The following is a 143,250-nucleotide window of genomic DNA, read 5'->3' as shown; positions in this document are numbered from 1 at the left end:
ATAATCCGGCAGGGATTGGTCCTTATAGAAGCAACAGGGTCAGAACACGGTGAGTTTTGAAAGCAAAGCATATTTTGTTGTTTAAATTTATCCCAGAGAAGTTTGGTAAAGATTTTTCTTTCGAGTCATGAAAGGTTTTTTAATAAGTATTTTGAAGATTGTTGTTGTTCGGTCGCTAAGTCCTGTCGGACTCTTCACGACCCCGTGGACTGCAGCACACCAGGCTCCTCTGTCCTCCACTATCTCCCAGAGTTTGCTCAAATTCCTGCCCATTAAATTGGTGATGCCATCCAACCATCTCATCCTCTGTCAAATCCAATCACGTAACTGTAAGCAACATGAATGAACCTTCCCATAGGGAACTATTCCTTTTTTTTTGTTTTCTTCCTGTTCATCCACATTGGCAACATTTTTAATTTCTTGAAGACCTTTTAGAACTACTTTCTCACGTCATCTCCATGAGCAGCGTTTTGAGGTGGACTCGTGAGCAGTACCATGCTGAGGTTGAAGATAGAAAGCAGGGGTTGAAAGCTTCACTGATTTTTCTAATCTGATTTCACTTAAACGTGGTCAGTTATTGCCCTGTGTCACTTAAGCTTTACATTATGTAGATCCTAAAATGCCTTTTAAATCTCTAACTTCAAAGGATACTTCTAGCTACAACGGTCCAAAGTCTACCAATTTTAAATAATACAGATAATTTTGCAGATAATCTCTTACAAATAATCTCTTCTAGGACCTGGAGGCTCCCAGGGTCTCCCTTCTCACCTGCTGGGGGATTGTGTCCTCTGTCCATCATCCTCAGAGCCCTGGACTTCAACAGCATCCAGGGTCCACCTTTCCCACATTCAAATGGCAGGAATAGAAACCATTCTTAGCAAGTTGATCGTATGGAGCTTGCTCAAATTTACTCCAGAAAGTTAGTGTTGGAAATAAAAGCAAAGGCTCTGACTTCAAATCTTCATGCCAAGTGTTTATTTAATAAACGAACTGGAAAGGGCCTCAGCGGTCACTGGAAATGAATGACCCGGTCATTTAATTTGGTTCAGTCTGCCCCAAGGGAAGTCCTCAGCCTAGAGCCTGTTCCCATCACATGGGGGTTTTGAAACTAGTCTGTCCCAGTGACTTCTCATAATGAAAGGACTCTGCAACATAAGAAGTGTAACCTAAAGACCTCACTTTTCAGAAGGATGTTTCTTAGCCATAGAAAAAAAGTGAAGTCGCTCAGTCATATCCAACTTTCTGTGACCCCATGGACTGTAGCCTAACAGGCTCCTCCGTCCATGGGATTTTCCAAGTAAGAATACTGGAGTGGGTTGCCATTTCCTTCTCCAGGGGATCTTCCTGACCCAGGGTTCGAACCCGGGTCTCCTGCATTGCAGGCAGAGGCTTTACCATCTGAGCCACCAGTGAAGCTCATTTTAAATTAAATTCAGAGTCCACGGTTCTCATCCAATACATTAAGAAGCTGGGACCAGAGGTGGGAGCCTGGTTATTCTGGTCATGTTTTCCTAGATGTAAAGATATATCTGGTGCTTCCCTGGTGGCTCAGACGGTAAAAAGTATGCCTGCAATGTGGGAGACCCAGGTTCTATCCCTGGGTCAGGAAGATCCCCTGGAGAAGGAAATGACAACCCACTCTAGTATTCTTGTCTGGAGAATCCCATGGACTGAGGAGCCTGGCGGCTACAGTCCGTGGGGTCACAGAGTAGGACACGACTGAGCAGCTAACACTTCCATCTACACGAGCGCTTGTGTTTGATGCATCTGTTGTCTTGGAACATAAAGAATACGTAGATACACCAATAGGCACATAAAATGTAAATAATAGTTTCCCGGCTGCCATAACAGGTCATCACAAGCTGGGTGGATCCAAACAGCAGCAGAATGTATGCTCTAACAGCTCTAGAAGCCAGAAGCCCAAGATCACGGAGCTGGCAAGACCATACTTCCCATCACTGGTCTGGGAAGGTTCCCCTTGCCTCTTCCAGCCTCTGGTGGTTCCTGGGGTCCCCCGGCCGTGGCTACATCTTGCCAATCTCTGCCTCGATCTGTGCCAAAAAGCCCGCTCTGCCTCTTCTTTTCAGGGCACTTGTCATTTTGGGGGGACACACCTAAGTAATCCAGGATGATCTCATCTCAAGATCTTTAATCACACCTGCGAAGACTTTTTCCAATAAGGTTGGGACGTGGAAGTAGCTTGTGGTAAGCGGCAGGTATCAACTCGCCCCAGGTGTCACTGCCAGTGATGCTGAAACTGGCACGCCCTCCATGTCCTGGCCTGGCCTGCCCTTGACTCTGGGGCCGAGCCCCCCACTGCTGAGTCTGCAGGTCACGCCATCCAGAGAGCAGCTCCCCCACCACCCACCTTCCACACCAGAAGCCTGAGCAGGGGTCCCTCTTCTCAGTATCCTGGCCCCGGCGTGGAGGGCGGTGGGAGGGATGGGGGGGCCTGAAGCTTCTCCAAGGAGAAGAGGAAGCAGGAGGAAGCCCACCATGGGTCCACTGGATCTGAGGATCTGCAGAAGGTACCTCGGGTCCGCACGTCTCATTAAGAAACCTACCCCCAATTGATTCCCTCGGACAAGTGAGTCACAGCTTCCTAAGGACACCTTTCCCCTTGAGCTGGATTCTCCCCTCTCAGACTCACTCTACGTACTGAACACCTGCGGGCAGCTGAGAGCTGAGTCACCAGCCCACAGCACCCGTTCTGCTGTGGGGTCCGCAGACGCCTCCCCGAAGCCCTGACTCCCCACCCTCCGCCCTCCTGGATGTGAACAGACACGTGTCTTCTGGGACCACAGCACACGCAGCAGAGAAACGGGAGGTATCTCTTCTCCAGGAAGAAGCGCCCCCAGCCCTGTAAATTCATTACCAACAGCTGTCAGGAAATACCGCCGCCCTCAGGGAAGCGACCCGGCCTAGAGCCACAGAGAAAAGCCCGTGCCCTCCTCTGAGCTTCTCTTGGCCACCTTGGGCATCCCTCCGCTCTCTCCACTGGCTGAAGGTTAAGACTGCTCCCAGACGAGTCATTGTGGGATTTGCCCCCAGCATGAAACTGGAAAAGTAAAAGTGTTAGTCATTCAGTCATGTCCAACACCTTTCGACCCCACGGACTATATGTAGCTCACCAGGCTCCTCTGTCCATGAAATTCTCCAGGCAAGAATACTGGAGTGGGTCGCCATTCATTTCTCCAAGGGATCTTCAAAACCCAGGGATTGAACCCGGAGACCAAGGAGACCCAGGTTCGATCCCTGGATTGGGAAGATCCCCTGGAGAAGGGAATGGCAACCCACTCCAGTATTCTTGCCTGGAGAATTCCATGGACGTAGGAGCCTGGGTGGCTACAGTCCATGGGGTCAGGAAGAGTCGGACAGGACTGAGCGACTTTCTTTCTCCTACATCGCAGGTGGATTCTTTACCCTCTGAGACACCAGGGGAGCCCTGCACAGAATTGCCCTGTGTTAGTTATCCACCCCCCACCCGCTGCCACAGTGCAGCCCCTGCTTGGCTCCGTCTGCCAGGCGCAAAGCGGATGCTCTAAGGTCTGCTGATGGGTTAACAGAAAGAGAGAGCCTTTTAACTGGAGGGAGGTGGGGGCCAGGGCCCGGACACAGAGAGGCTCAGTGTCGCCCCTTTCTCGGCCGCCGGCTTCGGAACGCCGTGTTCAAACGTGCGGGTGGTTCCGGGCCTTGCTGATCACTTTTTTCTTTCCGAAGCTCATCCAGGCTGGAACTCAATGAGACACCGAGTGGTACACACGTAATAATCAATCTGCCCTCGGATCAGAGTCTCTGCAGGGGTAAGTTGGACCTGGTTCTGACCGTTTCCACCAGAACCGATGACCCTGGAGACCAGGCCTGCTCAGAGCCCTGGGGGAGGGTGTGTTGCTACAAAGGATTCGGCGGGTCGGCTAGTGAGATGAGACTGAAGGAGAAATTGGCCCTTCCAATTCCAAACCGAAAACAGAAGACTGCATTTCTCAACCACAAATAGCACATCAACCAGCCAAAGAGGCAGGACCTGTTCAGAAATATCCGTCTACAGTTGACCCTGTAATTTACTTTCTTTGTCGTAGGAAGAGATATATATTTTTTTTTTTTCTGAAGCTTCCTTCCCTTCCCCATAATTATGAATGTTGGATGGAACTAGGAGATGTACCAATAAAAGATTCCTGTCCTGCCCAGAGGCCTGGTCAGGGTCCCTGTTTCAGCAGGCCCAACGGGACCATCAGAACAAAGAGGCCTCGGCAGGGGGGCTTCGTGGGCCCAGAGGCGTAGAGTTCACACAGATGGGCCCAAACTGCCCACTTGAGCTTCCTAACATGCTATTGGTGTGGGTTCTTTTTCTTCTTCTTTTTTTTTTCCATTTTGGTGGAGAGGAAAAGCCATATATTCCCTACAGTTTTTTACTTAAAAAAAAAATATATGAGAAGGCAGGAATGAAAAGGGAAATTCGTGGTCAGAGTGAGTCCCTGTGAACAAGAAGGGTGGGGCAGAAATAAAAATATTTAAAGTGCTATGGCTAAGGCATAGCATTGGCCTTCCTTGGTGGCTCAGTGGTAAAGAATCCACCTGCAGTGCAGGAGATGCGAGTTCGATTGTTAGGTTGGGAAGATCCCCTGGAGAAGGAAATGGCAACCCACACCAGTGTTCTTGCCTAGAGAATCCCATGGACAGAGCAACCTGGCAGGCTACAGTCCATGGGGTCACAAAAGAGGCGGACATGACTTAGCGACTAAAGAACAACAGAGCAGCGGTGAAGCTGGGATTCTTCTTGCTCAGAAAGGACTTGATTTCCCCACAGCCCCAGGGCCCGGCCACCCACCCACCCCGGCCTGCAGACGCCCTGGGCCTCTCAGCAGGACCCTCACGTCACCGGACCACCCTGGGAGTGAGGGTCTCCAAAGAGCCTCCCTGCCTACTCAGGTAGCATCCCAGAATCAGGAGCAGTGGGAGAGGCCATCACAGGAAGGGAGCGGTGAGTGAACCCTGCCTCCAGGCTCCCCCGGAACTTTCCCCAATGTTACCCCAGACGCTCACCCCAGGCTGCTTTCCTTCTCACAGTGTCTGTGGGCAGGATTACAGAACCCGGAGTGGGCACCTGTCTCCCCCAGTAGATTTAAAGAGTTACTGAAAGCAGGGTCTGGCTGCTCACGGCTCAAAAGCCGATAAACAGGCCAGGTTGATGGAAGGGAAAACTTGTTTTATTTCAGATGCAGGCAACTGGCAGGTGGGGGGCGGTGGGGAGGGCAGACTTCTGTCCAAAGGCTGAGCCCCCACCCCAAACAATCAGAGGTGACAGACAGAAACAGCACAGTCTGCTCTGACGGTCACCTTAAAATTGGCCGTCAGTGGTCTGACCAGCGTCATCTTGATGGTTTTAGGTACAGTTAATCTTCAGTTTCAGGGTCAGTTTATTTCCATTTCTTCAAGGCCAGTTCTCAAAATTATGGCAGCTTATGTCGAGGCTAAGTCTGGGCTCATGTAGTTAACTCCTTCCACCTGGTGGAGTTTTCGGCATAAGACAGCTCACAGGATATGGCTCAGAATGTTATCTACAGCCCTTGAGAAAGAGCTAAGTGTCCTTGACTGTGCTTAACGACTACAGTATTATCATTTGGTCTCCTTTGACCGTTTTATTTTGTTTCTGCATGTTGTCAAGTCTCTGATTAAACTTACTCTTTGGCTGAAGTTTTTTCACAGATAAAAGTCAGGCTGAGGGCCTGGAGGGCAGGGGCAAGGACCCGCTCTGTTTCAAAACCACTGGACCCTGTCCCCCAAGAGTGTTTCTCGCCGGTGAGATGTCCACCTGATGGGAGATGCCCACCCGTGGCATGTCCACATTACTGAGTCTTTCTCCATCCCAATGCCAGAATGCGACTGGGACGCCTAGAAGCTTGGCAGAACCGTGCCCCGAGAATCACCTCTGCAAATATCTCCCCCAGCTGACAAGTTGGCCAGCGGCTGGGTGAGCTATGGCTGGAATGCTTATGAGGTTTGCAGACAGCTGGAGTCTGGAGGGAGCACTACTTCCACACGTCACAGGAAGAAGGCTCACAGGCAAAGCCAGGAAGCTGGAGTGCTGGCCCGAGCAAGCGAGGTGAAACTAACCCCACAGCACCGTAAAATCCTGGATCCGGGCTCAACGGGTGGAGGCTGAGAGGCCATCTCGGTAATCCACGGAAGAGGAGGACCTGGGGTGGAGCAGGGTGACGCGCTTGCCGCCAGCAGCGCTCATGCAGGCAGCCTCCTTTGGATCTGGTCCACGGCTGGGGACAGCCACTGTGTGGGCGATGCTGGGACCGCAAGAAGCAACATGATTCTAATTCCAGACTTGGCGTTTCTCTGCTTGACAAAGTCTGGGAGAAGTGAAAACTGGGAAAGTCCTCCCGTTCCAATGGACCTGTGAAGCCTGCGTTTCGTAAATGCTGCTTAAATTGGGTTCATGCTTAGACTTCCCAGGCGGCTCAGACGGTAAAAGCATCTGCCTGCAATGCAGGAGACCAGGGCTTGATCCCTGGGCTGGGAAGATCCCCTGGAGAAGGAAATGGCAACTCACTCCAGTATTCTTTCCTGGAGAATCCCATGGACAGAGGACCCTGGCAAGCTACAGTTCATGGGGTCACAAAGAGTCGGACACAGCTGAGTGACTTCACTTTCTTTCACTTTGGTTAATGTTTAAGTGCATAGTGTGGGACTTCCTTGGTGCCCCAGTGGTTAAGAATCTGCCTTGCAATGCAAGGGACACAGGTTCAATCCCTGGTCTGGAAAGATCCCACATGCCACGTAGCAGGTAAGACCACGCACCACAACTACTGAGCCCAAGCTCTGGAGTCCATGCTCTGCAACAGGAGGAGCCACTGCAGTGAGAAGCCTGTGCACAGCCACTAAAGGCTAGCCTCCGCTGTCGGCACCTACAGAGAGTCCCCATGCAGCAGTCAAGACCCAGTATCGCCACAAGTAAATAGATAAATGCACAGTGAACATACAAGAAAGTAAGGACGGTTCTCAGAAGAAACAAATAAGGCGGAACCCCAAGTCCAGCCAGAGACGTGAACAGAGTGAGCCTTGAGGCCAGAGGCTGAGCCTGGACCCTCAGTGGTTCCTGTCCCCAGGGGTGTCCATTTGTCTGGATATGTGGGGACAGGACAGGAGCTCTTAGTGAGATGCCCCCATACTTCGAAGACACTCAAGGACTCAGCTCCAGTTACAGGTGAAGGAGGAAAGCTTGTTTAATTTTGTAAACATTACCATTGCTGGGTATGGATGTGAGAGTTGGACTATAAAGAAAGCTGAGCACTGAAGAATTGATGCTATTGAACTGTGGTGTTGGAGAAGACTCCTCAGAGTCCCTTGGACTGCAAAGAGATCCAACCAGTCCATCCTAAAGGAGATCAGTCCTGGGTGTTCACTGGAAGGACTCATGTTGAAGCTGAAACCCCAATACTTTGGCCGCCTGATGTGAAGAGCTGACTCATTTGAAAAGACCCTGATGCTGGGAAAGATTGAAGGCAAGAGGGGAAGGGGACGACAGAGGATGAGATGGTTGGATGGCATCACCGACTCACTGGACATGAGTTTGAGTCAAGTCCAGGAGTTGGTGATGGACAGGGAGGTCTGGCGTGCTATGGTCCATGGGGTCGCAGAGTCAGACACAACTGAGCAACTGAACTGAACCGAACTGAACTGTTACTGGTTTAGTGACATATAGTAACAGCCTACAACAGAAAGCAAATAAAAGATGATTTTACTAAAAACAAAAAACATATCTTGAGCCTTAGGGAGATTCCATTCCCTTAGGCCCCTTCTGCAGCCGTCATCCATTCCTGGGATTTTGAAAGGCCTCAAGTCCTGGCCATGTTAGGACCAGAAAGTACAAAGATCAGGAAATGCCTGTTTTTGAACCCTTTGCTCCTAGGGCTTGCATTCTACACCCTTCTCTTAAATTTGGTGAGAAAGTCAGTATAGACGGGATTGAGGAAGAGAGAGTCTGCATAGGATGGTGGCAAACAGGACGGTGTGGGTTCTAGGAGACACGGTGGAAGGCAGGTTGTTTGTTACGGGACCTGCGGGATTCTCCAGTCAAGCGAACGTTTAGGATCTCCCAGCAAGGCAGGAATTATGGAGTCAATATTGGGGCAGCATTTGCCAAACTGCACGACAACTGGGAGCAACAGGCCAGGCGGCAGGGACTCGCCCTGGACACAAGAGATGAGCTTGGCTCCTGCAGTGGGGAGATGGAAGAGTCCATAGGTCCTGGACACGCAGCATCCTGGTACCTCCGTCACAAACGAACCAGTGTTTTAACTAAGAACCACACCTGCCCTTTTCTTGAAATGTAAATTGGACCAGACCATCCAAGCAGGTTTGCAATTAGGTCAGCCCCTCTTCTGGGGGTCCCAAGGTCACTAGGACCTCCTTGGGCCTTAGGTGAGTCCAAGTTGGAAGGAAGGGAACCTCCACCAAGCAAAGAGCAGGAATTAGGGCAAAAGCACAAAGTCTGAAACAGAAAGAGAGAGATGAGTGCCCGCCAGGTGGGTGCACGATGGTGGGGCTGGCTTGGGCACCAGGGGCAGAGGTCAAGAGGGAGCTCTCCCAGAGAGGGTCTCCTCAGGGCTGAGGACCCAGGACCCAGGACCCAGGACCCTTTCCTGGGTCTCTGGGTCCTGGCTCAGCCCATTAAGCGCTGAACAACTGGACGAAGCCTGGTATAGGTTGCACCATCCAACATGGCAGCCGCTTTGGCCAATCCAAACAGATGCTGCAGACTTCAGAGCCTGAGTGCGCCAAGAGGAATGGGAAATGTCCTAACCACAATCTTGATCCCGATTACGTGCTGAAATCGTGTTTTAAAATTTTTACTTGTTTATTTATTTGCCTGCACTGGGTCTTGGCTGCAGCACCCCGGATCTCTGCTGCATCAGGCAGGACCTTCTGTCTCGGTGCACAGGTTCTCTAGCTGTGGCTCAAGGGCTTAGTTCCTCCGAAGTATGTAGGATCTTAGTTCCCCAACGAGGGATTGAACCCATGTTCCTTGCCTTGCAAGGCAGATTCTTCATCACTGGGCCACTGGGGAAGTCCCTGAAATCATATTTTTAGATACATCTGATTAAATAAATAGTTCAAATTAACTTTACCAGTTTATTCTCACTACTTTAGCTATTTCCGACGGACAGCACTGCTCTAAGGCTTGTGGCAGCATCCTGGAGGATGGCCCAAGAATGCCCACCCCCTGGTACCCACGGTCTTGTGTAACCAACCCCCGCTCCCCACCCCACTCATGTGACCGCTTCAAGCCTGAGAACATGGCAACATTGAGGGAAAGTCACTTCCATGACTGGGTTACAAAACCTGGTGATTCCATTTTGCTGGCCACCTCTCCCTCAGGTTCTGCAGGGGCTCATGTGGCAAGGACTTGAAGGCAGTCCCACCATAGAACTAACCCTGCCCACCACCAGTGAGGTCCTTCTCCATTGCAAGTTAGAGGCGGCTAAGGCCTCACGAACATCTTCATGGCATAAAAGGACCCAGCATAGCCAGGCCTGATTCCCAGCCCCAAGAGATTGTCATGAAACGAGTGCATGTCACTTTAAGCCACTAAGAGTGTGCTGAGGCACTCAGTCATGTCCAGCTTATTGTGAGCCCGCGGACGGCAGCCCTCTCCAGGCAAGAACACTGGAGTGGGTTGCCATTTCCTTCCCCAGGGGTTCTTCTCGACCCAGGGATCAAACCCAGGCCTCCTGCATTGCAGGCAGACTCTTTACCATCTGAGCCACCATGGAAGCCCTAAGCCACTAAATTCAAAGCTCACTTGTTACACAGCAACAGCTGACTAATAACAGTCCCCCACCCAACTTCACACGAGAACGCAGGTTCCTCTTGTCTCAGGCCTTTGGACTTGCCTGTTCAGGGTTAAATACTCCAGACAAACAGTGCAGATGCAGCTCTGAGCAGGGATAAGTTGGTTCTCCGAGTAGGAGCCAGGCCCAGATGGCACCTTCCTTAGGTGGAGTGTGATCCTCGGCCGCAGCTTTGCGGCTGCCCCTCAGCCTCAGGAAAGCTGCCTCTCTGTGAGCCATGGCCCCCTGAGCATCTCTGAGGCCTCAGGCATCACAGTTATAACAAGATGATTAAAGTAAATGAGATGCTCCACCCTGTTTCTAGTTCTCAAGGTCTCAATTACGACTCCCACCTGATTGGCTTGTCTCGAGTCCAGGGGACGTCAGTCCCCACTCTGGTTTCCTCTGCATGCTTGTGGTGCCCTGGAGCAGTGAGGTATTGGGCAGGGGGGAGATCCCGCACCAGTCCAGGGGGGCTGCAGGCTGGCTCTTGCCTGGGGCCCCCAAGGAGCTCCACACAGGCCCAGCGCACCACCCCGGCCAGCAGGCCCTCCAGATGCCCGGCTCGAGTCAGTGGGCCACCATGCTCGAGGGCCTGATCCGGTACACCTGCGAGGTCCCCAGAAAGGACCGTGGGCACACACATCCCTGACATATACTTACACCCCCAACATGCACACACACACACACATACATATACATACACTCCCAACATACGCACACACACACACACACACCCCTGACATACACACACATTCTGACATACACCCTCAACACACACACACACACCCCTGACACACACACACACACACCCTTAACATCCATACCCGACATCCACACACACATGGTTCAGATTGTCCGCACCCCAGGCCATCGTGGACATCCCAGGAGTCATTCAATGACACTCAAACCCAAAGGCATCTCCAGGCCTCCCCTGGCACCAGGAGTCTGGCTGCACGCACTGCTGGGGGAAGGTGAAAGGGTGCAGCCTCCTGGGAAAACAGTCCGGCAGCTCCTCAGAGAGTGACACACGGAGCCACCTTGAGACACAGCCAGTGCACACTTGGGTGTACACACGATGGATATGCAACCATAGGCTCACACAAGAAGTTTAACACCACCACCCCATCAGCCACAAGTGAGAACAACCCCGATGTCCACCCAGTGATGAATGAATTTAAAAAGCAGTGGGTCCATACGACGCAATATTAGCCAGCAAAAAGCGGCAGTGAAGTATTGACGATGCCATAACACGGGTGAACTGTGAAGACGTTATGGAAACAAACGAGTCTCTGTTTCCTCCAGTCCTGTGGGGAAGTTCTGGGATCAAATCTCGCTGCCCTTCGAAATCAGATTCCCCGGGGATTCCCAGTCCCTTTGTCCGACCCCCAGGCTGGGAAGCCTCTCATGGGGCTCAGAACCTTCCCAGCAGTGCGAGAACTTCTCTGGTATCATTGTTCTCCAGTATGTGGGTCGCCTACCTGGAGGGTATGGGATTTGATTTTAACACGATTGCGCACCTCCGACCGTCTTGTTGCGGCTTCTCCTTTGTCCTTGGACGTGGGGTATCTTTTTTGGTGTGTTCCAGTGTCCTCCTGTTGATGGTATTGTACAAGCCTGCTTGAGCTCCCCCTGCGGCTGAGGTTCAAGAAGACATTACACCAGCCACGAAAGACCACGTGTAGTATGACTGCATTTGTAGGAAATGTCCAGAATAAGCAAATCTGTAGGGACTGAAAATAGGAGGAGAAGTTGTCAAGGGCTGGGGGAGGATTAGGGAGCTTGAAGGGGTGATGTTTAAAGCTGCAGGATCTCTTTGGAGTGATGAAATATCTAAATTCAATTGCAGTGGTGATGACCACACAGATCTGTGAATGTGCCAAAAATTGCTCGCCTTCGTCAAGGTCTTCAGAGAACAGAGCCAAGAGGGTGTGACTGTAGAGAGGGTTATTTTAAGGAATCTGCTTCACTCCACTGATATAAACATTAATATCAGCCAAGCAGCAACCTCACAGACACAACCACGATAATCTTTGACCACTCACCTAGACACCGTGGTCCAGCTGAGTCAACAGAGAAAACTGTCCAACACACCATCAGATCGTCGTGCACTTTAAATGACAGTCTGGTATGGTAAGTGGTTGGAACTCAATGAAGATACTGCTTAAAAAAGACTCTGGCTGCATCTCCCACTGACGTCAGCCCCGGAGTGCTGAGCACACTGTGAGCCAGCCCTCCAGACAGCACCCCACACCCCCGAAACCCTGCTGGCGGTCAAGGGACCGGATGCCAGCCCTCCCACCCAGGGCTCGCAGCATCAGTGCCCTGCTGTGGCGTGGGCTGGCTCTGCTGTGGAGCCTATAGAGACCAAAGGGTGGCATATCCGGCTGTGAAAACCCACTGGACATCAGGGCTGGCCGAGGAGGGCCGCTCAGTGGTCAGAGGAGTGTGTGAGAGCCTCTCACGTTGCTCAGGATGATGGTGGGATTCAATGAGGGTGGGAGAGGGGCAGGAAGGCTCTAAGCTCGACCACGTTTTAACCAGAGCCGCACTTCTCCTCTCTTTGATGATGTAAGGATGTTTCTGTAAAATAAGGTTGGAAAATGGTTTTTAGTTGAATAAAGCGCTGCTACCAATATGTGGGGCCGGTGGACAGGAGACGTAGGAGCCCCCCGCTTCACCACTGCAGCTGGGAGCACCAAGGAGGAGCACCAAGGAGGAGCACGTTGTGGTTGCTGTTGTCTATTCACCAAGTCCTGACGCCGTGGCCCATGGACCGCAGCCCGCCGGGGTCCTCTGTCCATAGCATTTCCCAGGCGAGAGTTCTGGTGGTGGTGGCTGTTCAGTCACTCGGTCGTGGACAATTCTTTGCGACCCCATGGACTGCAGCCTGCCAGGCTTCCCTGTTCTTCACTGTCTCCTGGCGTTTGCTCAAACTTGTGTCCGCTGAGTCGGTGATGCCATCCAACCATCTCATCCTCTGTCACCTCCTTCTCCTCTGCCTTCAATCTTTCCCAGCATCAGGGTCTTTTCCAGTGAGTCGGCTCTTCCCATTTCCTTCTCCAGGGGATATTCCCAACCCAGGGATCAAACCTGAGTCTCCCGCATTGGCAGGCAGATTCTCTACCTCCGAGCCACCAAGGAAGTTCGTTGATCGTGGTTCCACCTATGATCTCAGGGTAGTCTCTACCCCAGGGCGATCTCTTAATATCTAACCCCCCATCTCCAATACCCTGGGCATCCTTTGCCCAAAATCAAATCCACAATCTTTCCTAATGTGCTCTTCCCATTGTTTACCCAGCTCTCAAGCATAAAACCCATGTCATCTAAGCCTCCGTCTCTGTTCCTTACACCTCGCACACCAGTTACTCATCAAGAACTGTGTCATGTGTTACCAGGATGTATCACTGTTAGTCTTAATCTTCCTTCTCCCAGTGTGTTTGCTTTTGGTTCAGCTACATATAACAAAAAACCTCCAAACAACAGAAATTAATTAAGCTTTCATTCTCTTGTACAAAATTAATTCAGAAGTATAGTCTCTGGCAGAAATCCAGACTTAGTTTCTAGCAGTAAAAGTCTGGAGCCTTCACAGTTCAGTTCGGTCGCTCAGTCGTGACCCCATGGACTGCAGCACGCCAGGCCTCCCTGTCCATCACCAACTCCCAGAGCTTGCTCAAACTCATGTCCATTGAGTCGGTGATGCCATCCAGCCATCTTATCCTCTATCATCCCCCTCTCCTCCCACCTTCAATCTTTCCCAGCATTGGGGTCTTTTCAAATAAGTCAGTTCTTCACATCAGGTGGCCAAAGTATTGGAGTTTCAGCTTTAGCATCAGTCCTGCCAATGAATATTCATGACTGATCTCCTTTAGGATGGACTGGTTGGATCTCCTTCCAGTCCAAGGGACTCTCAAGAGTTTTCTCCAGCACCACAGTTAGAAAGCATCAGTTCTCTCCTCCCACCTCCCCAAATTGCCTAAGCTCCCACTGGGTCCAGCCCACCTCTGCTTGTGGTGACCTGGGACATGTGGTCCTTCTGGGATGCTGTCCATGGGTCTCTGCCTGGTGGAAGGGTCAAGCAGGAGGCTGTGATGGATGGATGGGCCAAGAAGGGGCAGGGCTGTCCCTGCTGACCTTCTCCTGGGGTCCCAAGCCAGAAAAGCCGATGGCCCGGCTCCCTCCGGGACTGCTTTTGGCTCTGATGGTCAAGAGGAACCAGTTCCTTCCCGAGACTCCTGAGCGGACAGCCTGGCTCTGGGCAAGTGCGTGCACGTCCACCCACTGGGGGCTGGAAGCTGGAGCACGTGGTCTCACTGCCCCCCACGGGTCTCCCTACCTGGGGCTGCGGCAGGCATCACAGCCTCCACTTGGAGCTGCTGTCACTGCAGAGTGGGCCTTTGGAGACTATTCAGAGCCAAACACCAGCCCAGGGGGCTTCCTTGTCCTGGACATTTTCCCCCAGAATACCGCATCACCTGGGCTGGCCGGCTCCACTCCTGCCCAAGGATGTGGGGACTTAGTCCTCAAGTTTCCCAGGGCCCCTGAGCAAGCTCTGTCATTCAGTGTCTGGGGACAGATGACAGGTGGGCCCCCCAACCACAGCAGAGGCTCCGTGGGCACCCCCAGGTGGCAAACTTGCAGCCTGAGTGCTCTGTTTTCCTTCGCCGCAGAAACACGTGTGGGCCACAGGCAAGACCCGGGCCCAGCTCTGACCTTCATGTCTAGGACTGGTTTAACGAAGATGGACAATCACTGGAGGGCACCAGAGGGCAATTTTGTCCCCGTCTTCTAATAGAAAAGAGAAAACGCCAACAGACCTAATTTTGGTGCAGAGCAGAGTCTCATCAGAAATTTGCAGACATGAGCTGTTCTCTTCCCCATGCGTGTGGTATCATTTATCAAAGGTCTTTGCAGCACTTTCTTATGAACAATAGAGAATAACCCCAAACTCTCCCTCCTTCCAGAAAAGAAAACTGGGTTTCTCCCCACCCCAGACTCTCCCAGCATCACCCCCAGGGAGGAGAGGATGCTGTGTCCCACTTTCGGGGTGTCTCTTAGCTTCTACCCTGCAGTTCAGCTCCTGAATTTCCCCCATCTTAAAGAGTGCCTCTCAAACCCTATGACACCTGCAAGACAGGTGTGTAGCTCTTTGGAATATAAGGTGGTTAATCTTAAGTGTCAAGTTGACTTGGCCACGGGGTGCTCAGATATTTGATCAACTGTTATTCTGTGTATGTCTGTGAGGGGGTCGTGGATGAGATGTACATTTAGACTGTTAGAATGGATTAAGCAGACTACCCTCCCTAATGTAGGAGGACCTCACCCAATCAGTCCTGATTGGAACAAAAGGGCTGACCATCCCTGAGGCAAAAGAGAATTCTTCCTGCTTGAGGACCACAGAACTGGGTCATCAATCTTGTCCTGCTCTCAGATTCAAGCTGGAACACTGGCTCTTCCCACGTCTCCAGCCTGTCGACTTACCTGGCAGATCTTGGGGAGTGTCTGCTTTTACAACCATGTGGCCAGTTTCCCTCAATAAATCTGTCTGTATCCACCCACATGCTACTGGTTCCGTTTCTCTGGAGAACTCTGACAAATAGAGAACACAAGCAATTCCTTTGTTTCACGGCCTAAGAGCGGGCTGGGTTAGAACCTTCGGGGCGCTGGTGGGTCCACACTAGCCTCTGAGAGCCCCAGGCCTGGAATGAGGACAGCTCCAGCCTCCTGCTTCTTGATGGTCACCTTTCTGGGCCTCAATGCATGCATGGGAATAACAGTCCTTTACATCTCTTCATGGCTAATGCTTTCTCTAAGGGTCACAAAGGCTGGACTCTGGTCTGTTGTGTCCACTGCTTATTATCAAGCATCTGGCAATATCTGGGGTATATACTTGGTGCCCTGTGAGTAGTTGTTGGATGTTGCATGAGTTGGTGGGATGGATGGATGAAGAGATAGATGGATGGGTGAGTGGACGGATGGGAGGGTGTGTGAATAAAGGGATTAACGGGTGGGTGGGTGGGGGAATAAAGGGATTAACGGGTGGGTGGGTGGGGGAATAAAGGGATAAATGGACGGATGCAGCATGCACAGAAGGAAGGGTGGTTAGAGGGGTGAATGGGGGCCAAGTTGATGGATGAGTGGACGAACAATGTGGTAGCCAGCGTCTGTGTCAACCTGACTGCATTACAGGATGCACAGGTATCTGGTAAACATTGTCTCTTGGTGTGTCTGAGAGACACTTTCCGGAAGACATTAACATTTGAATCTGTGCAGTTTGTGTCACTAATCTCCCCTCTGCCTCTCTGTTCTGGGTGTTTCATGTAGATGGAATCACTCCATACATAACCCTGTGCGTCTGACTTCCCTCTCTGAGCACAGTGCTTTCAAGTTTCATCCACGTTGTATCAAGATCCCCATCCTCTTTGTAGCTGAATGTTCCGTCGTGTGAACAGGCCACGTTTTCTCTGTCCACGTGTCCACTGATGGTTGGCCGGTGGGCGTGTGAGCTCTCCCACCTGCGGGCTGTTGTGAACAGTCGTGCTGCAAACACTGTGCATTGCTGCTCACTTTGCTGCTTTCTAGAGGAAAGTGAAATGTGAAACAGTCTCCCCGTCGCCTCTCGCCCACACCCCCAGGCGCAGGTGATTCAGGGCAGCCCAGTATCCATGTGAACCCTCAGCCTCAGGAGGGCACCGGCGGCGCAAGGGGCAGAGTTTAAGGACAGTGTCCTTGTGGTGGGGTCAGGGCAGCCCGTCTTCCCTGGAAGCCCCCTGGGCATTCCCAGGCTCCACCCCCAGCCCCCCAGATCAAAAGGGGGTTGTCGAGGTTGCCCCAGGAGTCACAGGGTTAGCCAGGTGAGGCGCCCTGGAAGAGAGGTCCAGGATTTGGGTGGAATAGCATCTTGTGTCTCTCGGGCATCTGTAGGTGTAACAGGACTTACAGACCCCTAAGTTCTGAGTAAAGAATCTGCCTGCAGAGCGAGAGGCCCAGGTTCGATCCCTGGGTCAGGAAGATCCCCTGGAGAAGGGAATGGCAACCCACCCCAGTATTCTTGCCTGGAGAATCCCATAGACAGAGGAGCCTGGTGGGCTACCAGGCTACAGTCCATGGGGTCGCAAAGAGTCGGACACGACTGAACAACTAACGCTGAGTATTCGATGCACACATCTCAAACTCCTTCCTTCCCCTCGCATTAGTCTGAGGTGTTTCCCAGATTCAGCAGGAGAGCACTTTGAAAGCTTCGGGGGATCAAAAGCCCGGGAGGAACGAAGCCCCAGAGCCCCTGCTACCACTGGCTCTGCGACACGAATCGGGCTGCCCACCCCCCATCCCAGCCTCCTTCACTGTGCACCACGGGTCACAGACCCAGACTTTTAGAAACGTGTCCGCACTACGAACGCAATAAGCGAGGTATCGGCAAGCATGTGTATCTCTCATAACTTTGAAAAATGCTAATAAAGTGGCCATGTCCAGGTTATGGTGGGCCAGCTCCAATTTCCAGAGCAGCAGCAGAGGAAAGGAGAGAAAACTTTTATTACAAACTGGAAATTGGAACAGGTAGGAAATTATTTCTCAAAGTCTTCCAAAATGAATATTTTTCCTTTTCTACTGGAGCTGTGAACACAGTTTAGTAAGCTAAGGGAGGAAGTATTCTTCCTGGGAAAACAGCTTTCTTTCGATGCTGTCTTATCATTTCTGTTACTGTTCAGATGCTCAGTCGTGTCCAACCCTTTGCCACCCCGTGAACTGCAGCACGCAGGGCATCCCAGTCTTTAACTATCTCCCAGAGCTTGCTCAAACCCATGTCCATTGAGTCAGCAATGTCATCCAACCATCTCATCCTCTGCCGTCCCCTTCTCCCCCTGCCCTCAATCTTTCCCAGCATCAGGGTCTTTTCCAATGAGTTGGCTCCTGGCATCAAGTGGCCAAAGTATTGGAGCTTCAATTTCAGCATCAGTCCTTCCAATGAATATTCAAGGTTGATTTCCTTTAGGATTGACTGGTCTGATCGCATTGCTGTCCAAGGGACTCTCAAGAGTCTTCTCCAACACCACAGTTCAAAAGCGTCAATTTTTCGGTGCTCAGCCTTCTTTGTGGTCCAACTCTCACATCCATACATGACTGCTGGAAAAAACCATAGCTTTGTTGGCAAAGTGATGTCTCTGTTTTTTAATATGCTATCGAGGTTTATCAAAAGCTAAATGAAGCCAGAAAGTGGCATGAAAGTCTTTCAGTCATGTCTGACCCTTTGTAACCCCATGGACTATACAGTCCATGGAATTCTGCAGGCCAGAATACTGAAGTGGGCAGCCTTTGCCTTCTGCAGGGGATCTTCCCAACCCAGGGATCGAACCCAGGTCATTGCAGGAGGATTCTCTCCCAGCTGAGCCCCAAGGGAAGCTCTGAGGTCATAAAGGCGGAGCCCTAATCTAGGACAGAGCCACCGTAAGAATAGATCAGGTCTCAGACATGCACAGGAGGAAGGCCACGGGAGGACACAGCAGGAAGGTGACCATCTACACACCAAGGAGCGAGGCCTCAGGAGGAACCAGCCCTGCCCGCACCTCCATCTCACACTTCCTGCCTCCAGAACGGTGAGAGATGAAGCTCTGAGCTGTCAACTCCTGCACCTGCGGTTCTTGATTCCCGCCGAGCCGAGGTTCGAGGCCTGGAGCAGGGCTGGGAGGGTCCACTCGAGGGGCCCTGGCCTTGGGAGCACAGGGCTGGGGCTGCGGGGTGAGGGTCCAGGGAGGGGTGCTTGTGGTGAGGTGGGAGGATGCTGCATTTTGGGGGTGGGGGTGGGGGGTGGGCGTCACCGACAGGGGAGCGAAAGCAGAAAGGTGGCGACTTTGGCCTCAGGGGGTTTTCCACCCAGGGAGAGGTGAAGGGGAGAGCCAGGCCCCCTGCTGGAGCGAGAGCCAGAGAGACCCAGGGGGCAGAGGAGGCTGACACCCCTCAGGAGCCCTGCCTTCCGGGCTCCCCGGGGTTGAGCCCCTGTGCCTGTTCCCGTCCACCAGCACTTCTCCTCTGATGGCACGGGGGTGTCCTTGGGACTCTGTCTGTCCCCCCAGCTCTGCCTTGCCACTGAGCTCCAGGGAGATGACCGCCCGTTGTTCCCACTCCCCCAGGCCTGCCCATTCCATAGCTCATGTCCTGCCACCCAGCAGGTGCCCATCACGGAAAAGCCAAGCAGAGCCAGGGGTCCCCAGCCGCCTGCTCCTCACCCAAGTCTGCTGGATCGCTCCTCTGGCCACCCAGACTCTCGGGCGGTAACTGAACTTAGGGTCACCTCCATCCCACCCAAGCCATGCCCACCAGTGTGAATGCCTGCTGGGCTGGACTCAAGTATAACCATCACTCTGCTTCTCCTCCTCCCGCTCCCCAACGGGCCTGGGCACTGGGAGCAGAGGTCAAGCCTCTAGGATCACTTTGATCACAGCAGTCAGGGCATCCAGCAAGCTGTCTAGCACCTAAGAGAGGTGCATCAGACAGTTTGGGAGGGGGGGAAAGTGAATAAATCCTCAAGAGAAGCTACAGTTCATTACTTCTAGACAATTCTGAAAACCGTGCATGAGCATTCTGCTGAATATTAACATTTTAATGTTTACATAAATAAAATATTGATTGCTTTATGGCTAAGAGACTTTCAAAGTGTCCAAGAAAACTAAATTCTGAGTGAGCTTTTTAACATTTCACGGTGTGTGTGCATGTGTGCTAAGTCGCTTCCGTTGTGTCCGACTCTTTGAGACCCCATGGACTGTACCCGCCAGGCTCCTCTGTTCATAGGATTCTCCAGGCAAGAAGACTGAAGTGGGTTACCATTCCCTTCTCCAGAGGATCTTCCCAACCCAAGGATCAAAGCTAGGTCTCCTGCTTTACAGGAGGACTGTTTACCTGATGGCTCAGTTGGTAAAGAATCCTCCTGCAACACAGGAGACCTGGGTTGGGAAGATCCCTTGGAGAAGGGAAAGGCTACCCACTCCAGTATTCTGGCCTGGAGAATTCCATGGACTCTATAGTCCATGGAGTCGCAAAGAGTCGTACACGACTGAGCAGCTTTCACTTTCTTTCATCGTCTGAGCTACCGGGGAAGCTCCAGGACCGGGGGCTCCCAGAAATGCCAGTTCTGGCTGAACCCAAAACAAGCCTCAGCATCCAGGAGCTTCCAGTTAACACCTGGGGCCTGACCTCTCTCCCGCCCGAGCCAGTGACCAGCAGAGATGGATGGAGGGCACTGTCTCCGTGGAGAGGAGGCAGCCCTCCCAGAACCCCACTCCTGTCCGGGAGGGTTTGGGGTAAATCAACGCTGAGAGCAGCTTCATGATCCAGACCCGCCTGCTGCCTCCTCCCTCCTGTTTGAAGCAGGCCCTGGGTCTTGGCAAACTGGGCTGTCCAGATGCTGGGCCTCTGGCCGAGACGAGCTGTTTTGCTAAAGGATCTCGTGGCAGTCCGGGCAGAGATGAAAGAGAACAGCCTTCCTGCAGCCCGGCCTGCCCAGTAACGCTCTGAAGGGCCATTGACACCGAAAATTGCTTGCAAGATTTCCTCCCACTAAGCCTTCGGGTGCCCTGGTTTCCCCTGGAAATCCCATCAAGGCTCAAGGTCCATGATACCAGGAATACAAGGAGGTGAAACCTGACCCGAACCTGAAATTTGTCCCGACTAGACTCCCACGGGGACCAGTCCCCTACCCCTTCCGTAACTGGTGCACACGTGATGAACTCAATCGTCTGCAGAGGAGTTGCTGCATTGGCCCCTGGGCTGAAGCCCCTGCCCGCTGAGTGCTTGGGCCCGCAAGCAGGCGACACTTAGTGGAGGAACCCGGCGGGGTGGGAGAGGAGGTCATCTCGCTGCTTCTCCCCGGGGCTGTGCAGGGGCTGGTCACCTCCTTCCCACCTTAGCTGAAAGGGGCCCTGGAAACACTGATTTTCTTCAGTGGATTTCAGGTTTTCCTGGGTGGGGAAGGCAGAGGTGAACACTAGACAGACAAACAAGAGCTCTGCCCCAAAGGGAGAAGGCCCTTTAGCAGGAAACGGGTGCTTAGTGACCCTGCTGCAGGGGTGGGGCGAGATGGGGGGCAGGCTCCCCATCCCGGGATGGGCGGCAGCGGGTACAGGTGGCATCCTCGGGGTCCAAGTGGAGAACAGGAGGGAAAGCGCAGTTCCTGGTGGCCAGGGCAGCCATGTGCCTTCCCGGGACAGTAATCAGGGTGAGGGCCACAGCGTCCTGACGGGGGGCTGGGGAGCTTGCTGGGCAGGGGGCGGGGTGGGGAGGTGGGGAATCGATGACTAATACCCTAAGGATGGGCTTCTCCGGTGGCTCAAGGGTAAAGAATCTGCCTGCCAGTGCAGGAGATGGAGTTCGATCCCTGGGTTGGAAAGATCCCCTGGAGAAGGAAACGGCAATCTGCTCTGGTAATCTTGCCTGGGGAATCCAATGGACAGAGGAGCCCAGTGGGCAACAGTCCATGGGGTCACAAAAAGTCAGGAGCAACCAAGCACACAGGCTTGCAACCTAAGGATGAGGGGGTGGTGGAACCCACCCCGGATGAGTGCAGGAAGCCGGCCTGGGGCGCTGAGCCTCTCCTTGGGAGTTGGCGGGGGAAGTCAGTGTCTTACCTGCCAGCCCCACCCCAGGGTCCTCTCCCTCTACAACCTCACTTGTAGGGCTTGCCCTGGTCTCCAAAGTGTCTATTTTCAGACCAAAGCCCCCCGTGTAATCTGTCAGGCCCCAGGGGTGGAGATGGGGGGAGAGCGATACCCACGCCCTCCACACCAAGTCTCGTGGTACATCGTGGTTTCCTGGAGGTAACTGCAGTCAAGGCCTGAAGCCCCCTGAGCCAGACTCTGCAGTCTCCCTGCAACTCATCCCTGCTCCATCCGCCCCCCGCCGCCACCCTCCCTCGGGCCCCCCCAAGCCCTCCAGCTGGGGGGTTCCTGGCAGAGAGATGGCATTCCCAGGCTGTGCTGACCCCCAGACCCCAGCTGGCACCGTCCATCTGTCCAAGGTGCTTGGGGAACACGGGACCTGACGCCCTCCCTGCTTCTCCCTGGTCTCCTGAGTCCATAACGAGGCCTTTGGTGTCACTTTCAGTTTGGCTTGATGATCTAACCGACCACCTGGATACACTGGATTGCTCAACAAGCTCTAGTTTCTCACATCGACCTGGGGCCTCCAACCTCCCACGTTGGGGCAGAGATGCTAGGAGACCAGCTGATGGGGAACCAGCCTCAGGAGGGTGAGTGGGGAGCTTCCCGGGGCGGGCGTGCTCAGTGGTTAAGAGCCTCCTGCCAACGCAGGAGACACGGGGTCCATCCCTGACCCAGGAAGATCCCACGTGCCTCGGGCAGCTAAGCCCGTGCACCACAACTGCTGAGTCTGTGCTCTAGAATCCGGGAGCCCTAAGTATATATCCTAGCTCCCGTCCACAGCAAGAGAAACCCGTACAGCGTAACTCAAGTGTAGCCCCCTGCTCGCCCCAACTGGAGAAAAGCTTGCAAGGCGACAAAGACCCAACACAGCCAAAACTAAATACAATTATTTTTTAAATATAGAAGGGGAGCACTGTGGTCCCAGCTGCCCTGCATTGCAGCCTGAGCTGTTCAACAATAAAAGCTGGAGGAAATTGTCAACTAGTAAGTGTTGCTGAAACTGACATAAGAGCCCCTCCCCTGCCCACCCTGGAATCCGCCCAGTGAGCTGTTTTTGTTATTGTTCAGTTGCTAAAGAAAGATGAGCACCGAAGAACTGATGCTTTCGAACTGTGGTGTTGGAGAAGACTCTTGAGAGTCCCTTGGACTGCAAGGAGATCCAACCAGTCCATCCTCAAGGAAGTCAGTCCTGAATATTCATTGGAAGGACTGATGCTTCAGCATCAGCTCCAATACTTTGGCCACATGATATGAAGAACTGACTCATTGGAAAAGACCCTGATGCTGGGAGGTATTGGGGGCAGGAGGAGAAGGGGACGACAGAGGATGAGATGGCTGGATGGCATCACCGACTCAATGGACGTGAGTTTAAGTAAACTCTGGGAACTGGTGATGGACAGAGGGGCCTGGTGTGCTGCACCAAGAGTGCAGCAAAGAGACACGGGGTCGCAGAGAGACTCGATTGAACTGAACTGAACTGAAGTCATATCCAACTCTTTGTGACCCCATGGACTGTAGCCCACCAGGCTCCTCTGTCCCTGGGATTTCCCAGGCAAGAATACTGGAGTCAGTCGCGGTTCCCTTCCCCAAGGGATATTCCGGACCCAGGGATCGAACCTGCATCTCATGCTCAGCAGGCAGTTTCTTTACCTCTGAGCCACCAGGGAAGACCGCTGAGCTGTTTACTTCAATACAAATGAGTCGTAGCTCTTAGCAAAACGGCAGGACTCTCCTTTCACCACTTTGAGTCTCTTTTGAGAAATAGCGCCTGCACTGTGGGCCGGAGCAGAGAAGCCAGATCAGTTAAGGCATCTTTAAATTTTAAAACTCCCTTTGCAACTGGGCCTGCAGGCTCCTCATAACAAATGCCTCAGAGAGGTGACTCCCTTTGTTCCTTAATACAGTATGCTCTGCTGGGCTCTCTCTTGGAGCAACATGAAACTATCTGCTCAAGGCCCCAATATTTGAGCAGGAACGGGTCGCTTTAATAATTGATAATTAGATAACTTTAATATAGAATGAAGTCAGAGTGAAACAAAAGGTAAAAGCATGAGTAGAAATGAACGGGGTTAACAGCATTCCTGCAGAACAGGCTTCCAACTGCCCAGCTGGGCAAGAAAAGGCAGTCACTGCAGACTCCTTCAAGAGGGTCAGAGCGCAGTCAGTCAAGAGCAGGGAAGAGGGGGGCAGTTTAATGCCCAGGAAGGAAGTTCGCTACACGTCAGCAGGGATTTCTTCTTCTGCATACAGAGCACAGACTGCGGCCTCATCTATAGGAAGGTTTAGGGCTTCCCCAGTGGCTTGGTGGTAAAGAATCTATCAGCTATGCAGGAGACACAAGTTTGATCCCTGGGATGGGAAGATCCCCTGGAGGAGGAAATGGCAACCCACTCCAGTGTTCTTGCCTGGGAAATCCCATGGACAGAGGAGCCTGGTGGGCTACAGTCCATGGGGTCGCAAGGAGTGGGACACAACTGAAGTGACTGAGCATGCGTGCATAGGAAGCCTTGGGGACGAAATGCTACTTCTAGTACCAGAAGGACCAACGAAGATATTTCCAGGAAATTCTGACAGCAGCCTGACAGCTCCGTGCAGAGCAGCACAGGATAAAAGGGGCGTTTGCTCGGGGTGGGGGTGATCAGGACTGTCTGGAAGACGTTTCCAGCCTCATAACACGTTTCAGTCTTTCTCGATACACACCCGAGTTGAGAATGTCGATCTCGGGAGATGGGTTTGGAAACAGAGGCAAAACCACAAGATTTATAAACTGTGGCTTTGTTCCCGGGCTCCTTGGCATTTGGCAGCACAGCTAAAGTAAGGTTTTGCTCCTCTTTTTCTCTGTTTTCTTGAAAGTTGGACCTCAGATGCACAGAGCTGGGGTCCGTGCATAAGCCCAGGTTCAAGTTAGAATGTCATCACCTGCCCATGTACGGCTGTCTTTGTTAGGTGTGTCTGTCTGTCTGTGTTACACACTGAACACCCTGAACTCACCAGCCACCCGCATGAGGCCGTTGCAGATGACTGACACCTCCAGACGTGTCCTTTTCCATGAGTGCTTATTACCACTTCACCTCTTTCCTCAGATGCAGCTACTGCCTTGCATTTGGGGTTCCTCCTTGGTTGGGGTGGTGGCGGTGGTGGCGGTTTCATCTCTAAGTCATGTCGATTCTTTAGATCCCATGGACGGTAGCCTGCCTGGCTCCTCTGTCCACGTCATTATTTTGCTTTAAAAAAAACTACTTTGTGGAGTAGGAAATGGCAAGCCACTCCAATATTCTTGCCTGGAGAGTTCCATGGACAGAGGAGCCAGGCAAGCTATGATCCACAGGGTTGAAAAGAGTTGGACATGACTGAGCACACGCATGCACACCCACTCCCCACCTTATTACTAAAAATTAAAAAGAAATCAAACGGGATAGGAGTAGCTTTGGTCATTACATAAAATGCATTCTTGGTTCAGCCTCCTCATTTTGAAACTCACCTTAGAAAGTACCCCAAAGAGGCAGATATGTGACATTACAACACTTTAATTTGACTTTACAGAAAGACCCGAAATCCAAAGGCCTTCAGAATCTCTGTTAGTGAGCTCATTCGTTTGGCATAGTTACAGCTTCAACATTTGAAGCTTTTCATGGCAAGGAAGTTCCCTCTGTGTTACTTGGTATGAGGTAAGAGGCTAGCATGAATATGGAATTACCAAGTGGAAAGTTGAATATCCCCCAGGTAATGGCACCCCACTCCAGTACTCTTGCCTGGAAAATCCAATGGATGGAGGAGCCTGGTGGGCTGCAGTCCATGGGGTTGCTAGGAGTCAGACACGACTGAGCGACTTCACTTTCACTTTTCACTTTCATGCATTGGAGAAGGAAATGGCAACCCATTCCAGTGTTCTTGCCTGGAGAATCCCCAGGACAGGGTAGCCTGGTGGGCTGCCGTCTATGGGGTCGCACAGAGTCGGACACGACTGAAGCGACTTAGCAGCAGCAGCAGACCATGCTTTCTACTCTCTAGTACAGTTATAAGGGAGAACTGGCCACAGAAACTTCTGGGTTAGTGGGCTTCTGCATTAGTATGAGTAGAGATTTAAAAAAAAACACTTTATTGAGGTATGAATTCATTTATTGTATAGTTCACCCTTTAAAGTGTCCAGCTGAATGAGATTTATTGTATTCACAGATTAGAGCAACCATCACCACTGTCATCTTCAGAACTTTTTCATCACCTGAAGAAGGAATCTGGGGAATTCCCTGGGGGTCCAGTGATTAGGACTTGGTGCTCTCGTTGTGGGGGTCCAGGTTCAATGTCTGGTCAGGATTTAAGATCCTGCAACCCACTTGGCACTGCCAAAAAAAAGGAAATCCTTTAAGCTGTTACCCTCCTATTCCCCTGCAGCTGCCCCGTCCAGTCCTAAGCGACCGCTAATACCATCTTAGTCTATGGGTTTCCCTATTTTGAACTTTCATAGGAATGGAACCATATGGAGTGTAGTCTTCTGTGACTGTTTTCTTTCCCTTAGCATGATGTTTTCAATATTCATCCATGTTGTTGCATGTATCAGTACTTCACTCTTTTTTATGAGTGAATCATATTCCATTGTGTGGATATCCTATCTTTTATCTGTTCATCTGTTGATGGACATTTGAATGTTGCCACCTTTTGACTATTAGAAATAATACTGCTATGAACATTCATGTACAAAAAATAAAAAATACTCTGACTTCCACACGGAGTCCTAAATATTGTGTAGCTGTGCATTTTAAAAATTATATAAAAAGCTCTCTTACTATATGAAGTCTCTGGCGCTTGCTTTTTCATGGAACCTTACGCTTCCTCGAGGCATCATGTTTTGTGGGGTTTTGGGGGAGGGTTTTCTGTCTGTTTGCCTGATAGCTGTTAATCTTTGGCCGTACCACATAGCATGAAGGCAATCTTCGTTCCCTGACCAGGAATCGAGCCCGAGTCCCCTGCGGCGGTCCGTTTCTCTGGACCGCTAGCCATCAAGCTTCCACTGTGGCTGCTCCTCATTCCTTTGTACCCTGGGCAGTAGTTTAGTGTGAGTGGACTCCAGTTTGTACAGGCCGTTGGGATGCTTCCAGTTTGTTGCTACTAGAAACACGATTGCACATTCTTGTTCATGACTTGTTAAACACACTTTCGGGCAGCTCTCTTTTTTTTCTTTCTTACTGTGTTGTTTTCCTTTTCTTTCTTTTTTTTTTTTGTTTCCTTTTTTGTGCAAGTGAATCTCTTGATGCTTCCTAGGACTGGAATTGCCAGATTGTAGGGTAGACTAACTCTTGCCTGGAAAATCCCATGGACGGAGGAGCCTGGTAGGCCCATGGGGTCTCTGAGGGTTGGACATGACTGAGCGACTTCACTTTCACTTTTCACTTTCATGCATTGGAAAAGGAAATGGCAACCCACTCCAGTGTTCTTGCCTGGAGAACCCCAGGGGTGGCAGAGCCTGGTAGGCTGCCATCTATGGGGTCGCACAGAGTCGGACACAACTGACGTGACTTGGCAGCAGCAGCAGCAGCAGCAGGGTAGACTAATGTCCAAATTTACACGATTGATTTCCCAAATGATGGTAGCAATTTACACTCCCACCAACAACATGTATATTCTCAGTCTGCTTTCTTTCTAATACTTGGTGCTATCAGACTTCATAATTTTGCCAAACATGGGTGTGCAATGCTATCTCACTACACGACAGGCACTTCCCTGATTTCTTAAGACATCTGTCATCTCCTTACAGTTTTTATTGGCTCCCTATATTTCCTCTTCTCTGAAAGGCCTGTTCATATCTTTCACTCACTTTTTAAATCAGTTATCTTTTTCTTATTAATTTCTTAAAAAAAAAATTATCCTTTTATTTTTTTCTTTTGGCCAAGCCCCAAGGCATTCGAGATCTTAGTTCCCCAACCAGGGATGGAAGCTGTGGCCCCTGCAGTGGAAGCGCGGAGTCTTAACCACTGGACCATCAGAGAAGTTCCTCTTATTAATTTCTAGAAGTTTGTTTTATAGTCTGGGTCAGTTACATGTGCTACCAACACCATCTTTAATCTAGCTTGCCAAATTCACCAATATTTCATATTGGTTGCCTGGCTTTCAGTACATTGTTTAAGAAAACTTTTTTTCTACCCCAGGTTAAGAAAAAATAACCACCTACAAGTTCTCATTAAGAATTTTAAAGTGTTGTTGTTCCTGTGATAAGATGTGTACATGCTCATTCGTGTCTGACTCTTTGTGACCCCGTGGACTGTAGCCCACCAGGCTCCTCTGTCCATGGAGTTCTCCAGGCAAGAATACTGGAGTGGGCTGCCATGCCCTCCTCCAGGGCATCTTCAAGAGCCAGGGACTGAACCCACATCTCCTGTGTCCCCTGCAGGACAGGAGGGTTCGTTACCACTGTGCCACGTGGGAAGCCCTTTGATGCTGCTACTTTTGATCATAGTAAAGTGTATGATGTGAGGTAGGGATCTGAATCTGACTCTTTGCGACCCCATGGACTGCAGCACGCCAGGCCTCCCTGTCCATCACCAACTCCTGGAGTTTACTCAAACTCATGTCCATTGAGTCGGTGATGCCATCCAGCCATCTCATCCTCTGTCGTCCCCTTCTCCTCCCGCCTTCAATCTTTCCCAGCATCAAGGTCTTTTCCAATGAATCAGTTTAATGTCGTAGTTCCATGATTATACATGCCCGCTAGGCAAACCCTCCCCCGTCCTTACTTCTATTTAGAATACACATGGCTCTTTCTTAGTCCTTTGATCATCACTGCACATATTAGAAACCCGGTATTGAGTTCATGAAAACCCTGTTGTGATTCTGAATGGAGTTGCCTTAAATCTAGAGGTCTATCTGGAGAGAATTCATATTTTTGAGCTGTTATGTTTTCCTGTTCATGAACAGAAAGTATTCAGCCACACCTTTGGTCCTTCGTTAAGGATCTTCTGTACAGATTGTATGCAAATGAATTTTAAAAATGATTTCTCAGATTTGTTCTAAAGAAACATCAGATTTTTTTTACTATAAATTTTTTGCTATTCACTTTTGAAAATCAATTTTATACCTAGTCACCTTGCTGAACACCTAATTTTTCTAGTAATTTATAGATTTTTGTTATTGCTGTAGATAATCATATTTATAAGCAATGATATAAATATAAATATTTGCATATTTGTAAATAATGACAAATTTATCTTTTTCTATCCTATGCCATTGATTCCTTTTTATATGTAATGTCAATAAGAAGCATAAAGATACGTGTCAGCCTTGCCTCATTGATTTTAAAGAGGATGCATCCATGTTTCATCATTATAATGATTCATTATGTATATTTAGGTACACTTCATCGAGTGAAGAACACTAAAACTAACCCTAATTCCTATTTCAATGAGAAATTTTTATTTTTCCATCATGAATGATTAATTTTATAAGATGCTTTTTCTAACTTCTAATGAAATAATTTTCTCTCTCAAAACAGTGACATTTTCAGATTATCTAACATTAAATCTTCCTTATATTTGTAGGAAATTCCTAGGTATTGGTTATTATCATTTCTATACATTTAGAGGTTCAATTTGCTAATAATCTTTAAGGGATCCATCTTCATAAGTTCGATGGCCCAGCAATTTGGCTTTCGTATACTATCCTTGGTTTCAAGGTCACACCTGGCTTATAAAATGAACAATGGCTAGTTCTCTCAAATAAATTAATTTTCTATCTCCCCTGGTTGACATTCTCAAGCTAACGTGGCCGGCTCAGTAAGCAAGTAAGCAAGACGGGAAGTTCAAAAAGAGGTGAGAGGAGCATTTTAACAAGTTATTAAGATATAAACAAGCACAAGTTTTATAAAGACAGCTTATTTCAGAGTTTCTCAACCTTGGCTGCAAATTAGGGTCACGTGGAGAGCTTTAAAACAACGCCTATGACAGGCACACCCTCACCAATTAGACTCGAATCTCTGAGGTTAAGCCCATTGTATTCACTAAAGCCCTTTCAAGTAAGTGTAGCCGTGGCCAGGATTGGAAATACTGACACTTAAGAATCTGGATTTTCCTTTCCGTGAGGCAGCCTCACAGATGTTCATCTTATTAAGAGGTGAGTCCATTAAGGTATCAACCACTGAGAGTTTGCTGGCATTTTCCGAGCGGTGGCATGGGTGCTGATCACAGCATAAACAACACAGACACTCGCCAACTCGTGATGAATAAACTATGGTTCTTTTATTCAGTGAGGCCATCCAAAGAAAGTTCTACGGAGATGTTAGTGATCTGGAGTTCACGCTGATTATGAAATAGGAGGTACTGACCATGACATTGCATAACATATTTAGAGATAAGAAAAAGTTGTGTGGATAAGCAACAAATAAACTCATTAATTGCTAATTGTTGAGAGTAGGAATTGTTTCAGCTTGTTTTTATGGGTTTCTTTTTTTTCACCGGAGGCAGTCTAAAATGCATCAGATGTTCTTGCTGCTACTGCTGCTAAGTCGCTTCAGTTGTGTCCGATCTGTGCGACCCCAGAGATGGCAGCCCACCAGGCTCCCCCGCCCCTGGGATTCTCCAGGCAGGAACACTGGAGTGGGTTGCCATTTCCTTCTCCAATGCATGAAAGTGACAAGTGAAAGTGAAGTCGCTTAGTCATGTCTGACTCTTAGTGACCCCATGGACTGCAGCCCACCAGGCTCCTCCATCCATGGGATTTTCAGATGTTCTTAGGCAAAAGGAAAAATAACCATAAATGCAAAAGATGAGACAGTTACATGGTAGCTTATTTTATTGAAGACACTTTCCTTTCAGGGACAGATCCACTCCTGTTATTACTAGCTCCAGCTTCTGTGCGTGGTGCACATACACTCAGGAAGGGAGTGATGTCAAGCTGGCATAAAACCACGACCCCCAAGTTCAGGTGCAGCCCCTTCTCTGCGCTCCTGTCTCCCTCTCTGAGGACCTGCTGCTGCTTCAGAATCCCCAGATGTCCTGTTGGCCCAAGTCCTTGCCAAGTAGCCATGGGGGGATTCAGACTTCATCATGGCCACACAATCTTTGAATCCAGGCCAGCCCCTTGGGCAAATTGCTAAACCTTCTCAAGGCTTAGTTTGTCATCTGCACACAGACACACAATGGGACAAACTCAAATGTTTCTAACAAAGTCCCTGTTGGATCAAAAACATTCAGCCAATTTGAAAAGACCCCGATGCCGGGAAAGATTGAAAGTTGGAGGAGAAGGGGACAACAGAGGATGAGATGGTTGGATGGCATCACCGACTCAATGGACATGAGTTTGAGTAAACTCTGGGAGTTGGTGATGGACAGAGAAGCCTGGCATGCTACAAAATGTCAAGTGTTATTACAATGGGGCTTCCCAGGTGGCGCTAGTGATAAAGAATCTGCCTGCTACTGCAGGAGACCCAAGAGACAGGGGTTTGATCCCCGGGTTGAGAAGATCCCCTGGAGAAGAAATGGCACCCTACTCCAGTATTCTTGTCTGGAGAATCCCGTGGACAGAGGAGCCTGGCGGGCTACAGTCCATGGGGTCACAATGAGTTGGACATGACTGACGAAGCACCTTATTACAATATTTGTTGATGATGCAAGATTAAACCTCAGCATTTCCCAGGAGGCAGAGGACAGCAAGCACATTCTGGAGGACAGCAGCGTGGACCAGCCTCAGCATCGGGAGGGCCGGGGAGAGAGGCTGCTGTGCAGAGGGGAGGGCGTGGCTGGAAGGATGGGCTCCCGGGAGGACGGATGGGTGGGCTGCCGTGGAAGGACCTGGGCCACCTCTGCTCACACCATCAGGCCCTTGCCACGTGCCCCCTCCATTGGCCCATCAGACTTCCAACCTCTCACTCCAGGAAGGGCTCAGTCCCTTGGTGTGCTCACCTGATTAGGCCAGGCCCACCGGGCTCCCCTGCCTTTTGATTAACTCAAGGTCAAGTGCTCAGTAACCTTTTCACAGGCACAATATTCCATCATAGTCACTGTTTCTGCCTGCAATCTGGGGGTGGATTATAAAGCACAAGACCACCAGGGGATGGGAATCTTGGGGTAATTTTAGAGTTCTGCTGTGGCACATGCCCACGTGTATTAGAAGGCCCGCTAAAATAGGATTTAGCCTATGATACCCAGGTGGTACCCTTGTGGCTCTCCGCTTGGCTTGAGGAGCCTCCTGGGGAAGAAGGTTTTACTGTGAGACACAGAAGGAATGAAGAAGTGGGTCTTTACCCTTCTGCAGCGCCCAGCCGGCTTTGAAGACCTCAGGGGCATCATCTGCAAGACACAGGCAGCTGGAACGTGGGGGCTGCCCTGTCTCTCTGTGAAAAGGAGCCCCTTGTGGTTCTCAATTAGCTGTGCTTACTGGCTTCACAGTCTGCTGCCTAGACTTGAAGGTATAAAACTGGGTCACAGGAAATGATTTCGGGCCTGCGAAACAGTTATCTCTGTCGGCCAGCCTGTCTGTGCTCTGGATGCTGTCAGAGCTAGGAGGGGGGTGGACGGTGGTCTTCACCTAGGCTGTCCGTGAGAGCCACGGCAGACAGCTAGGGAACCAGGGCCTGGGCCCCCTCCACCCGGATGGATCACAGCACATTCTCCTGTGTGATCTCAGCGCTGCTCAGGGGTGCTAATGGGCAGCCTGCGGGGAGAACCACTAGACTGGGGAATCACTTTGGGAACAGGTCCTAATAAGACAACAATTAGCATTCAAACTGCTCTCGCTGGAAGGGGATTCGGCCTGTTAGAGCAGAACTGGCACCACGCAGTGCATGGGAAAGCAGCTTGGAGAGAACCTGGCTTTGTGCCGTGGGAGATGGGCAGCTTGTTTCCGGGATGTCCAGGGTCAGAGGAGGGTTCACGGGCCAGAGACCAGCAGCAGAACCGTCGGGAGCCGTGGGCTCCTGGGTGCGTCCAGCGGCCACAGGACGGGTCCAGAAAGGGCTCGGATCCTGGCTGGGTTTTCCTTGTTTTTTTTTAAAAAAAAAAACTGGAACACAACAGGATTCAATGCTGTGGTCTTGTGCTGTTCAGGTGAGAAAATTGTATCTTGGTGCTTTAGAGAAGACACACCTTTTTCTCCGGGAATTAATGAATAAAATCATGTCTCGGGGTTGCTTTAAAATCATCTGGGGCAGGTGCAGGGGTGTTTCTGTGTGTGTGTGTGTGTCTGGGCAGGTGCAAGTGTATATGCGTGTGTGTGTGTGTGTGTGTGTGTGTGTGTGTCTGGGGCAGGTGTAGAGGGGTGTGCTTGTGTGATCTGTAGACAAAACAAGATAAGGCCCGAAGTGACCTCGGAGTTGAGCGCTGGTTGCCTGCAGAAGGTTCATCATACCGTTCACCCCACTTCTGTACATTCGAAATTTTCTAGAATAAAAAGTTAACAAAATTAAGTTTAACTGATGAACCAAAAGACAGAAGAATAACATACCAATTAAAACTTCCAAAGTATGTTAGGAAGAAGCAGCGGAGCCCTGTGGCTGAGTGAGAAGGCCCCGGAGCCCTGACCTTGGAGACCCCTGCCTGGTGACCTGTCACCACGTGGGGGCCCGTGCAGGGCTGGGTGCTGCCGCCTCGGCTCCCGCCGGGAGACTGCACTCCAGCCAGGCCCGACCGCCTGGAGCTCCAATGGCAGGGCCAGGCCTGCAGCGCTTCCACCCCGACGGGGAGACTGCGTCTGGGGAGGCCCTTCCGCCCAGAGCTCCAACCGCAAGGCCAGGCCTGCGGCGCTTCCGCCCCTGGGCGCCGAAGTGAGCCGCACAGAGACGTGCCTGGAGAAGCGCTGGGCCTTCACAGAACCAAAACCCACCCAGCCAATCTCTTCTGCTGCTTCCAGGCCTGGTCAGGCCCTCGCAGAAGACACGGCTCCCTGGACATCCCCGCTTCCCAAGGATGGAAACGCTGAACAGGGTGGAGACGCTGAGACAGTGGGACTGAGGCAGGGGAGCAGGCCACCAGCAGGCCGGCCCGGGTCTGCGAGGTCTGGGCCAGGGCCGCCGGTGTCTCTCCAGGAGGCGCCCTGCGGACCAGGTGTGAGTCACGTTAGGGGTGCTGAAGGGGTCTCTGGGCGGTCCTCCCCCTCTGAGCACACCGCGTGGCGCTGGGCACGTAAGGGTATGTGGTGGAAGGAAAGAAGGAAGGGAAGAAGGATGGATGGACGGAAGAAGGGAGAGAGGAGGGGCACGGGAAGGGAGGAGGGGAGCAGGGCTCCTTAGAGGAAGGCACGGCATCGTCCACACTGGAGACCTTCTATAGAAGACAGACACCATTCAGGATTTGGACAGCTGAAATGCAGTATTGAAAATGCAGGACTCAAGCCCATCCAGGAGGAGTGAACCTCGAAGGGGCTGGAAGGATCACTCAGAACTTATAATACAAGTAGAGCTCTGGCCCACAGCCCGATGCAACCAGCCCCGGAACCAAGCCCTCATCTGCAGCGAGCTGTCCCAGAAGCCGCCTGCAGGATCCACACCGACCATCTGGGGAGCAAACATAATCCCTGTGACCCTCAGCCCCACGTGCACAGCAGCTGACGAGTAACTGGCGGCTGCCCTAACTTTTTTTTTTTTTTTCCGCCCTTTCCTACTTAAGCCCAGCCAGAGAAAGCCAGCCGTGCTCCCCTGACCAGTCACACTGGTCCCCTGCCTCCGGCTCTGAGCAGCAGCCTGTGCTTTGCTCACGCACTTCTGCAGCCCTCACCCAGACCCTTCCTCCGGGCCCTGCCCTGCTGGCCGCGTGCCCCCTTCCTCCCCTGTTGCTGCTCTGCGGGTCACACACTGTCTGCCCCTCGCTCCGACCTCTGGGGCATCCCCTCAAAGCCCCTCTGTCTCCCCGCTTCCCCACCTCCCTGACTACCCAGTCCAGTTCCTTCTTCCCCCCTTGCTGGTCCCTGGACCGAAGTTACCGGATAAAATACAGATGGGAGTCAACTTTGGATTTCAGAGAAACAACAAGTAATTTTTTAATATACATATATCCCAAATATTGCATGGGACAAACGTATGCTTAAAAATAGACAGTCATGCCTCATTTTATTGCACTCCTCAGATGTTGCATTTTTAACAAATTGAAGGGTTGTAGCCCTGCGTTGAGAAAGTCTATTGGCACTGTTTTTCCCACAGCATTATTTTTAAATTAAGGGATGTGCATTTTTCAGGCATAACTGCAATTGCACACTTAGACCACGGTATAATGTAAATATAAACGTACATGCACTGGAAAACCAAAAAACGTGTATGACTCACGTTATTGCCACGCTTGCCTTATTGCAGTGGTCTGGAACGGAGCCCCGATGTCTCTGAGGTGTGCCTGTATGCATGGGGTTTGTCTGATGGTCAGATTTGACCAGGGGTCCTGTATTCTTATTTTCCGAGGCTGGTGAGCCCGCCTTGTGCTCCCCCCGCTGGCCATTCACGCATCCCTCCTCCAGCCCAGTGATGACTTAGGTCAAGAATGAAAAGGCCTCTAGCAGCAGGGCCTATGCTCCCGAGTGTTTCAAACAAGGAAGCGGAGACTTTGGGCTCTGACTACACAGAGGAAGGCCGGGGAGGCGAGCCCCGTGCCAGAAGCCACAGGAATAGCACCATCTCTGCACCCACCTGCCCGCCCACCCCCGCAAGCCGGGGAGAGGGCCCTGCTGGCTGCTGGAACCACACACTCACACACGTGTCATGAATGATCCTCCAGTCGACACCGTGTGGTCATGTTTCCACACATTGCAGATGGGGACGCCGGCCTCATAGCAGGGCTGGACCCTTGCTCGGGCACCTCATCCAGGTGACGCCAGGCGGCACACACAGCTCCCTGCTGGCCCTGACATCACAGCTGTGAGCTGGGAACAGGGGAGGAGGGAGGATCCTGACGAGAAGAGAGGCTCCAAGAAGAGATGCTCCGAAATGCAAGCGCATCCTTCAGCTCACCTGCCAACAGTTACCTCTGTGCCTGGAACACGTGTGCTTTGATTAGAACCACACTTGGAGATGCAGGCAAGTAACTTAGGACCCCCAGGTGACACCTTTTGGGTAGAAGGGATATCCCAGAGCTTATGCCAGGGCTGTTGCCCAGTTTTGCATCTCATCTCAGGCTTCCTCCAGCACCTGCTTCCCAGCTGACTCTCTCTCTGATCCTCAAATGCCCATTAAACCAGCTTCACCTCCCGGTCGCTCTCCTCGCTGCCAAGTTCTAAGAATCATCAGTAATGATGTGATCAGCAGTGGTTATCCATGGTCACTCCACACTTGTCTCAGAATCACACTTTGAAGTTTTTGAAATTACACTTGGATGGACCCCATGATGGCATGCTTGTGCCAACCAGGTTTTTTATATGCAGCAAATCAAGCCATGTTTCAAAAAAAAAAAAACACATACAGTAAAGGTCTGAAGCTAAATTATTCTATCAGTTCAGTTCAGTCACTCAGTCGTGTCCGACTCTTCGCAACCGCGTGGACTGCAGCACGCCAGGCCTCCCCGTCCATCACCAACTCCCAAAGCTTGCTCCAGCTCGTGTCCATCGAGTCCGATGCCATCCAACCATCTCATCCTCTGTCATCCCCTTAGGCAGGACCCTAGTCCCATACTGGGAGCTCTAGTCTCATGACCTAATCACCCCCCAAAGGCCCCATCTCCAAACACCATCATTTTAGGGACGAGGGTTTCAACACATAAGTTCCGGGAGTACACAAACATTCAGCCCAAAGCAATTGTATTACTTTTGTGTTCTATCCATTTTTAGCAAGTAATACACACAGGACAAAATTTCAAAGTATTCAATGCATTCCCCTCTGATTCCCATCCCCCCACACACTTGTTATTCTGGACACAAGCACAGTGGCAAGTTCCATGGTCATCCTCCAGAGATGTCCATGTAAAGGGGGAAGGGCTGGCAGGAAGAGCTGCCTGGCATAAGCTGGCAGGGCCACTGTACACCTTACTTTTCTGCACTTCGTGAGGTGTGCTAGAGATGGGTGCGTGTGTGTGTGTGTTCAGCTGCTCAGTCGTGTCTGACTCTTTGCAGCCCCAAGAACTGCAGCCCGCCAGGCTCCCCTGTCCATGGGATTCTCCAGGCAAGAAGACTGGAGTGGGTTGCCATGCCCTCCTCCAGGGGATCTCGACCCAGGGCTCTAACCCGCATCTCTTGTGTCTCCTGCATTGGCAGGCGGGTTCTTTACCGCTAGTACCACCTGGGAAGCCCGAGTCTTCTGCCTTGGAGGCAGACTTTTTACCGCCTGAGCCATCAGGGAGCCTCACGTTAGAGACACACAACAGTAGATATAGAGCTGCCTTATTCCTTGAACAAGTCTTATTCCTTGGAGGACACACAACAATCTATTTAACTGACCCCTACTTAGCAGCTGGTTTCCAATCCTTTGCTCTGACCATAGTAATGAATGGTATGGAAATTAATGGTAATGCCATGGTAATTAATATGAATACACACCTTTTTCCCCACTTACCAAAATATTTTATTGGATAAGTTCCTGGAAGGATAATTCCCAAGTCAATGTGTATAGGGATTTTGGACTTCCCTGGTGGTCTAGTGGTTAAGAATCTGCCTGCCCGTGCAGGGGACAGAAGTTCGATCCCTGGTCCGGGGAAGATCCCACATGCCACAGAGCAACTAAGCTCCTGCACCACAACTGCTGAGCCAGGACTCTAGAGTCCAGGCTTCACAGCAAGAGGAGAAGCCAGCACAGAGAGGCCTCACGCCGCAACCAAGAGTAGCCAGCCCCCTGCTCACGTCAACTAGAGGAAGCCTGGGCAGCCACAGAGACCCAGTAGAGTCGAAAGGAAATAGATCTCTTTAAAAGGGTACAGGAAAAAAAAATAAAAGGGTACGGGAAAAAAAATAAAAGGGTACAGGAGTTTTAAATTTGACAGGGGCGGTCCAGCGGCCATCCAGGGGACTGAATGTGCACCCCCTCAGCAGGACGTCAGGGCGCGTTAGCAACAGTGTTTGGGGAAAGACAAGCTACCCCATTGCTTCGGTTCACATTCCAAGACTGGGCACATTCCACATGCTTGCTGGCTATTAGTATCTATAGATTTCTACTTATTTCTCTGCTTGGTCATCTTTTCCTTTTGATTTGGAGGCCATTTATTAATGAAACTAGCCCTTTGATTCGGTATGCCAGTTTATCTTTTGTCTTGACTATTTTACAGGTTTTTTTGTTTTTTTCCCCATACAGGGGATCTTTATGTAGCTGGATTTCTGAATCTTTGCTTTCATGTTTATGAGTATTGGGTCGTATTTTTTAAAACCCCCAAGTCTGTAAAAATCAACTGAGCTTTAAATGCCCCCTGCATACACACACACACACAGACACTCACCACACACATTCACACTGTATTCAATGTAAGTCTACTGCAGTCACATTGCTTAATATCCAACAATGGAATCACCGATCATTAGACTGAAGGGAGATCAAAGGTCAACAGGTCTGGCCCCCTGTTTCCATAGGGAGGGAACTGAGGCCCATGGGGTGACGGTCACCATCTGCAGTCCCACGGGCAGCTGGCCATGCGGCTGGGTGAGCAGAGGCCACAGGGAACCCACCCTCAGTCTCCCCAGGATCCTGCCCAGATAGGATCCTGGGGAACCAGGAGAAGACCTGGGGTGTGGCTGCCGTTTATACACTTCAATTTGGTTTCTGGGTGAAATTCAATTGATATTTAAATCATGCAGTGCCTGGACTGGGGACTTTGGCAGGAGTTTCAAGATACAGATAAAATCCCAGGAAACAAAGAGGAGACATGCTTTTCCTGCCAACCCTTTTTCTGGAGGATAAAAACACGCATTCTTGAAACACCCATCCTGCCGTGTTCTTCCCTGGAAGAAAGACACATGGGCCAGGACAGGGTGAGGAGCTCAGAAGAGAACCAGTCTGCTCACCCACAGCCAGAGCTGGGAGGGGGCCAGTGGAAGGGGGAGCATGGACCTGAAAGCTCTTTTGGACGCTGGGACCCAGCCCAGTTAAGTTCAGTTCAGTCTCTCAGTCGTGTCCGACTCTTTGTGACCCCATGGACTGCAGCACACCACGTCTCCTTGTCCATCACCAACTCCCGGAGTTCACCCAAACCCATGTCCATTGAGTCTGTGATGCCATCCAACCATCTCATCCTCTGTCGTCCCTTTCTCCTCCTGCCTTCAGTCTTTCCCAGCATCAGTGTCTTTTCTAATGAGTCAGCTCTTTGCATCAGTTGGCCAGAGTATTAGAGTTTCAGCTTCAACATCAGTCCTTCCAATGAATATCCAGGATTGATCTCCTTTAGGATGGACTGGTTGGATCTCCTTGCAGTCCAAGGGACTGTCAAGAGTCCTCTCCAACACCACAGTTCAAAAGCATCAATTCTTCGGCACTCAGCTTTCTTTATAGTCCAACTCTCACATCCATACATGACTACTGGAAAAACCATAGTCTTGACTAGACGGACCTTCGTTGGCAAAGTAACCCAGTAACTCTTCTCACCTAAGTGAAGCCCCAGCCTTGTCTATAAAATAGAGTTATTCATTACCCATCCCCAGGGGCCGATCACGTCCTAATGCCTCTAAATCAAAGAGCGTTGCTCGCTAACTGTCTTACGTGGGTGTGCTCAATCATGTCCGACTCTCTGCAGCCCCATGGACTGCAGCTGCCAGGCTCCTTTGTCCAGGGGGATACTCCAGGCAGGAATACTGGAGTGGGGTGCCATTTCCTCCTCCAGGGGATCTTCTCCATGACTCAGGGATGGAACCTGTGTCTCTCATGTCTCCTGTATTGGCAGGCGGATTCTTTACCACCTGGGAAACAATCTCAAGTAGGTTCCTGTGCCCTTCAGCTCCACTGCAATTCCTGGGCGCCCAGGACTCAGAGGGTGGGCCCAGCACCCCAACTCCATGAAGGGAGGGCAGAGCCACCCCCATAGGGAGCTCAGGCCTCTGGTGACCCTCCCTGGACCTGCTTCCACCAGGCAAAGAGGAAACTGGGATGGGAGACTGGAAACGGGGGAGGGAAGGTTTGTTCAGAGGCCAGCGTCAACCACTGGCCCGATCTTTATTAGTCACGGCATCAAGGTGCCCTGTAGCCTGGAGGCTGTCCCTGTTCTGCAGGAGTTTTAGCCCATACAAGAACTGGTGCCCTTCTAAATCAGAGCTAGGCCAGTCCCAGACAGCAGACACTGGTCCATTACGGAAGGAGCCTCAGGATGCCCCCCGGGATGCCCTCGCCCACCCCGCCCCGGTGCAAAGGTCATTAACCCACTCCTGGCACGCCCCAGGGGCCGCTAACAGCATCCAGACGGGGTCCCGCCTCCAATCCAGCCTCCAATTTGCGGTGACTCAGAGGTGCCCCCTGCTGTCCCCTGGCTGACAGCCTGGGAGCTGTGCCAGCCGGCAAGCCACCACAGGCCACAAGGTGCGCTCACCAGTGCTGGGTGGGCATCAGGGCAGCCCCCGGGCCAGAACGTCACTTGTTTCTGGAGACACAGACTGAGAGGAGGGGGTCTCTGCACGTCAGGCATGGCAGGGACCCCCAGGCAGCACGTTTCAGAGAAAACTTTGCCCTTCCTGTAGGCACCTCCTGCTGCCCCTTCCAGACAGTGAGAGACTCAATCCCTAGGCAGGTTGATAAGAAGTCCGGGGTCCCCCAGGAGAAGAAAGGGGTCTGGGGCTCCCAAGGAGGAGATAGGGGTCTGGAATTCTCAAGGAGGAGGAAAGGACAAACGTTCTTTTTCTACATTCCTTAGTAAGGATTATATAACAATCATGCATCCTGCTTGAGGACATGTTTCTCCCTCCTGAAAACCTTCTGACTAATCCTGCTACTTTAAAATGTATATTATGGGAGTAGGTCTAGTAAGATCTTTACAACCTTGAGACATCCTTTTGACTTACTGTAATAACTAATTTAAAAAGGATATAGCTCCCTTGCTAACACTAGCGAGGGGGCACTCTCCGCCCCCCTTCTGATGTCTGTGTCAGAAGCTTTCCCTGTCCCTCTCATACTTTAATAAAACTCTGCTACACAAAAGCTCTTGAGCGATCAAGCCTGGTCCCTGGTCCCGAAGCTAAATCTTCTTCGGAGGTCGCGAATCCGACACTGTTCACCGTAAGCTATCAACAGCAAAGGGGGAGAGGTGGTCAATGGCTCAGGGAAGCCTGAGACCTACCCAGACTCAGGTGCTGCAGCTCCAGGGGGAGTTTTAAAGCCCTCTGGCTGAACTTAACAGCTCTCCCCTCACTTCCTCTCCTGGAGGTATTGATACTCTGCCTGTTCTGGCGATGGGGATGGGGTGACAGCGTGGGGAGTGCAGGCTGGGAGGAAGAGTCTTCTGCATAGCTCCACCTGCCAAGATTCAGATGAGCTTCATTTTCTGCAATTAATGATTTTTTTCACGTTCTTTGCATCGTGTTACAAGTGTAAATGCATATTCATAACGCTGAATTTTTGTCATTGTTTTTCAGTTGCTCAGTCGTGTCCAACTCTCTGTGACCCCACGGACTGCAGCACGCCAGGCTTTCCTGTCCATCACCAACTTCCAGAGTTTGCTCAAACTCATGTCCATTGAGTCGGTGATGCCATCCAACCATCTCATCCTCTGTCGTCCCCTTCTCCTCCCACCTTCAATCTTTCCCAGCATCGGGGTCTTTTCCAATGAGTCCATTCTCACATCAGGTGGCCAAAGTATTGGAGCTTCAGCTTCAGCATCAGTCCTTCCAGTGAACACTCAGGACTGGTCTCCTTTAGGATGAACTGGTTGGAGAGTCCAAAGGACTCTCAAGAATCTTCTCCAGCACCACAGTCCAAAAGTATCAGTTCTTCAGTGCTCAGCCTTTTTTATGGTCCAACTCTCATAGGCTGAATAGATAACTACATCCCCACGTGAATCCGCGGGGAGTCTCTCCCCCTCTATGTGTCACCCTGGTGAGTCAGGGGAGAAACCCCAGCTCTGACTCTGGGTAGAGCCCTCTGAGAGCTCCCTCTATAACCTCATCCTGAACGTGTCAGGCAATGATGCCCCCTGGTAGCCTGTCTCTAGGACTTCCCAGGTGGCACTAGTGGTAAAGAACCCGCTTGCCAGTGCAGGAGACAGAAGAGACACAGGTTTGATCCCTGGGTCGGGAAGATCCCCTGGAGGAGGAAATGGCAACCCACTCCAGGACCCTTGCCTGGAGAATCCCATGGACAGGGAAGCCTGGTGAGCTTCGGTCCATGGGGTCGCAAAGAGTCGGACACGACTGAGCGACTTAGTACAACCTGTCTCTGTGTGAAAGACTTACAGACCCTCAGCCGGCGTCAGCTCAGATGGACGGGGGACCGAGTCGGGGCTGCCCGCCAGGTAGATGCTTCCCAAGCACCGCCTGGTTCAGGCTCCTTGAATCTCATGATAGACTGGTGCCCCAGGGCAGGGGGCCGGGGGCTTGTCTAGCCCCTTCCCTGAGTCCTGTGACCAACTGGGCAGAGACCACCCCCCCCAACACACATAGATGAGCAGAGGGCCAGCCTCAGTTCCCCCCCCACCCCCGTACATCCACCAGGCCCCGGGGAGGGAGGGGGCTCCCGGTCCTGGTGAAGCTTCTGTCCAGAGGTCCAGATGGATGGAGCCAAGCAAGCGAGCTGAGCTGCCAGAGGGCAGATGGCAGGACAGGAGTCAGAGCCGCCGGGGGGGTCTACACTCCAGGTGAGCGTGTGGGTGGGACCTTGAGGCTTCAGCAGGTGGGAGGGCTCGGCAGAGGGCTCAGATGCTGGCTGACACCTGCCGGCATCCTGGGGGTTTTGCTCTGATTCCTCACGCATTATCGTTCCTGGAGAGTCCCATGGACAGAGGAGCCTGGCAGGCTACTGTCCACGGGTTGCAGAGGGTCGGACACGGTTGAAGCGACAGAGCACACACACACATGATGCTAGTGAAGACCTCTACCGAGATGGCCACTTCTGGGGGGTCACAGCCAGCCAGGGAGAGGCTGAACTCCTCCCCCCAAAACACACCTGGCCACCGTCTAGAACCGTGAGAGGATGGGGAAGACCCCTGTCCACCTGACTCCCGGGCCCAAGTCCTGGAGCCGTCAAATCCCCCGAGATCCATGCACCTGACTCAGCCTTACTCAGCCCAAGTCACAGTGCGGTGCCCACAACACGGCCTCCCCTGGAGTCGGAGCGGAGCCCGGGGGACGCCCGCCTGCACTCACCCGTTTCCCACCGCCGTCACCCCCAGACGTAATTACTCCTCCAGCTCCGGTCACTTCAGTGAGTGAAAGACTGGAATTCCTGGACACCGCAAGCTTGAGTTTGTGCTCAGTTGCACAGCTGTGTCTGACTCTGCGACGCCATGGACTCCCCGCCAGGCTCCTCTGTCCACAGGCTTCTCCAGACAAGAATACTGGGGTGGATTGCCATTCCCTTCTCCAAGGGATCTTCCCGACCCAGGCCTCTGGGTCTCCTGCATTTCAGGTGGATTCGTTAGCATCTGAGCCACCTGGGAAGCCCTCGCTGTTACTCTCACGTCTCATTTTTCAAGTCTGAGCGGGGCTGTTCAGGGGCTCATGTACGTCTTTTTCTGTAAATGACCTGTGTCTCTCCTTTCTCTACTTTTCTCTCAAATTGTTCTCTTTTTCTTACTGATTTGAAGACACTGTTTGTAGAGCACGGGTGTGATGCACTGGCCGTTACATATATGGCAAATACTTGCTCCCAATGTGTCCTTCTGTAAAAATCTTTATGATGTCTTTCATCTTTATTAAATCAGTAAGCTACTTAATCGAGTTTTTAATATCTTTCTAGTTCATCCTTTTGAATTTTCATACATAGATAATTATCTGACCTGCAATAAAGGCAGGTCAGTTCTTCTCTTGGTCTCAGTGTACCGACCAGGACTGCTGATGTGAACTGAGACAAGAGTGAGCAATATGTTTGTTGATTCTAGTTCCTAATATTTTTACCATTAAGTATAATGCTTGATTTATGATTTCTGATAAGTATCCTTCTATCAAGTTAAATAAGTTTCCTTTTATTCTTAGCTTATTGCCATTTTTGAAGAAATAAGTCTTGAATTTCATGCTTCTCCTTTAAGCACTTAATATTCCTTTTGATTCCTTATGTAACTATGTATACATTCATGTATAATTTAAATATATACATTCATACATAATTTATCTTATAAATATATAACATAAATGTAAATAGGTATATATAACTATATGTACATATACATATATATGCACTATATGTATATATAATATGTATATGTGTGTATATAATATAGATACACATACTATATGTGTATTTAAATATATAACATGTAAACTTATAATAACCAACATCTGCAGTATTTATATATGTAATCATAGAGAGACTATAAATCCTTGTGCCCCATGACTACGTCACAGTGGGCCTCTTATTTTAATTCCCTGCTTGTCTGGTCTCTTCCCATTCACTGTAGCCATGTATCGGCAGCTGGGTTTTCCATCCTGTTTTCTGTTTGACCATTTGACTGGGGCAACGTTCTGGCTGTTTCTATGAAACGCCTTTAGCACGGAACTCGGGGGACTCCTGAAGCCTTGCAAAGCTCGCCTGGCAGCCTCCCTGGGCCTCTCCTTGGGGCGAGGGGTGGGTGCACCTCCACTGCTCTTCCCCTCTGTCTGCGGCTGTTACTCCTGCTTCTGTCTCTCTCCTTTTCTCGGAACGGTGCCGGTGTTTTTATTCCTGCGTGCTTTCATTCACCCGCGTCTTCAAATCTCAGGCACAAAAGGAGCTGGGTGTGTCCTTGTACACTTCCGAGTCTGCCCCATCGTGCTACCGGCTTCACTCACTGTCTCTTTCTTCCGTGAGCAGTGACTACAGAGGCGCCTGTTTCACTGGTCTTTCCAAAGGCTTCTGAATGACCAGTCACCGCTCGTGAGCATGTGTTCTGTTTCATTACTTTGTGTTTGCTCAGGGTGCTAACTGATACTTACATCCCTGTGTTTCACTTCCAATAGATGCTGTTATTAAAATGTTTTAATATAACTGTGGGTTTGTCAGTTTCTTCTCCTGTTTGTAATATTTTTTGCATTTTCAGTATTTTGTTGTAAGGTTAAAGGCTGCTATATGTCCTTGGTTTATTATGCCTTTTATAAATATAAAATATATGAAGCATTACTGTTTTTCCCATTTAATGTGTCTTCCAATGAATTGTTTTGATATCAATATCAAGATACATGGGCTCACAATAGAGTTGGACAAGACTTGGTAATGACGGATCAGAAACAACCCAAGCATCTATTTATATGTTCAGTTCAGTCACTCAATTGTGTCCAACTCTTTGTGACCCCATGGACTGCAGCACACCAGGCTTCCCTGTCCATCACCAACTCCCAGAGCTTGCTCAAACTCATGCCCATCCAGCCGGTGATGCCATCCAACCATCTTATCCTCTGTTGTCCCCTTCTCTTCCTGCCTTCAGTCTTGCCCAGCATCAGGGTCTTTTCCAATGAGTCAGCTCTTTGCATCAGGTGGCCAAAGTATTGGAGTTTCAGCTTCAGCATCGGTCCTTCCAATGAATATTCAGGACTGACTTCCTTTAGGATGGACTGGTTGGATCTCCTTGCAGTACAAGCGACTTTCAAAGAGTCTTCTCCAACACCACAGTTCAAAAGCATCAATTCTTCGGCGCTCAGCTTTCTTCACAGTCCAACTCTCACATCCATACATGACCACTGGAAAAACCATGGCTTTGATTAGACACAGCTTTGTTGGCAACGTAAGGTATCTGCTTTTTAATATGCTGTCTAGATGGGTTTGGCTAAGCGGGGGGTGGATCCTCTGCCCTTTAAGAAAGAAACGAAGCTCTGATGTACTGGTAGGAAATAATTTCCAAGCTGTGCTATTAAATAAAAACAAATGCTAGGAGCAGAACATTCTGTATATAAGTCATATTATTACTTGTATAAACCTTCTTGGAAAGCTAAGTCATGTCCGGCTTCTTGCAACCCCATGGACTAAAGCCCGCCATGCTCCTCTGTGCATGGGATTTTCCAGGCCAGAATACTGGTGTGGGTAGCCATTCATTACCCCTCCAGGGAATCTCCCTGACCCAGGGATCGAACCCACATTTCCTGCTTGGCAGGCAGATTCTTTACCATTGAGCCACCAAGGAAGCCTTATTTGTACAGAAGGGAGAAAACACTGGGTTGGCAAAAAAAAATCAGGTTTTTCCATAACATCGTACAGAAAAACCCAAATGAACCTTTTGCCCAACCCAATACCCACCTGGAATCTCTCTGGAAGGATATACAGAAAATTACCGATGCTCGTGGCTGCTACAGAGGAGAACGGGGCCAGGTGAGGATGGAAGAAGGCATCCTGTGGATCTGAACCTCCCAAATACCAAATTCTGAGTACTGGGCTCTTTCAAACAACACTAAAACAAAACACCCACACCTCCATCTTTCATGAACACTTGCCTGTGTCCGTCTCATTTCAGTTTTGGGGACTGTTTTGTGTTTTCTGTTTCTTGTGTTTCCTTGTTATTGCTGTTCTTTTTTCCCTTTCCCCTCCTTCCTTAGACTGATGGAATTTTGTTACCTTTTCCCTCTAGCGGATGGGAAGTCAGTTCCCACTTGTGCTTCTCTAGCGTGTTGACAAAGACGGTTCAGGGTGTCGGGATGCACCCTGCTCTGCTCGGGCAGACAGTCCAGCCCTGCTTCCTTCCTTGGGCCTTGGGTCCAAACTTCCCTGAGTGAAAATCTCCCCCCAGGCTCTGTTTCCCAGGGGACCTGACTACACCACGCGTTTGCCGAATCGGCCTTAGAGTTGATGGAACTGTGACCTCTCTCCCAAGCAGGACAGGTCCTCAGGACACCCCGACCTTCCTCCCTTGCAGGACGTGATTTGCTGAAATCATCCAGAAGCAGAGTCCTGTGTGCGTCTGCATTTACATGTACTTTTTGGCTTCGCCTCTCCAAAGACTGGGTCATGCAAATGGCTCAATGCTAATAATGAAGGATGATCGGTTATTAACAGGTGTATCAGACTGGATGTGAATATCTTTTATTGAACTTATCCCCATTCATTTCCCTTCTTTGGATGCTGTTGTAAATAAATACAAAATTGCAAATTATACTATAGCTTGAGGTTTCAAAAAACTGTTGCTTGTTTACAGAAATAGGATAAAGTTTTCTACATTGGTCATAGTATTGTTACTTTATTGAATTAACTTAGCTCTGCAGTTGTTACTTTGGCTTTTTGACGATTACTTAAAGTTTTCTATGTATATGATTAAGTATGCTTTTGCAAATAAAAAAAATAAATTTTATTTCTTAAAAAAATAATGTCATCATAGTATCATAAAACCAGTTTAATTTTTTTCTTAAAAAAAGGCGTGTCTGAATGCTGGCGCTGACTGTGTCCCATTAGTGCACGTTCTGGACACTTCATACTGTTTGCACTTGTCACTGTTTAAAACTGGCTGAAATATTTAGACACTTTGTTATTGGAAAATGCTATTTATTGCAACAAAAATCCACCCGGAGAAACAAACCACAGATATTTAATTTTATTTTAAAAAGTATAGTCGTTCTCCTGACACCAACAACAATCTTAACAATATTCTAATCAGAACACAAATTTGCATGATTTCACAGGTGCTCAGATACTTTTAATGCAAGGCTGATATTTTTCAGGTTTTAGGAGTCTTTCATTCATGACCTTCAAACAGTCTTCGATGGTAAATGGTTTGACTTTGAGGGTGGAAGGAGCTGGTAATGGAAACCAGTTTGAAACCAGAGTGGGGTTAGTGGGGCTTCCTTGGTGGTCCAGTGGCTAAGCCTCCACGCCCCCAGTGTGGGGGACCCAGGTTTGACCCCTGGTCAGGAAACAGGATCCCACATGCTGCACCTAAGGCCCTGCGTAGCCAAGTAAGTAAAAAATTTTTAAATGGGGTCCATTACGCCATTCCTATTTCCTGCCAAAACCAGTTCCTGAGGTGCTCCCCTTGACATGAAACACCCCCTCCCCGAGCTTGCAAAAAAGAGGTAAGAGCAGGATCCCTGGAGCCAGGTGCTGGGTGGTCCCCTTGCTTTGCCTCCGCATCTGACAGCATTACTCACTCCCGAGACCGAGGACAGAGCCTGTAAGCAAGGCCACGGTTTAAGCTGCCTGCCCGTCTCCCAGGTGATCTGTCTGCCCTGTGCGTGTGTACTGAGTTACTCAGTCACATCCGACTCTTTTGCGACCCCATGGACTGTAGCACGCCAGGCTCCTCTGTCTGGGATTTTCCAGGCAAGATTACTGGAGTGTGTTGCCATTTCCTTCTCCAAGAGGATCTTCCTCACACAGAGGTCAAACCGTTTCCTGCACTGCAGGCAGATTTTGCACCACTGAGTCACCTGGAAAGCCCCTGTCTGCTTTGATTGAAGGTTTTATCCAAGAGCGAAAAGAAACACTGACTTAGCAGTGAATGCCTAAGAAGCTAAAAAAAAAATCAGCCTCCACCTTGAAACACTTGCTGTCCCACACTGTTTCAGCTTCAGTCTTATCAGGTAGGTGGGTGCCGTCACTCCGTCCATTTCACAGATGAGGAAACGGAGGCTGAGAGATGTTAAGAAGCTGGCCCAAGGTCACACAGTCAGTTGTCTCTAAGTGACTGTATCAGTTATCTGCCATTGTGTAACAAATCACCCCAGAACTTATTTACATTTACTGTCTCATGGCTTCTGTGGGTCAGGATGCCGGATCTGGGCTGGGTCTCCAGCTGCAAAGCGTGCCAAGAGGCTCTAGTCATCTCAAGACTTGACTCTGGAAGGCCCTGCATCCAGGCCCCCCCACCCCACCCCGCACGGCTGCTGGCAGCATTCACTGCCAGGTGAGTGGCTGCCAGGGTGGAGGTGTGCGGGGAAGAGCTGACCTGGTGGGACTGAGATCGCTGACCTCAACAAGGCCTGCACTCTGGGCTGCACTCCAGGAACTTGGATTTCACGAGTGTCTCCTCCTGCCCTGCTCGAGCTGACGGGGAGGGTGTATGCAGATGGTGACTTGAACACCTGCTTTCCTTGTGGAAGGCTGTGATTTTGAACGAGCCAGGCAGGGGTTCAGTTCAGTTACTCAGTCGTGTCCGACTCTTTGCGACCCCATGAACCGCAGCACGCCAGGCCTCCCTGTCCATCACCAGCTCCTGGAGTCCACCCAAACCCATGTCCATTGTGTCAGTGATGCCATCCAACCATCTCATCCTCTGTCGTCCCCTTCTCCTCCTGCCCTCACCCAGCATCAGGGTCTTTTCAAATGACTCAGCTCTCCACATCAGGTGGCCAAAGTATTGGAGTTTCAGCTTCAGCATCATTCCCTCCAATGAACACCCAGGACTGATCTCCTTTACGATGGACTGGTTGGATCTCCTTGCAGTCCAAGGGACTCTCAAGAGTCTTCTCCAACACGATAGTTCAAAAGCATCAATTCTTCTGCGCTCAGCTTTCTTTGTAGTCCAACTCTCACATGCATACATGACCACTGGAAAAACCGGTGGAGGTACTCTGGTACCAACCCTGGTCATGGGGTATCTGATGACCTTCCTGGTGACACATGTGTCACAACTGGCTGGATGATTTGGGGCGTGCTGCGCTCCTTCACCAGGAGAAGACTCTTGACTTCCTCCCACAATTTCAATGGCATCAAGTGTTCCTCTGTTGTTGCTGTTTAGTGGCTCAGCCGTGTCCGACTCTTCACAACTCCATGGACTGCAGCATGCCAGCCTTGCCCGTCCGTCACCATCTCCCAGAGTTTGCTCAGTGGTTAGGGATCATTCATTTCACCGGCGCCCTGGCCATGGATGTTACGGCCTTTCTGGTTTTCTGTTGTAAACAGTGTGGCATCAATGATGTAGACACATCGTTTTGCTCATTTGCAAGCGCAGGAAGTGGACTCGCTGGGTTGAAGTTACGTATGTTGTCATTTTCTTTTTAGGAAATTTATTTTATCTGTCTTCTCAAAGACGGATTCCACAGTTCAAAGGAAACAGATGCTTTTAAGCTTTAAACCTTGCTCTCTCAGTGGCGGCCAAGCAGCCATTATTTCTGGACGTGTGGGTCTCATTCAGCCACGCCCACTACGTACTCAGGGGAGGGTTTGTGTCTGGAAGAGAAACCTGTCTTAGGCCAGCTCTGTCTTTTCTCCTTCAACACTCCTTTCAGAGCAGAAACTCCTCACCAGAATGTTGATTAGAATTGGAAAGAAACCTTCAGTGGAGCATTCATGTGAGAAACACCCTTGTTAACGTTTATTTTTGGTTTTAAGGGGTCGCATCAGGCTTAGTCACACACCGCCATCACCGAACCTTTTTTTAAAGTCTTTATTGACTTTGTTACAATACTGCTTCTGTTTTCTGTTTCTTGGCTGCGAGGCTTGTGGGATCTTCGCTCCCCGACCAGGGATCGAATCCGCAGGCCTTGCACTGATTGGAAGGCAAAGTCTTAACCCACTGGACCCCCAGGGGGGGTCCCCAACTTTTTTAATAAAAGGGACTCTTTTAAAGAAGCTTTCTCCTCCCTGGAAAGTCTGTGCTTCTTCCTGTTTTTTTTTCTTATTTTTTTTTTCCCTGCTTGCTTTGATCTCTGTGTTGGATGCCGGCGGCGGTTTCTGAGGCCTGGGACTCCCAGGCTGCCCCCTCTGCGCTACTCGAGGGCTCCAAGGTGTATCAGCTACACAGCTGGGGTGACATGCCAGTTCTGAGGGCGACTTCAGAGGTGCCAGCTCTGGGGAACCCCGAGGCCAGGAACCCTAGATCTTTCCTCTGGAGCTGGACAGGTTCCAGAGAAGAGTCTTCCACGGGGAGACTGTCTGCCCCGAACATTCAGGAGCCGAGGGAAGGGCCGCATGTGGCTGGCTTCTCGGTTCTTCTCATCGTGGGCTTAGTGCTTCCCTCCGGATTCTCTTCTTACTACCTGTCTGCCTGCTTTCCAGCTTCTGAAACCATGTTGCTTCTGCACTGCCCTCTCTTTTGCTTTTGTTTGTTAAAATACGGTTACTGTAGTTTTTTCTAGCGTTTGGGGGAGGGGGCGCTGTGAAATTAGATGTCTGGATTCAACCCATGCCTCAAACTAGGCAAACTCTTCTAATTTCCTGTGCTTTGAGAAAAGTGCTCACGTTTACATCTGACAAAAGCAGCTCAGAGGTTTTAAATAGGCTTCATTTTAAAAGAAGCCAGAAAACACACACTCAGGTATCACATTTGTACCTCCGGAGGTCTACTCTTCTCTGGCAGCTTTGAAAAGCAGCTGAAATCATGAAAACGTGGTCACTGAAAAGCAGCCAGTGCAGCCAGCCCTTGAAAGGGGAGGTGTCTTGAGATGCTGCTCCTGTGGCTCCCACGCGTTTTAAAAAATTGGAATCCTGGGGACTTCCCTGGTGGTCCGGGGGTTAAGGATCTGCCTTCCAATGCAGGGGACACGGGTTCAGTCCCTGGTCGGGGAAGTAAGACCCCACAGGGCGTGGGGCAACTCTGGAGCCGGCAGGGCACACGGGACCCACCTGCTGTGGCAAAGGCCTCGCAGGCTGCACTATGATCAGATGCAGCCAACAAATACTTGAAAAACTGGAATCCCAGCTTTGTCGCTCACGCTGTGTGGTATCTGGTAATTACTTAATTCTTTGCTGCAGTTTCCTTACCTGTAAGTAGGGGTAATAATAAGCCCCCCTCCCTTCGGTTGCTGTATTGAATGAGTCACGTATCAGTTATCGACTCCTCATGTCAGGGCTCCACTCATCCAATCATCGTCCTCACCTGGGCCCTTGAGACAGTTCTGCCAGTAGAGGGCACCAGAGAGGCACTGCGGGAAGGAGAGGTCCTAACTTCCAAGATTCTGGAGCCAGGGAGACCCGGCGCCAGGCTCCTGCAGTGTGTAATGGCCAGCGGCCTCCCGCGGCCACTAGCCGTCCCCAGCACCCCAGGAGCCAGGCTTCCAGCAAGTTCCACAAGTGCAAAGACACAGCTACATTCCTGCTATTCAGTGAGCTGTGGTGGCCCCCTCCCCAGCAAACCCCCAGGTGAGGAATGGTAAATTCTTCCTAAGGTGCTCTGGCTCCCAGCAGCCTTCTCTCGTTTTACCAGCTAGCCCCTCATTACTCCAACCCCGCTACAGTCAGCAGTTCTTCCGTTTCCCAGCTCACATGACTGGTTTCTCCTGGTCATATCTGACTGACACGGGTCAGTATGACTGAGTCACTTAAATATCACTGGCAAAGGCCAGTCATTGCCCTGTTCAATAACTGCAATTACCTAGGCCTGGTGTGCCGATACTGCGGCCACCTGATGCGAAGAACTGACTCACTGGAAAAGACCCTGACGCTGCGAAAGATTGAAGGCGGGAGGAGAAGGGACGACAGAGGATGAGATGGTTGGATGGCAGCACCGACTCGATGCACATGAGTTTGAGTAAACTCCGGGAGTTGGCGATGGACAGGGAGGCCTGGAGTGCTGCAGTCCATGGGGTCACAAAGAGTTGGACACGACTGAGCGACTGAACTGAGATGAACTGGTTTGCTTATGTGTCAAATTGGGAAGAGATCTAAATACTCAAGGGCGCTTTGCTGACTGAATGAGCCCATGGTTAACTATGATGCAGTGTGAATACAACTGGGTTTGAACCTCGAACCCAGGCCTCTACAGATCATAACTACTCAAAATGTCAAGTTCCTCAACTGAACAAATGCTGGGATTCTTTATTGCAAAGAAAACAGTAAGAGTTCTAACTTGTCTTTACAGGGTCAGCCCTGTACAAGCTAAGGTTATATAAACCATTGGTCCTCCACTTGCCTCCCTGTCAGACCACAGTGGGTGTAGATTCTAGCCCAGCCATGAGAAATATCCTCTGATAAGTAGGGCTAGAGTTTTGCATTTTTTAAATTTATTTTCATTTCGAGGATAATCGCTTTACAGTGTTGTGTTGGTTTCTGCCGTGTGACCCCCCATCTTAAGCCTCTCTGCCACCCCCTACCCGTTTTTTAAAGAAGCTCTAGAGGAGAAACTTTCTAAACTAGGAGCTGCCCACTCCCTGTGGTTGGTGCTGACATTCATGCTGGCACTGGCCGGCAGGGACCTTCGGGGAAGAGGGTCAGAGGATGGCGGCTGTGGCCCTGGCACAGTCAGTGGGAACTGGAAGGGCCAGCGTGTGAGGCTTTCAGCCCAAGAGGGAATCAGTCTCTTCAAACGTTGAACAAACACAAACAGTGAGGAAATTCAGGGCTCTGCGGCCTACGTGGGAGGAGAGAGGGTAAACGTGGACGGGGGCTACAGGAGAACCCAGGGGCGGGTTGAAATTAGAGGTCCCGGTGTGACAGGGTTTTAAACAATGTACAGGTAACGCACAACACAGTGCATGCTCGCAGAGCCACGTTGATTTCCTAGTTCTCTCTGCTGAGAGGGTTTATGAGAAACAGCACCCCAGCAGCAGTGAGCACTCCTAATACCAGACCTTGGTTTCTAACCAAGATTCCATTGCAAGGATAAAGGGACCCGGGGGAGACTCCACATGTCAGATACACGAGGGACGTCACAATCAATTAGAAGCAGGTCCCGGCAGCCACAACTGGGACAATGACAGTAATACACCTTCCTCAACAAAACAGGAATCCTTGAGTTCATGATACAAATAAATGAATAAGGAAGCAAACAGGGGACAAGAAAAAATGTTTAATAGCCCTAGTCCAAGCTATGGCTATTTTAGTAGTAATGTATAGGTGTGAGAGCTGGACTACAGAGAAAGCTGAGTGCCGAAAATTTGATGCTTTTGAACTGTGATGTTGGAGAAGACTCTTGAGAGTCCCTTGGACTGCAAGGAGATCCAACCAGTCCATCCTAAGGAGATCAGTCCTGAATATTCATTGGAAGGACTGATGCTGAAGCTGAAGCTTCAACACTTTGGCCACCTGATGCAAAGGGTTGACTCATTGGAAAAGACCCTGATGCTAGGAAAGATTGAAGGTGGGAGAAGGGGACAGTTCAAAAGCATCTAATTTTCGGCACTCAGCTTTCTCTATAGTCCAACTCTCACACCTGTACGTTACTACTAAAATAGCCATAGCTTGGACTAGAGCTATTAAACATTTTTTCTTGTCCCGTTTGCTTCCTTATTCATTTATTTGTATCATGAACTCAAGGATTCCTGTTTTGTTCAGGAAGGTGTATTACTGTCATTGTTCCAGTTTTGGCTGCCGGGACCTGCTTCTAATTGTGACGTCCCTCATGTATCTGTCATGTGGAGTCTCCCCCAGGTCCCTTTATCCTTGCAATGGAATCTGGTTGTTAGAAATCAAGGTCTGGTATTAGGAGTGCTCACTGCTGCTGGGGTGCTGTTTCTCATAAACCCTCTCAGCAGAGAGAACTAGGAAATCAACATGACTGTGCGAGCACACACGGTGTTATGCATTACCTGTACGTTGTTTAAAACCCTGTCACACCGGGACCTCTAGTTTCAACCCGCCCCTGGGTTCTCCTGTAGCCCCCATCCACGTTTATCCTCTCTCCTCCCACGTAGGCTGCAGAGCCCTGAATTTCCTCACTGTTTGTGTTTGTTCAACATTTGAAGGGACTGCATCACCGACTCAATGGACATGAGTTTGAGCAAACTCCAGGAGTTGGTGATGGACAGGGAGGCCTGGCATGTTGCAGTCCATGGGGTCACAAAGAGTCAAACACGACTGAGCAACTGAACTGAACTGATGGTAAAAAACCGGTTCAGGAAAAACTACCAAGAGTAATTAAAGTCTGATAAGGAAGAGGGAAGAAATGGGCAGGCAGCTTTAACCTCAGTAAAACTTAACTAGGAAAATCTGTAAGATCACTTCAGGCATTATGGACATTTTTAACATTAATTCTTCCAACCCACGAGCATGGAGTATCTTTCCATTTATTTGCGTCTTCAATTTCTCTCATCCACGTCTTAACAGTTTTCAACGCACAGAATTTTCATGTAAGGTATCTCACATTAAGGAACTGTTACTGTCTTTGGTGTCAAGTTACTGAGCTTATTTTTTAAAGAGAAAAACAGTCCTTATCTTTTGAATTGTTAGAAACGACCTACTTCAAAACAACAGAAAAAGGTGGGAAATAAGCAGAGCACTAAGACAACTGTGCGCACTGTGAAAGCCGTTGGGGATGGGAGTGTTCACTGTACCGTAATCTTTTGAAAACTGACTGCCTTGAAAAGCGGCGTCCCCAGCACCCAGAGCTCCGCCTGGCACCCGGCAGGGACTCAGTTAACGGATTAACTGACACGGCCAGGCGGCACCTGCCGGGCGAGCGCAGTGCCCCAAGGAGCAGGCCGGAAGGGCTGTCAGTCCCCAGGCTGCTAAGAGGCCCTTCTCAGCCGAGCCAGACTCACTGCGCTGCAGCGTCAACACCGCCCTCTAGAGGATAAAAGGTGACGTAGGCTAGTCCTCTCAAGTGCTCTCACGCCCAACCTTGGACTTCATTAAAGAGCTGGACTTCCCCTGCGGCTCAGACGGTAAAGAATCTGCCTGCAACGCAAGAGACACAGGTTCGATCCCTGGGTCGGGAAGATCCCCTGCAGAAGGGAATGGCCACCCACTCCAGTGTTCTTGCCTGGAGAATACCATGGACGGGGGAGCCTGGCGGGCTGCAGTCATGACCGAGTGACTTCACGTCTTCACATTAACATTCCCTCCACCAGCTAAGAAGCTTCTAATTCTAACACTTCCATTTGCCCCAAAATAAGTCTGTTCCTTCTACCACACGAAGTGGAGTACAACTTGAATCACACACATACATGTTTTCATTAATAATTCTTTATTTAAACTTTCCAAGGATCCCAAACCCCATTTAAAAATTATTTAATTGCAGAGCATTCCAATCAAAGCACACGAAACCCTCATAACTAGTATCACAACTCACAATAAGCTCTTACTGTGAGATAAAGTTTGTTTTACCCTTTATTCCAAAGGCACAGGAAGTCATCTGACACTTCAGATGTTAACCCCACCGCATACTAACGTCACACTCATGTGCAACTCAATACAATTATTAAAGCTGACAGTAGTCTTCCAATGACCTGGAAGGAGTGACAGATTCTCTCTACAAATAACACTTAAAAAGAGGTTCTGGGCCTTAAGACCGATACAGGCATAACAAAGGGGACCTGAAACTTCCTGCCAGGGCAGCTGCATTTCGTGGCAGAGTAAGACTTCGAATGATCCAAGTCTGTTCCCGACAACAGGCACAGCGGATCAACTTTGCTGAAGATACAAAGTGAGCACTTACTAACAAGCTACAAAGATACTTTCTGTCAGCTCCACGTGAAGGCAGTCCTGGGATCATTCCGAGACCAGGCCTCCTGTCAGCTCCGTCTTCACAGGCACGTCCTAGATCTGGTCTTCGGGGCAACCCCGGCGGGGCCCCCGCGGCTCACCGGGGCAGGCCAGCCTCCGCCGGGTCCCCGCCTGAGGAGGCGTCCGGGCCGGCCTCTTGCTCAGCACCGGCCCCGACTTCCGGCTCCGCGGGGCTGCCCGCACCCGGCCCGTGTTCCGGTTCGGCGGGGCTGCCCGCACCCGGCCCGTCTTCCGGCTCCGCGGGGCTGGCCGCACCGGGCGCCGCAGCGGCGCCCTCTCGCTTCTTTCCCACCGGCACCTCCAGCCCCATCATGCGCAGGTAGTGCAGCCGCTCGTTCCTGGGCACGAAAGTCCGCACGGAGGCCTTGCCGCGCCAGCCGCACAGCACGATGGGGCACTGCAGCGTGTCCGGCTTCCTGCGCACAGAGCGGCTCCCGGTTAGCGGTCCTCGTCTGCTCACGGCAGCCTCAGAGGCCAGCGCAGACGACCGCGCCCACAGCCACCCCCAAGCCGGTCTGCCCTCCTACGGGCGTCCCTCCTCCCGACTCGAATACCGCCAAGGCCCTCAGGCTGGCCAGTGTCTCCCTCTACAAACTCGCGGGCGAGCCCCCAAGTCTGCAGACGTCCAGCACTCTCACCGTGAGCATCTGCAGGCACCTGCGCCCTCTCAAGTCTGAAGGCCTATCCCTACGCCTCCCTGCCTACTGACCGACAAGGCACGCAGCCCTGTCCCTCACAGCCCATCCGGACACACGAGCACACCGAGGCCCCCAGAGGCTGGATGACACGGCCCGGAGCCGGGATGGCAGGGGCTCAGGGTCGGGAACCAGGGCACCCGCCCTCCCCACACTCGAGGCTCCCGGCAATGCGGTCTGGGTCCGCACCCCTGACAACACCGCCCCGACGCGCCGGCCTGTCCTAGGGAGGAGGGCGCTGACGGTCGGTGCCACTTGGGTGCCCCTTACCCAGCACGGTGCCTGTCACAGTGGGCCACACGCACTGTGTTTAGCTCCTTTCGCAGGAGACTCTGGTCTAGTTTTTGAGCTCCTAAAGGCCTTGTTAAGTAAACACATGTCCCAAGCCCACTGGCGACAGGCATCAGTGATGCAGGCGGAGCAAGAACCAAACAAGGGTTTAAGTAATAACTAAGAAAAAACAAACAGAAAAAGATGAGAAAGGCCTGAACCAGTAAGAAAAACCACTAAAAGAGAGAGACAGAAATCTATCGGACCTTTCTATTTTTTTAGAACAATTTTAGTTGACTAAAAAAACGATGAAAGAAAAACCTAACACAATTCTCATACTCCAGTTTTCTTCCTTAAAAAAAAAAACATCTAATTCCTGAAGCTCTTTTCACCTCAGTACTTCAACTGGCAGAAACCAGCGTACATGGAACACTGAACCCACACCTTAAAACTGCCCATTTTAAATTTTCTGTGAGCCGCCCAAATACTAATATCTTAAAACTGACCTGCCCCCTCCACCCTGGGCGGTGCAGAGCCCCCTGAGGCCAGGCCCCGCCGCTGGCTCCACCTCAGGGGCTGGGCCCCCAGCTTCCCTCCCACCACCCAGAGTCAGGCCAAGGCCCGCCTCGGGATGAGCTGCCCAAACCGCTCTCCAGCCCAGGGCCTGTTCTCTCTCCTCTTCGGGAGGCAGCGTTTTGTCAGAGGCAGCTGCTGAGTGGGGACCAGCTGGGGTGCAGATGCTGACTCGGCCACCCCCGCCCCGCTGAGGGCCCCGGGCCAGCACTCAAGTCCCCTGTCCCGTTTCTGGCAAGTGCGGACCACCCGGAACCACACCCTCCTGTGAGGGGTGTCACTGAGCGGTGGTCCTGGGGGCCATGGCGGCTGGCACGGCCGCCCCCACGGGCAGGGCAACAGCACCGGACACGGCCGGCAGGCGTGGGAGAACGCAGCCTCTCTTAACGGCCGTCTTTACACTGACCCTTCGCTTTATCCTCTGAACAAACATGCACAGGTGCTTCATAAAGAGGATCGTCACGGTGACACCCGGGAACACTGCAGTTCTGAAAGGCTTCTAAGACACAACCCTGCCCTCTCCCACAGAACGCGGAGGCTTCGAGGGCGGAGCATCTCACTTACGTGGGGTCCGGCTCATACTTCAGGACGACGCTGCCCTTGGCTGGAAGAGAAACAGACACCGCTGCTTGAGCCCTCCGGGCCCAGACGCCTCTGCTGCCCTCATTCACGGGCCCAGAGGAGAGAACCTAGATGCTAGGTCTTAGGGGTCTCGGAAGAGGCCAGAGGCCTTTCTTTAGAAGCCCACCAGGCTGCCCCACACCAGGTACCAAGTGGGGCCGTGGAGACAGTGGAGTCAGAGCGCTCAGGGATTCGGCCACTCTGCAAGGCTCTTTCGGGCGCAGGGAGATGGGGATTAACCACTGCTTAATTCTCAAAACGCAAGATTAAAAAGATAATTGGTCCAACTCCCAGAAACAGCGGGAAAGAACATATAAAAATTGTCAAAATCATACTGCAATCATCTAAAGGCAGGATTAAAAGGAAAAAAACAAAACTGACTCCAAGCAGTTCCCTTATCCTTGACGACAACCCCCACGGTGAACGCGGTTCCACCCGAGGAGTCGAGCGAGGGGAGGCCGCGGCGTGCCTGCGCGACTTTAATACTGCGTCTATACCGTCTCCCTCTAACCGAGCCAGAAACGCGGGTTCAGCGATAAAGAAGGAAGCGAGAACAGAAAGCAAATGCAATTAGAATCCCCGGCAGCCCTATTTTCATTCTGAGCTGAAAACCTCACTAGAGAGATGTAGGGTGGAAGGCTGGGAGACAGGAAAGCCCGGCTGAGCCCAACGCGCCCTGCAGCGCGGGGGGCTGGCCAAGACGCCAAACGAACCACATCCTGTGCTGGCTGCCCTCCTGGGCCTCGGCTTCCCCGCCCACAGATCCCCACCCCATCTGCCGGCCCCACACCTGCACAGGCTGGCGCGAGGGGCAGGCCGGGGAGAGCGGGGACTAATCCCCCATCGGCGTGCGGGGACTACCGCCTCCGTCCCTCAGATCCCTCGGCAGGTGGATGCAGGCCCTGAGAACCGAGCCTCAGCGTGCAGAACACGAGGTGAGAAAGGCCCAGCAGGCGGGAGCGCCGAGCCGCCCCAGGGGAGGACGGGCTGCGTCTTCGCGTCACGCCGCTTACCCATGTCCTTGACCTGGCTGTAGGCCTCGCTGCTGAGCTTCCTAAAGAACGGGTTTTCCTGGGTTAACAGAACTTGGACGTCTTCTATTGATACGGTGATGATTCTTGAGTTAATAAACGGATACAACGTATATATTCCCTGGGGGATACAGAGACCCATCACCGTGACGACCAGTGTGAGGCGGTGCCCGGGGTCTGCCCCCTCAGCACGGCCCCTACCCGGGGGTGGGGGGACCCCGGTGACAGGGGGTCGCACAGGCAGACATACCCCCCAGCCCAGGAGAGCTCAGAAACCATGAGAGCTCCCGCTGGAGGCAGAAACCAGGCCGGCCCAGAAGCACCTGTCCACGCCCTCACCTCCTGTGCCAACCGGAAAGCACAGTCGAACTCTTCACCGCTGTTATTTCGACACCAGACTTTAATCCCGGTGTTAATGACCTGTGATGGAAAACACAGATGAAACAAACGCATGAAAGCGGAAGTCAGAAAAATCAATGGGAATACTCCCTTCCGTCAGCCCCCGAGGAGACCAAGCTGTCAGCAGCTGCTCAAAGAAGGGAAGAAGTGGCCGCCACGGTCCTCTGACTAAAACAGACACTCTCTCAGCCTGACTGAAGTCCTCAAGCGGTTCTGCTTTACGTGGCTTATACTAACACTTAGCACACGCGTGTGTATGCGCTCAGTTGCGAAGTCCTGTCTGACTTTTTGAGACCCCATGGACTGTATTCTGCCAGGCTCCTCTGACCATGGATTTCCCAGCCAAGAATACTGGAGTGGGTTGCCATTTCCTTTTCCAGAGGATCTTTCTGCCCCAGGGATCAAAGCCATGTCTCCCGCATTGGCAGGTGGATTTTTTTTTTTACCACTGAGCCACCAGGGAAGCCCAATAATTAGCACTTAAATAAGACACTAAAACTAGGAAACTCTGAGAACACAAGAAATGCATGTGGTCCACGGGCCATCAGGAGCAAGGCTGCCATCACCCTGGAAACCCCGGTGGGCCCCTGGGAAAGGACAGTGTCGAGCCCTGTCCTGAGAAGATGTGACGCCCAGGACCTCCAGACCACACAGAGGTAGGCCGTGTGAAACAAACAGGCAAGAGGGAAATGAGCTGGGAACACAGTTCAGCAAGTAAATGCAGGCCCTAAAGGCTACCGTTAAGAACACACGAAACCAAGGCCCACAGAGCAGCAGGCAGGCCCCGGTGCCCCACGACACAGACGGAGGGAAGGACGCGGCCGGACGGCCTGCACCCAATGGCGGCTCTGAGACCCCTGGGCGGGCGGCCCGCACCCACTGGTGGCTCTGAGACCCCCAGAAGGGCGGCCCGCGCCCACTGGTGGCTCTGAGACCCCCAGAAGGGCGGCCCGAGCCCACTGGTGGCTCTGAGACCCCCAGAAGGGCGGCCCGTGCCCACTGGTGGCTCTGAGACCCCTAGGCAGGCGACCTGCGACCACTGGCGGCTCTGAGACCCCCGGGTGGGCAGCTGAGCCCTGGCCCCTCCAACAAAGCGGGAGCAGCGAGAAAGGACGGCCCTCCGTGGCCGGGACCCCACCTTCATCCTCTCGCTGTTGTTCAGCAGCACGTTTCTCAGCTCCTTGGACACCATGTAGAGCTGCCTCTTCTTTCCTTCCGTGGTACGGGTTAACAGATTCGTCTTTGGGAACGAGGGATCCAAAGCATAAAACTTCCTGTTAAAGAGACACAGCTGGTTACGAGGGTTCAGCTCAAACATGACGCCAGCCTTGTGGCGTCCCGCCCCTGCATGGTCTAATGTCTCATGCTCGTGTGGTTCAGGGCCGGGGGCTCTGCCCTGGACGCCCACTGTCTAACCCTAACGTCCCCCGCTTGGCCTGCACCTCCTGGATCCAGGACCTGTATTCACAGGCACAGCGTCTCCCCCGAATTCCAACAACACACCTGAGAACACTCCCCCTTCACGGACATTTTAGGAGGGATTTTCACAAACACAGGCAAAGGACCAGTCATCTACAGGACAGCATATGTGAGCACTTTGGTTCACAGACGCTAAATTTAACCGACAAGGAAGAAGTGAACCCGACAGATATCCTGAGCACCTTTCCCCTGTGATCGACCCAGAAACCCCACCCGACCAACCCTCCCTAACCGGCAGCAAGGTGGGGCGCCCTGGCCATGGACCCCCACCGAGGGCTTCCCACTCAGGCCCCCAGTCCAGAGTCCCCATCTCCGTCATCTCTGCCTTCAGGGGTCCAGCATTCTCTGATTACTGCTCACCTTAAACTGAAGGGTTTGGTAAACACCCTCTAAAGCTTCCCCCAGCTCTCACAGGCAATTAAAAAGGAGCTAAAAGAACAACTATGGTTACACGTGACCCCGTGTGCATTTAACCCCACGGTAAACATAAACAAGGAATTGTAACAGGCCGAACGAATCCTTACTGGATAGGTGGAAACAGCGGGTCGTCTTCGGGAATAAACACAAAGGGATCTTCCTTAAACCCAAACAGCTTCATTTTCTTGGATGGAGGAGGGCTGAGGCGGGTATGGGATGAGGGCATCCGTCAGGGAGGGGTCGCAGTAGTCCCTCCAGCCCAATCCTCCCCGCAGCCCCACCCCGCCCTGCAGGGACGCGGGTCTCTTCCTTGCGGAGGACGATCCGAGGCGTCCATCCCCTGCGGTTATCAGCCCCGGGGCCCACACAGCCAGGACCTGCTCGCCCCTGCGAAGCCGCCACCCGGACCCTGCTGAACCCCGAGGGCTGGGCAGACGCTGGGGCGCGAGGGCCACGATGCAGCGGTCCTCACCCGCACACGCCGTCCCTCTTACTCCCACTGCTGTCCATGTTCTCCGCTCTCTCCACTGCTCCTGTGTCGCTGATGCCAGGTGCCAGCTTGCTCTCCAGCTCCGAGGTGTCGGAGGTGCAGCCCGCCATGGGCTCCGCAGGGCTTGGGGGGACGGGGGCCCGCGGCTCTGCCAGCTCACCCTGCAGCTGGACAGGGACACGCTCGTTAACACTGGGACAGCAACTGCCTCTGTCCTGACACAGGCAGGGAAGATTCCAGGGCCACAAAACCCACCCGAACGAATACAGCAATTCACATGCAAAAGACAGACAACAGGATTCTTTAAAAAAGTATTTTAAATCTGCTATTATAAGCAGAATTCATGGGCACAGAGTCTAGTTTTAACTTCCTGTTTCTTAGCGGGGGCCAGCAACACCGGCCTGTCTTCACCCAGAAATTCTGCCAGGCATCTGCTCTGTGCGGTGAGTCACACGCTTCCAGACACGCTACACAGGGCCGAGAAGAAAGACAAGGACTCAGAGAGGAGAGTGGAAACGCTCCAGGGCCCAACGGAAGAAAGATGAAGTGCACCTCCCACGATGGAGGGACCACTTGCTGAAAAATGAGCAAAGTGTCTTACTGCCGTTAACTTTTTACATATACCTTATGTAAGATCTTAGACAACAAAAGATCGCGTGACACACAGCACAGGGACTACTGGTAACAACGCTGCTTATATACTTCAAACTTGCTATGAGAGACCTTAAAAGCTCTCACCTTGGGAAAAGACACCCCACAACCAGGTGTATGTGCACAGAATCACCCTGGTGCCCCTGAGCCGACACGATGGTCTGTGTCCATTACATCTCAACTTGGTAACCTTCTTTAAAACTGTACGTCCTTTCTAACAAGTCACCAGGCTGGTAAAAGTGGTATTTCCCAACCCTTATGAAGTGAGTTTACAAATCAGGTTATGTACACGGGAAAGTCCAACACGTCTGTCAGGTTCACAAAGCTATTAAGCGGACAGGCTGGTTAAGGTTCTGTAACGCTGTGCAACACTGCCTCCCAGAAACGTGGTTTAATTGTAAAAGAAAAAGGCAAACAAAGAACAAACCCCCAAATCCTCTGCCAAGGTTAGCAAGGCTGTGTGTCCTTTCCACCCCGCCCCTCAAGTCTGGAAACCGCCTGCTTTCCAGAGCCCCCTTCCCGCGCCCCTTGACCCAGGAAGCTCCTTCTGTTGGGCGCAATGCTGAGATCTGACCCGGCGCCCTCACAATGACACCAACAGCACTCTGTCCGCATGCCTCTCCCCGGCCCCAGCTCCAGAAGCATTCACACTCTGCATCGCTTCAACGGGACAATGGCGTCCTGAAGACCAAGGCCCCGTCTTATCACGTGGCCCCAGCAGCGCCATGCTAGGTGGGCTCACGAGTGCTCTGACCAGGTCAAATGTGACCAGTGCAAAGTAAGATGGATCTCAGAGTGCAAAATTCACAGTTTTTAAGTCTCAGAACGAAAGCATACAAACTACTTCATTAGTAACATTGTGACTGCATGAAAATCACATGTAATGTAAGGCAACAGTTGCAAGATGATTCAGTTGCAGACGAGGTCGGCGTTCACATGTTGAGCGCCCGGCTGTGAGCTCCACGCCTCCTCTCCTGACGGGGACCAAGGGCTGTGAGAGGCAGGAGCCCCGCCTCCAGGGGACCCTCTCCAGCCTCACAAGCCCCAGGACGACTGCTCGGAAGCGCCGCGTCACCTCGCCATGAGGCTGTGCCTGCAGGCATCTACCTGGATGAGCCATACCCTAGAGAATGGTTGGCTTCTGTTTCTCCGAAGGCTATAAGCACCACCGGTCCTCATCTTCCCACACGGACCCGAAGAAATTAGAGCCCCGCTGACAGTGACCCCAGGCCCCAGTCCACGGCAACAGGAGGCGTGCTGATGGACGAGCTATCAAGTCCCACCGCACGCTGACAAAGGGGGGTACCGCGCTTCACACCACAAGCCTGAGTTAAGACTCAGAGGCTGCCCTCGGGGTTCCCTGGTGGCTAGGGGTAAAGAATTCACCCGCCAGGGGTTTGGGGAGACCCCGCGGGCCACGATTACTGAGCCTGCGAGCCACAACTCACGAGCCCATGCATACTTCCTGGAGCCTGTGCTCCTCGACAAGAGAACCCGCTGCAAAGAGACGCCTCCATACCGTGACTAGAGAAAAGCCTTCATGGCAAAGATGGCCCAGCACAGCCAAAAACAAATAAATAAAATTATTTAAAAAAAATAAAAGAGCAGCAGCTGCCCTCTCCCCACCTCTCTGCCTCATGGCCTCCCTCACACAACCCTGGGGGCGGCTGAGGTTCATTATGACGGATCAGCCCTGCCCACGTCCACCTGAGGCAGGCCTGGACAGCCTGGCATTGCCCCTCACGGCCAAGGGGAAGGCTGCCGGCCTGCGGCTGGCAGAGCTGTCCCAGCTGAAAACCACCCGTGGGAACGCAGGGCTCAGACACCACCAGCAGGGATTCTGACTGAGCCACAGAGCAGTCTTCACGCCTCTTCAAGTTTTATTAAAGAAGCAAGTTGAAGATGCAGAAGGAAGGTGTGTGTGTGTGTTAAGTCGCTCGGTCACGTCCGACTCTGCAGTCCGTGTCTACTCCAAGGACCATAGCCCATGCAATTCCCAAACTCCACCTTTTCCACTTCCCTTATAAGGTGGCTCAGCTGGTAAAGAATCCGCCTGCAATGCGGGAGAGACCTGGGTTCCATCCCTGAGTTGGGAAGATCCCCTGGAGAAGGGAAAGGCCACCCACTCCAGTATTCTTGGGCTTCCCTGTGGCTTAGCTGGTAAAGAATCTGCCTGCAATGTGGGAGACCTGAGTTCAATCCCTGGGTTGGGAAGATGCCCTGGAGAAGGGAAAGGCTACCCACTCCAGTATTTTGGCCTGGAGAATTTCATGGATGGTACAGTCCATGGGGTCACAAAGAGTCAGACACAACTGAGCGACTTTAATTAAAAGTTTTAAGAAATTGGTGCTTTTTGGAAAACTCAAAAATATAAGGACACCATCACCACCACACACACAAGAACACCCAACTGCCCTCCACCCTGCAAACATGCTCCGTGGTCAGCTCCTGCCTCACCGGTTAGCAAGGCCACACAGCACGCTCTGCTGTCCCGGGAGACGCTTACCTTTGGAGGACGCTTATTCCACGGCATCGAAGCCTTCTTCACCAACACCGCCACAAAGAAGCCTCCAGTGTTCTGATGATGTGGTAATATTCTAAGACTGAAAAAGCACACGCATACACAACTTACCCTGTTTAACTGATCCAAAATACACTCTCATAACACAATATATTACTCACAATACAACACACAACCCTCACTGAGAGAACGGCAGTGTGTCACCTGTAAGGAGTTGATAATGCAATGTCTAGAACATCGCCATTTACGTTCACACCGGTTTGGTTTTTTAAGTTTACAACACAGCTGCTTGCTACCAGCAGCTAGGAGACACTGAGAACCTTACTTGCTGTAAAGTTCAGGTCCAAAAGTTCAGCCAAGGGCACAGCACAGCCCATGCAGGAAACGCCCGAGACGCATCTCCCAGGAAACTCACCAGCGCTCCAGGTGCATGGCCTGGAGCTTCTCGGGGTCCTTCGGGGGGAACATGGTCGGCCGGATCTGGGTGTGTCTGTTGTGGGGGACATCGTCCCAGGATGTGAACCACTGCCCATCTTTCGTCATCACCTGCAGGGCCAGAGGGTTGGGACTCAACGACCAGCCCATCTGAGAGCAGGGAAAGCCAGAAGAGGGGGTGGGGAAGCTCTCAAGAGATGGCACGTCTCATTTCTCCCTAAAGAGAGGAGGACGGTTTGCAAGGAAAGAAATGACACCATCTTTTATTCCATGAACCAGGACACTCATTCTATGAGGTGGCATTTTCATTTTCCAAGCGGGTTATTTTTTCTCTCTTTCTTTTATAAAACAAGACTCAGACCGTTCCTGGGCTAACACTGAGAAGTGAATTGCTTCCTACTGGAAACAAAGCTTGGAATCCCAGCCAATTAAAAGGGAAGAAAGCAAAGCTATACTTGTACATAAACAAAGCTGACTCGTGATTACAGAATAAAGGTAGGAGAACTTCCACTGCCAGAAATATTTGTATAAACGTACCGTTTGTCATTAAACATAATTCTGAAACTGATTCTAAGTTGCATAATCAAATGAACCATTTATTCAAGTTACCCTAGAGTGGATGCTTTAAAATTCTCACGACTCTAAGACGCCTAGTAAGTTGACCCGCCCTTTTGAGCCAGAGTCCTGGCGGGAGACTACCTTCCACTGCGAGAGCCCAGGCACCCACTTCAGTCCTGGCAACTCTGAAGACACGTCGGCGAGCTCCAAAGCACCTGCGGGTCAACAGCAAAACAAAAACTCCCGTTATCCCAGTGAAAGGAAACAGCTGTAAAAGATCGCACACTCTAAGATCCTGTTTACAGACTGTCCCGGGAGGCCAGACCCACCCAGACAGAGCAGATCAGAGACTTCTGGGGTGGGTCAAGGACTGACCGTAAATGAGCTCTTCTCCACAGCGTAGCATCAAGAGTCACTCAAGCCCACGGACCTGCACACTTAGAGCAAGTGCCACCACGTGGGTGAAGGGCAGCACGGGAGCTGCTGCAGGAATCAGCTGCAGAGTCCACGCTGCGCCCGAGGCGCGGCCACGCGGGCGGCCTAGAACGCACACAGGGCGGGACCCTGCGCTCGGCCGGCTCCTGGTCTCCAGTCACACCAAGGAATGACCTGCGTCTGCATGCCTTTATCTCGAACAAACATACCGATCCAAAAAGCAACACGATGAAACTGTGGACATTTTTAAACATTCAGCTTCAGGTCCAAGCTGGTTTTCTAAAACGGCCATCAGGACGACAGCCCCCTTCTAAAGCGGTGTTCATAGGAGCGCCATTACAAGAAGCTCTACTCTGGGGCCGTTACAGGAAACCTCTCAGATGAACTACCCACCACAACCCACGGACAGATCCATGGACAGCCTCACAAAAAGGAAAATCCAACACAGCTCCGTGGAAGCTGTGAAAAACGCAGGGCTCATGAAAACAAAGCCGAAGAATCCCCAAGGCGGAGGTCCAACAGGGAGAAACGTCGACAAAAGCGTCACGCCGGCCGCCACGGGACATCCAAACATCCTGGCTCCTAAACGCGAACACCAGGTAACAGTGCAAACACGGAAGCTGGTTTTCTCAGTCCAACGCTGCCCTGGCTCAGCGGTGACTCTCTGCTAGCATCTGGGTCAGAAGCGAGCACTGACTGAACGCCTACTGGCCACCTATCCCCTCTGCTGGGTCTGAGGACGTTCAGGTGGGGGCCCCACCCCTGCAGTTAAGATCCCCAGCAAATGCAGAGGACAAGACCCAGCAAAAGTCACTGTCTGATGAAGCCACGTCTACACACACGCCTCTGATGGAGCATGGGAATGAGACACCCACGATGTGGTCTGGAGCAACCATGTGCAAAGAGACAGCTGTGACAGCAAAACGCAGACGGAAGACCCACCTGCCCAGTGAGAGGGTGCTCAGGGAACAGGACTCTCAGTTACTGTCAAATTACATCACCCGTGACCTTTCTCTTTACCGGCCTTCTGAAATAGAGCACCACCAAAAGTGTGGAGCTTTTCCATACGGAAAACATGACACAGAAATCAAGTCTCAGATAAGTGTAGCGAAACAAAATACGACACAGGAAATTCAAACTGAAAGGACCGCAAAGGTGAGAACAGGAGGGCTGACCTCTCAGCACAGGCCTTTCAGCCACTGAGAAGAATGTAACAGAAGCTGAGACAGTCGTGGACACCATCTCAGGAAATGCACACCAGTTTCAGGATCTACATTTCAACCTGCTTCATACGCAAGTAGCATTCTATTCAGGAGATGTTATTAGTTTTAAATTTCCCACTATTTGCTTTAAGGAGAATTTGATGGAAAAGATTAACATTTCAGCAAAAACATAAAAGGAGAAATATTTGACATGAAAACATGAAACGTTATGTCTGGTCCCTCAGCGTAAAACAGTGTGGTAAGACCTCCCTCCCATTGGGATGGTTAATAGTCAAGAAAGCAGAAAATGGCGAGTGCTGGTGAGGATGCAGAGGAGCTGGAAAACCTGTGCACTGTTGGTAGAGACATAAAATGGTGCGGCTGCTGTGGAAAAGCATTGTGGGTCCTCAACAAATAAACACAGGATCACCACAGGCTGCAGCAATTTCACTCACGTATACACCCAAAAGAACTGAGAGCAGGGTCTTTCAAGAGTCGCTGGTATAGCCAGGTGCAAAGCAGCGTTATCACAGCAACTAAAACGTGGAAGCGACCCAAGTGTCACCGACAGATCAATGAATGAACAAAGTACAGTCTAAACATACAATGAGTATCTTCAGCCTTAAAAACGAGGGAAATTCTGAGAGTATATCATCTAACGTGAATAAACTTTGGGGACATGATCCTAAATAAGCCGGTCGGTCACACAAAAAAATGCTGCAGAATTCCGCTCAGAGGCGATACCTAGAGCAGTCACACACAGAGACGGAAAATACAGCAGGGAGGGCTGGGGCGGGGGGATATGGGGGAGCTGCTCAAAGGGCCTAGAAGCTCATTTGCAAGATCAAGAGCTCGGGAGCCTGGCTACACAACAGAGTGAACGCAGTTACGCTGGTGAACTGCATGTTTTAAATTAACTGTATAATTTGAAATTACGTGTGTTTTACCACAATTAAAACTTTTTAAAAATGCAACGGTGTGGTAAAGGATCTGATACCACCTTTCAAACTTATAGAAAGAAAACAGGCAAAACTCATTTTTCATGGAAAATTACAAATTCATTACAGAAGCATGTCTGTAATCAGGGCTACCTCATTTTGAGGATTCCCGAGTGGCGCTAGTGGCAGAGACCCTGCCTGTCGATGCCGGAGACATAAGAGAGGTGGGCTTGTCTGGGACGTTCCCCTGGAGGAGGGCACTGCAACCCACTCCCGTATTCGTGCCTGGAGAATCCCATGGACAGAGAAGCCTGGCGGGCTACAGTCCATAGGCTTGAAAAGAGTCGGACCCGACTGAAGCGACTTGACAAGCACACATACACCTCATTGTAGGGTTTATGGACTAATCATACAAGCTAATGTCCGTGAACAAAGTTAGAAAAAGTCTACAGGAGAATGCACCACAGCAATAAAGGTTCTGAAATACATTTTCCTAAAGATCCGTCACGCACTTACCTTCACTCTTTTCCAGTAGAGACGCTATGACGGCTTCATCCTCGATGGGATTCAGCGAACACGTAGAGTACACCATCCTGCCCCCCTCCACTAGCTGCTCAGCACCCCGTGTTGCAATCCGTAGCTGTAAACTGAGGGCCAGATACTAGGTTACTTTACGACAAGCACAACCATACGGCACACGCATCACAGGCCCTACTAGAGCAGGTATTCATTAGTTTAGGACAGACTTGCTGGCTCAGATGGTAAAGCATCTGCCTACAATGCAGGAGACCCGGCTTCGATCCCTGGGTTGGGAAGATCCCCTGGAGAAGGAAATGGCAATCCACTCCAGTATTCTTGCCTAGAAAATCCCATGGACAGAGGAGCCTGGTTGGCTACTGTCCATGGGGTTGCAAAGAGTCGGACACAACTGAGCGACTTCACTATGACAGACCTACAACAAAATACAAAACACTCTCTGTAAAATGAACAACGCTCATTACACCTTTTAAGGTTCTAAAGGAAGTCAGTGTAAGCCTATTTAAGGTGCTTCGTGCTGATTAAAAACAAGAGTCCCAAGTCCTGCATTGTCCCTCCTCCCCTTGCCACTGGTAACCACCAGTCTGCTCCCCGTATCTGTGAGCCTGATTTCCACCCGTGACAGTCACTAGCTTGCTGTAGTTTTTAGACTCCACATGTAAGTGGCATCAGGTGGCACTTTATCTGTCTGGCTTACTTCACCTCGTATGATCATCGCTAAGCCCATCCATGTTACTACAAATGGCACTATTTCATTATTTTTAATGCATCCCAATATAGTTCCGAGGTAAAATTATGGAGAGAATTTGGGAAACCAACTGACTTATTACAAAACTTTCCCTTTTCAAAATGACAGTGAAATTAATAAAACCGGGAGGTTGAGGGGACAGAAGATACCAGGAACGTATCTGTAGAAATCCTTCATCTCCCATGCGGGGAGCAACCAATACCCATAAACCCAGAATGTGCCATTCACAAAAATAGTGTCTCCAATCTTTTAAAAGACTTTCCTTTTGTTCATAAGGCTCTTCACAGAAGAAATACCTTTTTGAATACCAGGATTTTCAACATAACTCCATTTAAAAAAAAATTTTCAACATAACTCCATTTTCTGTTCCTCTGTGAAAGTAAATCACATCTTCTAAGTCTACGTGACACGCTTCATTTAAAAGTGAATTCTGTGCACTCACTCATTTTCACTTTAGTTCTGGCTGCGCTAGGTCTCTGTTGCAGAGCACAGGCTCTATGCGCGAGACCTCCAGCAGCTGCGGCTCACAGGCTCAGCTGCCCCAAGGCACGTGGGATCTTCCCAGACCAGGGGTCGAACCCACGTCCCCCGCGTGCGCAGGGAGATTCTTCATCACTGGGCCACCAGGGAGGTCCAATGCGATGCGATTAATACGCTTAAGCTACACTGGGTGTGTATATGTGTATGCAGATGGCATCCTCTAAGTGTTGACTATGACTATTTTAGATGACCTCTGTAATCCTGATACTAATCTATATTATCTAAATTTATTACTTCACTATTCTGATAATTGAAAAACAAACAAAGTATCTGTAAACAGTGTTGATACTAACCTATGTTATCTAAATTTATTACTTAACTGTATCAATTCAGTGCTTCATATGAAACATGAATTTAGGTTTAGAATACACCAACTGCTAATAGAAAGAAATATCATGTATTTGTACGGTCTTTTTAATAGTGAAATTTTCCTAATATATTGAATTCAGTTGTTAGCTTTATGCTTTGCTCATTCACATGTTGGGAAAGGTTAACAGAACAGTAACAACATTGCTTATGAAAGTGAAAGTGAAGTTTCTCAGTCGTGTCCGACTCTTTGCGACCCCATGGACTGTAGCCTACCAGGCTCCTCTGTCCATGGGATTCTCCAGGCAAGGGTTCTGGAGTGGGTTGCCATTTCCTTCTCCAGGGGATCCTCCCAACCCAGGGATAGACTGGGGACAGCAGGCCAGTCATGAATGCCCACTAGAAAGAGTTGTCTCCAAGGTCCCTTAGGGCAACCTGTACAGGGAACAGGTGCACACACTCCCAAGGAGGCTGCTGTCTGCAGCCACTGCACACTGGGCCCCCATGGGGAAAGGGCACAGTCGGCTTAACTGGCTGCAAAAACAACACTGCTTATAGATACTTTTTTTTACTTTCATTATTTTTTCTGCACCAGTGGATTTTGGTTTTTTTCTCAATTATCAGAATATTTAAGTAATAAATTTGGATAATGTAGATAAGTATCAACATTGTTTACAGATACTTTTTTTTAACTTTCATTAATTTTTTTTTCTGTACCAGTGAATTTTGCCCCCCCCCCCAATTATCACAGTAGTTAAGCAATAAATTTAGATAATATGGATTAGTATCAGGATTATAAAAATATTCATTAGGATACTCTAGATCAGGGCTTCACAGGTGGTGTTTCAATGGTACAGATCCGCCTATCAATGAAGGAGACTCAGGTTTGATCCCTGGGTGGGGAAAATATCCCAGGGAAGGAAATGGCAACCCACTCCAGTATTCTTGCCTGGAAAAACCCCATGGACAGAGGAGCCTGGTGGCCTGTAGTCCACAGAGTTGCAAAGAGCTGGACACGACCGAGCGACTGAGCACACACGCGCGCACACTCTAGGTCACCCACAGTTCTGTATCTGTGATTCTGATGTTAAATGAGATAAAAAGCCAAAGCTCTGTGGACACTACAATTTAAAAAATCCCTATGCACAGGAAACACTACAATACACGAGGAATTATAAAATATATCTGAGTTATAAGACTGCCTTTTTCCTTTCAGTTTTAAGAACTTTTCAAAAAATTTTTTAAAGATAGCCATAAATATTTCTGAGATCAGATGTTAAAAGGTAAAATAATTCAACACGAAGAACTGAAAACAGAGAGGAGAAAGATTAGTAAGAAACGGTCTTTTCATGGACAACATGTTTAGAAAATAAAAGGCATTTTCGATACATGCATACCTGAAATGTATAGAATTTCGTGTCCTACTCTTGAAAGGTTTCAGAACCAACTCCTGACAAATATGCAGACTCAAGAAGGCAGCTCCGAGGCTTGCGTCAGCCAGCTGAAGCTCTGCACGCTCAGGGATTCGACTGTAAGCCTTCACTCACCTCCTCGTCGCCCAGGGCCACCAGGGAGGTGCAGCTGACTTACCCGTGCAGCTGCAGGCTGTTCAAGGCGCTCCACTTCTTCCAGACGTCGACGTTTTTTCTCATTGTGCCATCTCCACTGCAAAGAAAGGGATTTAAGAACTTAAAACTCTGTACCACAGGATGACTGGAGCTTAATAATCTATGCTAAAGGGTATTATGAGTACCACTTAGAAAACAATCTAATTCTCACAAGCCCCAATAAACTTCCTATTTCTGTGTGGAGGACACTCTAATGCATTAAACTTTCTAATCATATTTCAATTTTAATTCAACAAGGAAATATAAGATCTGAGTAGGAAACCTCACTCGACAAAGAGACAGTAATTTGCTTCCATTTAAGAGAAATACCATCAAAACACCATCTCCAGACCTAGGAAAGAACTCTGAACATAGATAACAATCTGATCCTGCTACTTAGAAACTTGCTGATCAACAGCAGCATTTTAATCAGAATTACATGAATAATGATAAACTTATAAAGGACTTCCTCAGCAAATTCAGCAAGCCAATTTAATTTCTCTACCACGAGTGTTCTCTGTATCAATTAAACATTTAAAAAATTTCTACTCCCATTTAACAGAAATCATTTCCATGTAAATTTCATAATACAGTTGACCAATTAAGTCTTTTTGTCCGGGTCTAATTTTGAACCCCAGATTTTTTGGAGGAATTCCTGTGTCCGCTGGCTTTCCCTGTAAAACATAATTTTCACTGTGGGTCTAGTCACATGTCCTTGAGGTGAAGGCTCTGCAGGGTGGAAATGTCCTGTGAGATATCACGGCTTTCAAATGACATCCCCTGCTGTACTGTGGGGACTACAATTATGACTGCCGCAGCTTACAACTCAGAGGGCACATCACGGGCACAGTGTTGTATCTCTGATCACAAGAACACAGGGAGCACAACCCAGTGCTCCGTGACCACCTAGAGGGGTGGGAGACGGAGGGAGGGGACGGTGTACACCCGCCGAAGCCGAGTCACGGGAATGTATGGCAGAGGCCAGCACACGTGGTAAAGCAATTATCCTCCAATTTAAAAAAAGAGAGAGGATAAAAAAACCACAGGAGTGGGAAAACATCTAATCCAAAAGAAAACTAAAAACCTGCAATCTGAGATAAAAAAAAACAAAAACGAATGCAGCTCATGACCTATTTCAACTTTTCTGAAGGAGAATTCTTCCGGGTGTTTGACACACAGTAATACCGCCACCGAGCTCTGCCACCAGCAGTAAAACTACCATTTGTTTAAACAAGACAGGACTTGGTAACAATGCATCCCACTTAAACGCTGCCTTTAGAGCTAACAAAGCACGATGGAGGGTTTGGTAGAACAGTCTGGCCAAGTCACGTGCTCAGAGAGACACGTTTGACGTCCACGTCTACGGCACTGTCTCCGGGAGCTTAGCCACTTTACTTTTACTCCTTCCTTTCTGGAAAAACTCAGTAATTCAGCTATACCTTGAAATTCTCTTATCAGTAAACTCTACAAAAATCTAACGTAATAAATATCGAAGAAAGATATGTGTACAAATGCATGAGTTCGCCAACCTTCACGGAACCCTTGGATGTCCTCCTCAGGATTCACCGGGTGTTAACACCGATTATTACGCTGTGACACTGTATCTACACTCCCCGCAAGCAGGCGCTGAATGAACACTCACACCTCACTCCCGGCACAGTGCCCGCAACAAGGCCCTAGTGATATCACTGCTCTCCGCTATCGTCTTCATGTTCCCTTTCAAGACCATTAAAACCACCCCTCTCTGATCTCCTTCAGTTTATCACTAAAATTGTTTCTATTTTCTGATTTAGGCTCACACTGCCTCTCTCTTCAAACCAGCTGTGACAGATTCACTACCCACGTGCAGCTTCACTTTAGACTCTGATTTGCTTTCTCGTGGGGACGCTGGGCTTCCCGGCCTCCTGACGGTACCTGCAAGGGACATCACAGAGGATGCGGTCGTAGAAGAGGATCTCCTTCCTGCCGTTGACGTCCACCTGCAGGCGCGGGATGCAGGACGCGTCGTGGTTGACCACCATGATGCAGGGGCTGCCCAGCCGCTTGGCCTGGTGCACCAGCAGGTAGCACCGCCTGTTGTCCACGTCGTTGGCGATGACAAAGCCCTCTGCGAGCGCAAAGGCGGCGTCGGGTTAAAGGCAGCGGACAGGGGGCCACGCTCGCCCCCAGGCTGGCAGGTGGGACCAGCAACCCAGCCTTAGACTTGCCGGAACTGGGGCCGCGATCCGGGAGAAGGAAGTGGGCGGCTTGGCAGGGGTTTCAAGTCCCTTAAAATGTCAAATCTTCAAAATTCATCTTGCCAACAGTTCCTCACTTTGGACGGCTTATTCTGCCCAAACTAGCTTTTCTACCATTGACTATTAACAAAAAAAGGGAGAGTGAGGAGAGAAAGACGTGGAAACTAAGAGAGTCTCCTGACAAGTGTTTAAAATAGGCCACACGTGCTGGGGCTCCACTATAGACCCTGAGAGTCAGCTCCCAGAGTGAGGTGGGGACTGAGGCTCCTGAGGGTCCACTTGCCGAGGAGGCTCGGACCTTTGCCATCGACCTAATGTCCTCCAAGTTCAAGACGGAAGCCTCGTTTCCTATGTGGAGCCTGGAAACGTCACATAACTCACCTACCAGACGCTGGTGGGATTTGAACCTGGGGAGTCTGACAGTGGCTCTAAACTACATCCTCCCGCCTCTCACACAGGTACTAACCATCAGAAGAGAACCAAAACCCCAATGTGAGACGGGGACTCCCGAAAATTCAAACTGACATCAACCTATTGGGGCCCCCCTTGGGGTCTGGTGGTTAAGACTCTGCCTCGCCATGCAGGGAACGTGGGTCCAAACCCTGGTGGGAGACCTGAGATCCCACACGCTGGGGGTCAACTCCTGGGCCGAGCACCAGGGCGAGGGCAGGCTCGCCGTGATGAGAGATCCCGCGTGATGTAACCAGGGTGCGAAGCAGCCGGAGATTTTCACCAGGCAGATTAAAAAAAAAATCTACCTACTGTGGCTTCTAAAAGAAAACAACACGTGCTTTTACAGAAACCACGCGTGATGCTAAACTGAAGGCCCCTCTCCACGGGGCACACGAGGGCACAGGTGACGGGGTCAGGCACAGCACCCAGCTCTACTTTCAGAGACAGGGAACCCAGCTGCCTGACTCCTCCTGTACAGACAGTCAATTCCTAGGCAGGCTGATAAGAAGTCCCGGGTACCCAGGGAGGAAAAAGGGGTCTGGAATTCTCAAGGAGGAGGAAAGGATAAACACCTTTTCTTTTTTTCTCTACATTCCTTAGTCTTAATCACGTAAAACTAAGTTTGTTTTTTTTTTCTTTAAGCCCGAAACTGATGATTACACAACAAACAACCCAGTTTAAACTCTGTCCTAGGAATTAAATAACAACAATCCTGCGTGAGGACAGTTTCCCCTTCCTGAAAACCTTCTGACCAATCCTGGTATCTTAGAATGTACATCATGGGAGTGGGTCTGGTGGGACCTTTCTATTGTTAAGTTCTAATTCTTTTATCCTAAAATGTAAATTGTGGGAGTGGGTCTGGTAAAATTTTTACAACATTGAGGCATTCTTTCAATTTACTGTAATAACTAATTTAAAAAGTATATAGCTCCCTTGCTAACACTAGCGAGGGGGCACTCTCCGCCCCTCTTCTGATGTCTGTGTCAGAAGCTTTCCCTGTCCCTTTCATACTTTAATAAAACTCTGCTACACAAAAGCTCTTGAGCAACCAAGCCTGGTCCCTGGTCCCGAAGCTACATCTTCTTCGGAGATCACATCGTTCACCGTAAGCTATCACTGTGTTTGCTCTTTCCCTCATCCACCACCCACCAGAGCAGCACCCCCACCCCCAGACCCCAGCCCCACACATACCTGGGAAGGGAACGTTCATGTCCGCATGCAGCATTTCAATCAACTGTGTGGTCTTTGACCCTGGAGCTGCACACATATCTAAGATCTAGTGAAAAGCAAGAAAACGTTTGATGTTTTTCTTTATATAAATCAACTATCCTACATCTAACTTAGAACAATTTAAAATTATTTTTCATTTCTACTTTAGGACCTAAGCACATTTATTTCTAAGATAAATCTATGGCATATGTTCTATTTAATTTATCGGGATGCCCTAATCTATATTGCCCCCAAACCACAGAAGGAGAAAGATACTCGCTCCACAGGAAACAGGAACAAAAATGGCACTAGAAACCGGCAGAAAAATACACTCAGGGATGACGAGTGAAGATACTAAATGCAAAAAGCATTGTAACAGAACGCTAGGGGGCAGAGTTCGCTGGGTTCCAATCTCAGTTTGGCCCCAGACAACTAACTTCTAACTTTAAGCCAATTACCTCCATTTTTCTTTGCCTCCTTTCTCTCGTCTGGAAAAACAGGGACAGTGATAGCATCTGCCCTCACAGGGATGTGTGTGCAATAAAGAATTAATTCACAGAAAGAACAAAGAACCATGGTTGGCATTCAACAAGCCCTCGGTATGGGTCCACTGTGAATTCAACCTGACTGAGTCAGAGACAATGAAGATAATCTCAACAGCAAGTAAAAAAACTGAGCTGTAAAAATTGCAAAAAGAACCTAAAGCAAAATACATATCATTTTCCACTTCACCCAAAGTGAAAAGGAAAAATAAATAATGAACCACATTAAGATAAAAGGTCTCAACAAAACAGAGAGAGATGAATATCAGCATTTTCCATGTAAGGCTCAGAGTACCTTATGGTGAGGGTGGGCATTCAGCAACAGCGGTGGAATCATGCTGACGGCTTCCTGACGGCTGATGTTTCCCTTGGAAAATAAAATTGTTAAAAATCAGCAACGGCATTAAAAAAACAGCAGAAAAAATTAATATTGGGCATTATTTCCAATGCATTAAGAAAACACTGTATAACCATACACAGAACACCAAATTTAGTACTATCGCATATACAGCAAGTAAGACCGATGTTTCTACTAGTGGATAAATGGCCACTATCAAAAGACAGTAATCCCATCAGAATGACATTCAGTTCAGTTCAGTCGCTCAGTCGTGTCCAACTCTTTGCGACCACATTGCCTGCAGCACGCCAGGCCTCCCTGTCCAGAACCAACTCCCGGAGTTTACCCAAACTCATGTCCATTGAGTCAGTGATGTCATCCAGCCATCTCATCCTCTGTCATCCCCTTCTCCTCCCACCTTCAATCCTTCCCAGCATCAGGGTCTTTTCCATCAGGTGGCCAAAGTATTGGAGTTTCAACTTCCGCATCAGTCCTTCCAATGAGTATTCAGGACTGAGCTCCTCTAGGATGGACTGGTTGGATCTCCTTGCAGTCCAAGGGACTCTCAAGAGTCTTCTCCAACACCACAGTTCAAAAGCATCAATTCTTCGGTGCTCAGCCTTCTTTACAGTCCAACTCTCACATCCATACATGACCACAGGAAAAACCATAGCCTTGACTAGAAGGACCTTTGTTGGCAAAGTAATGTCTCTGCTTTTGAGTATGCTATCTAGGTTGGTCATAACTTTCCTTCCAAGGAGTAAGCGTCTTTTAATTTCATGGTTGCAGTCACCATCTGCAGTGATTTTGGAGCCCAGAAAAATAAAGTCTGACACTGTTTCCACTGTTTCCCCATCCGTTTCCCATGAAGTGGTGGGACCAGATGCCATGATCTTCGTTTTCTGAATGTTGAGCTTTAAGCCAACTTTTTCACTCTCCACTTTCACTTTCATCAAGAGGCTTTTGAGTTCCTCTTCACTTTCTGCCATAAGGGTGGTGTCATCTGCATATCTGAGGTTATTGATATTTCTCCCAGCAATCTTGATTCCAGTTTGTGTTTCTTCCAGTCCAGCGTTTCTCATGATGTACTCTGCATAGAAGTTAAATAAGCAGGGTGACAATATACAGCCTTGACGTACTCCTTTTCCTATTTGGAACCAGTCTGTTGTACCATGTCCAGTTCTAACTGTTGCTTCCCGATCTGCATACAAATTTCTGAAGAGGCAGGTCAGGTGGTCTGGTATTCCCATCTCTTTAAGAATTTTCCACAGTTTGTTGTGATCCACACAGTCAAAAGCTTTGGCATAGTCAATAAAGCAGAAATAGATGTTTTTCTGGAACTCTCTTGCTTTTTCGATGATCCAACGGATGTTAGCAATCTGATCTCCGGTTCCTCTGCCTTTTCTAAAACCAGCTTGAACATCTGGAAGTTCACGGTTCACGTATTGTTGAAGCCTGGCTTGGAGAATTTTGAGCATTACTTTACTAGCGTGAAATGAGTGCAATTGTGCGGTACTTTGAGCATTCTTTGGCATGTCTTTGGCATTAATGTCAGAATGACATTAGCTTGTTAGAAACTCAAGTACAACATGCACAGAGGACAGAAAGCCCCCTAGAAGTGTCCCCTCACAGCTGAAACCCTAACTTCTACTTCCTGGTTCTCCCACCTCCAGGAGCAGCCCACACCTGCTCTGTATTCCTGGACACCGCCCCGTCAACCACTGCCTCCTTGCCTCAGAGGAAGGCAGACAACAACTAAACCTCCACACTAATCCGCCATCCTCCAGACCTTCACCCTTGGGTCAGGACATCTGTTCACGTGTTCGACTGTTCAAAGATTCTTTGCAAAATCCAGCACCTGTGACACTCACAACTCTATTTTAACAGCTTAGGACTGAATGCCCAACAAAAAGCCAAAAACTGTCAGCTACCAGGAGGCTTCTGCTCCTTGACAACCTGGGCTTCCTGTCTGAACCGCCACCCTGCACTCGTCAGTCACCTCACATGGACGCAGGATGACGAACGCTCTGCTCAAGTGCAAATCTGCACTTTCGCCGACGGTTCACACACCCCTGGAGATTAAACGCCAAGCCAGAGAAGCGCTTTCTGCACAAGTCTGCGCCAACAAGGGGGCACAGGCAGTGCCCAGCACCCTGTGCTGCTCTACACGGCGGGAGTGGGAAACCAGGCCAACAGGAGCCTGCCTACCAGCTAACCCGAGTGGACAGGAAGCCTGAGAGCACGCAGCTGTGGACTGAGCAGATCAGAACTGAGAGAGGTGAAGCGCTTCTAAACTGGCTGTGGCTTCAAGGCAAGAATTATAGGAAGCAAACAGTCCCGCCAGGCGGACAGAGAAGCTCAGGGCAACAAGGAAACAAAACCATCTGGTGGCACTCGGGGGTCCTGGGCCCAGCAAAGGAGGCTAGAGAACAGGAAGGGGAGCTTCCGATGCCGCGCGTGAGACAGAAAGGAAACCGCAACACTGCCGACGCCTGTCGCTCGCGGGCGCTCACTCAGTCACGCACTGCGTGCGGGGGCAGTTGTTTGCTGGGGAAGATGTGGTGCTAAAGGTAAGAAGCTTAGTGACTGAACGGCAATCAGGGGGCGGCTGAGGAACCAGGGGGCAAAGACCATGTCGTTTTATGAGAACCAAGTCTGTCACATTTAGATGGTGTTCTTCTGTTTGGCAAAGGTGGAGTACAGCACTTTAATTAAAATAAAGACGGCCATAAACACCCATCACCTTCTCTCCAAGGAAGGCACCCGGCATGTGCAGCCCAAAAGGACACGAAAGCAGACGGAATACGCTCCAACGTGAGGGCCGGGGAACAGAGTGCCGGGCCCAGCCGTGGCTGCAGCGAGCGACACCAGAAGCCACCCGGACAACCGTGCCAGCGCCCCCGGGACTCTGCGTGACCAGAGGCGCTACTAATACCTACATTACCAGATGTTACAGGGGCGCTCACAGTGAGTTCAGGGTGCTTTTCTATCTACCTAATCACTGCCAGTGGCAAGCGTGGTTGAAATAAAACTGCGATACTAAGGCTTCAAGGAAACCAGCAAGCCTGAAGTCATCTACTCACAGATTCAGTTTCGCTGACCAGAAACTGGTGAAACTTTTCCAGCTGTGGAGACTTTCTCAAGATTTTTCGACTTAAATTTGTGTGCCAGGCAAGTTCTTCAGGATACCTGACCGAAAGGAAAGTAAAACACGTAAGGGTCACGCGTGCTAAAGCGGGCTCTTCACAGCGCCTTCATCACACAGCTCATGGGCCGAGTGAGACGCCCAGCCGTGTGCTGGCTGCTCACACCCCTGCCCCGTCCTCCAAGGACGAGCAGCAGGACACGGAAGCTCGCCGAGACGGGGCCCCGGCCCTGGGCGCTGAGGGACACAGCACGGGACGGGACTGAGGAGCTGTGCTGGTGAATGGCCGAGAGCAGAGGCAACAGGGAGAGCTGATGGCCCACTCTCCACCGTGGGAACCTGAGGGCACACAGCCCAGGAGAAGGCAGATGACGACAGGCTACAGTGCAGCTCACACAGAAGGGAAATAAGGCTGCGGGGCAGCTATCAGCACGTCCGACGTTTGATTACAGTATTTGTTTTTACTGTATTTTTCACTATTTCTCAAACCAAGCAGTCCAATAATATTGTGAAATGTTCTATATACCCCCAAACCTTGGAAATCAAACATTTATTAATCTGAGGTCCCAGGCTGATGTTTATACAGACCGAAGAACAGAGCCTCTCCTGCCGTCTATGTAAACATACTTGAACAGTGTGTGAACGATGCCATCACAGATGAGGAAGTGTGTGGTTTCTTCATCATCCCGTGCGCCTGTCTAGCCACTCAAGTCCAGCCGCATGGGTCAGTACATGGACAGGACACGCGGGGCCATGCTCAGCGTCACACGGCACTCGGCGACAAACCTTACCGCACTTAGTGTTAACTCTGAGCCATAACGATGAGCTCAATTTAACAATAGGGCTCACAATGTGCCATGTGTCACACCACAGCTAAGGCGAAAGCCGTGAAAATGGAACGGAATGTTTGAAAAACACCACGTTTGCTTTGAAAATCCGAGTGACTATCTGACAGAGACAAACTGAGGCTTAAGATCTGAAGAAGCTGCTCAACTGTCATTTTATCACGAGCTATTCTGATGAGTGCTTTCCACCAAATTATGAAGATTAAACTGGCTGAACCTGTTCATGGCCACCCTCAAAATGTCCTGGAACTTTGGTTTCTATTTCTTATGCTTGCTTCCCTCTTCAATATTTAACCTGTTTCAAAAATACAAAACGAAAGTGCAATCATACTTATTAGACAATTTTAATAAGTGTTTAGCTTTAAATACTCCCTGTGGCCTCACTAGAGGTGAACGGCAGGGATTCCTGTGGGTTGGCTCTAGCTGTGTAACTGAACAGAACCTGCCGCCCCTCTACAACCTTTGTGTGTATTTATGTGCTTGTGCTCCATCATGTCCAGCTCTTTGCGGCCTCGTGGACTGCAGCCCGCCAAGCTCCTCTGTCCCTGGGATTTCCCAGGCAAGAATACAAGCCTTTGGTGATAGCCAAACATCTGCTTTCATAAGATTCCTGGCAAACGGAATTGTCTGTGATCAACAACAGCACACGTGCCAGTAACTACCTTATCAAACCACCAAACGTCACTAATTTGAATGCTGCCTGCCGTTACTTATTGTACAAAGCTGAATTTTCATTTTCTAATAGACAGCAGAATTCTAACTACCGCACAATTGCACTCATCTCACACGCTAGTAAAGTAATGCTCAAAATTCGCCAAGCCAGGCTTCAGCAATATGTGAACCATGAACTTTCTGATGTTCAAGCTGGTTTTAGAAAAGGCAGAGGAACCAGAGATCAAATTGCCAACATCTGCTGGATCATGGAAAAAGTAAGAGTTCCAGAAAAACATCTATTTCTGCTTTATTGACTATGCCAAAGCCTTTGACTGTGTGGATCACAATCAACTGTGGAAAATTTTTAAAGAGATGGGAATACCAGACCACCTGACCTGCCTCTTCAGAAATTTGTATGCAGGTCAGGAAGCAACAGTTAGAACTGGACATGGAACAACAGACTGGTTCCAAATAGGAAAAGGAGTACATCAAGGCTGTATATTGTCACCCTGCTCATTTAACTTCTATGCAGAGTACATCATGAGAAACGCTGGACTGGAAGAAACACAAACTGGAATCAAGATTGCTGGGAGAAATATCAATAACCTCAGATATGCAGATGACACCACCCTTATGGCAGAAAGTGAAGAGGAACTCAAAAGCTTCTTGATGAAAGTGAAAGACGAGAGTGAAAAAGTTGGCTTAAAGCTCAACATTCAGAAAACGAAGATCATGGCATCTGGTCCCATCACTTCATGGCAAATAGATGGGGAAACAGTGGAAACAGTGTCAGACTTTATTTTTCTGGGCTCCAAAATCACTACAGATGGTGACTGCAGCCATGAAATTAAAAGACGCTTACTCCTTGGAAGGAAAGTTATGACCAACCTAGATAGCATACTCAAAAGCAGAGACATTACTTTGCCAACAAAGGTTCGTCTAGTCAAGGCTATGGTTTTTCCTGTGGTCATGTATGGATGTGAGAGTTAGACTGTGAAGAAGGCTGAGCGCCGAAGAATTGATGCTTTTGAACTGTGGTGTTGGAGAAGACTCTTGAGACTCCCTTGGACTGCAAGGAGATCCAACCAGTCCATTCTGAAGGAGATCAGCCTTGGGATTTCTTTGGAAGGAATGATGCTAAAGCTGAAACTCCAGTACTTTGGCCACCTCATGTGAAGAGTTGACTCACTGGACAAGACTCTGATGCTGGGAAGGATTGGGGGCAGGAGGAGAAGGGGACGACAGAGGATGAGATGGCTGGATGGCATCACTGACTTGATGGATATGAGTCTCAGTGAACTCCGGGAGCTGGTGATGGACAGGGAGGCCTGGCGTGCTGCGATTCATGGGGTCGCAAAGAGTCGGACACGACTGAGCTACTGATCTGAATAGAGAGCAGACTCTAGGTATAACTTGAGGGGAATATTTGTTTATGTGCTTTATTGGTTAAGTTTCTACTAGTTAAAAATGTAAATTTGTTATTACAAGAATAAAATCTGACTGTTAAGTTATAATTACGAAAGCTTTTCATCTTATGAGAAAATTATTTAACTTTCAAAGAGTTAACTACACAGACAGACTGAGTTCAAAAGTCTCTCTCCATATATCACCTCTAGGATCATCATCAACTCAATGAAAAGAACATAAACAGAATGACAATAAGGTGCATTTGCAACAACTCACTGTCAAAACAAGGCCTTATAAAAAACGCTTTAACCCCTCGCAATTCCCAGTCTATGAAAGGTAAGAAAAAAATGAAATCTGCACACGCTGTAAGTCCTATATATGACATTCCTTCTAGAAAACCTGGTCCCCCAAAATACTTCTCCTACATTACATCCCACTATGTCTCAAAAGGTTAAAAGACTATTAAGATCTATTTCTGCAATTTCCACAATATAAAGAACCACCAGAAAGTACTTTATGTTTCTGCTTTATTTACTGATTTATGGGTATCCCACACCTGACCAGTGAATTTGATTTAATGTTTATAGAATAAAACTGTCTCACAGTTGTCACTGATAACGAAAAAAGGGTGAGTATTAGGAACTCGCATCTTACATGTTGCTCAGACCCTTCATCTATGTTCAGAAAACTAGATGAAACAGTATTGTGAAGAGAAGGCCCGGCTGTTACTGGGGTGACTCCTTGCATTCTTCACCCACAGAATACCTGTAGGGCCTTTCCAAGAGGTCTGGAATTGACTGGTCCTGCCCTGAGATCCAAAGTTCAACAATCAAGAGTGAAAAACAGCCATTAAACATTCAATGGGCCAAGTAAACCAAAGGCCCACTGTAGTTTGCAGAAAACAATAAAAATAGACTAATTCCGTATGTGTTGGGACAGTGGAAGAAAACCACCAGGACAGCCCAGAGAGACACCCCTTCCCCAGGGGACCGGCTCACCAGCTCCTCTTTCTGCCCAGAGGCAGAGAACCCGCAGAGGCAGCCGCATCTGAAAAGCTGAACTTCTGGACACAGGGTGGAAGGAATAAACGTTTCCAGGTGACTGTGTGAGGCAGCAAAAGCAGGAAAGATTATGCATAGAAATGTGCAAAGACAATCCTAAACCTGCTTTTGAAAACATCAAACACACCAACTTCAAGCACCGGGGCCATCCCCCAAATCTCCACATCATGGCACAGGCCAAGAGCCGAGTGCACACCCCAGTGACTGAGAGGGGGGCCCACGCGTCATGTGACGGCCGCCGTCCTCGCTGATGCTGCAGACACAGCAGGGGAGACACCTTCCTTACCTGCTGGCCTCAGCACCTGGCCTCAGAGACCTTTTCCTGTTCTCTAACAGTCAAGCTTCTAGACTCCGATTAAAACTGTTTAACAAAAAAGCCATCATGGAATTTTTTGGTGCATTATTCCTGTATACCAGAAATGCACTCTGAAATGGTAACATTTGGTTTTGATCTGATTTAAGCACCTGGCCACTCAGTTCTCATTCCACCGTGGATTCTGTGCACATCTGTGATATGGACACTGAACATCCAAATGGCCAACAAAAGAATGAAAAGCAAGCAAACGCACGGACCAGGAACAATGAAAACCTCAATTTGGCTTGTGATGAACAAAGGTTGGCCAAAAAGAAAAGATACATCAAACACTTGAACAGTCAAAACTTCAAAAGCTGTCAAGAAACGCTGCTTAAATTCATCTTCTCAAGCAGAAAGTGAAGAGGAACTAGAGTGCCTTGATGAGGGTCAAAGGAGAGTGAAAAAGCCGGCTTAAAACTCAACATTCAAAAAACAAAGATCATGACATCCAGTCCCATCACTCCGTGGCAAACAGAAGGGGAAAATGTGGAAACAGTGACAGACTTTTATTTTCCTGGTCTCCAAAATCACTGCAGACAGTGACTGCAAGCATGAAATTCAAAGACACCTGCTCCTTGGAAGAAAAGCTATGACAAACCTGGACAGTGTATTAAAAGCAGAGACATCACTTTGCCAACAAAGGTCCATCTAGTCAAAGCTATGGTTTTTCCAGTAGTCAGTATGGATCTGAGAGTTGGACCATAAAGAAGGCTGGGGTCCAAAGAACCAATGCTTTCAAATAGTATCACTAGCTCAATGGACAAGTATCTGAGCAAATTCCAGGAGATGGCGAAGAACAGGGAAGCCTGGTGTGACATAGTTCATGGGGTCACAGAGTCAGATGCGACTGAACAACAAACTGCCAGACAATGATGGTTAAATTCACCTTTTTATGGTAATCATTTAAAATGTGCTGTTGTCCTTTTGTAAGAATTCTCAGTACCTTAAAGTTGATAATCTGCAATGTGCAACTGTTAACAACTTCTTGACTTCCACAGCCCAGGCTGTGAGACTACTCACAGTCCCTTGGACTGCACGCAGATCCAACCAGTCCATCCTCAAAGAAATCAGTCCTGAATGGTCATTGGAAGGACTGATGCTGACGCTGAAACTCCAATCCTCTGGCCACCTGATGCAAAGAATGGACTCACTGGAAAAGACCCTGATGCTGGGAAAGACTGAAGGCGGGAGAAGGGGGCGACAGAAGATGAGATGGTTGGATGGCATCTCTTGACTCAATGGACACCAGTTTGAGTAAACTCCAGGAGTTGGTGATGGACAGGGAAGCCTGGCGTGCTGCAGTCCATGGGGTCACAAAGAGTCAGACGCGACTGGGCTGAGCTGAGCTGAACTGATGGCCCCGGCCTTGGCACGACCACGGTTTGTGCCTGACTCTCTGGGCCATTCACGAGACAGACGGGACTGCTTTCACACGCCTAAACTGGATCAAGACACACAAATGAGCCACGAGACACCGACAGGACAGCGAGGATAAAAGGAGGGTGAGCATGGGCCCTGGAGACAGAGACAGACAGGACAGCTGATGCAGCCCCTGCTGAGTCTTTGCTGGGCGAGGAGCTATGGTGTGATTAATAGTCATGGGAATCCCACTCATCTTGTGGGATTTTGGGTGATCTTGTGACTTTGGGTGATGTCGAGGAGTTTGAAACGGAGGCGCAGGGGCCAATGTGAACCTCCATGAGGACTGTTTGGAAACATCCGCCGTTTGGTAACGTCTCAGAAAGACACCGTGGGAACAGAAGGGGCGACTGATAGAGAGGAGGTCTCAGATTATCACTGTTCAGACATCCACTGTCGGGACGCTTTAAAACACTGAGACGGGGGCTTGAAGGTTCACTGTCAAAGGACCTGATGCTGCAAGATGGAGGAACTGTTTCACAGACAGACGCCACTGGAGGCGCTGTCAGAGCAGACGGGGACTTCCAGCTCACACTTGTCCCAAGGCCCACCTGCAGGCAGGGGACCGACACTCATGCCGAGTCGCCTCCTCCATCACCCCCTTTCCTTTCCTTCTCTGCGTGACTAACTTCTGTTGTGCAGTGTGTTCGTATGCAATAAACCAAGCAATTAGCAAAATGAAATGCTAGCTACACTCCATGTGTGTCCCAGCCTCTGACTCTTACCTGGTCTTATGCCTGGGCCCTGCAAAAAAACATTAAGTCTGCAACAGTTCTGACATGAAGACAAGGGGTTTAGGTAGAAATGGTGGAAATGGTAACATCGAGGAAGAAGAGAAGCTGGACTGACTTGGAAAAACCGACGGAAATCAAGACTCCAACACACAGCGCTGCAAGTCACAAAGGAAAGCCTGCACGCGTGTGAAGCAACAGCGGAAAAAGCACTGGGAGTAAGAACAGGAAAATGTCTCGAAAGCACATTTAGGTTCCTTCGTGCCAAAATCAAACGGGTTACCAAGAAATAAATTCAAGCGACAAAGATTAAAATCCTAGAGACATATCCAACAGAATGAAGCCGTGTTATACCTACCAACTCAAGGGCTGTGGAACTTCAACTTTCTGCCCATCCACCTCCAGGTCCTCCAGTTCCTTGAAATACTTGTTCTTTAAGCAATGGAGAATCTCTTTTGCATGGCTATCAAAAAAATTTTTTTAAAGTTTCAAATCAATCTGGAAAGCTAATTCAATACACCTTATCTCTTTATAAACCCAAGATTGTGTTTTGTAATAAAAGCCATCCTTGTGTGCCAAGTGAAGACATTCTTTCATTACTACCATTTTACTGTATTCTTTCAAAGCTTAAACAATCCTTGTCCTTTAATCCCTAAAAGGTGAAAAACTACATTCAATACTATTCTATCCCTTCTCTCCTAAACATTCCTCGAGTTTCATCTTCACTTTCAGGTCCTCTTCAAAAGGTACAACTGCAACCATATCCTTAAACTTACACACTAAAGGTTCGTAAGGAAGAAACAACTTGATTAAATGACATCTCTAAGCTCATTTCGAAGAAGACCACCGAAACAGGATATGGCCACAACAGTCCTAAAGGCCATTTTGCCCAGTAGAGGCACATCAAAGGACTAATACAGCCCACAGCAGGGACGGTCCCTGGCGGTCCAGTGGTTAAAATTCTATTTTTTTCCAATGTAGGGAGTGCAGGTCTGATCCCTGGTCTGAGAACTAAAATCCCACATGCCATGGGCCGAGGCCAAAATATTCGTAATAAACATTTTTAATAAGTTAAATAACACACAGTAAACTTTAGACATCACAAAGTGAAAATCCACAACATGTAACAGACTCTCCACCCTGAAATTGCACATAAAAAGGGATGAAGCACAGCTGAACCTGCAGGGGACGCTTGAAACTTAGCTTTAATTTCCACCCATCATTCCAGTGCCCCCTCCTCCACTTATTCCCTACTTCCATGGATAAATACCCTGCTCAACAGCTGACGGGAAAAGAGCTGATCACTGCCTCCTGTCTCCTTGCTTGACTATCCTGTAGTAAAGCCTTTTCGCTTTCTGCAAGACTGTTGCCCCCATATTTGGTCTTTTCATTGTGCAGCTTACAATAAGCCCACGTGCTCAGTTACACGACTCAAAAAAAAAAAAAAAAAAATTGAGAGAGAACACCATAAGCTTCACTTAAAACTCACTAACGTCACAGGTTCTCATGTGTTCCAAAGGGTGGGGGATCGTCAATGGGCCCCCAAGAGTCAAATGCTTCTCATCTTGCACACTCGTTTCTGATTCTAACCTCCCAACTTGCCAGGTCCTCCTCCCCGTACTCCGTTGGGATACCCGTGCTCCCTCCTCTCAAGGCCTCCAGGCTCTAGCATCCACACCGCTGACGTGTGCTTCTTGGGAGAAATACATTTCCGTTTTAAACCCGGGGCATTCTAAACCCCAACTCCCCGAGAAACGTGAAAGGCACGACCCCCTTACCTCTTGTAACCGGTAATTCTTAAAGTGGCCGGGAGAGGCTCCCTGAGCGCTCCCATGAACTGGTCCCACTCGCCCTCGGGCACGATCTTGAGCTCCTGGTAGTAGTGCTCGAACAGCTTGTTCTCCTTGACGATCTCGGGGTAGCCGCCTTCCCAGCCCTGAGGAGTGAGAGAAACTTGGCACCCGGGGCCGCGAAGCCGCCCCGCAGGCCTCGGGGCCCCGGCCCGCCCTCCCCCGGGTCCTACCGCCCCATTGCGCTTTCCGCCGTCCTCCGCGCTCCCGAGCCGCTGCTGCTGCTGCTGCTGCTGGAGCCGCCGGCCCCGCGACCGCCGCCCCATGGCCCACGCGGCCGCGCACGCCTCCCGCACAGCTCGACCCGCCACCGTCGGCCGCAAGCACTTCCGGGCTGCAGCTCGAGGACCCCGCGGGTCAGCACATGCGCCTCCCCGGGACCTGCGGGGAGGGAGGGACCTGCAGGAGCGCAAGGATTTCCGCGCCAGCTCAGGCAGCGATGCGGACAGCCCGAGGTCGCGCGTGCGCACCGCGGCGACGACGCTCGGTGAGGGCCCGGAGTGGGCCGGGGCTTAGTGGGCAGGACTCTAGGAGCGTGGGCGGGGAGGGCGGGCGTCCCGCCCCGTCCCCGGCGCCCAACCACGACTAGGTAGACGGTCTGGGAGTGCCCGGAGTGAGTGGGGGTCTAGAGGGCGGGGCCTGGTGGGCGGGGCTATAGGCGCGTGGGCGGGGCGGGGCGGGGCGGGGCGGGTCCGCAGCGCGCACCCAAGACTGGTGAGACAGTCGGGGAGGACCTGGAGTGGGCGGGGTTCTGGCCGTGTGGGCGTGGCGGGCGGGCGCCCCGGGCGTCCCACCTGGTCCCCGGCGCGCACCCAGGACTAGGGAGACGGGTGGCGTGTGGCTCCGGGGCCGCCCGCACGGGGCGGATCCGGGCCCAGGCTTTGGCCGCGAATCCCGGCCTCAGGTAACCGCGCCTCCCGCCCCCCACCCCACCCCGCCCGCAGCCGCCGCCGCCCTATATGTGGCCCAACGCAGCACCCGGGCCATGGAGCACGCCTGCCGTCGCCCACCATGGAGCTGGCCGAGCGGTTCCTGCTGGACGCGCTCGCCTACCTGGAATGCGCCCTGGGCGTCGTGTGCTACGTGCTGCTGAAGCTGGTGGGCTCGCCCTACGGGCGCTACGCGTCGTCCGGCTCTGCCTTCGGGCTGCCGGCGCGGGCCGCCTGGACTGTGCAGGAGCTGCCCTCGCTGGCCCTGCCGCTCCTCGCGTGCGCGGGCGCAGGCGCGCCGGCCGAGCGCCTCAACCGCTGGCCCAACTGCATCCTCCTGGCCATGTTCCTCGTCCACTATGCGCAACGGTAAGAGCGGGCGGCCCCGCGCTTCCCCCAGCCGCCCCTGGTGCGCCCTCTTCTCCCCGCCGCCCCTGGTTGATGCGCCCCCTTCCCCCCGCCGCCCTTGGTGCACCGCCCTCTTGCCACCCCGGGCCGGCTCCCTGCACCTGTACACCAGGTCCTGGCGCCCTCTCCTTCGCCCCTGCTCTCTCCCCCAGCGCCCTCTTGCTACTTTTCTAGTTCCGTGTGCACTCTTTGTTTAGGGTGAAGGATTGTTTCCCCCAATCAGATGATCACTTGCACCTTAGTCTGGTTTCCAATTACTGAATGGGTCACGTTCAGGGACTTTCTCCTCTACAATATAGGCAGGTGCCTCCAGCACTGTGAAAGTAGCCTTCCAAGAAATAAGCGGTAAACACACCTAAGGTCTTTAAGCTAACTTACAGATGTTTGGTTTTTGTGAAGAAGGCTCAATGGCTGTGTCTGTACTCTTCAGGTCTGTAACAAGTTCGGACTCTCTCCAGGTCTTAGGCTTTGGCTTTTGCACAGCTTAAGGGCTTCCCTGGTGGCTCATCTGGTAAAGAATCTGCCTGCATTGCAGGAGACCTGGGTTCGATTCTTGGGTGGGGAAGACCCCCTGGAGAAGGGAATGGCAACCCACTCCAGTATTCTTGCCTGGAGAATCCACGCGGACAGAAGAGCCTGATGGGGTACAGTCCATAGGGTCGCAAAGGGTCGGACACAACTGAGCAACTAACATTTTCACACTTTTGCATAGCTAAACCAAATAGCTGCTCGAAAGCTTAAAATCAAAATTTGAAAATTTGTATTCAGACTTCTTAAGGCTGCCCAGTGTTAAAAGGGATGTTCTCTACACATCAGGGACCTGATCTCAACTGCTTTGAAAGCGTGGGCAGGTTACTTGATCTCTCTGGTTGTGGGTCCCACCTTAGGACACCCACTTCACAGAGCAGTAGAAGAAGTCAGTGCGGGTGTCTCTGAGCCTCTCTTGAATCCCTGGGCAGCTGCATCCCAGTCTGCTTTTAAGTTTTAAGCAGACACTGGGAATGGGCAGTCAGTGTTCCACGAAGTCTTTCTGAGTGCTCTGTACCTGACAGTCCTAGAGAATTCCCGTAAGCAAACTCAGTAACAGACTCATCAGTGCATTTCCCAGTCACATCTGACTCTTTGCGACCCCATGGACTGTAGCCCGCAAGGCTCCTCTGTCCATAAATTCTCCAGGCAAGAATACTGGAGTGGGTAGCCATTCCCGTCTCCAGGGAATCTTCCCGACCCAGGGGCTGAACCCAGGTCTCCTGCATTGCGGGCAGATTCTTTACCGTCTGAGCCACCAGGGAAGCCCAAGTTTGCCATAAATCCGTACCAAAGCAGGGAGCCACAGCACCTAAATCTGGCCAATAGTTTCATTCATGAAGAGAGGAAACCTCTACACAAGGGTGCCACCCACAGTTGCTCATATTATTGTACACATAGCCCGTGTGATTTGGGGACATTTAAATTTTCCAAACTTTCCAACTTGAGCAAACTCCAGGAGATGGTGAATGACAGGGATGCCTGGTGTTCGGCAGTCCATTGGTTGCAAAGAGTCAGACTTGACTGAGCAACTAAACAATGACAAGTTTTCCAAATAGAAGAGATAAACATCTTCCATTCTACCCAAGCAGCTAATTTATTCAATGGTCATTTGACCTAAGTCAGTGAGCACTGTCGACTAAAAAAAGATGTACAACTTGAGAGTTGCAAGTTAAGTTTTATTTGGGGCAAAATGAAGACTGTGACCTGGGAGGCAGCATCTCAGAGAGCTCTGAGAGACTGCTCCAAAGCGGCAGTGGGGGAAAGTCAATATGTAAGGTTTTGGTGAAGGGGGAGTTCAATGCCATGAAGCACTCATGTTACAAAAGGTTTTTGTTAGTCATGAGGATCTGATGTCACCATGAAGGGATTTAGTGCTTTCTCTAAGATATGAGAAGATGCAAAGATTGAGATCATAAAATCTGTTCCTAAAAACATCCAACTATCTAAAGACCTTTCCCTCTAGATCCTCTGGAGCACAGAGTGCCTCACTCCACCTCGAACTCCCTCAGGGGTTGTTGAAGGTCAACAGCTGTAGCAGCCTGGGGTTCAATTTCCCTGCAGGCAGATGGCAGTGATCTTCGTAAGTGCCAATTTGTAGTTGACACGGCCCTCTTATGGTCATAAATCCAGGCATACATTGAGGGGCATTTCATAACCATTTTGTCCTGCCTTGCTGGGAAGGATCATTCCCAGTTCTGAAGAAGGTTTTTGCCGATAAGCCACTCAGTGTGCCATTACCGGACTCGATCTTAGCAGTCAAAGACGTCGGGACACCTGTCTTCTAGTTATGGCCCAGGAAAGGATTCCCTCTTGTTGCATGAAAATACCTACAGTTACACTATTACAATCACTGATCGTATATTGAGCTATACATTTGATCAGCTGCTTCAACTCTAATCCTCATTTTCATTGGAGGCTTAGTCATACACCTGGTAATACAAGAAATAATAATCTTGTGAAAGAAGCAAAATGCAAATGGTATAGTTAATAACATTAGTGGAATTAAAAGTAAATAGTTTAGCCATGAACCTCCCGCAGCAAACCAGTTTTTTTTTTTTTAAAGATCATCAAGACTAGGGAATGGGTCACTGAAAGCAGAAGTCTGACTTTTCATATGGTTCACCAAATGTGTTATTTTAGAGAATTCATCAGGTATAAAAACATAGGATTCAGTTTGAATTATGGCGCAGGTGCCTCCCTGAAATGCTGTAAGGATGTCAAGGGCCATGCAGTTGTGTAGAACTGCCTTTTTCATCAGAGAGATCTCAGAATTCAGTAGGCTAATAGCCCGATTACTATCATTTAAAGCTTATGAAAGTTGTTAAGGCTTCAGTTCAGTTCAGTTCAGTCGCTCAGTCGTGTCCGACTCTTTGCGACCCCATGAATCGCAGCACTCCAGGCCTCCCTGTCCATCACCAACTCCTGGAGTTCACTCAAACTCATGTCCATTGAGTCGGTGATGCCATCCAGCCATCTCATCCTCTGTCGTCCCCTTCTCCTCCTGCCCCCAATCCCTCCTATCATCAGGGTCTTTTCCAATGAGTCAACTCTTCACATGAGGTGGCCAAAGTATTGGAGTTTCAGCTTCAGCATCATTCCTTCCAATGAACACCCAGGACTGATGTCCTTTAGGATGGACTGGCTGGACCTCCTTGCAGTCCAAGGGACTCTCAAGAGTCTTCTTTAACACCACAGTTCAAAAGCATCAATTCTTCGGCTCTCAGCTTTCTTCACAGTCCAACTCTCACATCCATACATGACCACTGGAAAAACCATGACCTTGACTAGACAGACATTCATTGGCCAAGTAATATTTCTGCTTTTGAATATGCTATCTAGGTTGGTCATAACTTTCCTTCCAAGGAGTAAGCGTCTTTTAATTTCATGGCTGCAGTCACCATCTGCAGTGATTTTGGAGCCCAAAAACATAAAGTCTGACACTGTTTCCACTGTTTCCCCATCTATTTGCCATGAAGTGATGGAACCAAATGCCATGATCTTCGTTTTCTGAATGTTGAGCTTTAAGCCAACTTTTTCACTCTCCACTTTCACTTTCATCAAGAAGCTTTTGAGTTCCTCTTCACTTTCTGCCATAAGGGTGGTGTCATCTGCATATCTGAGGTTATTGATATTTCTCCCGGCAATCTTGATTCCAGCTTGTGCTTCTTCCAGCCCAGCGTTTCTCATGATGTACTCTGAGTATAAGTTAAATAAGCAGGGTGACAATATACAGCCTTGCTGTGCTCCTTTTCCTATTTGGAACCAGTCTGTTGTTCCATGTCCAGTTCTGACTGTTGCTTCCTGACCTGCATATAGGTTTCTCAAGAGGCAATCAGGTGGTCTGGTATTCCCATCTCTTTCAGAATTTCCCACAGTTGATTGTGATCCACACAGTCAAAGGCTTTGGCATAGTCAATAAAGCAGAAATAGATGTTTTTCTGGAACTCTCTTGCTTTTTCCATGATCCAGAGGATGTTGGCAATTTGATCTCTGGTTCTTCTGCCTTTTCTAAAACCAGCTTGAACATTTGGAAGTTCATGGTTCATGTGAACTTCCAAATGTTGGAGAATTTTGAGCATTACTTTACTAGTGTGTGAGATGAGTGCAATTGTGCGGTAGTTTGAGCATTCTTTGGCATTGCCTTTCTTTGGGATTGGAATGAAAACTGACCTTTTCCAGTCCCGTGGCCACTGCTGAGTTTTCCAAATTTGCTGGCATATTGAGTGCAGCACTTTCACAGCATCATCTTTCAGGATTTTAGATATGGCCAATTACATCCTCTAAGGCAATGGCACCCCACTCCAGTACTCTTGCCTGGAAAATCCCATGGATGGAGGAGCCTGGTAGGCTGCAGTCCATGAGGTCACTAAGAGTCGGACACAACTGAGCGACTTCACTTTCACTTTTCACTTTCACGCATTGGAGAAGGAAATGGCAGCCCACTCCAGTGTTCTTGCCTGGAGAATCCCAGGGACAGGGGAGCCTGGTGGGCTGCCATCTATGGGGTCTCACAGAGTCGGACACAATGGAAGCGACTTAGCAGCAGCAGCAGCAGCCCCACTGAAGGCGTGCACGCACACGTGCACACACACACACAGTAGCTGCTGAACGGTCATACCAGTAGGATACAGATCGGCGACCCACTGGGATCATACCAATGGTAGATTCGTTGGGGTTACCTCTAATTTGTTAACATGTATGACCTTAAGTTCATGGGAATCCCAGGCTACACCTTCGTATTCATCCCTGTAGATGTGATGGCCATAAATTAGTCCGACGAACCCACAGAGTTCCATACCAATCACTCTCTCTAACAGTAATGATAGACATAGTTCATAAAGCACCCAGTCTTGTTTCAAAATTACCAGGTTGATCATTTTTAGTATGATTTAACCCTTCCCAACATAGAGGGGCTTTTAAACTAAAATGACCATAGCCTGGTATTAACCATAAGGATCCAACCCATAACTGTGAGAGTTTTCCTTTTAATAGATGAGAGGTTAATTTTTTATAGAGACTTAGCTCATCACTCTGACTGAGTTTGAATGACCCTAAGAGAAAACTTAAGTGTATGGCCAGCATCTGCTGGGGCTGCTGCTGCTGCTGCTAAGTTGCTTCCGTTGTGTCCGACTCTGTGTGACCCCAGAGACTGCAGCCCACTAGGCTCCCCCGTCCCTGGGATTCTCCAGGCAAGGACACTGGAGTGGCTAGCATCAGAGCAGATATTATTAAATGGCCATGTGAGAGGATCCCATCTAGTAATATCGTGAATAGATGAAACAGGACTGAACATTCATCTAAAATAAATTTCCTAGTGGGTATCCAGTCAGAGCCCTAGAGAGCAGAAATCCACCAAAGTAACCCAGAAGTACTAGACACAGGTAATTGGCTACAACCCAACAATTGGATTGAGTTTTAAACTAGCATAGACTCATGTCCATGATAGAAAGCATTTGATTGATAGGCATAGGTCCAAGGAATCAAGAAAACGTTATAAATGATCATACAAGTCAGATGAGCATCTTGGGCAAGCTGCCTACTTCTGATGTCCTCTTCTTCTTGCCCTAGTGGAGTGTAATTTCCTCTATTTGAGCATTGTTTTAAGGTGAGTTGGGATTTGCCTGGTGGCAAAGATGGTAAAGTGTCTGCCTGCAATGTGGGAGACCTGGGTTCGATCCCTGGGTCGGGAAGATCCCCTGGAGAAGGAAATGGCAACCTACTCCAGTACTCTTGCCTGGAAAATTCCACGGACAGAGGATCCTGGTAGGATATAGTCCATGAGATCACAAAGAGTCAGACACGACTGAGTGACTTCACTTGAACATCACTTGAGGTCAGCAGGCATCTCTATCAACCAGTCCAGCTTAGGGGCTTTTGGAAGTGGGAGTTAACCCAAGAGTCAATTTCCCTTTGGTTTCACTGGGCATGAGCTAGTTTAGAGTACGTGATAGAAAGGTCCTTCCATCCAGGTTGGAGAAAGTTCCTTAAACTATGTCTTCTTCCAATCTTGGTTGCAGGTCATGCATGAGGCATCTGATCTTTATCCAAAGACAGATTACTAAGATAAGCTTCAGAAACAAACCTAGAGTGTCCTTTAATAATTCAATTAAATTTTACATTAATATACCCTAACAACAAAGAACTATCCAGAAAGTAAGTCTGAGTAGAAACAGACCTCCATTAACAAGCTGGGATTTAACATTCATTGGAACATCTCTTTCTCCCTAAAATCACCATCATTTTTACCAAATTAACACCTGTTTGTCATATAGGTCTGGTCTCAATAAACTTGGCCTGATGACTTATATAACCGTAATTGATCATAGACTTTTTTGCTTTGCTGAGACTTTTATGGAGTCTCAGATTGAACTTTTAAAATAAAACCTTTCAGGGCTAGGAAGAAGAAAAAAGAAGTTGCTCAGTTGTGTCTGACTCTCTGCGACCCCATGGACTATAGCCTACCAGGTTCCACCATCCATGGGATTTTCCAGGCAAGAATACTGGAGTGGGTTGCTATTTCCTTCTCCAGGAGATCTTCTCAACGCAGGGATTAAACCCGCATCCCTGGCATCGCAGGCAGATACTTTGCCAAAGGCTTATCACAGATTTTGCCTAGTCAGATCATCAGTCGCTCAGTTGTGTCTGACTCTTTGCGACCCCATGAATCGCAGCACGCCAGGCCTCCCTGTCCATCACTAACTCCCGGAGTTCACTGAGACTCACGTCCATGGAGTCAGTGATACCATCCAGCCATCTCATCCTCTGTCGTCCCCTTCTCCTCCTGCCCCCAATCCCTCCCCGCATCAGAGTCTTTTCCAATGAGTCAACTCTTCACATGGGGTGGCCAAAGTACTGGAGTTTCAGCTTTAGCATCATTCCTTCCAAAGAAATCCCAGGGCTGATCTCCTTCAGAATGGACTGGTTGGATCTCCTTGCAGTCCAAGGGACTCTCAAGAGTCTTCTCCAACACCACAGTTCAAAAGCATCAATTCTTCGGTGCTCAGCTTTCTTCACAGTCCAACTCTTACATCCATACATGACCACTGGAAAAACCATAGCCTTGACTAGACGGACCTTTGTTGGCAAAGTAATGTCTCTGCTTTTCAATATGCTATCTAGTAATAAATGTTTCAAAATCGTATTTTATTTGGAAAATGACTTAGCTATTCAATAGACTTCCAACACTCAGTTAAGTACAATCGTTAGAAGTTCAAGTTACCCCAGTCTGCAGAGACTATTTTAGACAGACATTCCTAAAGCATAATTATTCTTGAGTCTATCTAAAGGTTCATATCTCATTTGCATTTTGAAGAAGTTTTTTGACTTGAGAGAATTTCCTTGCTGACAAACTTGTAACACATATAATAATATTTAACTTTTGTTAAACCTAGGTAAAACGAAAATATGCTGCTTAATGCTAATTACTCTTACACATGTCTACATTATTTAGATCAACAAACAAACATTAATATCAGTTATTTAATGCTGAATATTTCCAAGTTCACATGAACCTGAAATTCATTTAGGTTAATTTCTCTTGTGGTAGAATTATTTGAATTGTACATGCCCCCTTTTTTTTTTCAAAGCCAATAATATTAAACGTCATTTACACACTGATCTCAGCAATCAGCAATATTATCCAAAATACAAAGATGCACACTGAGACCTACATTTATCCAAATAAATGGAAAACAAAGTCATGTTTTCCAAACTTAGTTATGAATCAGATATCACGATACAAAACACACTAATTGTAAAAATGGTTGGAGTAAGATTTGAAAAGGCTTTGTTCCCCTTTTTTTCTTTTGGTTTCAGGAATTAGAGATGGTCTAGATAAGTGATCCAGAGAGCTCTGGTCTAAAGGTATGGGAGGAATTATTTCCTCTTAGCAAGAATTCTTAGATAACTTTGTTCATCAAGCTTTCTCTGGAGTCTAAAGAATATTGTGAGCACATTGTCAGAAATTGTGTTTTTCTATAATCATAGTTTTATAGTCAAACTTTAGACCAGGTATGCTCAGCTTGGCCCTGATAATAAGGGCCGATTGATCCCAGCAGGGATTGTGCCTCTGGGGAAGTGGGGGCCTCCGTTTGATCAGCCCCAAGCTGTTAATTACGGAAGGAAGCGGACAAGAACAGGAGTGCACGATGGACTGAGAGCTCGTCCCAAAGCATCCCGCCAGTCGGGAGACGTCTGTTGCCCCTGCTTTGTTGGGGCTCTGCCAGCCAGCCCAGACTGAGTAAGAAGGGATGTGTGAATCCCAACCTGAGTCAGATGGTGGTGGGAGAAACACAAACCACGGGACTTGGGACACGTGCTTGGGAGATGCAAGCCCGAGTAGCTTGGTGGTCGTCTGCCGAGGCCCTGGGCTGGGTTGTGGGCTGACCCTGCCCTAAGGGAGCATTAGCATCATGAAGAACCAGAGCCAGGTGGAGGGGCTTCCCGTGGTCTGTGGGAAGGGGTGTCTGCCTGCATGTTTTTATAATCTTCCTTTAGCACACCTTGTCCGAGGATCCACTGACTCCCTGCTCATTGGTGGGCTTGTAGATGGAGGCAAGATGTTCTCTGAAGACATGGGTGAGGATGAGAGAAACTCTTGTACTTTTGCTGAGTACAAAGGCAGAATCAACAGGATCAACAGGACCTCTGTGGAGGACAGCCGGGGACGGCGGGGCAGGCCTGCCTAGGAACGAGGCAGGGACAGCTGTCAGACAGAGCACACCAAGGCCCTGACCCTGGGGATGGACAAGGATGTTTGTAGGCATTTTTTTTTATCCATGGCAAACCGCGTCATTGTGCCAGTGGCCCTTGCATAGGGTCAGCGCGGAGGTCAGCTGTTGATCTCAGGCCTCTGAGTCCAGAGGGCACTGTCCACACCTTGTCACATCACCTTGGGTTTTGTTTGTATGCAGAGTGTGACCTTTCACCTGCTCACCCCAGGCACATGTGTGCTGGAAATGAGCAACTTTCGGTTATCAGGTCTGCTCAGAGCCTCTCCACGCCGGGGTCCTGGGGTGGTGCCCTCAACCCTGTCTCAGCTCGTGTTCTGCTTTCTGTCAATCCAAGCAGGGACTCAGTGTGACCCGAACCCAGGGCGCCTGTGTCACTGATTCCCACTGGGCAGTCAGTGAGCGACTCACTGCATCATTTCTTCATCAGCCCTTCCATGTAACGGTAGTCACAAACCCAAGTCCCACTGGAGCGCAAAGCTGTTTATTTGCCACTGGGGCCCCCAGTTACCACCTTTACCCTGAGGCCACAGAGGAAGGGGGCCAAACACTCCCCACCCCACCCCCAAGTCCCAGAGTGTGGACTCTCAAACACCCACTGCAAGGCATGTGCTCAGCCAGGTCTGTGACCCGGTGGGATCGTGGTTCTGTTGTCATCCCTCATGGTAGCACCTCAAAGCGTGTCACCTGCTTGAGGTTCAGCTTCCCTCCTGCTGGAATCCATCAGTGGCCTGGGGAAAGCTTTGGTCAGCCTCTCTTTTAAATGTGTCATAAGGGAATTCCAGGGATTCCCTGGTGGCTGAGACGGTTAAGAATCCACTTGCAACGCAGAAGACCTGGGTTCAATCCCTGGGTTGGGAAGATCCGCTGGAAAAGGAAATGGCAACCCACTCCAGTATTCTGGCCTTGGAAATCCCATGGACAGAGGAGCCTGGTTAGCTACAGTCCATAGGGTCGCAGAGTCGGACACTGAGCAGCCAACACTCAACACACAAGGGGCTTCCCAGATGGCACTAGTGGTAAAGAACTCGCCTGCCAACGTAGGAAACAAGGGTTTGATCCCTGAGTCCAGAAGGTCCCTTGGAGAAGGAAATGACAACCAGTTCTAGGATTCTTACCTGGATAATCCCATGAACTTCTCTGATAGCTTTGCTTGCAATGCAGGAGACCTGGGTTTGATTCCTGGATTGGGAAGAACTGCTGGAGAAGGGATAGGCTACCCACTGCAGTATTCTTGGGCTTCCCTTGTGGCTCAGCTTCCACTGTACAATCATAAGGGATTTGAATTAGGTCATACCTGAATGGTCTAGTGGTTTTCCCTACTTTCTTCAATTTAAGTCTGAATTTGGCAATAAGGAGTTCATGATCTGAGCCACAGTCAGCTCCCGGTGTTGTTTTTGCTGACTGTATAGAGCTTTTCCATCTTTGGCTGCAAAGAATATAGTCAGTCCGATTCCAGCATTGGCCATTTGGTGATGTCCGTGTGTAGAGTCTTCTCTTGTGTTGTTGGAAGAGGGTGTTTGCTATGATTAGTGCGTTCTCTTGGCAAAACTCTATTAGCCTTAGCCCTGCTTCCTTCTCTACTCCAAGGCCAAATTTGCCTGTTACTCCAGGTGTTTCTTGACTTCCTACTTTTGCATTCCAGTCCCTTATAATGAAAAGATCATCTTTTTTGGGTGTTGGTTCTAGAAGGTCTTGTAGGTCTTCAGAACCATTTAACTTGAATTTCTTCAGCATTACTGGTTGGGGCATAGACTTGGATTACTGTGATATTGAATGATTTGCTTTGGAAATGAACAGAGATCATTCTGTCGTTTTTGAGATTGCATCCAAGTACTGCATTTCGGACTCTTTTGCTGACCATGATGGCTACTCCATTTCTTCTGAGGGATTCTTGCCCACAGTAGTAGATATAATGGTCATCTGAGTTAAATTTACCCATTGCAGTCTATTTTAGTTCGCTGATTCCTAAAATGTTGACATTCACTCCTGCCATCTCCTGTTTGACCACTTCCAATTTGCCTTGATTCATGGACCTAACGTTCCAGGTTCCTATGCAGTGTTGCTCTTTACAGCATCGGATCTTGCTTCTATCACCAGTCACATCCACAACTGGATGTTGTTTTTCACTTTGGCTCTGTCTCTTCATTCCTTCTGGAGTTATTTCTCCACTGACCTCCAGCAGCATATTGGGCACCTACCGCCCTGGGAAGTTCATCTTTCAGTGTCCTATCTTTTTGGCTTTTCATACTGTTCATGGTTTACCATCCCCTTCTCCACAGGACCACGTTTTGTCAGAACTTCCACCATGACCTGTCCCTCTTGGGTGGCCCCAGAGGGCATGGCTTAGTTTCATTGAGGTGGACAAGGCTGTGGTCCATGTGATCAGATCGGTTAGCTTCCTGTGGCTGTGGTTTTCAGTCTGTCTGCCCTCTGATGGAGAAGGATAAGAGGCTGATGGAAGCTCCCTCATGGGAGAGACTGACTGAGGGGGAAACTGGGTCTTGTTCTGATGGGCAGGGCCATGCTCAGTAAATCTTTAATCCCATGTTCTGTTGATGGGAGGGGCTGTGTTCCCTTCCTGTTCTTTGACCAACCTTTGGTGGAGGTAATGAAGACAGTGGTGACCTCCTTCAAAAGGTCCCATGATGCACTGCTGCACTCAGTGCCCCCGACCCTGCAGCAGGCCACCACCAACCCACACCTCCGCCAGAGACTCCTGCAAAGTCTGGGTCAGTCTCTTGTGAGGTCACTGTTCCTTTCTCTTGGGTCCTGTTGTGTACAAGCTTTTCCCTTATGCAGTGGAAGTGACAAATAGATTCGAAGGATTAGATCTGATAGACAGAGTGCCTGAGGAACTATGGACAGAGGTTCATGACATTGTACAGGAGGCGGTGATCAAGACCATTCTCAAGAAAAAGACATGCAAAAAGGCAAAATGGTTGTCTGAGGAGGCCTTACAAACAGCTATGAAAAGAAGAGAAGCAAAAGGCAAAAGAGAGAAGGAAAGATATACCCATTTGAATGCAGAGTTCCAAAGAATAGCCAGGAGAGATAAGAAAGCCTTCCTCAGTGATCAATGCAAAGAAATAGAGGAAAGCAATAGAATGGGAAAGACTAGAGACCTCTTCAAGAAAATTAGACATACCAAGGGAACATTTCATGCAAAGATGGGCACAATGAAGGACAGAAATGGTATGGACCTAACAGAAGCAGAAGATATTAAGAAGAGGTGGCAAGAATACACAGAAGAACCATACAAGAGAGCTTCAAGACCCAGATAATCATGATGGGGTGGTCACTCACCTAGAGCCAGACATCTTGAATGCAAAGTCAAGTGGGCCATAGGAAGCATCACTACAAACAAAGCTAGTGGAGGTGATGGAATTCCAGTTGAGCTCTTTCAAATCCTAAAAGATGATGCTGTGACAACTGCTCCACGCAATATGCCAGCAAATTTGGAAAACTCAGCAGTGGCCACAGGACTGAAAAAGGTCCATTTTCATTCCAATCCTAAACAAAGGCAATGTCAAAGAATGCTCAAACTACTGCACAACTGCACTCATCTCACATGCTAGCAAAGTAATGCTCAAAATTGTCCAAGCAAGGCTTCAATAGTACATGAACCGTGAACTTCCAGATGTTCAAGCTGGATTTAGAAAAGGCAGAGGAACCAGAGATCAAATTGTCAACATCCGTTGGATCATCGAAAAAACAAGAGAATACCAGAAGAACATCTACTGCCCTACTGACTGCTCCAAAGCAGTCAGTGTGGATCACAACTGACTCTGTGGATCACAACCAACTGTGAAAATTCTTAAAGCAATGGGAATACCAGATACCTGACCTACCTCCTGAGAAATCTATATACAGGTCAGGAAGCAACAGTTAGAACTGGACATGGAACAACAGACTGATTCCAAATAGGGAAAGGAGTACATCAAGGCTGTATATTGTCACCCTGCTTATTTAACTTATATGCAAAATACATCATGAGAAATGCTGGACTGGATGAAGCACAAGCTGGAATCAAGATTGCTGGGAGAAATATCAATAACCTCAGATATACAGATGACACCACCTTTATGGCAGAAAGTGAAGAGGAACTAAAGAGCCTCTTGATGAAAGTGAAAGAGGAGAGTGAAAAAGTTGGTATAAAACTCAACATTCAGAAACTAAGATTATGGCATCTGATCCCATTACTTCATGGTAAATAGATGGGGAAATAGTGAGAGACTTTATTTTTCTGGGCTCCAAAATCACTGCAGATGATGACTGCAGCCATGAAATTAAAAGATGCTTGCTCCTTGAAAGAAAAGTTATGATCAACCAAGACAGCATGTTAAAAAGCAGAGACTTTACTTTGCCAACAAAGGTCCATCTAGTCAAAGCTATGGTTTTTCCAGTAGTCGTATATGGATGTGAGAGTTGGACTGTAAAGGAAGCTGAGCACAGAAGAATTGATGCTTTTGAACTGTGGTGTTGGAGAAGACTCTTGTTCAGTTTTCTTGCTATAAAAAATAACACAATCATTCAGCAAATGATTTGACCCTCGAAATAGAAGCAATTGGACATCATCTCCCAGGGCAGCTTATAAGGTAACTAACCCAAGTTTGAGGAACACTTAAGTAGCCAACTTGGGTGATCTGGCAGTACCTTAGGTAATGGTGGGCTTCCTCCGTGGCTCAGTGACGGGAAATCCGCCTGCAACACTGGAGACGCAGGTTCAATTCCTGGGTCAGGAAGATACCCTGGAGGAGTAGATGGCAACCCACTCCAGTATTCTTGCCTGGAGGATCCCAGGAAGAGAGGAGCCTGCTGGGCTACGGTCCACGGGCCATAAAGTCAGACATGACTGAGCATGCATCTACTTATCTACTTACTAGGAAATGGCAGATCTAACCATTTTCAAATGTTTAAATGAGAATTGTTGTTAATTTTAATAATTACTGGCTTCACTTCTTTCTCAACAATCTGACATCACTGTAATCTACAACACTTCTAGATTTGGATCAGTTCCTTTTGCTTATCCTTCCTTCTGTAAAAAGAAAGGAATTTAGTGATTACAGTGATTAAACTGCAATAAAGCTACATACTTAAACAAGGATTTTGCCCTTTCAAGGTGAGGCTGCAAACACAAAGAATACTGTGCTGTCGGTCACTCTGTGAAAAGCGAAAGTGAAGTCGCTCAGTTGTGTCCAACTCTTGCAACCCCGTGGACTGTAGCCCACCAGGCTCCTCCGTCCATGAGATTCTCCAGGCAAGAATACTGGAGTGGGTTGCCATTTCCTTCTCCAGGGGATCTTTCTGACCCAGGGATCGAACCCAGGTCTTCCGCATTGCAGGCAGACGCTTTAACCTCTGAGCCACCAGGGAAGCAGTCTGGGCCAAGACTGGATTCGGCTTCTTCGAAGTTTTCTTGAAATGCTGCTTTTAATAACAGATAGTATGAGTTTTCTAGTAGCAGAAAGTGAAGAGGAACTAAAGAGTCTCTTGATATGGGTGAAAGAGGAAAGTGAAAAAGCTAGCTTAAAACTCAACGTTCAAAAAACTAAGATCATGGCATCTGGTCCCATCAGTTCATGGCAAATAGATGGAGAAAAGGGGGACACAGTGACAAATTTTTTCTTGGGCTCCAAAATCACTGTGGATGGGGACTGTAGCCATGAAATTAAAAGACACCTGCTCCTTGGAAGGAAAGCTATGACAAACCTAGACAGCATATTAAAAAGCAGAGATGTCACTTGGTCAACAAAATGTTCATATAGTCAAAGCTATGGTTTTTCCAGTAGTCACTTAGGGATGTGGGAGTTGGACCATAAAGAAGGCTGAGCACTTAAGAATTGATGCTTTTGAACTGTGGTATTGGAGAAGACTCCTGAGAGTCCCTTGGATTGCAAGGAGATCAAACCAGTCACTCTGTACTTTGGCATAAAAGTTTTCCACACGGCAAAGGCTGAGGATCTGGTGTGCCCTTCTCGTTCTCCAGTTTTCTGCTGTGTTCTCATTTTATACGTGCCTTGTTCTTGCATACATGCTTAGTCACTCAGTCATGTCTGAGTCTTTGTGACCCTATGGACTGTAGCCCACAGGCTCCTCTGTCTTTTTTTAGGATCTTTTTTTAATTTAAGTCATTCAGCCCTATCCGACTCTTTGCAACCCCATGAACTCTCCAGGCCAGAATACTGGAGCCTTTCCCTTCTCCAGGGGATCTTCCCAACCCAGGGATCGAACCCAGGTCTCCTACATTGCAGGCGGACTCTTTACCAGCTGAGCCACAGTTCAGTCCAGTCGCTCAGTCATGTCTGACTCCTTGCGACCCCATGGACTGCAGCATGCCACACTTCCCTATCCATCACCGACTCCCGGAGTTTACCCAAACCCATGTCCATTGAGTTGGTGATGCCATCCAGCCATCACCAACTGAGTTGGTGATGCCATCCAGCCTCTGTCGTCCCCTTCTTCTCCCCCCTTCAGTCTTTCCCAGCATCAGGGTCTTTTCCAATGAGTCAGCTCTTCACATCAGGTGGCACAAGTATTGGAGTTTCAGCTTCAGCATCAGTCCTTCCAATGAACACCCAGGACTGATCTCCTTTAGGATGGACTGGTTGGATCTCCTTGCAGTCCAAGGGGCTCTCAAGAGTCTCCTCCAACACCACAGTTCGAAAGCATCGATTCTTCAGCGCTCAGCTTTCTTTATATGAGCTGTTGGTTTCAATATTGTGTTGGTTTCCACCAAACATTAGCATGAATCAGCCGTGGGTAGCGTATGTCCCCTCCTCCTTGAACCTCCCTCCCACCTCTCCTCATCCCACCCCTCTTGGTTGTCACAGAGCCCCAGTTTGAGTTCCCTGAGTCACACAGCAAGTTCCCATGGGCTGTGTATTTTACACATGGCAGTGTACATGTATCCGCGTTACTCTCTGCACGCAGCCCGCCCTCTCCTGCCCCCACCCCCGTCCCGTCTGTAATTCTGTTCTCTGTATCTGTGTCTCCACTGCTGCCTTTGATTTTGCCCGAGTCTTTCAGGTTCCAAGAAATCAGATTTCTCCTTGCCACTCATCAGGTCTCTTCTGAATGTATTAGGGATCAGGGCTTAAAATACATGTGTACGTATTGTGTGCAGAAGAACCTGTGGTTGAGACACATGCTCCTTGTGGAAAACTTATATAAAGTGCGGAAGAATTTAAGGAAACAAAAGTAAACCCACCTAGAATTCCACCCCTCGGATAACACTGGTAGTATTTTGAAATATCTCTTTCCCATCCCCGTCACTGTTTTTTTTTAAATATAGACCATTTTATTTTAAGTCTTTGTTGAGTTTGCTACACTGTCTCTTCTGTTTTATGTTTTGGGTTTTTTGCCCCCAGGCATGTGGGATCTTAGTTCCCCGACCAGGGATCAAACCTGCACCCTTTGCATTAGAAAGTGAGGTCCTAATCACTGGGCCACCAGGGAAGTCTCTCCTTCATTGTTTTTTATAAGTTTTGGATCATTTTTTCTCAAGTAATCACGATAACAACACGGATATATAAGCACACAAAATCTTATATCCCGCTTCCATCAATTCACATAAGTACTGTCCTAGCTTAGTAGAAATATAAAGAAATAAAGATGATTTTTAAAGCCTAATGTGCTGCGGCATGAGTAGACAGAGACAGCCCTGCCTGGTCCTGCTCCTGGCTGGCCCCTCGGGATGCGGTGGCTGACACACCAGGGATGTTGCCGTGGAGGGGGCCACCTCCTGCTGTCTCCCTCCATCATCACCCAGGAGAGAGTTCCGCCGTGTTCCCCTGAGCCTCTGGTCCTCATCTTTTCATCAGGTTAAGAGTAATGGTTCTGACATGTTAAAAAAGGTATCTGTAGGATTAGGGATTATGGAGACCATTCTGTCAGAAACTATGAGAACTCCTCTTCTGCTAAGTGTGTAAACTCACCCCCAAAAGGAGGTGGACTGCAAGCTGCCCCGAGCCATCAAAGCACCACGGAGATTCCAGCATCTCAGAGATTTAGGTTTACCTGGTGATCAAGCACGCCCGTGTTCCTGATTGCCTTACAAACAGCAACTTTATGGAAAGGCCATATTCTTTCTTGACAAGGAACAGAAAGAAAGTGAGCAAGCTGTAACACAATGAGGAATGAAGTGTCAGGTGTAATCCCACACCCCTCCTGATGATGCAGGAAACAGGATTTCTTCCCAGCTCCTCAGGACCTGGCGGTTGTGTATGCAGAAGAGGAAATGGCTTTATACCCTGGTTTCTCCAAAGATGCGCTTCATGGTTTCTCAAGAGATGATTTCTGTGCTAAGGAATTTTCAGTCTCTGACTTACGCCTGTTTCCCAGGAGGGGTACTGTTCGTGTCCCAAAGGCAATGGTGAGAGCAAGGTGGTGTGTGAGATTGTTTGAACACAAACACGCTCCATAACAAGGGGACCTAGGTTCCAGACCTGGCTCCTGGCAGGAGCTGTGTCTGCCCAGCAGAGGCGCCCGCCTCCCCTCCTGTCTGAGCCTGGACCTTCCCCTGGATAAACAGCTGGGGTCACCGCCAACTTTGAGCTGCTCTTGTCCCTCCAAAGTCTGGAGGGAGGTTCAGGAAAAGCCGTGTCCAGAGGCTGCCCCTTTGGCGCAAGGCAAAGGAAAACGCTGCTGACAGCAGCTGCATGGCTTTCCAAGGAAAAGGAAATAACCCAGAAGGAGAAAGACCACCCAGAAGATGCCAGGAGTGGGCAGGGCGCTCCCCTCTGGAAGGCGTGTCGCATCTGAGTGTCCAGATGCTGAAGACCCGGGCCTCGGCCTGTGAGCCAGGCCGGCCAGTCCCGGGGTCGTTCTCAGCCTCTGGGGAAGGAGAGGGTGGGGAGGACAATCTCAGCTCCCTGCTGGAGGTCTGTGGGCCTGGGTGGCATTGCTTGGGACAGTTTGTTCCAACCTCCTGGTTTTGTGGACATCAGGGTCCCTGCTGAGCCCTCCAAGGACAGAGAGCAACAGAAGAGACTGTCAGCCTAAGGCCCTGTCTCCAGTCCTGGCCCCTTTCGTGACATCTCACGTGAGACCAAAGAGAGAGAAATCCCCTCCCCAGGTCGTTTGTGACCGGCTCCCACAGGCACAGAGGTCAGGGCACCCTTCCAGGCCGTCCGGGGAACAGGACAGGTGTGTGCAGTCTCCACCGGCCACCGGCCAGCCCCAGACTGCAGTGGCTGTCCGAAAGCCAAGTGCTGGGGCCACAGGCAAGAGTTGCTTTCTAAGAAAACCCAGTTAACATGTCCAGATTAGATCTGCTGTTGTGATCTGGACTAAGGACTATGAACTTCCCTGGAAAGGGCCAAGTGTGTCTGCCCAGCTTTCTGGCCCAAAGGGCAAAGGAAGATCCTGGGTGTCGGAATTGGTAACTGAAGAGGAAACAGACGTTCACAGAAATTGTGTCGAGAGAATTCAAAATATAATAACACCTCAATGCAGTTTTGGTAATAGAGGTGTAATGAGAAGAATGGGATTCTTTTTTGTTGTTGCTGGGGAATAAAATTTAACTCGTGGCTTCCCTGGAGGCTCAGTGGTAAAGAATCCACTAGCAATGCAGGTGAGGGATCAATCCCTGGGTGGGGAAGGTCCTCTGGAGAAGGAAATGGCCACCCACTCCAGTACTCTTGCCTGGGAAATCCCAAGGACAGAGGAGCCTGGCAGGCTGCAGTCCATGGGGCCACAAACAGTCATACATGACTTAGTGACTAAACAACAATAACAACAACAAATTGGTGGCATAAGAAAGTGAAAATGTTAGTTGCCCAACTGTGTCCAACTCTTTGCAACCCCATGGACTGTAGCCCACCAGGCTCCTCCGTCCATGGAATTCTCCAGGCAGGAATACTGGAGTGGGTTGTCAGTCACTTCTTCAGAGGATCTTCCCAAGCCAGGGATCAAATCCGGGTCTCCCACATTGCAGGCAGATTCTTTACTGTCTGAGCCACCAGGGAAGCTGGTATAAGAAATGGCTTAAAGGCCTTCAATTTTCACAAGCTTTGTAAATTTGTACCTTGTCTATCGCACACATTTTTACCACCGTGAGTTACAGATTCCCGCACAGATTGCACTGCACTGAGCCAGTCGGTTGCTCAACTTCTTTGGAAGGAGCCTCACCTTTAGTTGTTCCCCACAGACTGTATGCAGCAGCCTACCCCAGCCTTTTCAGCATCATGGAGCAGTTCCATGAAGGACGGTTTCTTGGCAGACCGGGATGATTCAAGCACAGTAGGGCTCAAGCTATTATGAGAATCTAAAGGCACCGCTGTGGAGAAGGCGATGGCGCCCCACTCCAGCACTCTTGCCTGGGAAATCCCATGGACGGAGGAGCCTGGTAGGCTGCAGTCCATGGGATCACGAAGACTCGGACATGACTTCACTTTCCCTTTTCACTTTCATGTATTGGAGGAGGTCATGGCAGCCCACTCCAGTATTCTCGCCTGGAGAATCCCACGGCCAGAGAAGCCTGGCGGGGCTACACAGTCCGTGGGGTCGCACAGAGTCGGACACAGCTGAGCACGCACGTGCACGCTGTAACAAAACAGCCCGCGCTCCACTTAGCGTCAAAGCGCGAATTGCCCAACAGCATTCCTCGTTCTGACGCGGTGGGCGGGCTTGCAGACCCCGGCACCACGTGACAGAACACCGAGCTCAGCGAGCCCTGTGCAAAGAGATGAGATCGCCACACGCATGGCCTGTCGCGCCCCCGAACTCCCTCCAGGCGAGACGTTAACAGAGGCCCGTGGCCGCCTTCCAGGACAGCTTTTTTTACGGACACTGAAATCTGAATTTTGTACGATTTTCATGTGTCATGGAATAGCCTTTTGATTCCCCCCGCCCCCCGCCGCCCACCCAACACACACACTATTTACAAATGTAAAAAGCGTTCTTAGCTCCCAGGCTGTAGACAGCGGGTGGAGGTCTGGACTCGGCCCGGCGGCTGTGTTTGCCGACACCTGATCCACACTCACGCTGGTGTCACAGAACGTCAGTGACCCAGGAGAACGGTCAGGAAGGCAAAATGAAGCAGCTCTGGGCTCCACCTTTACGGCGTGCCCGCCTGTAGCTCAGACGGTAAAGCGTCCGCCTCCAATGCAGGAGACCAGGGTTCGATCCCTGGATCGGGGAGATCCCCTGGAGAAGGAAATAGCCACCTACTCTAGTATTCTTGCCTGGAGAATCCCATGGACAGAGGAGCCTGGTGGCTGTAGTCCATGGGACCGGAAAGAGTCAGACACAACTGAGAGCTAACACACACACAGCCAGTGTTTGCCCATGCAGAATTGGAAACCAGAGGGGAGAAATCTTCAGGTTACAGAGTTACAGAGGTCTTCACCTCCGCAGCGTTTCCTCAGACTTGGCCCTTCAGCACTGCATACGTCTATAACCTAGAGATGTGTGGCGACTAACCTAGAAATTTGCCTTCAGCTGTAGTTTTTTTTTCTTTTTTTGGCCTGACCACGCCGCATGCAAGATTTTAGTCCCCTACCCAGGGATTGAACCCATGCCCCCTGCAGTGGAAGGTGAAGTCTTAACAATTGGACTTCCAGGGAAGGCCCCTTCAGCCATCTTTTGCTGCCGCTGCTAAGTCGCTTCAGTCGTGTCTGACTCTGTGTGACCCCATAGACGGCGGCCCAGCAGGCTCCGCCATCCCTGAAATTCTCCAGGCAAGAACACTGGAGTCGGTTGCCATTTCCTTCTCAACCACTTTTTAGGACCTGGTTTTTCTACTCTGAGCTTCCTGGGTTTTTTTCCTCCACTTCGGATCGTGCATCCCTGTTAGCCCGTGTTGAACTCTGCGTGGATTCTGCTCAGGTCAGCCATCCCAGACTCTCAGGACCTGAGCACTCTGCATTTCTGCGGGCATGTATCTAAACCCAGCCCACACCCCCTGCATCCCCCACCAGTCTTATTTCCTGCTCACTTTTCTTCCCTCCATGTTTCTCCAAACTTGGAATTCTAGTATTTTCTCAGTTGGTCCTGCAGTTTCTTTCCTGGAAAATTCCTTGAGACCGTAGCTTCCCGAGAAGTTTGTTTTCCCCAACTTTCTCACCATACAGTCCCCTTCCTGCTTTCCCAAGGCTCGGGAATCCCCTGAGCTGACTTGGGGAATGAGATCGCTTATTCCTGGTGCTTCTCAAGTCTGGGCCCTCGGGGACAGGCTGAGAACCGGTCTGTCTTGTCATCAGCCGCTTCCTCTGGCTCTAACACAGGGCCCTCTGCCCTGGCTGAGAATCCGGAAGGAGCAGAAAGGCGCCATGGCAACGGTGCCCGGTCGCGACCCCTCAGAACCCCTGCCTGTTTCTGAGGGAGCCTGTGCCGGGACCCCCAGTCAAGACCCAGCCCTGGTCTTGCAGTGTCGCTGTTTGCATTCGCCTGCGTCCCAGTGCCAGTCAACTTGCACCAGCGTCAGCCCAGGTAGGAGCCACGGTTCCCCGACGCAGAGGGAATGGCTCTTCTTTCTGTGTACCACACAGCACGTGGACTGCCCCCGCGGCTCAGCAGTAAAGAATCTGCCTGCAAATGCAGGAGATGTGGGTTTGAGCCCTGGGATGGGAAGATTCCCTGAGGAGGAAATGGCAGCCCGCTCCAGCCTTCTTGCCTGGAGAATTCCATGGACAGAGGAGCCTGCAGAGAGCGTCAAAAAGAGTTGGATACAGTTGAGCACACATGTACCTTGGGACACAGTGTGTGGATTCTTACTACCCACCCAGGGAGCGAACCTGCACCCCCCTGCGTTGGAAACGTGGAGTTGTTATCACTGGGCCACCAGGAAAGTCCCTCCCTGTTCTTTTTGAGGGGCTTGTGAAGGGGGCGACAGAGGACCAGATGGTTGGATGGCATCACCGACTCAGTGGACATGAGTTTGAGTAAACTGTGGGAGTTGGTGACGGACAGGGAGGCCTGGCGTGCTGCCGTCTGTGGGGTCACAAAGAGCGGCTGAGCTGTCAGCACTGTGGTTTCCAGGCAAATAGCTGCCCCACTCGTGGTGTCATCGCCTGATGGATGCTTCCCGTCCAGCTCGTGCTTTGCCCTAAACTTACACAAGGTCTCTGGGGGAAGCGGCTGAACAAGATGAGAACCTGCTTGTGATTCCTGGGAAAGCTCTCCCGAGATGCTGAGTGAAACTGTTGGGGAGAGAATGCCTTGAGGATGTGACTTCGCAGTACTGTTATTGTGCTCTGACTGTTAACAGTCGTTTGTGTTTTTACCCTGGAGCAGAGGGCCAAAACGGAAACTCTAAGTGTGCACATTTTCCCGTTTTAAGCTGTCATTTACATAAATCAACTTCCATTTGATCAGTTTTGGTGACTGGATCCGGTTGTGTGGTCATCACCACAACCCAGAGGTATAGGACGTCGCATCCCCATATGTGCCCTTTGTGCTTCTTTGCTGCTGATCCCTTCCCCTGGCTCTAGTTTTGGCTTTTCTAGAATTCCTTGCATCTGAATTCTTTTTCCTTGATAGAGGGATTAAAGTTGTCACTTTCTTCTTTGGTCAGTTTTGGTCACCTTTGTCTTTTAAGAATTTTGTCTGCTTCATCCGTGTTGTCAAATTTGTTGGCATAAAGCTGTTGAAATCGTTTCTTATTATCGTCTTAAGGGCTATAGGCTATGTAGTGATGACCCCCTTTTAAATATATGACGCATTGATTTTAAAGAGAAAATTCACACACAACATAAAGTTTTACATCTTGTTTTTTTCCTATATTTCTAGCTTCTTGTCCTTTTAATTTCTGTCTTTAAACTTCTACTGATGTACACTAAGGGCTTCCCAGGTGGCGCAGTGGTAAAGAATCCTCTTGCGAATGCAGGAGGCACAGGAGACAAGGGTTCGATCCCTGGGAAGGGAAGATCCCCTGGAGAAGGAAATGGCAACCCACTCCAGCATTCTTATCTGGGAATGCTATGGACAGAAGAGCCTGGTGGGCTGCAGTCCACGGGGTTGCAAAGACTCGGACACAACTGAGCAGCTAAGCAACAGTGTCCAAAACCAAGGCAGTACAACCAGAGAGCACAGAATCCACTGCAGTGCAGGAGACCCAGGCTCCACCCCTGCGTCGGGAAGATCCCATGGAGAAGGAAATGGCAACCCACTCCAGCATGCCTGCCTGGAGAATCCCACGGACAGAGGAGCCTGGCGGGCTGCAGCCCATGGGATCACAAAGAGTCAGACGGGACTGAGCAACCCTAACACTGTTGTTCAGTCATTAAGTCACGTCTGACTCTTTATGACCCCATGGACTGCAGCACGCCAGGCTTCCCTGTCCTTCACTATCTCCCTGAGCTTGCTCAGACTCATGTCCACTGAGTCAGTGATACCATCCAACCATCTCATCCTCCCCTTCTCCTCCTGCCCTCAATCTTTCCCAGCATCACAATCTTTTCCAGTGAGTCAGCTCTTCGTATCAGGTGGCCAAAGTGTACTTAAACTCAGCCACTCACTAGCCCATGACCTTAAGCAGATGACTGGAGCACTCTGAGTCTTAACCGTGTCCTCTGTCAAGTGTGGTGACAGTGACTGTGTGCAGGGAGCTGGGAGGCCTTGCCCATGGTGGGCACTAGGGAGATGACAGCCATCGCCATGGTGACAGATAAAGTAACGGTGGCCCTCAAATTCAAACACCTTGGACCAGACTGAGTCACTGGTGTCAGGAGGATGGGACCTTCCGTTCTCTCTCATTCCGTGCATCTGTTTCACACTCTGTATAACTAGAACCCTGAACTTTTGCACAGTGGTGTACATTATTGAAACACAGTTAATTCTTTAACTAGAAATTCTGCTTTCAACAGATATAGTACATCTGTGCAAGTATTCCTAAGAATGACTTTTATATAAAAATCAAGATTAAAAATCCAAGGCACTTAAAGCAGAGCTTCTCAATCTGTTTCTCATTATAGCACACAAGGTACATGACACATATAATCTGACAAGAAGGCTCCCTGGGAAGACATAGCTGTTCCGGAGCTCTGGCCTCCCCAGATCCTGCCCCGATCAGCTGGAGGGCTTAGGCAGCACCGCTCTGGCACACCTGTAATTCGGTGCTGAGCTCCTCTAGTTGGAAAACTCTGCAAGACATCTGGGACAATTAGAGATAATAGTAATAGAATAGCCAGTAAGTGAAAGGCGCTCAGTCATGTCCCACTGTTTGCGATCCCATGGATTGTAGCCTGCCAGGCTCCTCTGTCCATGGGATTCTCCAGGCAAGAGTACTGGAGTGGGTTGCTCCTCCAGGGGATCTTCCCAACCCAGGGATCGAACCCTGGTCTCCTGCATTGCAGGTAGATTCTTCACCGTCTGAGCCACCATGGAAGCCCAAGAGCCAGTTGAGGAAATATCTAATCGTTGCTGCAAGAAAAAAATAAAGAAAATCTTCATGCTTAAAAAGAAAAAAAAAAGTTTAAGACATTAAAGGAGAATTGCTGACATTAGATTCTTTATCATTGTTGCTTTAAAAAATATACATTTCTTGTCTCTGAAGGAGCTTGGTTTTCCCATTTCTGATCCGAGGAGGGAAGCCCATGCCGCTGTATGCCTTCCTATTGGCGTTCATCTTCTGCACCTATAACGGCTACCTGCAGAGCAGGTACCTGAGTCAGTACGCAGTGTACGCGGACGACTGGCTCAGCGACCCCCGGTTTCTAACAGGTGAGTGTCCTCAGTGACGCCTCCCGTCCCTGTGACCTTCAGCTCGGTGTTCACCTTCTGGTAGGGTCCAGTTAGAAAGCACACGCGTCTTGAGAGAACAGAGAGTCTGTGAAGGCCCCTTGACCTAGGCCAGGGGGCTGAGCGCTGGTGGGATGGAGGGTCAGGCTGTCCCCGTGACGCAGGCGCCGTGCTCTCTCACCCACTCAAGCGCCGAAAGCACAGATACCTGTTCTTAAGGTGACCTAAAAATAGCAACAAGCTGCAGCAGACTGAGCAAGGCACTGAGACTGAGGCCACTTGGGCACTAACGGGCCCTGTAATCTAAGACTGTCATCAAACCTCCTACAGTTTCTTCTGGAAAGCGAGAGAAAGTCGGTCATCTTCAGCGAGGCAGTTAGACTTTAAACTCCGAGGTTTATGAGGTTTTTGAAAATTTTTTTTATTTTTATCAGTTAATATAAAGTAGCACATTTTCCAGGCTTCCCTGGTGGTGGCTCAGACAGTAATGAATCTTCCCACAATGCAGGAGACCCGGGTTCCATCCCAGGGTCAGGAAGATTCCCTGGAGGGGGGAATGGCTACCTGCTCCAGTATTCTTGCCTGGAAAATTCCATGGAGAGAGGAGCCTGGCGGGGAGGGGAGGGGGAAGAGTCCCATTCAGGGAGTTGCAATAAGTTGGACACAACGGAGCCACTGAGCACACACACACGCACACGGGTAGCTTCTAAGAGTCCATCAACTTTTCAAATTGCCCTAAAGCCCTTTAAACTATATAAAGTAACCTTAGGACTTCCCTGGTGGTCCAGTGCAGGGGACATAAGTTTGATCCCTAATCTGGGGAGATTTCACTTGCCTGAGACGAGCTAAGCTGGTGTGTCCTAGAGACCGTGGTCTGCACCAGGAGAAGCCATTACAGTGAGGAGCCGGAGCACCGTACCTAGAGAGTCGCCCCCGCTCCTCACGACCAGGGAAAGCCACGTGCAGGAGTGAGGGCCTAGCACAGCCAGAAACAAATTAAAAAATAAAGTGACCCTCCATTTCTCCTTTTTTTTTCGCTCCACATCTATGAATTGGTCATAATAGAGGAAACTTAACGTTTAAACTCCCAGATGGCACTAGTGGTACAGACCCCGCCTGCCAGCGGAGGAGACGTAAGGGACGCTGGCTCAATCCCAGGGAAGGGAGGATCCCCCAGAGGAGGGCCTGGCAACGCACTCCAGTGTTCTTGCCTGGGAAACTCCATGGACAGGGGAGCCTGGTGGGCTACAGTCCACAGGGTCGCAGAGCTGGACATGACTGAGCGACCTAGCACACACCCACGCCAGCTCCACAATCTGTGCCTCCACGGAATACCAGACTGAGCTGTTGTATTTGCTCCCTGCCCCCAAACACGGTCTTGATTTACCTGCTCTCTATCTGATTTTCTTTTGCCCCAGTTGTCAGAAGGAAGAAGGAAACAACAGGCTTGGCCCATTGCCAGGAATTGCACCCACGCCTCTGCCTTCTGAGGTTCCGAGAAGGGCCGAAGTTAGGTCCTCGTCACCTGAGGGAGGAAAGGTCAGGGGGTGAATCAGGCGGCCCCAGACCTTGCCCGAGTCACAGCAGAGCAGTGGCTTCACCAGCCCCTACGAGTAGGCAACCAAGGACAGAGAAAGGGAATGTTTTTCTTTTTTAACTAAAAGATAACAGTTTTCAATGTTTATTTGGGTGGCTTGGATGGTGAAGACACTGCCTGCAGTTCAGGAGACCTGGGTTCAGTCCCTGGAGGCAAGAAGTCCCCTGGAGAAGGGCATGGCTTCCCACTCCAGTAGTTGTGCCTCGGGAATCCCGTGGACCAAGGAGCCTGTGGGCTGCAGTCCGTGGGTCAGCAAAGAGTCAGAGACAGTTGAGCAGCTAAGCCTACTCCTACTTGAGGTTCTCATGGGAATTGCTTCTGGGATGGATTGTTTGAAAATTGTTGATGAACAGCAATAAAACAAAAGAATTCTTTGGCCTGTGCATTTAAGTGTCATTTGAAGTAGTTCTGCAGGTAGGCCTTGTCCCCTGCAAACCCTCTGAAGCTGGTCTAAAGTTTAAGACATTCAGGAAATTATATATAGACTTCTTAACTTCTCCACGATTGAATAGGAAGAATTGAAAATGAGAGCATATGTCATTGAGAAACAATGCAAACTTTTAACTGATAAAAAACCTCTGAAGTCATTTAAGAATGGGAGAGAAAGCGTTCAGATATATCAGGACTGATATAGATATATCAGGAATATCTACCCAGAGCCAGGCAGCTGGCAATTGACAGTTTTGTTGAGAGTTGAGGACACGAACAGACCCACGAATGCCAAATGATGAGCGAGCAGGAAATGAGTAGGGGAGGGGTGTGGATCTACATTAAATCGTTACATAAAATTATAGAGAAATGAGGACCAGCTCTCAGCTTCTGGGAACCACCCCCTCAACAGCCTGAGTGCAGTCCGCCCTGGTAAAGCACACGCTAGGGACTCCCTGCCCCACGTCTGCCCATGGCGGGGGGGTGGTGCCGTGCTTCAGACAGAGTCTGTGGCGTCACATAAACTTGGTGGGCCAATCCACGGACGATGACAACTCTGTGGGCCGACCCACGATGACAATACCTTTTCCTAGAAAAGAGGCTTGTGCTTCAGTCATATTTCTAGTCATCCCAGTCATCCTAAAAACATAGATTGTGACCATCAGATAAAGCTATTTTAAATAAATTGGGTAATTCAGTAGTGTTTTTAGAAGCACAAAGCCCTATCTCACAACACCTATAAGTCATCTTTCTAAATAAAGCACAGTATTTATTTCCATGATTTTTACTATTGGTCAAGGCTTGGATGTTATGCCTCTAATGATATTGTGAGGGATTACAATGATACTGTTCATTCACACTTGGGCTTGTGAATTCTGTGGCTTAGTTACCGTAATACCCTTGTATGTTTTATCTTGTTTAGGTTCTGCCTTGTGGTTGATAGGCATGCTGATTAACATCCACTCAGATCATGTCCTGAGGAACCTCAGGAAACCAGGGGAAACTGGCTATAAAATACCAAGAGGTATGTACTGAAAATGGGGAATTTATTCTAAAATTGACTGCCTGGAGAATTCCATGGACAGAGCAGCCTGGTGGGCTACGGTCCATCAGGCTGCAAAGAGTCGGGCGCGACTGAAGCGACTTAGCACGCGTTCCACGATCTCGTGGCGTGACGCCGCGCTGCTTTGGTTTTGCCGGAGCTCGTAGCTGAAGCACGCTGCTCGTCGCTGCAGGTTTCCGGTGTGCCGCTACTACCCGTAGGAGCAGTGACTGATCGTTGTTTTATTAAAGTGATAGAAGAACCAGTTCTGACTAATGAAAGCAAAAAGGAAATTCTAGTTATATCTGTGTTTGGAAAGAGCGTATGAGTGAGAATTTATGGTCTACGAGGGGTGTCCATCACTTCCTTTCTTGCCATAGATTAGAACTGATACCTTGAGTGACCCTCTTTCCAAAACACTTTAATATGTTGAGTAAAATTTGTAAATGCATCAGTATGGTATCAAGAGCAGACGTGATCATCAGAGGGCAAAATCTAAGTGAGGGCTAAAGCCCCGAGTGCATCTTGGTTGAATCGGTGACTACCCGCTGTCCCTCAGGCTGGCTTGTAGCCCAAATACGTGCCACTTGCCTGATCTGAGAAACCGTCCAGCCACGAATTAGGATCCTTGTGATCCTGGGGGTGGTGGGCTCACACCCACGATCGAGGCAAACCTAGATTCCCAGAGAACCTGCCTTCCACGCAGGCCTCGAGAGCCCAGCAGACCCTATACCGCGGGAGAATTGCCACAGTCAGAGGTTGCAGAGCCCATGAGGAACAGATCCCCATGAGCAAGGGCGTCATTGATGTGAGCGATCTCAGAGCTTAGAATTCAGGTACAGGTTATAAACTTTCATATTTAAAACTTAAATATTTAAACCATAAAGGGATTGAAAGTATGAGTAAAGGAGTAGCATACTATAAAAAGAACTAAATAGATATAGAAGTTAAAAAAACAACAGAGCTTCTAAAAAAATTTTTTTAATCAGTTGGTAAAGCTAAAAACTCAAAGAGCAGCAGTGAACAGCACAAATGGTAGCACTCAGGCTGGAATCCTTGTGTTATCTTCCTGGAAACCGTACAGAAATAACAGTGGAACAAATAACCAGAAAACCCCATGAGCCTCAAATTGCTTAAGCTATGGCCCTGGGGTTGTCCTTGCAGTGTGCCACTGTGGTCTCTGGCCCGAGCTCCTTCCAGCCCAGCCCCACTCCCAGCCCCCTCACCCTGCTCTGCCCCTTGAGTCCCCCGAACCCTCCCTGGGGCGTAATAGCCCAGATGTGGAGCAAGCGGTCTCATCCATGGAGCATCCCACATCCTTAGAAGAAGGTCTGGCCTGTCGTGTAGACTTGATGCATCTGGGAAGACTTGATGAGTGAATACACAAGTGAATCTGCCCTTGAAAATTAGTATTTCCTTCCCTTTTTTGTCCAGGGGTTCCTAGAAGTCCCTCTTAACCAGACTAACACTGTTAGTCTGTGCTCCCCAGCCCTGTTTAAGTTTTGTCAGCTTGACTCGTTAGCTACTGAAGCAACATACTGAAGTATGTTAAAGCCATAGCATTTTTATAGTCAGATAAACAGGTGAATGTTGATACGGGCATGCAGGTACTACCAGAAGTTGTAGTATGAAATAGTAAAGCTGGTCTTATTGGAGGTGTCTCATCGATACAAGTTCTGTAAAGGTCATATTTTTCCAGAGTTGGTTTTTATGTTGTCCCTGCAGGTATCCACAGGTCTCTCTTCAGTCAAGGTTTCGTTAGGCATTGTTTTTTAGTAAACGTGCTGCTGGCTGTTTTCTCCTAGGGGGCTTGTTTGAATACATATCTGCAGCCAACTACTTCGGAGAAGTCGTGGAGTGGTGCGGCTATGCCCTCGCCAGCTGGTCCATTCAGGGCTGGGCTTTCGCTGTGTTCACCTTCTGCGTCCTGTTCACCAGGGCTCAGCAACATCACAAGTATGTTCAAAAACATGTTCGGCATTTTTAATTTGTTCTCTGATCTCCGCAGAGCAATCCTCAGGTTAGATTTTAGAAGCATTCATACTAATTTGTCAAATCCCAGTTTATACCAGGCGTTAGCTAGACAAAAGGGCTCTCCTGGTGGTTCATACATTACAGAATCTGCCTGCAATTCGAGAAAGCCGGCCTTGATCCCTGGGTCAGGAAGATCCCCTGGAGGAGGAAGTGGCAGCCCACTCCAGTATTCTCGCCTGGAGAATTCCACAAACAGAGAATCGTGGCAGGCTACAGTCTATGGGGTCACAAAGAGTCAGACACGACTGAGTGACTAACACTTCTAGCTACATTAAAACAGAAAAGCACAAATGTCTGAAGAAATGCCTAGCTGTAATCATCAGGCATGTGTCAGCATCCTTGTTTGCTTTGCCCTGTTGTGGCATCTTTGATATGCCATGGCTGGGCTCCATGGTCAAGTTCAATGTCTGGCAGGGGATTCAGGGTCTGCTGTGGACTCGCCCATGACAGTGGGGGATGCTGACCAGGCAGCAGTAGTTGGAAGAGTCGGCATCGTGCCCTGGCAAGAGTCCCGTCCCATAGGTGTGCCCCACCACCCGGGCCTGGGGTCCCCAATGGGCTCTAGGTTACCGTGCCCCGAAATCACATCATTTCACATCATTTTCCAGAGTGTGGGGCCTCGGCCTTTATCAGATCCCCGAAAAGGCCTGTGATGCATTGGACCATCAACATAAAAAACAATGGGTGTTAAAGATGAGGTGATCTTGAAGGCCATCTGCCCAGTCTAACAGGTGGGAAACTGAGGCTCGGGGAACAAAGCCTCGGGCAAGTTGGAAGTCACGTGTCCTGCGACTGGAGAGCTCCCAGACTGGCTCAGCATCGGGACAGTCCCCCTGATGCCACAGCGATGCTGGGTGTTTGGCGTGTGTCGGATTGTGTCCTGACCCTGGGAGTGGAGTCTGTGCGGATGGGGCTGGTTCGGCTGAGGTGGCGCTGGAGTGGGGCCCAAGGACTGGTGTCCTTATGAAGAAGGGAAACCTGAACACAGACAGACACACAGAGAGAAGATGGCCAGCAGCAGACAGACACAGAGGGAACCTGGAGGCCGAGAATGCAGCGATGCCGTCCCGGACCGGGGCACCCAGAGGCAGCCAGGAGCTGGGAGAGGCAGGACGGACTGTCCCCCGGGGCCGGGGAGGGAGCGTGCTCCTGCCCGCGCCCAGATGGTGGGCTTCTGGCTGCCAGGCGGTGAGAACAGACGTGCTGTCATTTCAGGCCCCAGGTTTGTGGCTGTGTGTCGCAGCAGCCCTGGGAAGCTGACACACCAGCCCTTCTGGGATGCAGTGTCCACGGGGCCGTGAGCACAGGCAGGGAGTCTGAGACGCTCGGTTTTCTCCTCTGCTGGTTGTTCCCTGCCACCTCAGGCCTACGAAACATTTTGCCCAGAACCAGAAAGATCCATGCTTTCCACAGGCCTGGCTGAAACCATTTATTATCATCTCTTTAGACTAAAAATATCTAACGTCTTCGAAAATACATTAAAAAAAAAATTAGATTCTTGGAACAACAGTGTATTTTGTAAGACTTCGATAAAGATCTGTGATTTGTTTACACTTGGAAAGTGTTTACTCACCCATCAGTGACCCGTCCTTGGCAGAGGAATGCTTCTGGAAGAGAGATTGGGAACACGAAGCTTTTCATGAGCTAGAAACACACAGACACACAAACGCTTACAGGGTTATTCCGCATTCAGCAGAAAGGCAGTGAGACGTCAGTTCAGCCTCGACAGTAATAAATTCAAGACAAAGAAGTGATATCCAGCCCTGCTTAGTGTCACATAAACTTTGATTCTAGGGGTAGAAAAATGAACGAGAAAAGTAATAGAAATATGCTGCTTGTCCTTTTAAAAGTGTCTATGGCTGGATGAATCACAAGCTGGAATCATCTTGTGGGAGAAATATCAACAGCCTCAGATAGGCAGATGTTACCATTCTAATGGAAGGAAGTGAAGAGGAACTAAAGAGCGTCTTGATGAGGGTGAAAGAGGAGAGTGAAAAAGCTGGGTTAAAACTCAACATTCAGAAAACTAAGATTGTGGCAGCCTGTTCCACCAGTTCATGGCAAATAGAAGGGGGAAAGTGGAAGCAGTGACAGACTTTATTTTCTTGAGCTCCAAAATCACTGTGGACAGTGAGACTGCAGCCATGAAATTCAAAGACCGTTGTTCCTTGGAAGGAAAGCTATGACAAACCTGGACAGTGTATTAAAAGCAGAAATATCACTTTGCTGACAGAGGTCTGTGTAGTCAAAGCTGTGATTTTTCCAGTAGTCATGAACTGGATGTGAGAGTTAGACCATAAAGAAGGCTAAGCACTGAAGAATGGATGCTTTTGAACTGTGGTGTTGGAGAAGACTCTTGAGAGTCCCTTGGACTGCAAGGAGATCCAACCAGTCCACGCTAAAGGAAGTCAGTCCTGAATATTCACTGGGAGGACTGATGATGAAGCTGCAGCTCCAATATTTGGCCTCCTGAGGCAAAGAGCCAACTCTTTGGAAAAGACCCTGATACTAGGAAAGATTAAGGGCAAGAGTAAAGGGGGTGATTGAGAATGAGATGGTTGCATGGCATCACCGACTCAATGGATATGAGTTGAGCAGACGCCGGGAGGTAGTGAAGGCCAGGGAAGCCTGGTATGCTGCCATGCATGGGATCACAAAGAATCAGACACAACTGAGCGACTGAACAAGAAAACACATGTATAAAATGTGTATGTGTATATATGTGTGTGTGTGTGTGTATGCTGTACAGCATGAGTGATCTTAGTGGATCTCAATTCTCTGACCAGGGGTCAAACCCGTGCCCCCTGCAGCGGAAGCACAGAGTGTTAAGCATTGGACTACTGGAAGACTCCTTGTAAGCAGGGCTCCAGCCTCTGGGATCTGATGCCTGGTGATGTGAGGTGGCACTGATGGAATAATAAAAGAATAATAAAAGAAAATAAAGTACACAATGTATATAATGTGCTTGAAGCATCCTGAAACCATTCCCCTGACCTGGTCTTTGGACAAACCGTCTTCCACGAAACCAGCCTCTAGTGCCAAAAAGTTTGGTAACCTCTGCTTTGAAGTCTTTTCTTGAGGTGGATTTGAGGTCTCAGTGGTTGAACAAAGTAGAACAGCTTCCTGGGCCACACAGTGCTTGGAGCTGTCCCGAGGGCTATGCAGGTGAGGCTGTCCTTGTTGACTTTGGACTGCCGCTCGCCTTCACTCTTGCCCTTCCGAGGCCGCTGTCCCCATTCCCCGGGCAGGGTCAGGAGAGGGACTCACCTCCTGCCCTCCTGGCCTGGTGTCTGCCCTGCTGAGCCATGGGAGGCTCTTAGGAACCAGCTGGTTCGTGTCCTGGATCCCGAGCAGGATGTCTTAGTCCATTCAGGCTGCTGTAACAAACATGCCATAAACCAGGGCCTTATAAACAAGGGACATCTGTTTCTCCCAGTTCTAGAGGCAGCAAATCTGAGATCTGGATGCCACCAGCAGGGCCAGTTCTGGGGGAGGCCCTCGGCTGGGTCGCAGATGGTGCCTACTCGCTGTAAACTCATAAGGCGGGAAGAGGGAGGGGCTCTGGGGCCTCTTTAATCAGGGCACTGACTCCACTCTTGAGGCTCCACCCTCATCACCCCCCGAAGGCCTCACATCCTTATACGATCATCACCTTGGTCCTTAGGTTTTTAACATGACTCTGCAGGGTTCACATTCAAACTGTAGCACAGGCCAACATGAGTCAACACGTGGATGGTGCACGTACTCGGCTCCACTGCTGTGTGTAACCCCTCTTGTCTCCAGGCACATCGCTGATCTGGAAAAGTCCACGGTCACCATGGCCTCTAATCCTTCTTGTCTCAGACACCATCACTGATCTGGAAGTCCATGGTTGCTATGGTCTCCCAGGGGGCTCAAGTGGTAAACAGTCCACCTGCCAATGCAGGAGATGCAAGAGATGTGGATTTGATCCCTGGGTTGGGAAGATCCCTTAGAGAAGGAAATGGCAACCCACTCCAGTATTCCTGCCTGGGAAATCCCATGGACAGAGGAGCCTGGCGGGCTACAGTCCACAGAGGCACAAAGAGTCGGAGATGACTGAGCATGCACACACACACGTGTCAGGGGAGGGGATGCTTCATCCAAGAATCTAAAATCAACAGGGTTTTACTGACTCACTTTCTGGTTGTTGTCTTCATATATTTCTGCCATCTTTATAACAGGTATATTTCATATATTTCTGCCATCTCTGAAAATAATAGCTAATCATTTTCCATCATTGTTTTCAGTCTGTTTAACCTTCATTGTGCTCCAGGAAGCTCCCTTTTTCCCTCTATTTCTCCATTTTGTCCGATTGTTTTTTCATCTTTACTCCATCCACTTAGCTGCAACCCTTTCCACAATGAGTGAGTGTGCCTTGGTTGACTTCATTTATAGTCAAAACTGAAAATGCCTGTTTGAGTGCAGGGCCACATTATGAATGACCCCTGTTGCATATTCCTAGATTTGTTTGGAGAGTTGCCCGGCCCAGAGCTGTGTGCTCTTGCCACAGACCCTGGGCCCTAGTTCTCCTCCGAGGACTGGAGAAAATTCTCAGAGTCACCAAACCATAGTCAGGACACACCTGCTCGGTTCCCCTCCCCTCCCCCAGTCTGTCTGCTTCTATGGTCTGCTAAGGTAGCCCTCCAGTATCCTGATCCGTGTGTTTATCACATGCCTATAACTTTCCTTGCCAGTATAAAGGTGAATTATAGGTGTCACGTCTGCTCGAATCATGCTGTACCATCAGATGTGGATAGATATTCATGATACTGACAAAGTCAAGCTGTGTACCTGAGATGCCAGAATTTTTATTACTCTTTTTTGATTAGAGTCTGTTTCTTTATCAATGCTGTGTTCATTTCTACTGTTTTATTAGTACTTTTGAAAAGGTCAGGATCCCTTTATAAGGAGACTATTGTCCATTTTGTTAGCATCTGTCAAATGTTTTAGCGAGAAAAGTAACTTTTTTAACGTATTTTTTTGTCTTGTTTCAGGTGGTACCATGAGAAATTTGAAGATTATCCAAAATTCAGAAAAATCATGATTCCATTTTTGGTTTAAGTTTGTCGTCAGTGGAATTATCTTTGACTTGAAGCTTTTCAGTGATGTTTCTCTTGGGACCATGTAAATGAACTGATGTCTCTGTAATTTTTCTGGTACTTCACTGTTTTAAGATTTGCTCTAGGATTTTTTTCCCCTAGCAAATGTGTAAGCTGCCTAATAACAGTCTAATCAAACTGAAATCACAGGCTAAAGTATGACGCTGGCCACCAACCAGGTCAGGAATCTGAACTCCTCTGATTTGGGGTCTGCTTCCATGGAGTGGGGCTTGGTGGCTCAAATGGGAAAGAATCCGCCTGCAGTGCAGGAGACCTGGGTTCCGTCCGTGGGTGGGGAACATCCCCTGGCCAAGGGCATGGCAACCCACTCCAATATTCTTGGCTGGAGAATCCCATGGACAGAGGAGCCTGGAGGGCTACAGTCCATCGGGTCGCAGAGAGTCGGACGCGACTGAGCGACTGATACTTTCACTTTTCACTTTCACTTTCCATGAACTGAAACATTTCTGTAGCCCTTACACAACCTCTGCAGCATGAGTTTAAGGTCAAAGGTGACATCCGCCTCCCCCCACCAGAGGTATGTTCTATCTTCATGTCCCTCATCCCGCCAGATCAGACAGTTCTGGGTACCCACGGTGTACCCACAGCCTCTCACAATTGGGTGCTGGGCGGGCAGAGAAGTTGGGCCTGGAGAGGCCCAGTGGAGGCTGCTACCAAAGGCCTCTGGCACCTGCTCCAGCCTGGTCCACCAGGTGACCTCACTGGGAGGCAGGGGGCCAGGGGCATTCTTCAGGAACAAGCCGCTGTATCCCCCGCAGGAGGACTTCTGGTGTCCCTGGGCTGAGGGCATGAAGGTGCCCCAGCCAGCCCTCCCATCATGTCCTTCACCAGGCGCTGCTGGCCTGGGATGGCTTTCCTTCCTCCTTTGAGGGAGAACTAGAATTTTTTCAGGCACTTTTTTTTTTTTAAGTACTTTTCAAGATTGCACACCTGCAACTTGAAGCAGAATTTCTTATTCTCGATGCTCCTAACTCTACAGAGATCAATGGCAGTAATAACATTGACTAAGTATTGCCAGATATGTCAAAGGAGCCTCCCCTTTGGAAGGCTGTTGAGTCTCTGCCGCGAAAATGTAATGAACACGGTGAAGACCCCCTCCTCTCCTCTGTTGCTTCTGCATTTGCAGAGCTGGGAACTGGAACAGGGGTGAGTGGAAAGAGTTCCTGTTCGCTTATGATTGCTGACCATGCTGAGTGACGGGGGGACTCCAAGACGCACTATGTGGTGTCTTATGCATTCTTCAGCTGCCGCCTCCTGGCAGGGAGCACGCCCTCTGGCCCCTGCTCTCTGGGCCCCTGGGCACCCCCATCGGATCAGCCCCCCTCTCCCCTTCTCCTGGTTCACCTTCCCAAGCAGGGGCTCCCTCCGCATGAGTTTTCATGTAGAAACTGTATTCTTGGTATTAGCGGTTTGTTACAGTCTCTTAGGGTTTTCGAAAAGCTTTTCCTGATGTGGTTGTCCTTCATTTTAACTAAAACTGGAATGCTTTTGCAGGGAACTTTTATGATCAGATAAACTCTGTGCTTCATTTTAACTAAAACTGGAATGTTCCTGCAGGGAAACTTTATGATCAAATAAACTTTGAACCTTTTTCTGACTGAATAACAACTTGAAACTATGAAACAGTAAATACTTAGAGTGTCGTCTGGAAAACTCAGAAATCTGAGCAAGCCTTAACTGATTTGGGCCCTGGGTCCTGGAAGGCGTACCTGGCCAAGAAGAGGCTTGTCTGGGAGTCAGAGAGGCCCACTGGGGATTCTGCGTCTGTTGGTGCTCCTTTTTTGTGATCCAGAATTTGGAGTTCAGTGGGGATCTGACGCGCAGTCCCTGCCTCACTGGCACGCACTGTGTCTGACACAGGAAGAGATCTCAGTCTGCTTCGTCTGCCTGTCTTCCAATTGCTAGACACTAACGTAGCACGTTATGACAGTTCGTTATTGTGTTCAATATAAAAATAAAGGAGATTAATAAAATTACATTGAAGGCTCAGTCATTTTGTTACTCTTCTGTGTGGACAATTCTTCACACTAGAAGTTCAGACGGTAAACGTGAGTTTCAGCCCTGCAGTCTCCTTCCCACTCATATTAGCATTTCACGTGTGTGTGTGTGTGTTAGTCGCTCGGTCGTGTCCGACTCTTTGTGACACTATGGACTGTAGCCTGCCACGCTCCTCCGTCCATGGGATTCTCCAGGCAAGAATACTAGAGTGGGTTGCCATTTCCTTCTCCAGGGGATCTTCCCGACCCAGGAATCGAACTCCAGTCTCCTGCATTGCAGGCAGATTCTTGACAGTCTGAGCCACCAGTTAAGCCCTTACATTTCAGAGTGCCCAATATTTTTTGTCTCGTGATAGAGCTGTGTAACATTATTTATATAAATTTTATGCATTTCTGCTAGGGTTATTTTTAGATATTTTATTCTTTCTTGTGAATGAGACTATGTCCCCAAATACATTTTAGAACCAGGATGAATGAAAGGTATTCACAGTAATAAAGAATCCACCTGCTAATGCAGGAGACACAGGAGACTCAGCTTCAGTCCCTGGATCGGGAAGATGCTGTGGAGAAAGGAATGGCTACCCACTCCAGTATTCATGTCTAGAGAAGCTCATGGACTGAGGAGCCAGGCGAGCTATATAGTCTGTGGGGTCACAGAGAGTTGAACGTGACTGAGCATACACACCCACACACTGATGCTTCTGTATTTGTCACATCCAGCCATGCTTTTTAGTTTAGTTACTAAGTCATGCTGGACTCTTGGTGACCCCGTAAGATGGCAGCACTGCAAACTTCCCTGTCCTTCACTGTCTCCTGGTGTTTGCTCAATCTCATCCAACCATGCTGCTAAGAGTATTTTAAGAATTCCAGCTTTTTGTTGTCATTAATCTCAGGTTCTCCAGCTTCGCAACATACCATTCTCAGATACCTAGTTAGCTAGTTAGCTAGTTAGCTCTTGTTTTGCAGTATTTGAAGCTGTTGGTACTGGTGTTGTCTGCTGCTTATATTAGCAACAAATTCAAAAGGAGGATTAAATCATAGAGGTGATTGCTATGATTTTTGCATAATCTTAACAGGAACTCCTAACTCAGAATTATTATTTTGATCACTTTTATTTTCTTGTGTGGTTATTGTTCTGTTTTCTGCTTTAGCCATTGGGATCATGTCTTTGCTGTTTCTGTTCATTTTCTGTTTACTAAGATTTTCTTTTTTTTTAATATATTTATTTTATTGTATTTTTTAACTTTATAATATTGTATTGGTTTTGCCATACATCAACATGAATCCACCACGGGTGTACACGTGCTCCCCATCCTGAACCCCCCTCCCACCTGCCTCTCTGTACCATCCCTCTGGGTCGTCCCAGTGCACCAGCCCCAAGCATCCAGAATCGTGCATCGAACCTGGACTGGCGACTCATTTCATATACGATATACATGTTTCAATGCCATTCTCCCAAATCATCCCACCCTCTCCCTCTCCCACAGAGTCCAAAACACTGTTCCATACATCAGTGTCTCTTTTGCTGTCTCATACACAGGGTCATCGTTACCGTCTTTCTAAATTCCATATATATGCGTTAGTATACTGTATTGGTGTTTTTCTTTCTGGCTTACTTCACTCTGTATAACTCCAGTTAGATTTTCAAATTCACTTCGCACAGATGAGAAAGGAAGACAAGGATCTCCCAGCCGGTGTAGAGGAGATGACAGGCTAAGACTAGGTTCACGTGGACATTCTGATCTTGCAGCTCTTCACTGGTTGCTCTCAATGCTTATCTTTTTTTGTCTGTTTTACTCTAGCTTTTTATGTATTTATCTATTCTTGGTTGTGCTGTGTCTCTGGTTGCAGCATGCGGTCTTTCCTGAGCTTCAGTGCTCAGGCTTCTCATTACGGTGGCCTCTCTTGTTCGGGAGCACGGAGCTCCGGCCTCAGGAGCCGTGAGGCACGCGTGTGGAGTCTTCCCGGGCCAGGATCGAACCCAGTGGCCCCCACTTTGCAAGGCGGATTCTTCACCACTGGACTATCACAGAAGCCTTGATCTAAATGCTTTTAGAAAACCAGTCTTTTTGCTTGCAGTGGTGCTTTTTACTTTTCAACCGTTTGGGGGAATTTTATTTAAACTTTTTTTTTGTTCTTTTCCCATGTGTGGGTGTACTGGAGATTATTATCTGTGCAATTTCTCCTTTGAGGAATCTGAGTTTTCCTTTGTAGCCTCAAACCTTTTTTTATAAAATACAACATCATTTTAAACATTGGTGCCATTTGCTCTGTGGTTAATTCAGATACAGTATTTATACTGTTAGCATTCTCTGCAACCTTTTCTTCCAGATCACGTTTTCATTTTACTTCAAACAGTTCTTGCTTTGTGTTTTGATGCTGTTGTTTTTCATAGTTTTCCACTCTATAATCTGTACCTGCTATCAGTATAAGATAATCTACCTGCTTACTGCTTTTTGCCTTAATTCTGCTGCTGCTGCTGCTAAGTCGCTTCAGTCGTGTCCGACTCTGTGCGACCCCATAGACGGCAGCCCACCAGGCTCCCCCATCCCTGGGATTCTCCAGGCAAGAACACTGGAGTGGGCTGCCATTTCCTTCTTCAATGCATGAAAGTAAACAGTGAAAGTGAAGTCACTCAGTCATGTCCGACTCTTCGTAACCCCATAGACTGCAGCCTACCAGGCTCCTCCATCCCTGGGATTTTCCAGGCAAGAGTACTGGAGTGGGTTGCCATTGCCTTCTCTGTGCCTTAACTCTGCTCTGATAAAAAGATGGCCACAAAGCTCTTTTTGTTGATAAGTTCATCTGGCATTTCTTTGCCTGTCTCCTCATTCCAAGTTTTAAAAATCTTTTGTTTCAGTTACCTTTACCAACCTAACAAATGGACTTTGCCACTTAAAGCTCAAATTCTTTTACTAACTGAAATGTTCTTTTACACTGAAATGTTCTTTTATCATAGTTTATGCTTTTATTGCTTGTTTGCAGCTTCTTTTGTTTACTTTCTATAGGGATCTGGAAAGGAGAGTTCTTTCTTTTTTTTTTAAAGCATCCTTAGGAATGGTTTGGGGCTTCCCTGGTGTCTCAGCAGGTAGAGAATCCACATGCATTGCAGGAAACACAGGAGATTCAGGTTCGATCCCTGGGTCAAGAAGATCCCCTGGAGGAGGAAATGGCAACCCACTCTGATATTCTTGCCTAGAAAGTTCCATGGACAAAGGAGCCTGGCGGGGTACAATCCAAAGGGTCACAGAGAGCTGGGCACGACTGAGCACTAAGCGTCCAAGGAATGGTTTTATATTTTTAGGAGTACACTTAGAAGTTCCCAGTTAAATATGATAAGCTGAACATATGCTTTTACTTCGCTCTGCCGCATTTTGACCCCCATTACAGTCCCTGTGAAGGAGTTTAAGGATTGGGGTTGGCCCCATCAGGAGAATGAGACTGAGTCATTGCAGCATATCCACAGCACGTGTGGGAGTGGAGACAGGTAGAATCGAGTAGAGGTGCTGTGATATGCACGCGTGCTCAGTCACTTCAGTCGTGTCTGACTCTTTGAGACCCCGTGGACGGTAACCCGCCAGGCTCCTCTGTCCATGGGGATTCTCCAGGCAAGAACACTGGAGTGGGTTGCCATGCCCACCTCCAAGGGATCTTTCTGACCTAGGGATCGAGACCACTTCTCCCACATCTCCTGCCTTGGCAGGTGTGTTCTTTACCACTTGTGCCACCTGGGGCTGTGATGGTGGTCATCCCTAAATGCCAGAGCTGATGGGAGGGTGGAGGGCCAACTGCATAGAACGGGTAACAGTGCCTGCTCCCCCCGCTCCTCGTAAAGAGGACGCAAAGCCCAGAAATCAGCTCTGTGCCATCCCCAGGGGAGAAGCATGGTGGGGGCAGGGCTGGGAGGCCTCTCCAGGGAGAGCGAGAGCAAATAGATGCTTGCATGCTAGGAAAAAAGGCCTCCACGTTTGAGTCTTCATGAACCATCGTATGTAGCGTGGTGGTTGTCACCTTCTGCCTCGGGCTGCGTGGGAACCTGCACGGGGTGGTATTGCCCGTTAGTGACAGCTCCTGCTCTGCTTTTCTGGTCCTTTTTTAAAGGTGTGAACTGATGACCAAGAATCACCAGATACTTAGAAAAGTCCCTGTCATGAAAAGCAAACAGCTCTGGAGAAAAACCTCATTGCAGAAACAAAAGGGAAATGTTTTTTATTTGGTTTTGTTTTTTTTTAATTGTGACATCTGGGCAACTCAGCGTGCATAGATGAGTGGACATGTGTGGGACGGTTATCGTGCACTGAAATGTGACTCAGCGCCGTGAAGGGGTGGGTGGCTGATGGAGGCTGACAAACCACATCTGATGGACGTTTTATATCCAGATATGTCAAGACCTCTCAAATCTCAATAATATTTTAAATATTTTTTAATGGGCAGAAGGTTCGAATGGCCACTTCCCCAAAGAATATGTACAAATGGCAAAACGCACATGCAAAGATGTTTACCCTCTTCCGTCACTAGGAAAACACCAGTCAAGCCGCAATGAGATACCACTACCCACCTCTTGGAATATCTGAAATTAAAAAGGATGACCAACCAAAGCTTGGCAAGCAGGCGGAGGCCCAGGAACCCTCACAAACTGCTAGTGGGAATGGGGGACGATCTAACCACCTTGGGAAGCACTGTGACAGCTTGTTAAAAAGTTAAACATATGCTTCATGCATGATTCAAACAGTTCACTCCTAGGCATTTACTCAAGAAATAAAAAAAATAAATAAATATCTATACAAAAACTTTTACATCAATGTTCACAGCAGTTTTATTTATAATACCAAAAACTAGAAACAATGCAATTGTCCACCAACAGATGAATGGTTTAGACATATTGTTGTGTGGCCATACAATGGAATACTACCCTGTACTAAAAAGGAATACAGTATGAATCTCCACAACAGCATGAATATATCTCAGAATCATTTTGCTTGCTGAAAGAAGCCAGTTAATGAGTGCCAACTTCAATGTGTGCAGATAGACATTTGCCTGGGAATGCAGGCAGGGGATGGAATCTTACAAAAGGGCATAAGGGAATCTTTGGGGTTGATTGTGTGAAGAGTCCACAGCTGGATGCATCAAATTATACACTCTAAGTATATGCAGTTCATTGTATGTCCCTTACATCTCAAGCTTAAAAAATATATTATTACACTCACAAGACAATATGTGAAAATGAAATTATTGGAGAACAGTGAATCTAGTAACTCAGAAAATGAGAATTTGATAGAAGAGGTAGAAGGTTACATCAAGGTTGTCCTAGAAAATATAACTGAAGACCAAGAACAGGGCAACACAGCACCATGTAGGAGGCCCCACATTTGATTGTACATTTGAAACTAGGGGAACTCGGACTAGACAGGAAGCCGGGGTTAGCTTTCTGGTGAAGGGAGGAAGCAAGGGGAAAACAACCACCAGAGAGTGATACGGAGTTTCAAGTTGAGAGGGAAACACAGAGCAGTGTATCTGTGGAGAACAGTGGGCAATAGAAGTATAAACACGGATTGGACACCCAGAAGTCCTTGACTGTGAGCAAGATGTCTGATCTTCAAAGACAAGAGAGACTGGAACTCAGCCGGGAATCGAGAAGACTTCAGTGTTCCAGAATGGGTACTTTTTCTTCTTTGTTTTAAACATCTAAAGCAAATACATCACATCTATTTTTCAAGTATTAATACTCATGCTGGGTGGCTATATTTTACTTTGTGGTTTTATGTGTTCTTTTATATTTTCGTTAAACAAGAAAAGAATACAGAAGTGGACAGGGGAGTCTGGATGGTGAGGAAAGTGAAGTCAAGATGCTGTGAAGAGGAAAGAAGGCGGGCAGTAATCGCTGCGTGTCTTGAGTCAGACCCCCAGTGCACAAGGAGACTCCCAGGACCATGGAGAGCTCCCCGCAGGCAGCTGTTCTGTTCCTAGACAGAGGGTCTCACACTTTCTTTTGTTGCCATCTTTGTTGGGGGATTAGAGGCAGCACACGTTGCTGAGAGCACTTTTGAGATTTGATGACAGTTCTTGCACACTGAATGAAGGAGTTTAATGGGTGGCAGACACTGTATCGATGTATCCCCAGGGAGAAAAACCAAGATGAGGTGACTCAGTACATCTCTCAAGCACTGAATTAGACAAGGGGGTTAAAAGGCACAGGCTTCCCAGGTGGCTCAGTGGTAAAGAATCTGCCAGCCAATGCAGGAAATGCAAGACGAGCAATTGATCCCAGGTGGGGAAGACGTCCTAGAGTAGAAAATGGCAACCCACCCCACAATTCTTGCCTGGGAAATCCCATGGATAGAGGAGCCTAGTGGGCTACAGTCCATGGGGCTGTAAAGAGTCAGGCATGACTCAGCAACTGAATACACACGTAAAAGGCACAGTACAGTTTTTAAAGTAATTTTATGTGTTTTTTATTTTGGGGTGCACTGGGTCTTTGATGCTTTGCATGGGCTTTCTCTAGTTGCAGCACGTGTGGGCTGCTGTTCCTCGTGGTGCTCAGGCTTCTCACTGTGGAGGCTTCTCTTGCTTCAGAGCACGGGCTCTAGGCACTAGGGCTTCAGGAGTTGCCGCACTTGGGCTCAGGAGTTGTGGCTCTCAGTCTATAAAGCAGGGGCTCAGTAGTTGGGGCACATGGGCTTAGCTGTTCTGCAGCATGTGGAATCTTCCCGGACCAGGGATCGAACCCATGTCTCCTGTATTGGCAGGTGGATTGCTATCCACTGTGCCACCAGGGAAGTCCCACAATGCAGTTTTAACCCCAGCAGATCTGGGGTCTCGTGTGAACCCCATACCGCAGGTCTGGTGCAGAAGGAAAATACAAGGCAATGTTTGCGTTATGAGAAATGAAGAAGAACAGAGGGCCCTCAATCTGCTCAGAGAATATAGCATTTTTTTTTTACAATTCAGGGAGAAATAGTCTGGGCCGAGCCCATACCCATAGAGGCCAGAGGAATGAAGGGCAAAGAAGCTTCTGGGACCAAATTTAGTCCAAAGTTGGTGGAAATAAAGTGAGAAAGAGGGAGTAGGGAGGGGCTAGGATAACACAGGAGAGGAGCATATGAAGAGGACACCATGCACCAGCCAAAGGACAAAAGTCCCGTCGTTCAGGGCCCACCGGAGGTGTCTGAGTGGGAAAGGGACCACGTTGGACCTGGGGGCTGCCGTGGTTTCTCCATCGCAGTAAGCCGGATGCAGAGGAGATGGCAGGAGCCGGAGATGGCTGGGCAGTCAGGAGGAGAGGAGAGGAGGATCTGCCCCAGACAAATGTGGAGGTGGGGATGAGTATGATGAACATCGACGAGTGGAAGATGAAAGGCTGGTGGTTTTGAATTTTCTTTATTTAATTTTTCTTTGGCCATGGCTCACAGCTTGAGAAATCTTAGTGCCCTGACCAGGGATGGAACCCAAGTCCCTGCACACTGAGTCCTGACCACTGGATGGCGAGGAAAGTCCCATGAAAGGCTGCATTTTAAAGGAAACCACAAATATACCCCCACACATGTGATAGAAAGGCTCTAGTTAAAATCTGACCATGCCAAGTGTCAGGAAGGACTTGAAGCAACTCAGAGTCACACACACCTGACCGGTGGGAATAGAAACTGTCAAGACCACGTTAGAGGAAAAGCAATTTCCTTCCTTTCTTTTTTCTCTTTCTCTCTCTCCTCACCCTACCCCTTTTTTCATTTCTTCCTTTCGTTCTTATGTTGCTTTTCTATTTCCCTTCCATTTTTTCCCCCTCTTCTTTTTGGATTGTCAAATATTTAATGTTAACTAAAGACCAAACATCTCACTTTTTTTAAGATTTTTTTTAGCTTTGGCTGTGCTGAGTCTTTGTCCTGCGTGTGGGCTTTCTCTAGTTAAGGTGTGCAGGCTTCCCACTGCGGCCGCTTCTCTTCTTGGGAAGCACGAGCTCCAGAGTCCAGGCTCAGTGGCTGTGGCACATGGGCTTAGCTGCTCCTTGGCATGTGGGACCTTCCTAGACCAGGGATCAAACCCATGTGCCCTGCAGTGCAGGGTGAATTCTTAACCACTGGACCACCAGAGAAGCCCAGTCTTATGTTTTAATCACTATTTGGTAATGAACAGCAAGCCCTGTTGGCCCACCACATACCATCTATCTAAATATAAAAAAAACCTTGTAACATACCCTTAGTCTCAATTCTGAGTTTGAAAGTTAAGCTGAATTTTAGGAAATGTTGATTATAAACAGTAATTGAACTTCTTAAATTTTTTCCTTGTTCTTTGTGAAGACCATTCACAGTGCAAATTTAGTAAACACACACTTGCACATTTTAGAAGTTATGTTCCTAATACTTACCTTGCCTAAAAGACTTAAAATTAGTGAAGGCTTTCCTTCATTGTCAAAGCTCAGAAGTCTTCATCCCATGGCATGCTGAATTAAAAACGTGATACTAAAGGACTTGGAAATCATTTATCACACACTACAACCATAATACCATAAGAGACTCCAGTCCAAGTTGGCAGGCAAAACATAATTTAAATTTAAGGTCCTGTATTTAAAGAGAAAATACATTTTCAATTTGGATAAATAACAACAATTCCATTTTCAAAGGCTCGACACCACCACAGGGGACAGAATGTTCATGCAAGCACCATTATTCACAGTGTCCTGTTCTTTCTAGAGATTTGAGGCCAGTCAAGTAGTAAATAAGAATGAATATTTTTCTCTGTGAGATTCAGAAGTTGTAACTTATTTATCTCCCTCCATTAAATAGTGCTCCATTTTCTTCTAATCATTTAAAACTGGGACTGCTCAATGTGGAGCTCCTCCAAGTACAATGCAAACTGGTTTGACCAGACAGAAGCAGACATTTACCAAGAAGATAATCTTTATTAACAGCATTTAAGGTCCTATATTTAAAAAGAAAACAGCATTTAACCCTCTTTTTTTTCTTTATTAAAAAAGCTAGTCCAAAAATGATCTTATCCTGTAAAGACACATCTCTTCCAAACCACAGGAAAAGAGAGAGGAGTAATTTTCTATTTTATTTTTAATGTGTGCCCTTACAGTTCCTCACAAAATCACTCTCTGATGCACCAGAAAAGCGTTTGCAGATTGTGTTATGGGGATGATGGTGTATGAGGCTGTCAGACACATATTCAACAACACCAGGAGGCTGATTGTTAACATGCTGAAATTATTCAGACATCAAATGGGTGATCGCTCATTATTTACACAGAAGGCTGATTCAGCAACCACCTCATTCAAGGTCCAGAGGGTTAACCCTTCTTCTCTACTTTCTGCAGGCCAATCTTCCTCTGATAAAATCTTATGCCTTATTAGGATAGAAATCTCTGGCATTTTCCCAAGTGTTTTCTGAAAGCACGCTATGCTAAGTCACTTCAGTTGTGTTCGACTCTGTGCGACCCCATAGACGGCAGCCCACCAGGCTCCCCCGTCCCTGGGATTCTCCAGGCAAGAACACTGGAGTGGGCTGCCATTTCCTTCTCCAATGCATGAAAGTGAAAAGTGAAAGTGAAGTCGATCAGTCGTGTCCGACTCTTGGCGACCCCATGGATTGCAGCCTAACAGGCTTCTCCGTCCATAGGATTTTCCAAGCAAGAGTACTGGAGTGGGGTGCCATTGCCTTCTCCGGAAAGCATGCTAACAGCCCATAAACAGAGAGGGCAACCTCAAGTGTTCCATCCACCTCAGGCTGATCAATGCCCTGGGAGCTGGGTGCCAAGGGTTACGTGTGCACACAGCATGGCCTTCCTGGCTTACATTATATCCACTCCACCTCCCAACAGCGCTGCCCCAGGGGCTCATCCATCAAGATCCACCTGAAGACCTGGTAGGGAACCTGGGACGGAGTCAGGGCTCAAAACACACTTGTTAGATGAACAAAACAACTCCCACATTGCTTGTCACTCAACATGAAAGCCAAGGTAGAAAAGCTCCATGCTGAAGAGAAAGCCTGGACGGGATGACATGGACCAAAGGACCGGAAACTCGTGTCCTGCAGGGGGTTTGTGGCTTTCACACGGACAACCTGGACCCTGTGCCTTTCGCCGCCTCTGGCTGGAGGTCACTCAAGTTTATTGCCAAACACAGCTGGCCTGAGTATTTTCAGACCTGTAACAGTCTTGGAAGCCTGCACTCTTGGAAGCAAATGAGGGCGTGCACACGGCAACCTGTGGGGTGTCCCCTGGGGTCCTTCTTTGACAGAAGCAACTTTCAGAAGCTGCAACACCTCCCTGGGCCAGCTCGGGGCTCACATGTTTGCCTCTTTGGTCTGTTACTTGACCTTATTCTCAAAGTGCTAGCTCAGCCCCAACTAGCGTCACTAACGAGATTAGGGGTGTGTGGGGGCTATGAAGCCAAGATTGCCAAAGAAGTCTAGAGCCCCAGTGTGATTCAGGAGTCCCTGGGTCCTTGAGCCTTCTGCAACACCCCTGGGAAGGCTCCACTGTCTTCGTTTTTCCAACTGAACGTGAGTTCCCCACCCCCACTGGGACCAGCTCTAAGCTGAGGTTCGGTGTGGGACCCCGGTGCCATCCACCCAGCCCCGGCAGGAGGCTGGCCCTGGGACTGCAATCTCCCTTCTGGCAGCCTCTTTCTCTGAAGAGGGCAGCCCTCCCTCCTGGTTCGGGACCCTGGGGGACCCAGGTGCCCAGCCCTGGCTCCTGTGAGCTGCCCGCTCGCCCACACCTGGGTGCCCTCTGACAAAATCACTCTGCTGCAGCCGCCGCAGGGCCAGGACAGGGGCCCAGGCCCGTTCCCACTGCACTCTCCTGCTCATCCACTCCTGCCCCCGGGGGCAGGTCTGCAGGTCTCTTCCTTCCTCCCTTCCCCATGCCCAGGGTTGGAAGGGACCAGGCTTCCCATGCTGCCCTTGCTTGCTTTCATTCTGCCCTCCAGCCTTATGGCTAAGTCCTGCTGTTGCGCAAGCTACAGCCCACAACTCAGGACTGGTTTCTCTTGAAGGGGCTGAAGTCAGGTGGTATTCTAGAAACTGTCATCTTTCATGATTGCCAGCTGCCTTCTTTGTTTTAACCCCAAGTGACTGTCCCTTAGCCCCAACAGAGGATCCTGTTCTTTTACTGATTCGGAGTCCTTCCAGCACCCACCCGGCCAGGGTGCAATGCCAGGCTTCTCCTGGCTTGACCTGGCAGCAGCTGGCACTCTCCCTGACAGGGACTTCTCTCTCTACCTTTTGCCTGCTTTGCATCCAAACCACCCCTCTTCCAGTTTCCTCTGTCCCGTGACTGCACAGCCTTAGTCATCAGCTATCTGCTCAGTTCTTTGTGAGGAAAAACCATCCAGTGGCTATCTTGGCTAAATCTGAAATCTAGCAAGACAGAGGGCTTACTATACTGTGCCCACCTCAAAGAATGCTTCTCCAGGGCCGGGTTTCCTCTCTTCTCAGATTCCTCCTGTGACTTTCATCTCTGCTAGATTCAGGGGAGAATGTCTTCCCCAGGGTCCAAGGCACAGCAATTTGAATCACTCTGCCCGCTAATTCCATCCCTAGAAACATGTCTTATGGGTGGGACCTTCTTGGCATTACACCTCTGAGAGAAGAGAAATGCCAAAGGCAATGGATACCCAACAGGTCAACCCGGTAGGGAAGCCCTCTCCAGTCAGCCTCCACACCTTCCCCGGTAAGCCCACAGTCAGGGACAGTGCCTACGGATCAAGCCCACTTCCCACACACACTTACAACTCATACTCTGTGATTGGCAGTTACTATGCCTTGCTGGTGGCTGAGACAGTAAAGCATCTGTCCACAATGAGAGAGACCTGGGTTCGATCCCTGGGTTGTTGGGAAGGCTCCCTGGAGAAGGAAATGGCAACCCACTCCAGTACTCTTGCCTTGAAAATCCCATGGACGGAGAAGCTTGGTGCAGGCTACTATCCATGGGGTCTCAAAGAGCCGGAAACGACTGAGCAACTTCACTTTCACTTTCATGGGGAGTTGGAGAAAAGACTTTCAGCTCAAAAAAAAAAATTCCTTTGAGTCAAGCTTCCACAAAATCTAGAGCCGAATCCATAGTTTTTGTGTCAATAGCATAATTAGCATAACTTTGTGATACAGTTAAAACTCAAGAAGTGTGGTGCCTCTAACCTTGTTCTTTCTCAAGATTTCTTTGGCTGTTTGGGGTGCCGTGCAAATTTTAAGATCGTTTGCCCAATTTCTGTGAAAATGCCATTGGAGTTTTTACAGGGATTGCATTTATTTGTAGATTGCTTTTGGTAGTATGGACATTTTAATACTGATTTTTCCAATCTATGAGCATAAAATATCTTTCCATTGTGTCTTCTTCAATTTCTTTCACTAATGTCTTGAAGTTTTCAATATACAAGTCTTTCATTTCCTTGGTTAAGCTTATTCCTAGGTTTTCTATTCTTTTTGATACAGTTGTTAAATGGGATTAATTTATCTTTCTGATAGCCTGTTATTAGTGTACAGAAACACAACACACTTTCTTTTTTTTTCTTTTTTTAAATTTAAATTGATTTATTTTAATTAGAGGCTAATTACTTTACAATATTGTATTGGTTTTCCCATACATCAATATGAATCCGCCACGGGTGTACACGTGTTCCCAATCCTGAACCCCCCTCCCACCCCCCTCCGCATACCATCCCTCTGGGTCATCCCAGTGCACCAGCCCCAAGCTTCCTGTATCCTGCATCGAACCTGGACTGGTGATTCATTTCTTATATGATATTATACATGTTTCAATGCCATTCTCCCAAATCATCTCACCCCTCCCTCTCCCACAGAGTCCAAAAGACTGTTCTATACATCTATGTCTCTTTTGCTGTCTTGCATACAGGGTTATCGTTACCATCTTTCTAAATTCTATATATATGCGTTAGTATACTGTATTGGTGTAAAAATATGGAACGCTTCATGAATTTGTGTGTCATCCTTGCTCAGGGGCCATGCTAATCTTCTCTGTATCGTTCCAGTTTTAGTATGTGTGCTGCCAAAGCAAGCACCACAACAGACTTTCATGTGTTGATTTTATATCCTGCAGTGTTACTGAATTTGTTTATTAATTCTAATAGTTTTTTGATGGAGTCTTAGGGTTGTCCTATATTTAATGTTATGTCATCTGCAAATAATGACAGTTTTACTTCTTCCTTTCCCAACTTGATTCCTTTGATTTCTTTTCCTTGCCTAATTGCTCGGTCTAGGACTTCCAATAACAGGTTGAATAAAAATGGTGAGAGTGAGCATTCTTATCTTGTACCTGATTTTGGAAGAGAAGGTTTTCACCACTGAGTATGTTCCTGTAGGCTTGTCATCTATGGCTTTTTCATGTTGAGGTATATTCCCTCTATACTTGCTCTGTTGAGAGTTTTTATCACAAACGGATGTTTAATTTCATCAAATGCTTTCTCTGCATCTACTGAGCTGATTTTTTAAAATGTAAATTTATTTATTTTAATTGGAGGTTAATTACAATATTGTATGAGTCCACCACAGGTATACATGTGGCGTATATTTTTATCCTTCATTTTGTTTAATGTGGTATATCAGATTGACAGACTCGAGGATACTGAATCATCTTTGCACCCCTGGAATAACCCTCCCTTGTTCATGGTGTATGATACTTTTAATGCATTGGTGAATTTGGTTTGCTAATATTTTTTGAGAATTTTTCCTGTCTATATTCATCAGTGATATTGGCCTGTAATTTTCTTTTTTTCTGTGGCACCCTTGCCTGGTTTTGGTGTTAGAGTAATGTTGGCCCCATAAATGAGTTCCAAAGAGCACCTCCCTCTTCTATTTTTTGGAAGAGTTTAAGAAGGATTGGTATTAATTCTTCCTTGAATATTTGGTAGAATTCATCAGTGAAGCTGTCTAGTCCTAGATGTTGTTTCTTGGGAAGCTTTTGGCTTCTGATTCAATTTCTTTACTAGTCATTAGGGCACATAAGACTGTAACACTCACCTTGTGAGATGCTCCCCCGATGGCTTTGAAGAAGCCAGTTGCCATGGTGGAATCTGCCCTATGGAAAGGCCCACATGACGGGAGCTGAAAATGGCCTCTAGCTGACTCACAGCAGGAAGCAGAAGCCCACAGTCCTACAACCACAGGAACTGGAAGCTGCCAGCCAGCACGCCAGTTTGGAAGAAGAGCCTTGAAAGCAGAGTCTCTGATGGGACTCCAGCCCAGTGGACACCTTGATTGCAGCTGATGAGACCCTGCCCAGAGGACCCTGCTAAGCTGTGCCCAGAGTCCCAACCCTCAGAAACTCTAAGGTCATAAATGTGTGTTGTTTTGTACCTTAAATTTTGTGGTATCATTGTTATGCAGCAATAGATAACTGATAGCAATTATACAGAGTAGGATGGTTTGCCTTTTTTGTTGTTTTTTTTTGAAAACTGCAGTTGACTGCAGACAAAGAACTTGTCAAAACAGCTAAGACAAATATGTATGTGTCAAGACATCTTCTTAACCTCAGAAAGAACCAGCAAATTTTATAAGACTACCTTTGTCTCAAGAGGCAGGTCAGGCGATCTGGTATTCCCATCTCTTTCAGAATTTTCCACAGTTTATTGTAATCCACACAGTCAAAGGCTTTGGCATAGTCAATAAAGCAGAAATAGATATTTTTCTGGAACTCTCTTGCTTTTTCGATGATCCAGCAGATGTTGGCAATTTGGTCTCTGGTTCCCCTGCCTTTTCTAAAACCAGCTTGAACATCTGGAAGTTCACGGTTACGTATTGCTGAAGCCTGGCTTGAAGAAACTTGAGCATTACTTTACTAGTGTGTGAAATGAGTGCAATTGTGTGGTAGTTTGAGCATTCTTTGGCATTGCCTTTCTTTGGGATTGGAATGAAAACTGACCTTTTCCAGTCCTGTCGCCACTAAAGCAGAGACATTACTTTGCCAACAAAGGTTCAACTAGTCAAGGCTATGGTTTTTCCAGTGGTCATGGATGGATGTGAGAGTTGGACTGTGAAGAAGGCTGAGCGCCGAAGAATTGATGCTTTTGAACTGTGGTGTTGGAGAAGACTCTTGAGAGTCCCTTGGACTGCAAGGAGATCCAACCAGTCCATTCTGAAGGAGATCAGCCCTGGGATTTCTTTGGAAGGAATGATGCTAAAGCTGAAACTCCAGTACTTTGGCCACCTCATGTGAAGAGTTGACTCATTGGAAAAGACTCTGATGCGGGGAGGGACTGGGGGCAAGAGGAGAAGGGGACGACAGAGGATGAGATGGCTGGATGGCATCACTGACTCGATGGACTTGAGTCTGAGTGAACTCTGGGAGTTGGTGATGGACAGGGAGGCCTGGTGTGCTGCGATTCATGGGGTCACAAAGAGTTGGACACGATTGAACAACTGAACTGAACTGAACCTTTTGTCTGTTCTAACTCCAGGGCTAACACCACAATGTCCTGGCCACATTGACACCACAATGACATTGGCCACAATGTCCTTGATGCTTTAAGTCATTTCAAAACATAATTTGTCAGAAGAAAGTACATGGAAATGGCAAGTCAGTAAAATAGTTTTTTTCTGAACTTCTAGGACCTTGGCCACAGAATGATGGAATGTAATCATTAATAATACTATCAATCAACTAAGAGCCAGTTTAAAAACTGTTGAAAGCAGGCCATTTTCCCAGGTTTTTAAAGATGAGATTCTCTACTCTTCCCTGAAGAAAATGGGACTGGGAAGTCATATTTATATTGCCACTGACTAATGGAATTCAGAGGAAATATTTCAGAATGTTCACCTTCATTTATAAAAGCTTCATCTCAGTGGCCCGGACGGTAGAGGATCTGCCTGCAATGCAGGAGACCCAGGTTTGATCCCTGGATCGGGAAGATACCCTAGAGAAGGGAATGGCAATCCACTCCACTATTCTCACCTGGAGAATTCCTTGGACAGGGGAGCCTGGTGGGCTACAGTCCATGGAGTCTCAAAGAGTCAGACATGACTGTGTGACTGACATCCTATTCTCATCTTTGTCAAATGCAAAACAAATGAAATATTAGGCAGCAACTTCTTCAATTCCTAGATCTCCTAAGGCAGTCAGTTTTTACCTAAAATGAAGATATGTCTAATGAAACAGTGTAAAAGTCCCTCAGCATTTAGTGGCCTGTCTAGACATCTGTTGGCAAGTGGACAGGTGTCTGTCTATAGGGAAGAGCATGAAAGGTTGAACACTATTCACCTGAATTCAGGAAGGATGAAGGAGCTCTCTATCCCACCAGAAATGAAACGGGATGAATTCAACAGGCCTGGAGCATGGGGAGCTGATGGGATGTGGAGGTTGTCCGGGGGGCGGTCCTAGCATTAGGCTGAGGATTCGGTGTTCGCATCACCCATGCGCTAAGTCCCGTGGTGACCACTGCTTCTGTTCCAGATGGGAAAGGGGAGGTGGGAACTCCTGAAGATTCTCTACATGCAGTCCTCCTGGTCAAAGAGACCCACCCTTTGCCAGAGTACCTCCCTCACTTTGCATTTCCTCTGGGAAGATGCTGCAAACCCAGCTGCTTTATAGATCCCATTGGAAGAATAGATTTTTTTTTAGTATCTATGAATTAGCTGGTTGAGGAAGAATGAATGAGATGGTCAAAACTCTGTCTTTTGGAGGGAATAGTTGCAAAAGTTTTATGTAATACCCAGAACTGAAAGTGAAAGTGTTCGTTAGTTGCTCCATCGTGTCTGACTCTTTTCAACCCCATGGACTGTAGCCCATCAGGCTCCTCTGTCCATGGGATT

General features: G+C 49.1%; 2 protein-coding genes and 2 non-coding genes across 5 annotated transcripts; 1 reads left to right on the top strand and 3 right to left on the bottom strand.

Annotated features, from left to right (window-relative positions):
- Nucleotides 1–55,218: 55,218 nt before the first annotated feature.
- Nucleotides 55,219–88,784, bottom strand: NSUN2 (NOP2/Sun RNA methyltransferase family member 2). The gene is made up of 19 exons (XM_027520588.1): nt 88,650–88,784; nt 88,405–88,562; nt 86,985–87,089; nt 80,093–80,198; nt 76,968–77,039; nt 76,113–76,197; nt 74,146–74,338; nt 72,215–72,289; nt 69,010–69,140; nt 66,060–66,133; nt 65,341–65,471; nt 64,911–65,007; nt 61,736–61,920; nt 61,371–61,463; nt 60,506–60,641; nt 59,308–59,388; nt 58,951–59,089; nt 57,881–57,920; nt 55,219–56,194 (listed from the first exon to the last, which is right to left on the bottom strand). The coding sequence occupies exons 1-19, from the start codon at nt 88,740–88,742 to the stop codon at nt 55,855–55,857; spliced, it is 2,334 nt and encodes a 777-aa protein (XP_027376389.1). The 5' UTR covers nt 88,743–88,784; the 3' UTR covers nt 55,219–55,854.
- Nucleotides 71,032–71,164, bottom strand: LOC113879319. The gene has a single exon (XR_003507288.1). It is a non-coding gene; the product is annotated as a small nucleolar RNA SNORA70 (small nucleolar RNA).
- Nucleotides 88,785–89,027: 243 nt separating the features above from the next.
- Nucleotides 89,028–126,474, top strand: SRD5A1 (steroid 5 alpha-reductase 1). 2 transcript variants are annotated; one of them, XM_027520590.1, is made up of 6 exons: nt 89,028–89,089; nt 89,421–89,774; nt 114,069–114,235; nt 117,202–117,303; nt 119,127–119,277; nt 124,371–126,474. In XM_027520590.1, exons 2-6 carry the CDS (start codon nt 89,488–89,490, stop codon nt 124,435–124,437), a joined length of 774 nt encoding a protein of 257 aa, XP_027376391.1. In that variant the 5' UTR covers nt 89,028–89,089; nt 89,421–89,487; the 3' UTR covers nt 124,438–126,474. The 2 variants fall into 2 exon arrangements, with proteins under 2 accessions (XP_027376391.1, XP_027376390.1); XM_027520589.1 differs by lacking the exon at nt 89,028–89,089 and having other exon boundaries at nt 89,233–89,774.
- A 12,924-nt stretch (nt 126,475–139,398) lies between these two features.
- On the bottom strand, nt 139,399–139,505 carry LOC113879289. Its single transcript, XR_003507264.1, has one exon. It is a non-coding gene; the product is annotated as a U6 spliceosomal RNA (small nuclear RNA).
- Between the last annotated feature and the right edge of the window lie 3,745 nt (nt 139,506–143,250).

This window comes from Bos indicus x Bos taurus, chromosome 20 (assembly GCF_003369695.1).
Source record: "Bos indicus x Bos taurus breed Angus x Brahman F1 hybrid chromosome 20, Bos_hybrid_MaternalHap_v2.0, whole genome shotgun sequence".
Classification (NCBI taxonomy): domain Eukaryota; kingdom Metazoa; phylum Chordata; class Mammalia; order Artiodactyla; family Bovidae; genus Bos; species Bos indicus x Bos taurus.
Note: the sequence above shows the minus strand (reverse complement) of the source record. Positions and strands in the feature narration are given on the sequence as shown.

Coding starts and splice junctions, on each gene's coding strand:
- NSUN2 (XM_027520588.1), bottom strand. CDS start 88,742: ATGGGGCGGCGGTCGCGGGGCCGGCGGCTCCAGCAGCAGCAGCAGCAG. Junction 77,040..80,092: donor TGGTCAGCGAAACTGAATCT/GTGAGTAGATGA, acceptor TTATTTTCCAAG/GGAAACATCAGCCGTCAGGA. Junction 61,464..61,735: donor AAGAGGGACGGCGTGTGCGG/GTGAGGACCGCT, acceptor TACCCGCCTCAG/CCCTCCTCCATCCAAGAAAA.
- SRD5A1 (XM_027520590.1), top strand. CDS start 89,488: ATGGAGCTGGCCGAGCGGTTCCTGCTGGACGCGCTCGCCTACCTGGAA. Junction 89,775..114,068: donor CTCGTCCACTATGCGCAACG/GTAAGAGCGGGC, acceptor TTGTCTCTGAAG/GAGCTTGGTTTTCCCATTTC. Junction 114,236..117,201: donor CGACCCCCGGTTTCTAACAG/GTGAGTGTCCTC, acceptor TATCTTGTTTAG/GTTCTGCCTTGTGGTTGATA.